At 44.2% G+C, this 113,925-nt stretch overlaps 3 protein-coding genes and 1 non-coding gene across 4 annotated transcripts; 2 read left to right on the top strand and 2 right to left on the bottom strand.

Moving 5' to 3' along the window:
* Positions 1–12,959: 12,959 nt before the first annotated feature.
* On the bottom strand, positions 12,960–78,256 carry TBC1D22B (TBC1 domain family member 22B). The gene is made up of 13 exons (XM_004267656.4): positions 77,867–78,256; positions 65,406–65,462; positions 57,237–57,544; positions 54,777–54,956; positions 54,171–54,241; positions 52,634–52,762; positions 51,312–51,377; positions 47,210–47,324; positions 28,886–28,992; positions 28,346–28,421; positions 25,920–26,047; positions 25,559–25,654; positions 12,960–14,960 (listed from the first exon to the last, which is right to left on the bottom strand). Exons 1-13 carry the CDS (start codon positions 77,920–77,922, stop codon positions 14,832–14,834), a joined length of 1,518 nt encoding a protein of 505 aa, XP_004267704.1. The 5' UTR covers positions 77,923–78,256; the 3' UTR covers positions 12,960–14,831.
* Positions 42,625–42,743, bottom strand: LOC117200649 (5S ribosomal RNA). Its single transcript, XR_004482269.1, has one exon. It is a non-coding gene; the product is annotated as a 5S ribosomal RNA (ribosomal RNA).
* TMEM217B (transmembrane protein 217B) lies at positions 78,018–107,173 on the top strand. The gene is made up of 2 exons (XM_012532204.3): positions 78,018–78,275; positions 106,267–107,173. Exon 2 carries the CDS (start codon positions 106,294–106,296, stop codon positions 106,846–106,848), a length of 555 nt encoding a protein of 184 aa, XP_012387658.1. The 5' UTR covers positions 78,018–78,275; positions 106,267–106,293; the 3' UTR covers positions 106,849–107,173.
* TMEM217 (transmembrane protein 217) lies at positions 95,369–96,225 on the top strand. Its single transcript, XM_004267801.2, has one exon. The coding sequence runs from the start codon at positions 95,515–95,517 to the stop codon at positions 96,115–96,117; it is 603 nt and encodes a 200-aa protein (XP_004267849.2). The 5' UTR covers positions 95,369–95,514; the 3' UTR covers positions 96,118–96,225.
* Positions 107,174–113,925: the final 6,752 nt, after the last annotated feature.

Raw genomic sequence — 113,925 nt, 5'->3', positions numbered from 1 at the left:
TCTAGAAAGTAAGGAAGTGCTCAGTAAAACACAATGATGGGAATATGCCAAAGGGACAATGTAGCCAATTGAAAGAGCTCTCAACAGCCAAAGTAGGTACAATTTGAGTAACAAAATAAAGTGGTATTGGATTATAGCACAAAGTATAAAATAATCATCCATGAGTTCATACTGATGTAATAAATGACTTGGTAAATAAATGGGGACGAAGAGACAAATTTCCCATGCAGAAGAATTCCAAATAATTTCTGTGGTTACCATGCCCTTAAGGAAGTGGAGCGTAACTAGGCCCGTGAGCCATGGCCGCTGAGCCTGCGCCTCCAGAGCGTCCGGAGCCTGTGCTCTGCAACGGGAGAGGCCACAACACTGAGAGGCCCGCGTACCGCAAAAAAAAAAAAAAAAAGATCTAGCCACTGGGTGTGCTCATCGCTACTGGGATGTTACTGGTTCTCTCAACAGGCAGAGCAGTGAATACATGTGTGACTACTAACCCCTTTATATCCATACATTGATGAATATTTATGTAGGTATGCATGCATGTATATTGTATGTCTTATGTAATAACATGTGTATATACATAAACATATATACACAAACATACATATATATCTCCATCTGTAAACTAAACATGTGCATACTGATGTCTTACAACTCTAATGCATTATTGCTGGATCATTCTTGCTTACCTGTGACCTTCCACCACTCCAAAAGTGAGAAACCTGGCTCCCACCATCTGCCATCCATTTACTTAATCATCATTTCCAGTATACATGTATAGTGGTTATAGTATTGTTAACCCATACACCCATGGAAAACAACTTTATCAGTTAGAGTACACAACTTATACACAGGTCTTTTGCCTTTAGTCATATAGATTATTTCCAGACTTACTTAGGTCAGCACCCTTTTTCCCCACCCCCTTCAAAGAGATTGTTTCATACAGTTATATTCTTTTGCCACCATCTGCATTCTATCTGAAATCCCCTGACTTCCTAAATGATTTTTTTGAATTATATACATTAAGGTTCATTCTTTTGAATGTAAAGTTCTATGGGTTTTGGCAAATGCATAATGTCATGCACAGTATCACAGAAAATAGTTTCATCACCCTGAACAAATGCCCCATTCTTTACCTATTCAACCCTCCCCCACACCTGCACCTTGCTTGTTTTATTTAACAATATATCATGGACATCACTCCATAGCAGTATAAACATATAGTCCTCCTTCCTCTTTTCAGATGTATATTACTCCATTGTGCTGATGTACCATGTTTATTGAACCAGTCCCTTATTGATATATGGTTGTGTTCTTTTCAGTCTTTCGAGATCACAAATAGCCCTGCGATGAATTAATAGGTACAACTTTTTAGTACCTATTACAAAATTTTTTATATTATCTTACTTGATTCTCACACCATCCTGCATCCATTTACCTGTGAGGAACCTGAGACTACTGTGTTGCCCAAGGTCTCATTACCATGAGCTTCTTGAAGGTTATGTCTTGTTTTCCATTGCATTCCTGGCATTTTTATTGAATGAATGAATGAAACTCTATAGTAAATGGCAGCACAGGGAACTGAAGCCAGGGCTGGAGACCTGATCTTTCTAGCCCCAAAGTTGCATTCATTACTGTCTGGCAGTGGTCTCTAAGGTGGAATGGCCATATCCCAGGGAGTATACAAGGTGGCCCATTTGCTTGTGGAAAGAATATATCAGGATGTCTAATTAGGATTTTATCCTGTTCTTTTAAAAATGTCCAGTTTTGTGAATATTTTTTACTTACATAAAAGAACATAGAGAATATGTATAGACTTTTTATGAATAAATAAATATTCATATATCAGGCTGTATGCTCAGACTTTATTTTGACACCAAGAGTGCATGATGAAAACAGTTTGGAGTTACTGCCTTCTAAGATTTGGGGATTTTATTAACTCCACCTCCCCTGTATCTTCCCTTATAACAGTGATTCCCAACCAGGGGTAATTTTTGAGCCCCAGAGGACATTTGGCAAAGTCTGGGGACATTTTTGATTGTCATGACAGGGACAGGTATGCTACTGGCATTTAGTGAGTAAAAGCCAGGGATGCTGCAAAACATCCTACAAATCACAAGACAGCCCGCACAGCGAGAATTATCCAGTCCCAAATGTCAGTAGTGGTAAGGTTGAGAAATTTTGCCTTATACCCATCTCAAGAGGGAAAAATGGAGGCGCAAGAAAGAGCAGGATGCAGAAAAGGAAGTAGGTTGTTATCTATATCTGTAGATCTAACATCTGTCTCATTACATATGCCCAATTAATGTTCATTGAAAAGAGCCGAGGAGTTGGCAAAGGAGAGGCTTGGGGAATGAGAAAGGAAAATGGCAAGCAGAAAAGGAAGAACAGGGCAGGAAGAAGAAAGGGAAAAGGAGAAGAACAATATGGGGAAAGTGCAGCAGATCGTTTTCCAAGATGACTGCAACAAGATCGCCCATGCCACATGCTCTCACAGTGTGACACTGACATTCCTCACATTGCAAGATGGCATCTGTATTTCCTTCCCTTGAATCTGGGTGTGTATATGACTCCAGCAGAAGTGATGCTGTGCCATAAAAGGTGATACAGCTTCCACATGGCTTTTTTGGGATGCTCTTAGAGCCCAGTCAACCATGACGAAGTGGAGAGGTCACATGAAGAGGCCACATGTACATGTTCTGGCCAATAGTCTGAGGTCCCAAATAACATGGCAGACTTATGAATGAAGGTACCCCTAGAGGATACCAGCCTTTGAGTCATTCTGCTGAGGCCCCAGACATCGTGGAGTAGATCTAAAACATTCCTGCTGCGCCCCATTTGAGTTCCTTACCCATACAGTTTGTAACCATTATACAATGGTTATGTTAAGCCATTTGGTTTGGGGATGTTTGTTACACAGCGATTAAGAACTGGAACAGGAAGGGTGTGTGGGGGGGACCCTTGGAGAGTTGTTGGTTGTCTGCTTTATATACTAGTTAGGGTAGTGCTAGCTGCTGTAACATACAAACACTAAATTTCAGTGGCTTAACACAATAGAAGTTTATTTCTTACTCACATAATTATTCAGAGCAGTGTTCCTGGTTGGTGGACAGCCTTCCATTAAGTCACTCAGGAACTCCAACTACTATCATTCTGTGGCTTCTCTATTCCCCAGGGCTTGGAGTCCTCTGCATCCAGAAAGCAAAACAGGGGATGAGAGAATGGAGAAGGCACACCTTCTTCTTAACTGTCTTGTCTCAAAAGTGATATCTATTTTATTGGAGAGAACTAGTCACACGACACCACCTAGATCCAAGGAAGTTTGGGAAATGTAGTCCCCGGTTAATCATCCAATTCCCAGAAACAGTTGTATACTATGGAAAGGGGAGCATGGATTTTGTTAGATAGCTGTCTCTGCAGACTTTAGAACTGAAGTTAATGAACTAAAATGATGATCATGACAAAGCTTTCTCTTTCCCTCTCTCCCATTTCCTTTCTTTTTATCTCCCTGGAATAGAGGTGGCATAAAGGGATGGAGTACAAGTGATCACATTTTGCTCACTCTGTGGTTTTTGTGGGACCAGCCCTTACTCAATTCAGTGGTAAACCAGAGGCTACTGCAGCATGGTAGTGAGGTGTGTGGAGTTGGAGCTAAGTTGCCTGGGTTCAAATCCCAGCTCTGCTACTTATGAGATCATGAGCAAATTACTTGACCTCTCCAAGCCTGTTTCCCCATTTATAAGATAAGGGTAATGATAAGGATAGCATTTAACTTATAGGATTGTTGTGAAAATTGATTTGGTTAATTCCTGTAAGATAGTTATGCTTGGTACATAGTAAGTACCCAATAATTGCTAGCTACTGTTGAAGAATGGAGTGTCAGCTTCTGCAGAAGCTACCTCCTGCAGGTATAAACTCTATCTCCCTATGCCTCTCCTATGCTCCCTTGTCCAGGCATGAAAACAAGGTGTTTTCTTCTCTTTAAATTGGTGAAGTTATAAAGTAGAAATCCCTTCAATCAATTTTAAACTTTTATTACCCGTCTCCAAGCAAGATGGGTTTTTAAAATGTCTAAACGAGAGCTCCCTCTGTGAGCAAGGGTTGATTCAATCTGGGGCACATCTCTGCCAATTGATTTGAAGCATGGTTCCTCTTTGTGAGGTACAGTAAAGGTGAGGTGGGACTTTTTCATTGTGTTTTTTTGAAAGATAGAGCAGAGAAGAAAGGGGTCTTGATGTAGCATCTCAGGTGAGGTCCTGTGTTTCTCCTTAAGTACTCTCTAACCCTGAGATCACAGGCCAGTTTTTCAATAGACTGCTACAATTGGGGGTGGGGTGGGCAGTGAGTGCACAGATGGGTCTCTTAGACTTGGAGGAATTCAGGGTAACTGAAGGGAGGTAAAATCCCAGAAGGGGTGATCCAGCCTTTGCGTCTGGGGGTGGGGGTCAGAGGTGGAGAGTTGAGGCTGACGCTCCACATTCTTGTTCATTCTACCCTCTTTCTTATTCATTTATCCTCCCACCTTCTCTCCTCTGCCCATCTCCAAAATGGAAGACTCTATGCTGAAAGAATCAAGGAAAGATGTCTTTTATTTTTGAAAGAGAACTGTTTTAGAAAACAGGAAGTAGGTGAGGAGGAAAAAAGGGACCAACTGCTTTGAACAGCTTGTTTATTAAGTGCTATTTTATGTAAACATAGGGTTTCAAGTATAGAGTCGTAAGATATTTCTGATACCTTTAATTAAGTTTATATTTTGGAAGTACTTATAAGTCATCGAATTTATTATATTCTGGAGTTAGCTGTAATCAGTAATTAAGGTGGATGATTTGGAGGTACTTGAAATAGTACTGGAGGAAACTACCTTCTTCCTTTTTTGTTGGGGCCCTGGCAAAGATGTTTTTAAACATCTTTACTAGAGTATAATTGCTTTACAATGGTGTGTTAGTTTCTGCTTTATAACAAAGTGAATCAGTTATACATATACATATGTTCCCATATCTCTTCCCTCTCGCGTCTCCCTCCCTTCCACCCTCCTTATCCCACCCCTCTAGGTGGTCACAAACCACCAAGCTGATCTCCCTGTGCTACGCGGCTGCACCTGGCTGTTTCTTTAAGCATCTATATCCTTTAACTTGCCAAGGATCAGTATCCGGTTTAAATATTTATTACCCATCTGATTATATTAAAGGGGGTGCGGGGTGAGGAGGTAGGCAAGAGGGAGGGAAAGAAGGCCGTGGGAATCAGGTATCAATAATTACTGCCTTGTTTTCCTCTCATTGCAGAGTTGGCTTCAGACTGTTTATTTTGCAAGTAATACATGGTACAAAGCACCTAATATAAAATCAGGCTTGGGGTGACTTACAGTTGGATCATATCACTCTGAATTGGCTACTTTGGGACTACAAAAATCACAAAGATCCCTAACTCAATTCACTTTCATGCAGGGTTGGGGAAAGGGGAGAGAGTGGGGCTATTTCTCATTTGGAGAACTTTGAGTTCTACAATCCAAGGTAATAATGCAATTTTCATCACATTTTTTTTTGACTCATAAATTCATTGCACTATCAGCTTTAGTATTTATTATTCAGGACTTGTTGAAATGTGCTTACATTTTTTACAGCTAGTAGAAGCCTTCTCTCTCTCACTTCCGTAGTAATGTCTGGAGCTGTGTTTTTCAAACTCAGGTTAACAGTAAAGAGTCTTGACCAGCATTTTTGAAAAATGGAATACAATAGAACAGGTCAGAGGCCATCACGCATAGGGAGGCTGGGCACTGTTTATGAGACGTTGTTCATATTTGTGTGTGTGTCTGTACTGGGTCTCAGTGTAAAATGTGTGTTTTTACTGTACGTTGTGATCAAAACGTTTGAAGGGTTTTTGGTTCCGGACAAGATGAAATAAGCCCATTGCAGTCTCTCTGCCAACAGTTACAACTAAATATTCTCGACAAAATACAACTACCTGAGAACTCTGCAAAGTAAACAAGCAGGTAAATTAGGGAGCTTGGAGAAGCTATCTGTATTGGGTAAGTTTCTCAAATTTTTTTCCTCTCAGCTTTGACCGGAGAGTAGGCCCCAATGGGGAGCTTCACAGTAGCAAAGTCAGCAAAAACTGAGAGAAACCTAAAAGAAAACAACTCTTGTTTCTTCTACTCTACTCACAACTCCACTTCTGATACCAGAAGTGTGGGGGTTTTTTCCACACCAACCAATTCTCTTAACTCTTCAGACACCGACTGTGTGTCCTACAGCTCAATTCTGACGTTAACTGCCTGGAGTTAGTGCAGACCTCGAAGGTTAAGGGCGGGCTTCCCTGGTGGCGCAGTGGTTAAGACCCTGCCTGCTAATGCAGGGGATGCGGGTTTGAGCCCTGGTCTAGGAAGAGCCCACATGCCGCGGAGCAACTCAGCCCGCGTGCCGCAACTACTGAAGCCCGCGCGCTAGAGCCTGTGCTCTGCAACAAGAGAAGCCACCGCAATAAGAAGCCTGTGCACCGCAACGAAGAGTAACCGCCGATCTCCAAAACTAGAGGAAGCTCCGTGCACAGCAATGAAGACCCAATGCAGCCAAAAATATAAAATTTATTAAAAAAACAAAAAGGTTAAGGGCTCAGTCCCACAAGATTGCCTGTTTCAGATGCCAGTCACAAGTCCCAGGTTGTCACCTATATTCTGACCAACTAGCTACAAATTGGGGGTTCCCATACCCTACCTCTTCCTCAGGTTCGATCATTTGCGATATCAGCTTACAGAACTCAAGGAAACACTTACTTACATTTACCAGTTTATTATAAAGGAAGATGAAGAGGTACATTAGGGGAGGTCTGGAAGGGTCCCTGTGAAGTTGGGGAGCACCACTCTCCTGGCACATGGATGTGTTCACCAACTGGAATCTCTCTGAATCTTCGGTAAGGGTTTTTTATGAAGGCTTCATCATGTAGGCATAATTGATTATTAATTCAATCCCCAACCTTCCTCCCCTCCCCAGAGGATGGGAGGTGGGGCTGAAAATTCAAAGCTTCTAATCATGGCTTGGTCTTTCTGGTGACCAGCCCCCCCATCCTGAAGCCACCCAGGAGCCCACCAAGAGTCACCTCATTAGAACAAAAGATGCTCCTACCACTCAGGAAATTCCAAGGGACTTAAGAGATCTGTGTCAGAAACCGGGGGGCGAGGGGGAAGGGGCGGGGAAAGACCAAATGCTAGAAAAAAAGATACTCCTAACACCCCTATCCCTCAAAAAATTACAAGGGTTTTAGGAGCTCTGTGTCAGGAACTGGAGACAGAGACCAAATATTTATTTCTTATTATGTCACAAACCCCATCTCTCTGACCAGAGGACTTGGGAAAAGGGTTCTTCCAAGTCAGAATTCTCATTAAAAATGTTTTCTCTCTCTCCCAGACCTGTCCCAAGGGCAGCCCTCAATTGTGGGGCAGTGGTGGTAGCAGTATAGGCAGCTAAAATTTCAAGAGAAACACTGTCATTCTGGTTAATTGACTAGGAAATGGAGCCCTGGTGAACCAGAGAGCATAGGGAGAATCCCAGAGAGGAGCCAGCTAGAAAGGGAATCCCCTAATTCTGTGAACGAACTAGCACAAGTTTTACAAACCCTAAGCAGCATAGCAAAGCCTCTGAAAAACTGAAATGACATCAGAACTACAGCCCATAGAAGATGAGACAGAACTTGCAGTTTGAACCTAACTGGATTGCCTGATAAAACAAAACAAAATCAACGCTCTCTACAGCAGGGGTCAGCAAACTTTTTCCATAAGGGAACAGATATTACATAGTTTGGGCTTTGTGGGCCATACAGTCTATCACAACTATTCAACTCTGCTGTTGTAATGCCAAAGCAGCCATAGACAATATGTAAACAAAGAGGCAGGGCTGTGTTCCAACAAAACTTTACTTATAAAAACAGGAGGGAATTCCCTGGCAGTCCAGTGGTTAGAACTCTGTGCTTTCACTGCCGAGGGCCTGGGTTCAATCCCTGATCAGGGAACCAAGATCCTGCAAGCCATGCAGTGTGGCTAAAACAAAATAAAACAAAACAACAGGAAGAGAGCTGGATTTCAATAAGACCCAGAGTCTCACACACAGTATTCAAAATGTCCAGGATACAATCCAAAATTGCTCAACATAGATGACTTAGGAAATGTTAGAACCGAAAACCACAATATCTGAAATTAAAATTCACTGTATGGGTTTAATAGCAGAATGGAGATGACAGAAAAGGAGTCAATGAACTTGAAGACAGATGATGAAGACAGATCTGAAGAACAGAAAGAAGATAAAAAGATTAAACAAACAAATGAACAAGAGTCTTAGAGACTGTGGGTCCAACATTCCTATAAGCAGAGTCTCACAGGAGGAGTAAGAGATTGGTGCAGGAAAAAAAACAAATTTGAAGACATAGCTGAAAGATTCTCAATTTTGGTGAAAGACATAAAATTACAGATTCAAGAAATTCAGTGAACCCCAAACAGGATAAATGCCAAAACAAACCAACCTTCCAAAAACCAAAGAAACAAAACAACTTACACTCAGACGCATAAACCCAAAGAAAAAGAAAAAAAATCTTAAAAGGACTCTGAGAAACAATATGGTGGTTCCTCAGAAAATTAAAAATAGAATTACCATATGATCTGGCAATTCTGCTTCTGGGTATATACCCCAAAGAACTGAAAGCAGGGTCTGAGAGAGATATTTATATACTCATGCTCATAGCGGAATGTTCACGATAGCCAAAAACTGGAAGCAAGCCAACTGACAGATGAATGGGAAAACAAAATATGGTATATACATACAATGGACTACTTAGCCTTAAAAAAGAAAGTCTGACATATGCTACAACATAGATGAACCTTGAGGACATTACGCTAAGTGAAATAAGCCAGTCACACAAAGACAAATACTGTGTGATTCCACTTATATGAGGCACCTCGAGTGGCAAATTCATAGAGACAGAAACTATAAGAGAATGGTCGTTGCTAGGGGCTGGGGGGAGGGGAAAATACGGAGCTATTAATGGGTACAGAATTTCAGTTTTGCAAGATGAAAAGAGTTCTCGAGATAGATGGTGGTGATGGCTGTACAACAATGTGAATGTACTTAACACTACTGAACTGTACTCTCAAAAACGATTAAGATGGCAAATTTTATATATAAAATTTGCAGCTTGCAGGATCTTAGTTCCCCGACCAGGGGATTGAACCTGGGCCCTGGCAGTGAAAGCACCGAGTCCTAACCACTAGACTGCCAGGTCACCCTTCCAAAAATGCTCAAGATGGCAAATTTTATATTATGTACATGTACATATTGTTACAATTTTTTTTAAAAGCAGTCTGATAAAAACGATTAATTAGATATAGAACAATGATTTCAATGGCTGTGGATTTCTCATTAGAAACTGTGGAAGCAAGAAGACAGTGGGACATCTTTAAAGTGCTGAAAGAAAATAACTATATCCAGAGAGAATAAATTCAGGAATGAAGGCAAAATGAAGACAATTCTCAGATGAAGGAAAACTAAGAGAATTAATTAGCATACTTGCTCTAAGAGAAGTGCTCAAGGAAGTTTTTCAGGCTGAAGGGAAATAATAGCAGAGGGAAACTTGGAACTTAAGGAATTAAGGAAGAACATACATTGTAAGTGTCTCCTCTTAAGTTCTTTAAATTATGTATAACTATTGAGAGCAAAAATTATAACAGTATCTGGTAAGGTTTTCAATGTACCTTGACATAATTTATACAACAACTACAGTATAACATAAAAGGGGGAGGGTAAAAGGATCTATATAGTTATGAGGCATCTACATTTTACTTGAAGTGATAAAATATTAACTGCAAGTAGTTAGATATGTATATTATAATCCTGAGAGCAACCTCTTAAAAAGTATAGAGATATAACCAAAAGTCAATAGATATATTAAAATGAAATACTAAAAAATATTCAAATAATCCAAAAAGTGGCAGGAAATGGGACAGACAGGAACAGAAAACAAATAAAACGGTAACCTAAATCCAACCATACCCATATCATTCGTAAAAAGTCTATTTTTTAATGTTTTTGGCCACAACCTGTGGCATGCAGGACCTTAAGTTCCCCAACCAGGGATGGAACCTGTGCCCCCTGCAGTGGAAGTGCGGAGTCCTAACCACTGGACTGCCAGGGAATTCCCTGTAAATGGTCTAAATGCAAAAATCAAAAAAAAAGAGAGATTATCAGACTGGATTGGAGAATAAGACCCAACTATATCCTGTCTTAAGAATCCCACATTGAATATAAAGACATAGGTTAAAGGGATGGAGAAAAATTTTGGAGACCAGTGGCTTGAAGAAAAGGTCTGAGTTTTCCTCTCTCAGATAGCTGGGTGGGGTAGGACAGGTGTGTTTCGGTCACTACAGAGACAAGCGTGGTATCCCAACAGCAAAAGCAGTGAGTCCCCCGAGTCTGGCTCCCAGACTCCCCACCTCAGCTATCAGTTCAAGCAGGGACTTTCACATTCATCATCCAGAAGCCAGAGTTCACAAACCACCTGCTGAATCAAACTCAACAGGGATTCTCCTTGCTTCCAATAATTCTAACTCAGCTTTTGCCAAAATAAGGGCATGCTCTGATCGGCTGTAGCTGTGGCTATCCTGGCAAGCTGGCACAGGCTCCAAAGAGTCTGGTCTTGTACAATGTGCTTTATGTTCTCTGATCCTCTGTGAATCTCATCTTTTCCATCATGAGTCAAATCAAAAGTGTCTCCAACTGGTAAGGGAATATTGGAAGTCCTGAGGAGACGAATGAAGAGCTCAGTTACTGGGCCTTAGGTTCTGACTCCAATCCTTGAAGCTTTACAAAGCTGTTTGACATGGAAAGTCCAATCCAAGACAAGCCAAAAGCTTAAAATGAGATGCATGCCTCTAGGAGCAAATGCAGTCACTATTCGAAGAATCTGTGCCACTGTCCCCTCACAGATGAATAAAAACAGAGGTAAGGCCTACTTAAGTAGAACCGTAGAGGTTTTGATCGCAGAAAGAATAGATAAACTACAGGTCGAAGTATGCCAGGATTAGTTTGAAAGTTTTCACCAATTTCCTAATCATGATCAAACATATTTCAGAAAATGATTAACTTCCCGCATAAATGAAAAACAGAATTTTTGAATGAAGGCTAGTCCAGGTCAGTTATTTTCTCTACCAGCCTCAGGAACAATTAATGGTCTTGGTCCAAATAACACCAAGTAGAAATGCTGTCCATGTTTTGTTTCGTTTTGTTAATTTTTATTTTTTTATTTATTTATTGGCTGTATTGGGTTTTCATTGCTGCGCACGGGCTTTCTCTAGTTGCGGCGAGCGGGGGCTGCTCTTCATTGCGGTGCGTGGGCTTCTCATTGCTGTGGCTTCTCTTGTTGCAAAGCACAACCTCTAGGAGCACAGGCTCAGTGGTCGTGGCCCATGGGCTTAGCTGCTCTGCGGCATGTGGGATCTTCCCGGACCAGGGCTCGAACCCGTGTCCCCTGCATTGGCAGGCGGATTCTTAACCACTGTGCCACCCGGGAAGTCCTGACTGTCCATGTTTTATGAAAAAGGTTAAATTCTAAGGTTAATCGTGAAAAATCACTTGAATTTCAGTCAGATCTACCCCCCACCCCCATATGCTTATGGGAAAGTCTGGTCTCCATTTTCAACTTATTTTCCTAAGTTCTTATTGTACAGATTGCTACCTGAATCCTAGTATCTGTTCTCCCCTTCCTCCATGGTATAGAATCCTGATTCTGAGCCAGGCAAATGGTGGCCTGGAATAGACTAATCCCCCAACCTCCCTTGCAACTAGGTGTAACCTACCATGGGACTAAGTCCTAGCCTGTGAGTTGTAAGAGGAGATATTATGGAGCAGCCTTCAGGAAACTTCTATAGGACACTGCTCACACATTTCCTGCACTCTTTTCTGTCTCCTTTCTTTAATCCATCTAGTTGCTTGGAAAGTGGATGTAGTAGCTGGAGTGCTAGCTGCCACCTTGACCATGAAGACCTGGAGGAGTCCAGGTTCCTAAAGACTTTGTGAAACAGACTCATCACACCAGCCCTGGGTTGCCTACTTTTGGACTTTCATGTTAGGGAGAAGTAAATTCCCATGTTGTGTAAACCCTGCTGTTATTTTTGGTTTGTGTTACAGGTAGCTGAATCTAATCCTAATATAGCTCCTAATGACTGAAACCAAGAAACACTGTCCAGGGATTCCCAGGAAGACGTTCTAGGTGGAGAAACCACCATTCCAGTCTATTCTTTGTAGAAGAAAAGTGCGGTCAACTGCCTTTCTTGAGACATTTCACAGTAAGGTTACCAAGAGAAAAACCAACCAACCAACGAAACAAAACAAAACACAAACAAAAACAACCAACAACCCCAAAACCAAAACCTTAATGAAAACCCTAAATGGAGAGCCAGTCTTTGAAAACATTTTAGTTCTGCATGATTTGGTGGGAAAAACACAGTGCAGGTAAGCTGGAAGGCCTGTCCTCTTAGTTCTCATTCTGATGCTCCCTTCCTTGGCCTTGGGTTGGGTTTTCCTCTGTGAACAGTGAGGGTTGTTGAACTAGATATCTCTAGGCTTTCATACAGCACTGAAATTCTAGTCCATTTTCTAACTTCCATTACATTATATACTCCTTTTTGGATAAATTAAATAATCCTCAAGTGTTTTTCACAGTGCTTGGCACACGGCAAGGTGCCCTATAAACGTCAGCTAGGAGGGACCACGTTACTCATTGTTGTAGTTTCCACAGTGTCCTGCACAGAGGATGTGCTCAGCAAGTGTCTGCTGCATCCTCCGAGGCTGCCTTATCTTCTGTTGGTCCCCTGCCTGCCCTACAGAAAGCTTCTCCCCCGTACTTACTGGCGTCAGCACGAAGAACCTGAGAAAAGGAGACGTTAGGTTCCAGGTTACACAAATCCATGGCAGAAAAATCAGCAGTGGAGGAGGAAATACACTGTTTATTTACAATTCTTTCACTTTATCCACAATTTCCCATACAAACATAAAAACTAAAAAAATAAAACCACCACTTGGGAACACAAGTGTCTTTCTTTAATTAGTCCATCGAGGGAGGGTCACAGCCCTCTCACTCTGTGAAGGAGACTATTGAGGCACACTGAAGGGGAAAAGGAAAGGGCTAGAAAGAATGCCTGAGAAACAGCTCCCGATGAGAAATGTAACATGCCAGCGTGGTGGGCTTCACTGGCAGGCTCAGGGCCTTACCCACAGGGGAAAACTGCCTGGCTTTCCAAGAGGGTGCCGGCTGTCTGCCACCTCTTCACTACCAAACACCCAACATCCAACACAGGTCACACATCTCATGAGCTGTGTGGGGTGTGATGGTGACAGTGGGGGACACCGAACACCTCTCTCTGGGAAGAGCCCAAAACCCCAGGGACACACAGGAACCCCTCTCCTTGGCACTGACAGTCAGTCACAGCTTCTGTCTTGAATACAATGCTGACTTAAAAATGTAAAAACAAAAGCCCTCCCCAGCTTCCAGGGGAAAGGCAGGGGCTAAAACATGCAGAAGGGCTTCTGCCTCTGTAGTCCTCTCTCTGGGAGGCTGCTAGGGGAGAAGGGTGGGGAGCTCTGACCGCTGAAGACGTGTAAGGAGCACGGCAGATGCTCCATAAAGGCCTGGGGCAGGGATTGAGGGGTGGCGGGCAGGGAGAGAAAACTCTGAGACACGGATGCTTGGGTTGGCTGCCACCTGGTCTTCAAAGCAGCTCCATCTGCTTGGCTGTGCTCACTCTAGCAGACTCCCGTTCACTCCCCTCACAGGAGGGCACCCAGAAGCCAACCTGGAGGTGCTGAAGCCACCTGCCCGGCAACTTCATTTGTGCTAGTGACCTAGATTGCTTTCACATGTTGATGCACATTATAAATATAAAATCATATCTGCTACAAAGAAGACATATATTTATACATCTTTACCCATATACATAATAACACAATTTACACACAATATCTTGGAGTGGGTCATCATGGAAAAAGCGTCTGGAGAGGTAAAAAGCCCCTTCTCCCTCCCCCACCCTGATCCTTCTCAAGGGATGCTTGTGTATGTGGTCACTGGGGCCCTTCCCAGCTGGTTGCAATGGGGATAGTCTGGACACAGACATTCAGACGTGTAACTAAATGCTGATGGGTGTGTATACCCACATACAAACACAGACGCAGGCACACATACAGATGTCTGGTGAGAAAAGGAAAAATGAAATTCCTAGCCCTTGGGTGTAGGCCTCTTCCCAGAGTTATAAGCATCAGTGCCTCCTCCATCTGAGAACAATGGTCTTAAAAAGCTGCCCCTCACTGGCTCAGACTTGGGCAGAAGGGGAAAGGCTAGGAATTGGGGATAGAGGGGAGGGGCCAGGAGTCTTTTGAAAACATAAGGTGTTTTTGACCTGTGAGCAAATCAAACTATGTCACAAAAAAGCAACAGTATCAGTTGGAGCTGGGAGGCAAGAGACAGCCAGTCCATGTAGGGCAATGTGACTGGAGACCCTGAGCCTTCCCCTTCTTCTGTCCAGTTTCTTTTAAAGGGGCAGACAACCCTGTACCTCCTTTTCTGTCCTCTCCCAGAGCTGGGCCCATCCACATGTCATGGAATACTGATAGTGGTCCAGGAGAGCCATCTGGAGACATGGAGTGGTGGACAGGCACGCCAAAAAGTTAAGACCTGGGTGGCGGATGTGAGCTTTTTACAGCAGGAGTGGCTCCTGGCCGGGGTCCACGGCTCGCACAGTGGCCACAGTGATCAGATTGCCATCAGAGATGGGGGCAGTCTGGGTCCCCGCGGGGAGACAGCACCTATCGGCGGTAGTGATTGGGGGCGTCGGCAAACATGTACTTGAGTCTATACGCCTCAGCGAGGAGCAGCCCAATCTCTTCGTTGCCCCAGTGTATCGTAGGTAGGTTTTGTAGCAGCATGAGGAGACCCTGGAATGCAAGAAAGGACTTTCATCATTTTATCACTGACCAAGGGACCGGCAGGCCCTGGAATGGAGCCCCTTCTCCTGGGTCATGCATCCCAAGGGTCTGATCTCCCTCCTCCCAGGCGGCACACAGCCCTTGGCCCCTAGTTCACATTCAGGAAGCCTTGAATAGCCTCTGCTGAGTCTCTGATCCACTAACACCTGCTTCTTTAATAATATTATAAATAGAGAATGACAACAATAAATAAGGATCTTTAAAAGAGAAAAATAATCACTCATCATCCAAATATACCTCTCTTAATTTCAAAGTATTCCTTTTTAGTCTTTTTTCACATGCATATTTCTTTAAATAGTTGTAATCATAATTATGATTTTACATGCTTTTTAACCATCCTTTTTTACTATAATTTTTGTGTTTTCCCATGCAGCCTTCAAAAATGATTATTCTCAATGTCAGTATTCTAGCATGTGGCTATACCCTAATTGACTCAACCCTTTCCCTTTTTCCCTTTTATTAGATACTTAATTTGTTTCCTTTAAGGAAACAAAACAAAACAAAACCTTTATTGATAAGGCTGCTATGTACCCTTTTGCATTTGACATCTTTCTCTGAATCCCAATGTTCACTTGTAATCACTTTATCCTCTGCCCTGTTCTCCAAAGACTCTCCTCAACCTACCTATCCAGCTGATTTCCCACTGTTCCCAACATATGAGCCTCATCCAGCCAAGTCCACTTCAGCCACATTTATCTGTGCCTCCAGGGTTTAATTTAGGTTGTTCCTTTCGCTTGGAACACCTCCTCTTTTCTCCTCTCCCTATCTAAATCTTATTCAGTTTTCAAAGCCCAGGTCCCTCAAACAGCTCCATGGAGACAGCCTATTAAAGAGGATATTAGAGTAAAAGATGAATGTGAGGATTTCCCTGGTGGCGCAGTGGTTAAGAATCCGCCTGCCAATGCAGGGGACACGGGTTTGAGCCCTGGTCCGGGAAGATCCCACATGCCGCAGAGCAACTAAGCCCATGCGTCACAGCTACTGAGCCTGCGCTCTAGAGCCCGCAAGCCACAACTACTGAGCCAACGTGCCACAACTACTGAAGCCCGCGTGCCTAGAGCCCGTGCTCCGCCAATGAGAAGCCACCTCAATGAAAAACCCACCTGCTGCAACGAAGAGTAGCCCCCACTCGCCGCAATTAGAGACAGACCGCGCACAGCAACAAAGACCCAATGCAGGCAAAAATAAATAAATAAAATAAATAAATTTATAATAAATTAATTAAACTTTTTAAAAAATGAATGTGAGACTTTAGGTTATCTCTGTAATTTAGCTACCCATGCTTCTGCTGGTACTTTGTATTCTTTCTCTGTCTTCTTTCTGAACTGGATATTCTTATTTTTCTGATTATTAAAGAAATAGTAGCAAGACAAAACCCAGAGACAGAAGGAGACTGACAGATTTGATACAATTTTGAAATCTCAATATGTGGAGGCACAAAAACAAGGTTAAAATAGAAGAAACTGACTGTAAGAAAATAGAACACTTATAAAGGACAAAAGGTTAATATCCACAATAAAAAAAAGGAGTACCTACAAATCAGTAAGAAAAAAAGGAAAACCACCAAATGGAAAAAATGGATGCGAATAGATAATACACAAAATATCAATGGCCCACCAACATGCTAGAACATGCTAGAACCCTGCCTTTGGCTGACTTGCACCATCCAGCAATGCTTTGTAGTTTTCAGTGTAGAGGTCCTGCATATCTTTTATAAAATTTCTTCCTTTAGTAATAGAAAGTTAGTGGGGCACAAAGCTGCCTCAGCACATCAAGGCTATGTATGGCCAGCATGATTAAGTTCTGGCCAGTTTTGGAGACAGTGTAACTCCTGGGTTCTGCCCTAAGCTTACCCTTCTCTCCTTCCTAGAAAATGGCTATGAATAGAGGAGTGGAAGTGGTCACCTTAGACTGTAAGAATAAAGCTATGTGTTGAAGATGGCAGGGCGACATGAGAGAAGAAATCCGAGTCCCTGCTACTCTGGAGCCCTGTTAGCCCTGGACTCTTACACTCAGACTGTTAGTTGAAGAGAAGTAGACAACTACCTTGTTTTACACCACTGTTATTCTCCGGTCTTGGTTTCAAGAGACAAGTTTATATCATCTTAACAAACACAGGCCACATCTATCAAAATCAGAAATGCAGGTAATTCCCTGCTGGCCCAGTGGTTAGGACTTGGAGCTTTCACTGCCAGGGCCCGGTTTCGATCCCTGGTCAGGGAACTAAGATCCCGCAAGTTGTGGCAGTGCGGCCAAAACAAACAAACAAAACAAAAACAAAACAAAAAACCAGAAATGCACATGGTCTCTGATCCAGCAACTCAACTTCTATGTACCTCTCCTTAGGAAATATTCGCACTCCTGTACAAGGGTCTGCACTGCATCATCGCCTCAAATAGTGGGGAAAAGGACACGAGGGAAGTGTCTGTCAGTATGGGACACTTAGATAAACCAGTTATCCAAATAATGAAATACAAGGCATCACCTGTAAAATGAAGCAGGCCTACATATGCCAAGGTGCAAAGATATCAAAGACATTTTAGGGGGGCGGGGGAACAAGCAAGTTGCAGAAAAATACTCATAGTACGATCCCACTGAGGTAAAAGAAAAAACACAACTATATGTTTGTATATGTACACAGGTATATAAAATTTTTAGAAGGCTAGGTGGTAAACTGTTAACAGTGGTTACCTTGGGGATGGGAGACTTTCACTTTTTCTCATCATACGTCCCCTTGTTTTCAATTATTACAATAAAGTCTTTGTATATTACCTACTTATAAACTATTTTTTCGAGTAATACACATTCTCTGGAAGTTTAAAGTTTTGTTTACTTTATAAAAAGTAAAAAATCAGAAAATAAATTACCCTTAACTTTGTAATCAAGAGGAAGCCACGTTTAAACGTTTTGGCGTATTTCCTTCCAGTCCTTTTTCTGCACATTTTACACAGTTGAAATACTTTCTCTAAATAATTTTGAATCTGTTTAGCATTTATCATAAGCATTTCCTCTAATATTAAAAACTCCTTTTAGACATTTTCAACGGCCAAAGAATTTTCCATGATGCAAATGTACCATAATTTACATCTTCCTGCTTTGAGTGTTTAATCATTTCTGGTTCTTCACTATAATGAAATTATAATGAACAGCCTTGTGCAAAAAGCCATATTTTAGATGATTTCCTTGGGCTAAATTCCTAGGAATGCAATTACTGTATCAAAGGGCATGAACATTTTAAAGGTACTTAAAGCTCATCCAGAAAAATGCTTATTTCCCTAGATCTCTACCAGCACTGAATACTCTCATTCAACAAACTTTGTTAGTTGTAACTCCTGTCCCTGAGATTTCCAAGCCTGAGAACAGAACTCAAAGCCATAAGTCAAAGGAATTCCCTGGTGGTCCAGTGGTTAGGACTCCGTGCTTTCACTGCCACTTTCACCGCCGAGGGCCTGTGTGGCGTAGCGAAAAGAAAAAAGATAAATCTGTAAATTGGAAAACCCTGCACTCAAGTTATTATTTTAATGTTTCCACAATTTTTGTACAAGCATGTACTCATGTAATGTGAAAAAAATACAAAAATGGGGAAAATCATCTAGATCTATGCTTTCTGACATTATAGAACACCCACTATATTTTGTACAGTGATAAAAAGAGGTTACAAAAACAACGCATACAAAATGTTTCCATTAACAGTTATATACATACAGTATGTTTTTATTCATATGGATTTGCATGGCAAAATGTCTGGAAGGAGATATATCACCTTTGTGTGGTAAGATTTCAGGTAACTTTTTTTTTTTCTTTTTGCTTATTGGTATTTCTAATTTTTCTATAATGGTTACACACACTTGCATAATTGACAAGCAAAAATAACCAACAAAGGGGTGACCTCTCTAGAAGAGAATATTCTTTGATAGGAGAAGCTCTACCTGTAATTTCCAATTCTTCTAGTCTTGCTAGAAACCTCCCAGAAGCCTTGAAATATTTCTTCCCCTGACCAAAGTCAACCTCCCACCTCTCCCAAGGGCAGGGAGGCTTAGGTGGAGGTACCATTCTGCCACCTGGCGGCCATGCCTAGGAACTGCACCGCCCACACAATGCTGTAACAATGGGAACCCTGCCCATGATGCATTGATAAATTAGGGATAAAGAAGTAGAAACCAAATTATCACGTGTGGGGAAAGAAGGTGTTAATCACAAATCAGGTGCTTTAATCAAGGGGTAGAGAAGAGACACTGCTAGGGTGGGGAACAACTGAACATACGTTACAAAGCCAGCTCATGGGAGCACTAAACATAACATGCAGTCAGGTGAAACACTACAGTCGTGAGAAGACAACTTGTGGGGCAAACAGCAGAGAGTGTTTCCACGTTAACAGAAGGGGGCAACGGCTTTCAGAAAAGAAAAGCTCGAAATGGCTGAAAAAGGTACCTTCTGAGAATCCACAGATTCCAAAGGAAACAGAATATTGCAGAGGAAGAATCTGAGCCATGTGTGAGGGGGTGGGGGGAAGACAACGATTAGACAAGGGGGCCAAAGGAGAAGGGATAGTAGGTAACAAGCAAAGAGGCCTTGGTAAGAAAAAAATGCAGGGGAAAGTCATTAGAGAATGTCCAACAGATGGAAGAATTGATGAGGAAGAGGGGGACCATGAAAGATAATAGTCTTCATAATGGTAATTATCATTTACTGAGCACTTACGACTCACCAGATGGGGTTCTTCACACGTACTCTACTATCACATTTAATTCTCATATCAACTCTATGAGGCACATATTATTACCTCCATCTTACTGATGAGGAAACTGAGGCACAGAAGTTAAGGAAGTTGCCTGGGGTCAGAGCGTAATGCGAGGCTGGGATTTGAACCCAGGCAACCTGGTTCTAGAGCTTGTGCTCATAACCACTATACTATATGCTGCATGCCTGGAGTAAGAAAAGTGGGGCATGATGGAGAAGGAATGAAAAGAAGTCATAGAAGAGGCTGTTTGAAGGAAATCTGGAAGAGCTGATTAATTTTACTCGGTAATAAGGGCCAAGGACAACCAAAGAGGATGAGTAATAATTAACAGCAAAGAACTTACAGGTCACATTAAATATATACTATTAAATATGACATTGTGTACAGAATCACCTAGCAATACTAGAATACTCTTTGCAAACGTTAAGTGTATTCAGGCATGTAAAAATACTTTCCTAGTCAAATAAGTATTTTGAAACAAATCCCTCTTGTTTTGAGAATCAGTGAGGTAGCAAAACAATTCCCTTGGTCTCAATAAAAACTTTCAAAAACATGTCCTTGTATGTAAACTTTTTCAGTCAAACGTATTCATAGGCTTCCCTGATGTCAAAGCACCTGGTATTTTTAGCAAGTTCCCCCACCAGAGAAAGCCGTGTCCCCCTCCAATGTTTGTTTTGTTTACAAACATTGTTGAGGAATCGTGCCCTTTCTCACACCAGCTTGTTCTTGGTGGAAGATCTTTAGGTCCCAGGGTTGTCTCTGAACCCTTCTTCTGGGCAGGATTCAAATTGGCAATTTACTGGATATCTGTGAAGACGGGGCCTGCATTTGGGCAACGTTTCACAATCCTACCCTTAAGTTCCTGCAGAAGTGGTGGGTGGACGCCATCTGGTTCAAGGGATTTATTTACATTTAGTTTGTTATTTAGGCCTGGAACATCCCACGGGCTTAGCACTATTTCATTTAATAACTCTGACCTATCTCCTACAAAAGTCACTTTCAGAGTGGGAATCTCTCCAAGCTTTTCTTCCATAAGATGAAAGCAAAGGATTCTGAGACCAGCTGCTACTCTGGTTTAGAGTCATCAGCTGTCCCACAACTCCTCTGCCAGTTCCCTTTTTATGTATTTAAAGGAACTGTGGTTATTAGTCTTAGAGTTCCCTGCGCGGGGCTTCTCAACATCACTTCTGAGCCATCTGTGGGGTCCCATGCTCTCCTAGACTCTCAAAGATGCTGCTTTTCCTGAGGGGACGCTTTAGGCTGCAGGTGACCAGGCATTTGCTCAAGTGCCTGTTCTCTCTGACTTACATAAAATAATGTATCTAGGAAATTATTACCTCCATAATAATGGAGGAGGGGGAGGGGGAGGAAGAACCTTGCCCATGAGCAGGTACCACGTAAACCAAGCTCACGTGCCCCAGGAAGTGCCTGTCCAGGCCCTGAGGGAGAGGCATCAGAGCATAATCCATGCCTGGAGCACAGGTTCCAGGTTTCTACACTTACTCCCTGGGTGATCTTGGCCTAGTCAATCTCTCCGTGACTCAGTTTCCCCATTTGTGAAATGGGGGTAGTAATTACAGCTTATCTTGTAAGTGGGACTGTTGCAATGAATTAACATAGAGAGACATTTAGGATAGTGCCTGGTGCATTAAAAGTACTAAGAATTAGTTATTATTAGATTGAACCTTATTAAATTGCCAATACTTGATTATTTTGACCTATAAAAATAATTTCATAAGATGCAACCTAACATTATCACCATTATTCTATTACGCCAGCCCAGGCTGAGGGCCAGAATTACGGAGGTCCCCTCTACCATGAAAGAGCCTTGGTGCAGCTCTGCTGGAAGCTCTCATTTGAAGCAGCCTATGGCCCAGAGGACGGGGCCATTCTACCCCTACAGCACCTGTGCACGGACACGCCTGAGGTTCCCTTGCTCAGAGGTCTCAGGAAGGAAACTTCTTTTTTTGTTGTTGTTGGCCGTGCTGCGATGTGGGATCCTAGTTCCCTGACCAGGGATCAAACCCGTGCTCCCTGCAGTGGAAGTGCAGAGTCCCAACCACTGGACCACCAGGGAAGTCCCAGAAGCCTCTTAAAGTGAGCCTCCTGTGTCAGTTTTTGGTCCCCTCTCCCAGGCAGACCCCAGACAATCGCCCAGCTAGGGAGAGGCAGATGCCTTTCTTCTGGGAACTCTCACCACAGCTGGGGCACCGCCCTTTGCCCCTGCACCCTCTGAACACATCCTCTCCAGCCCCGTTTGGTCATCCAGCTTGGTTTCACCCAGGATTAGCCTAGCACGGTTTACTCAGAGACTTGGGTTTCTAAAGCTGTCTTCTCTTCACTGCTCCCTGGACTCAGAGTACATTGCAGGAAGTAATATTAGTGCTAATAAGCTCACTGTTTTGAGGGCCATATGCAAAGTACACCAACAGCTTCACATGTAATGATTTGTATAATCCTCATAATAGTCCTAGGAGGTAAGTACTCTCATCCCCATTTTACAGGGAAGAAAACTGAGGCATAGAGGGCCAATTTACTTACTTAAGGTTGCACACCTAGAAAAATGGCAGAGCTAGGATTTGACCCCAAGCAGACTGGCCCCAGAGATGGTGGCTTAACCACTGTACTATTCTGCATAGTCCCCAACTTTAGAAGGAGGGTTCCTGCTTCACCCTATACCCTCAGCTGGCTCCCCTTCTCTGCTCTTTAAGGGTGATACATCGCCGGTCTGCTGGAACTGCCACAACTCTGTTATATGTGCGGCTACTTCACCTGGTTTTTCTTCGAGTCACTCAGCTTTTAGCCCTAAAAACTTCTGTCCCCCAGGCTAGGCCTGTCTGGCTCTCTGGGATACCTGTATTCACTGACAGAGCTTCCTCTGCAGTGATTTAATTGCAGGCAGCCCTTTAGCAGTTAGGATGTATGGGCCTTCTTTCTCTACAGAGGTCACAGAACAGCATCTCACAACCCCACACAACGCTCTTCTGCCCTTGTTCCTCACACCCGTGCCATGCTTCTGTCTCCTAAGGGACACTGCTCATCTATCCTAACACAGCCAGGTGCAGTTTTTCTTTTATTATTCATAGAATTATAGAACTACGGAGTTGGGAGGAACTTTAATCACCCATTCTGTTTTGTCTAAAGGAAAGAGGGGAGACTCCTCTATGAGTAGGACTAGCTGAGGTGCTAATAAGCTGACAAAAAGTCCACTGTCATTCTGTGGATTAGTGCAGAAAGACCTCAGGTCCATCAGATAATCGAATATGCTACCCAGCATAGAATACTTCCATGTCTACCAGAGTTTTAAAGTCACAGACTATTGTCCTGTACTCTATCGATATTGTGAATGGCTAAAAGGCATTCCAGGAATCATGTCCACCTCCCTGAGCTAATCTCGGAAGCACTTTTATCACATATGACAAGGCCCTCTGAGCCTGGCTCATGATAACCAAATTAGACTTCGTGCTCTCGATATCCTGCCCCACCTCAACCACATTACCAAAACTGACAGCTCGCCCAGCACGTGGCCAGTCCGGGCCCTTGTCCTCATTTATCCTAGGGCATCACACATGCTGCTGGTTGGCAGAAGCTGTGGCTCTTTATCCGCTGCCTGCAGCCTCGGCCCCATGGCTACCACCTACTCACAGAAGCCCACTCTTTCCTTTTTTCTTCCAAAGCCCTTCCTTGGGCAAATTGGGTCCTGTCTTTCCATTTATCTGCTGAACAGGCTTCTGTGCTTTAACCACCTAACACCAATTATAGAGTGGGACTTCCCCGGGGGTCACTTGGAGATGCTGCTGTTCTTGAGAACACCTATGGTATCAGTTAGAACTTAGAAAAACATTCAACCTCCTCTGGCTTTTCCCCCTCCCATTTTTAAAAGGAATATCTACCCATTAAAACAAAAACAACCGGGCTTCCCTGGTGGCGCAGTGGTTGAGAGTCTGCCTGCCGATGCAGGGGACATGGGTTCGTGCCCCGGTCCGGGAAGATCCCACATGCCGTGGAGCAGCTGGGCCCGTGAGCCATGGCCGCTGAGCCTGCACGTCCGCAGCCTGTGCTCCGCAACGGGAGAGGCCACAACAGTGAGAGGCCCGCGTACCGAAAAAAAACAAAAAAACAAAAACAACCCCCAAATCCCTCAGTTCAGCAACATACAAAGCAGAAAAACAAAAGCCCACTGCCACCCCCAGAGATTACGACCATGAACTGCCCTCAGGCCTCTCTCTCTGCAGATGACAGAGCCTGGCAACCTGTCTCCTCAATCCCCACTCCCCGTCCCCCTGTCCTGGGCCCCCTGCAGCAGCTGCCTGGCTTCCGCCACCTCTTCAGTCTTCTTCACATCCCCCCCTCGGGTTCCAGGACGCTGGGCTCCCACTGGTCACCTCCCTGCCTCCTGGCCTGTCTGCCTCGCCTCCCTGACCTCTTGCGTAGGAGGGTGCAGGGCTCAGGCCTGGCCCTCTCCTCTCCTCTGTCCACTCCCACCTCCTTCGGATCTCATGCAAGGCGCTGGCTTTAAAGACCATCTAGCCAAAGGCTCCTAAACATACACGTCCAGCCAGATTGCTCTCTCTTTCGACTCCAGACCCCTAAGGTTTATCTCCCTATTCTACCTCTCCATTCAGATGTCTAACGGCATTAAGAATCCGACACGCCCAAAGCCGGACTCCTGATCTTCCTCCGTAAACGTGCTCCTCCTACAGCTTCTCACAAACTGTAAAGCCACCCTGACTCATCCCTTTGTCATACTCGACACACAATTCCTCAGGAATTCCCATTGGCTCTACTCCTGTTGGCTCTATATCCAAGCTCAGGCCGCTTGTCACACCTCCACTCCACCATCCAGGTCCAAGCCACTCTCGTGTGTTACCTGGAGGACTTACACTAGCCTCCTGGGTGGTCTCCCTGCTTCCAGCCTTGCCCGCACCTGCAGTCCACACCAGAGTGAACCTCTGAAACCGTAAGTCAGATCATGTCCCTCCTCTGCTCAAGACCCTCTTCCACTCAGAGTAAAAGCCAAAGTCCTTACTCTGGCTACAAAGTCCTCCATGATCTGGGTCCCTTGTGACTTCTCTGGCCTCACTTCTTCCTACTCTTCCCTTGGGCCACTCTGCTCCAGGCCACACTGGCCACCATCATGGTTCCACCAACAGCCCAGGCACATTGTGACCCCATGGCCTCTGCAAGCCTGTTCCTCCTGCCTGGACGCTCTCCCCGCAGATCCCCAGATGTCCACATGGCTCGCTCCCTCACCTTCTCCCAGCCTTTGCTCAAATGTCACCTTCTAAGTGAGCCTATCCTGACTACTTTGAAATTGCAACCTGTCCCTCCCCTACCACCTAATAATCCCTATATCCTACTCTACCTTTAAAAAAATTATATTTCTTATCTCCTTCTAACATTCATTTTAATTTACTATGTACTAGGCTTTTGTTCACTTTCTCTCCCCAAGCTCTACAAGAGCAGAGTTCTCTGTTCAACTTTCTCTATGTCCTACTCCCTCAGTGGTGCCTAGTATGTTGCAGGCATTCAACCAGTGCTGGTCAGCAAATGACTGAAAGGTCTCTTAGACCCGCCCAGCTGCTCTGCAGCCTTTCTGGCACTAAGACCCTTTCACACTGAAGAACTCTGGGCCCCAGTGCCTTCCTGCCGACTGGGAAGGGCACCCTCTTGTGAGCATCCTTTCTCCTTTGCTCTTTCCAGCCAGGTACCTGCTGTGGTAGCTTCTATGCGCACAGCCCCCCTAGCGGGATGACTCCCATTCTGACGCTCATTCCCCATGCGGCCTGAGCTCCAGGCCACTCACCTGAAAGTCCTCCTCATCCAAGATCTCTTTCCTCCACTTGATCAAGAAGGCCGCACACACGTAGAGATGAAAGTGCGAGAACCCTTCGGGTTCAGACTGGGAAGGGAAAAAACAGTTAGGTCTCCAAGCCCTCTCAGAGCCACTCCTTCTGCAAGGTGGGAAAGCAGAACAGCACCCCTTTAATGGCTGGGTGAGCAGAGGCCTGAAAAGATTTAGCAGAGGCCCTGCCCATGAGGCTAAGGCAGACACAGAGGTAGAAAGGAGGTGGCGGGAACTTCCGAGCAGCTATACTACACACCCGGCAGGGAGCTGGGTGCCTCAGGGACAGCCTGGCATGGAGAGGGCAGGGGTCTCCTCATACCTGGTATGTGTCCCACAGGCGGATGGTGCAGCGAAGGGGAAGCTCCCGCATAAGCAGGTTGTTCATCCAACGAAAGGCAAACTGTAGGTATTCGACCTCGTACCTCCTGAAGTGATTATGTACCTGCTCTGAAACAGAAAGTGTCATTGGCCCCCTGAGAGGAACCTAGGGGACTTGACCCTGAAAGAGTCACATGAGCCAAAAAGGTGGTTTCCATTTCTTTTCAGCCACTCTCCCTGGAGAAGCCAGACACAGAGGGGCCAGACGGGCATCTGACCATCCTTTACGTTTGATTCCACCACCTCACAGCAACTCTGCATGGTTACGACTCAGCCCTGCATGTAGCAGAACTATTTGAACACCCCATAGTGATATTCTAGGGACCTTTCTTCCTTCGCACGGCTGCTCGAGCCATAGAGCAGGAGACGTAAGGCTCACTTGGCTGCTTGACCTTGGTACTCATCAGAGAAGAACCCAGAATGGAAAAGAACGGTGCGGGTCACCTTGGCCATCCTCCCACCAGTGAGGATTCCTCTTCAGCCTCCCTGACAGATGGCAGCCAGCAGGAACTTAAACCGCCAGTGAAAGATGTTCACCGACTCCACTCAAGGGCAGCCTCGCCCACTGATGATTAAGTGATTCACCAGGAAGTGCCTCGTCGACACCAGCAGACACTAGCTCCCTCCCCACTCCCGCCCCTTGGTGTTGGTGTAGTATTCTGGAACGACCCAGACAAGCCTGACCCCGTTCTACATGACAGCCCCTCGGATGCTGCTTGACAGGATTAAAAAAAAATCACTATCCTCCTCAGTTTCCTAATCTATAAATGGAGATAATCATCCAGACCTCAAAGCCTGGGGGAGAATAAAATGAGAAAATAAACGTGCTTACAATAGCACCTGCATGGGGTAAGTACTTAATACAATTTTTGAAAGAGTAACGATCAACGATGGTTATTTCTGGGGAGTAGAATTTAAGGAAGGGGGAGGATTTTTACTTTTTATTCTGTGTTTTTCTCAAGTGTCTAAATTTTTGTAATGAGTAAGTATTACTTCTATAATTCAAAGCATAAAGATATATACATTTAAAAATCCACCATCCTAAAGTACTGTGCCTGTATTTTTCAGGTATTTTTGAGGGCTGGAAAAAGGAAAAAAAAAAAAAAAAAAAGACAGGCCAGGAAGTGGCAAAAACCACAGCTCCGACCCTCTGGAACCTGGCCCTTGTCAGACAGCTTAGCACAGGCCCTGTACCAGGATCCAAGTGAGGGATGCAAGAGAGCTGGATGTGGGCCCCATCATGGAGCTAACAGCTGGGCCAGGGCAATAATGCAAAGAGGCTAAAAGTATCCCACATACGATGCACAGGATAAAAATAGTAAATTATCAAACATGCTGGGAAGACTGAAATCCTAAGTCATAAAAGGAAGCTGGAGTGAATGGAACAAATCAGAGAAGGTTTTCATGGAAAGAGAACCTGGGAAAGGAGAAAGATACACAATCTCTATACTGGGGAAGGGAATGCTTTGGTGAAGCAGAAAAATCCATGACAGAAAACCAGACAATGGGATTTAACAGTTGTGTAGTAATTGGTGGAATTAATTGGTGCTAGAGATTCCTCTTAACAGAAGACCTCGCTGTCAGACCTGTACGTGACAGTAATTCCGACTTCTCTCCCTGGGCCTCAGTTTCCTCATCGGTCAACAGCAGGGCTTCCCGAGTTGCCTTCAGTTCTAACACTCCATGACTGCATGCCAGAGCCGAGGACTTACTGTAGGGCTCCTGTTTCTCAAAGACATTCTGCAACAGGAAGCCACGACTCATATTCCCCACCCAGACAGGTCACAGGGAGCTATGGGACGTCCTGTTGGGGTATCAGCCAGACCTGGGAACCCGGCATGGAGCCCAGGAGTCCTGAGTCACATCGCAGCATGAAGGACAAGGTCAGACTACCTCTGACTTGATGCTAAAAGCAATGGAGAGCACAGGAGGTTTCAGAGCAAAAGAGGGACATGACCAGAACAGTGCTTTGGAAAGATGCAGGTGTGTGATAGATGGTGTGGAAGAGCAAAGAGTATGGAGAAGGCAAGTCCTTCTAGGAGGAAGTTGCAAAAACCCAAGCAAGGGTGGACCAGAGCTGTGGCTATGGACATCGAGAAGAAAGAGGGAATTTGAGGAGAGATGCTGAAGGAGGACTGACAGACCTCAGTGGTAGAAAATTAAGGAGAGAAAAGAACTTGACATAACAGCAGAGTTCTCACCTCACCTTCCGGTTGAGATGTGGAAGGATGCCAGCGCCGCCAACAGCACAGAGTGAATTGAAAAGGGTCGTGGCTAGGAAGGGGGCTGAGTTATGCCCACAAGCATAACAGGCTTGTGTCAGAATCCCACTGTGCTATCGCTAGAGAATTCTTCCTCTGAACCTACCATCAATCCGACTGACAAGCTCTTCTAGTGCCTTGACCTTCTTCTGGATCCCTGGTTGTGCAAAGGTGTAGTTATCCTGCGAACAACATAGGACTCAGGATGAACAGGGATACCAAACAGTCGTGCCGCCATCCCTCAAATTCACTGAAATACATTTATAAAACACAAGCTGTTTTTCCGAAGCTGGTGCCAGTGTTTTGGGGAACAAAGGAATCTCATAGAACAGCAGAGTGTGAGGAAAGCCTAAAAGAGCCCTGTGCTGTGGAGGCAAACAGCACGGCCGGGGAGCACAGAGGAAAGGAGGGGCACAGTCTGATGACAAGGGCAGGGCAACACGGAGACCTCCTTAGGCTCCAGGGGACACTAGACGATTGCCTTTTGAAAGCTGTAAAGCTAATGAACGAGGTAAAGATGGATGGACCAAAAAGGGGAGGAGCCATGCTGGGTGGGGGGCCCTGTCTGATGCAGAAGAGCAACAAGGAACCCAAAGGGCTGCAGGGAGCCCCAACCCAGGTGTCCCACAAGGGCAGAACCACTCACCTGTATCCCATCCAGCAGTTTGCTCATGCACCAAAAGCTGTCGGCTTCTATGCTTCGCAGCATGTCCTGAGACAAATTGGTCACGTCAAAGTTCTCCACGTCCTCTTCTGTAAAACAAGAGGTGAAGAAAGTCCAGAGGTCTTCTCCAAAAAATGGAGAGAGAAAGACAGAGTCTAGTATCTTCAACGGGGTTCTTAAGGCCAGGAGAGAGCCAGGCTAACACGATGCCAAGGAACAGGGGCCTGCCCTCCCCGTCCCCTTGTCAGGTGGGCAAACATGTCCCAGGAAGGCTCTTGAGGATCTCCTTACAACGCTGAACAGGCCATTTCTCACACCAGTTTTGCTGGGTCCAACACATCTTCCTCTTCCACTGCATTTGTTCATTTAGTTTGAGGAAAAAAAATACTTCAGGCCTCCTGTTCAAAGAGCTGTATCCAGGGGCTTCCCTGGTGGTGCAGTGGCTAAGAGTTCACCTGCCAATGCAGGGGACACAGGTTCGAGCTTTGGTCTGGGAAGATCCCACATGCCGCGGAGCAACTAAGCCCGTGCACCACAACTGCTGAGCCTGTGCTCTAGAGCCCATGGGTCACAACTACTGAGCCCGCGTGCCACCACTACTGAAGCCCATGCACCTAGAGCCTGTGCTCCGCAACAAGAGAAGCCACCACAATGAGAAGCCCGCACACCACAATGAAGAATAGCCCCCGCTCACCGCAACCAGAGAAAAGGCCATGCGCAGCAACGAAGACCCAACACAGCCAAAAATAAAATAAATAAAATAAAAATAAATGAATTTTTAAAAAGAGCTATATCCAGCCCCCTGGAAATGGTCTGGAAAAATTCTTTGATTTCAGAAATTCACTGAACTGTCTAGCACACTCACACTTACAGGTAGTGGAAAAAGGTGGGATCAGGTAGCCCCAATAGTTCATTTTAAAGATGGGATCCCCCAGTTCTGACAAGGCAGACCCATGGTCTCACCACTCAGAAGTGAAGATGAGTGTGTGAAGGAAGATGGCCCAAACCCGTGAAAGCTCCCAAGATTTAATCTCACCAATCTGGAAGTTATCAAGATGGGCTCTGCAAAACCTCAATCCTATAGGATATTCAAGAAAAAAGGTTCCACAGACAAATATGGTTGAGAAATGCTGCATTATATATCCTCGTCTTGGAGGTTCACGAAGATCATAGCATACAAAAGGATTTGAGAAGTTATTAGACATTCTGCATTAAGTAAATCTCCTCAACCTTGCTCACCCAGCATTTCCCCAGCTTCTTTAGCCATGGGACCTCTTTGAAAGACGATCGCCTATTAGCTTCTCATGGAAACCCCACACTAAATGCCAAGAGTGAGAGGTTGTCTATCTGGTCTGAGATACAAGCGGGGAGAACATAAGAGTCTTCTAGAAGAAGGAAGAGGCCATGTGATGTTTCCTTCCAGCCAGAGAGAAGTGGACAAGACAGGCCACCTCAACCTACAGGTCCCTGCATGCCTGTCAGAGGCCACACATGGAAATGTTCAGGCCCTTGAGTTCTGTGCCAAACGCAGCTTATCTCCTTGGAGCCCTGTTTTGAAAACAGGGTGTTCACTGCAGTCCCTGGTGCTGCAGAGAGACACAGGCATATGATGAAATGTATTCTCTTTCATTTATGAGAATTATTACTCTATTTAGACCTACATCTGGACCTTCTTGGGGAAATGTTTAACAACTCTCAGATTCTCATCCTGTATAAACAGCGCTTTTCTAATGGACATCAAGGGCTGTAAAAACCCTTTTGGGGAGGGCGGGGTGCTTTGTCAGAAAAGCTATGACCCTGGGAACACTGTAAAAGTCCATAGTTAATACAAGTGTCAACAACAGTGCCTGGCACACAGTAGGCACAATATAGTTTATTTTAGATGAAGTTTACTAGGAATTTGTAATGACATGGGAAAGCATGTCACAGCATTGAGGGAAAGGAGTAAAGTACAAAATTATTTATGGTTTACTCTCAACTACTGCACATACAATATTTATGTGTTTGTATAATCACAGAGGAAAGACAAAGTATATCACAAAGGTTTACAGTGCTTATTCCCAAGGTGGTAGGGATAAAGAATTTTTATTTTCTTTAAGCCTTACTATCCAAAATTTCTACAATAAGCATAATTTTTATAGTCAGGAAAAAATGCACATGATTTTAGAAAAAAGGGGCTACCATTGACTATATCTGCCTTTCACCATCAAAAAAGAACAAACAAGATATTGTAAAACAACACTAAGCCTGAAGAAATGAAGACTTCAGATAATATATAAAGGTCCGTTTAAGAAGCCACGCAAAAAAAAATCCTTCCAAAAATACCATCTTTCTATTTTTCTAACTTAAACACTTATTGTATAGTGGGGGCTTGTGTGTGTGTGGGGAGGTGGCCATATATATACTATTAATTTAATTAAGTGATACTGGGCTCTAAGACCCAGCTCAGAAACTTCCTTTTTCTTGTTGCTTCATCTTACATTTCTAAGATCCTTCCGTGTTGCTGTACAGACCTCTAGTTCACTGCCCCACACAGAGCACCACCCCCTTACATATCCGTTCCCCCCATGGATGGATACCCAGGTGCCTCCAACTCCCACTACCGCGAACAATGGCCAGAGGAACCATATGAGAACCACTCTGGGCCACAGGTTCAAGTGACCTAACCTCTGGTACCACCAGACCACTCTCTAGGACCAGACCCCCAGCAGTGCACTAGGGAAGTGTGTGTTTTCCTTTTTAGTGAGTGAGACTGATCACACCAACCGTCCAAGGCAGTAGTTCCCTCTTTATGAAAATAGGGTTGTGGAACTTCCCTGGTGGTGCAGTGGTTAAGAATCCGCCTGCCAATGCAGGGGTCAGGGTTCAATCCTTGGTCCGGGAAGATTCCACATGCTGTGGAGCAACTAAGCCCATGCGCCACAACTACTGAGCCTGCTCTCTAGAGCCTGTGAGCCACAACTACTGAGCCCATGAGCCACAACTACTGAGCCCGCATGCCACAACTACTGAAGCCCGCGCGCCTAGAGCCCGTGCTCCGCAACAAGAGAAGCCACTGCAATGAGAAGTCCGCACGCGGCCACGAAGAGTAGCCCCCGCTTGCTGCAACTAGAGAAAGCCCGTGTGCAGCAATGAAGACCCAACACAGCCAAAAATAAAAAAAATAAAAATAAATTTATTAAAGAAAAAGAAAATAGGGTTGTAAGAAAAAAATGAAACCCACAAGGAAGGCTCAAGACAAAACCACCCCCACTATTCATACACATTTCCCAAAAGAAAATCCAGAGTGCCACAATAATTTGAAGGGTCTTTTCCTACCTGGGCATTCTACCATTCCAGAACATTGCAGCGGAATGTCACTGGGAATGGAAACCACACACAGCAGAGTAACAAGGGAGAAAGAGCCTGGGTCCCCAAGTAGACCAGGGAGCACAGCTGCCACATCAGCCCTGGTGACCTGTGGCTTTTCTGTCAGACAGAAGAGCACGTGGCTAAGAGCACAGACTCTGGAGCCAGACTGTGTGGCTCAAATCCTGGCTCTGTCACTCACGAGCTACGTGGCTTTAAGCTAGTGACTTTACCTTCCATGCCTCAACGCCTCATCTGTTAAGGTGGTAACATCCTACCAATGTCAATGCACATTGTAAGGATTAAACAAGTCAATACACGAAAAGTGTTAACAATGCCTGTCATAAAATAAGCATTATGCAAATGTTAGCTAGTATTATTGCTATTATATGAGGAACAAATAAACTTCTACCTTGTTTAACCCACTGTTATTTTAGATCTCTGTTATTCGCAGCCAAACCTAACCTAATTCCAAACGTACCTAAAAAATAAAAGTCAATTTTCAAAGCTTTCCATTTCCACCTTCTGGTCTCAAGGAAGAAAACTGAACATGAGGTTTAAGTTGGTAAGATACAGCTCTCAGTAACTGTGCCAGTTCCAAACCTTTAGCTGTCCAGGGGGAAAAGGAACCAGACAGGATGCTGAACCCTCTCTTGGGGCCTCGAGTTGGGGGTTGTTGTTTCCCCATGTTCTGCCCTTACGCCTGGCCTGCGCGTTAGCCCGTGGCTTTCACAGTCAGCGGGAGAGCTCACCAGCATTTCAGAGAGTGGGAGGAGAGTTTAGTTCTGGCTGCTGAGAGGATAAAATTCACACATTCAGTCAAAAACTGTGAGCTGAGTGCACCATCAAAAAGCAGCAGAGAAAGGGAGGCCCAAATGCTCTCTGAAGGGCTTCATTCAGCATAAACAGTCTGTTCAGAAGGATCATTAAACGTCCCACTTGAGAAAATTCAACATATAATTGAAGCTGGAACGGGAAACCATGCCAGCAACACAGTCTCCAATGAGGGCAGCGTCTCTGGTTGTCATTATGCAGCGTTCAGCCGCCAGGACTCAGACGGGAGGGAATGAGATTTTAAGGGATATTTTATGGCTGTTTTAAGACGCAAAGCATCCAAAAAGAGGAAACCCAAAAGTTCTTTATAAAAATCAAATTGCCCATTCCGGGCTTGACGAGAACATGCTGTCAAGCCCAGCATTATTAGCTGATAAAATGTCCCACCTGAGTGGTAGCCCCAGTCAAGTATTTATTTTTCTGAGAACTCCAGATCTCGGGCCTAAAATCAGCCTCACCTATGCCTCAAACACTCCCCTACGGCTTCGGGAAGAACGGTTTTTGCTTAAACTGACAAGAGTTAACTTGTCCATTAACTGCTTTAGGCATTTCCCAGGAACCATCTGTGATCGCAAGGCAATTTCTAGATTTTGTCATCTGTTGGGTCAGAATTAATCAGCCTGACTGGCAGGCATGAGAGGATTCAAGGCATCAGACTACAGACGGCCCTCTATTTTCCAAAGCCTCTGGCTTACCTGATGCCTCTCTTTTTTTTTTTTTTAAACTGGACTCACAAGAATACCTTACATAATATTTTCTGATCACAAAAGTAAACTGATTGAGAAAAGAAAAAAAAAATCTTTTCAGCTATACATCTAAAGAACTTCATAAAATAAGAGTTAAACATTTCATCCAGAAAAACACAGTTTGGGGCTTCCCTGGTGGCGCAGTGATTAAGAATCTGCCTGCCAATGCATGGGACATGGGTTTGAGCCCTGGTCCGGGAAGATCCCACATGCCGTGGAGCAATTAAGCCCGTGCGCCACAGCTGCTGAGCCTGTGTTCTAGAGCCCGTGAGCCACAACTACTGAGCCTGCACGCCACAACTACTGAAGCCCGTGCGCCTAGAGCCCGTGCTCTGCAACAGGAGAAGCCACCGCAATGAGAAGCCCGCGCACCGCCACGAAGAGTAGCCCCCACTCACCGCAACTAGAAGAAAGCCTGTGCAGCAGCGAAGACCCAACGCAGCCAAAAATAAAAAGTTAAAAATATTTATATATTAAAAAAAAGAAAAAGAAACACAGTTTTAAGAAAGTGTCAAGGAATTCATCTGGTCACCTGTATGTAATAATTTTTAAGTGGTTCAAGTGCTATAGAAACTTATTGTTGGGTGTTACTCATCTGGTATTTTCAGTCAAGTATTTGATAGCAGCAGCTGAGACAAGGCCACCACAGCTGAGCATGTACAAAGCAGAGGGGCCCCGGGACTTCCCTGCTGGTGCAGTGGTTAAGAATCCACCTGCCAATGCAGGGGACGTGGGTTCAATCGCTGGTCCAGGAAGATCCCACATGCCGTGGAGCAACTAAGCCCATGCACCACTACTACTGAGCCTGCACTCTAGAGCCTGCAAGCCACAACTACTGAGCCCACGTGCCACAACTACTGAGGCCCACATGCCTAGAGCCCGTGCTCCGCAACGAGAAGCCACCGCAATGAGAAGCCACCGCAATGAGAAGCCCGCGCACCGCAAAGAAGAGTAGCCCCCGCTCGCCGCCAACTAGAGAAAGCCCGCGCAGCAGCGAAGACCCAACGCAGCCAAATAAATAAATAAATATTAAAAAAAAAAAAAAAAAGCAGAGGGGCCCCTTGGTTAAACCCAGAAAAGTCAAACCACCTAACAAAGAAAGGGCAGTGAGGACAGGGAGGAGGTTAGAGGAAAGACTTCTTCTGAGGTTCCTAAAGAGCAGAGACCCATGCCGGGCTTTTCTGCTTCATGAGGACCATATTCCAGACTGAGTGAGAGGAGACGTGCTGTTTCCAAGACACAGAGAAGCAGCTGACCATGGAGCCCTTCCCGACGCCGTGCCTGTCAATCAGGGCAGTGACTAAAAGGTAAATATTAACTCAAAATGATCTCTGGCTGTCCACTACTCAGCGTGGGGCAGCCCGGCTATAATTAATTTTAAAAACCAACATAGGGGCTTCCCTGGTGCGCAGTGGTTGAGAGTCCGCCTGCTGATGCAGGGGACACGGGTTCGTGCCCCGGTCTGGGAAGATCCCACATGCCGCGGAGCGGCTGGGCCCGTGAGCCATGGCCACTGAGCCGACGCGTCCTGAGCCTGTGCTCCGCAACGGGAGAGGCCACGGCAGTGAGAGGCCTGCGTACCGCAAAAAAAAAAAAAAACAAAAACATATCACTAAACTGTCTCTACTTTCCTGAGGTTCCTGGATTACTTTTACTTTTATTTAACAAACACAAGTGACTGCTGGCTATGACCTCAGATTACATGAACCTGAACTATATGAGTATTCAGGTTATGGGGCAAGGGAGGGGCCAGGTCCAGCACACACTTCACCTTCTAGGACCTGTCCAAAGACTACCCACGGAGCCAGGCAACATGTCACCAAGACACTGTGTATGTCAACAGGCTGTAGGGAGTCCAAGGTCCCCTGTGCCAATGTCAGCTGCCCAGAGGCTCCTCCTCTAGGCTCAAACATCTTGACTATGTTGGCTACCTCAATTTCTCCTCTGTTATAATTTCTCATTTTTGGGGGGGTCAGATGAGAGAGAGAGCAAGTGAGCATGCATGTGTCACTTGGTTTACCACCAGGGAGAGAGCAGGCCGGGTCCTACAGTGCCGGAGATGACAAGCTACAACTCGCCCCTGGAGAGCTTACCTCCTACAGGGGAGGAAATCCAGCACTGGACATCCCACCAAATGCTCACACTGCTCTCAACTGTCCACTGAAAGCAGCTCAGCTCAGCACTCTGACTGGGCGTCTCCATATACATGTCTGTTGCTGGAAAGAGTCTCATATGTCTCAACTATCACATATGAGGCTGCTGCATCTATGAAGACGGGGCCAGGAGGCACCTTGAAGAAAGGGGTAAAGTTCCAAACAGGGTGAGCGCTAAAAATTCAGCATCGGTCTCACTCCCAGTTCCCTCCAAACCAGTAGCATGAAAATGCAAAGTGATATCCTTACTCTATGATTCAATTTATATAAAGTTTAGAGACAGGCAAAACTAATCGAGGTGTTAGAAGTCAGTAAAATAGCTACCCTTGTGGGGGCGAGGGGAGGGCCTGGAAGGGAACACAAGGGAACTTCTGCAGTGCTGGAAATGTTCCACTTGGGTGCTGGTTATTTAGGGGAAATTTATTGAGCTGTGCATGTAATGACATATGTACTTAAAAAAGTGTATGTTATACTTCAATATGAAATTTACATTTTAAAAGGAATAAAAGGAACGTCCTCTTAAGACAATGAAAGACTACGGAAGTCTGTCCAGTTTCATCTTTGGCCTCCAAACCTTGCCAGGTGGGGAGGAACAGGATCGGCAGGGCAGAGTTGGGAGTGAGATGGACAACGAAGCCTCCCAGGATCTAAGAGCACGGAGCTGGAGTATAATCCACAGCAGCCCAGGAGCAAGACACGGCAACAGGGGCCACGGTACCTGGGCATGTGGGGAGTTATTAACAACAACTCCTTTCCTCTGAAAATCTGGGTGCTAACTACCAAAAATTAACTGCACGGTTCACCCCCTCTCCTCCTTCAGGACTTTGCTCAAACATCGTCTTCTCAGTGTGACCCCGGCTCACTACCCTGATTAAAACCTGCTCCTGTTCCCACTCTTGCCAACAGGGCACAACTGTGTCCTTCTTTCCTCCTCTGTTCTCCTGCGTAGCACTTATCTCGGTCAAGGTGACAAATACCTTACTGATTTTTCTATTTATTGTCAGTTTCTGCTCATCAGAATTTACACTCAGTGGAAGAGATTTAGTTTTACATATAATTTACATACATTAGACTACACATAAACTCACAGTTCTATTTTGACACATGTATACATCCGTGTAGAAAAGTCCCCCAGGGCTTCCCTGGTGGAGCAGTGGTTGAGAGTCCACCTGCCGATGCAGGGGACATGGGTTCGTGCCCCGGTCCGGGAAGATCCCACATGCCGCGGAGCGGCTGGGCCTGTGAGCCATGGCTGCTGAGCCTGCGCGTCTGGAGCCTGTGCTCCACAACGGGAGAGGCCACAACAGTGAGAGGCCCGCGTACCGGGAAAAAAAAAAAAAAAGTGCCCCAGTCCAAAGAGAGAACATTTCCATCACCCTATAAAGTCTCTTCTTGCCTCTTCCTAATCAATGTCCCACCAAGAGTCGACCATCGTTCTGATTTCTATCACTGTAGATTATTTATGAACTCCATGTAAATGGAATCATACATACAATGTGTACTTTTTCGGTATCTGGCTTCTTTTGTTCAACATAATGGTTTTTGAGATGATTTCTTCCATGTTCTTGCTTTTATCAGTAGTTCATTCTTTTTTATGGCTGAGTAATATTCCACTGTGTGACTATCCATTCTCCTATTAACAGATATTTGGGTTGTTTCCAATTTTTGTCTATATTAATACAGTTGTTATGAATATTCCTATGCAGGCTTTGGGGGACTATACTCTTTCATTTTCCTTGTATAAATACCTAGAAGTGAAAGGCAGGGATTTTCGTCCACTTTGTTTATGGTCGTATCCCCAGTGCCTAGAGCAGCGCCTGGCACGGTGTAGTTCCTCAATAAGTATTTGCTGAATGAGTGATGGAACTCCATCTCCATCCCTTACAAGAAAGAGAACTTTTGACTATCTCAGCATAGTAGCAGAATACTGTAATTCACTGCCCTCCAGTGGCCAAGCCCAGCAAAGCTGCACTATTTCCTGAATATCTAGCAACGTTATGAAATTTTCATTCTTTCATTCATCTAGACATGTATGGAATGCCTATTTTGGACACCAAAATAAAAGCACTGGGAATATAAATATGTTTAAAATAGTCTCTGGCCTCAAAGAACCATACAGTCTGGTGGGAGAGAGTAGGAGGGAAACACACAATAATTGGTGTGGTAAAGTCCTACAAAGGGGAAATGCACAGGGTTATGGAAAGAGTACCACTGGGGTGGTGGGGGTAGGGAAGAAGTCTCAGGGCAGGCTTCCAGGAAGTAGGAGTGTCTTAAAGGATGCAGGACTAGCCCAGGGGATAAAGAGGTGGTACAGGACAAGGCTTTAGATTAAAACTGTCAATTTTGGATTTCTGAGTTTAAGAGGTGAGGCAGGAAGTAGAGCATACAGGGCCTTGCACAAGCTAGAGAATCTGGACTTTTTTTTTTTGGCTGTGCTGTGTGGCTTGCAGGATCTCAGTTCCCCGACCAGGGATTGAACCCGGGCCATGGCAGTGAAAGCCCAGAATCCTAACCACTAGGGCACCAAGGAACTCCTGAGAACGTGGACATTTTAACTGTAGGTGATAGGATGCTAGTGAAGGGTTTTAAGCAAAGGAGCTGCACCGACAAGTCTGTGTTTAAATGGTGTGAAAGATGGGAAGAAGGGGACAAAAACCAGAGATGGGAAAACACACTTGGCCATTTCAGCAATCCAGGGCTAAGCTAGGGTAGTCATAGGAGGAATAGAGGGGGAAGCAGATTCAAGAAATATTTAGGACATGAAATCATCAGAGCTCTGTAACTGACTGGATATGCAAGAATGAGAAAAAAGGGCTTCCCTGGTGGCGCAGTGGTTGAGAGTCTGCCTGCTAATGCGGGGGACACGGGTTTGAGCCCTGGTCTGGGAGGATCCCACATGCCGCGGAGCAACTGGGCCCGTGAGCCACAACTACTGAGCCTGCGCGTCTGGAGCCTGTGCTCCGCAAAAGGAGAGGCCGGGATAGTGAGAGGCCCGCGCACCGCAATGAGGAGTGGCTCCCGCTTGCCGCAACTAGAGAAAGCCCTCGCACAGAAACGAAGACCCAACACAGCAAAAATTAATTAATTAATTAATAAACTCCTACTCCCAACATCTCCTTTAAAAAAAAAAAAAAAGAATGAGAAAAAAGAATTACGAACAAGTCTTAGCATTTCTGACTTAAGTGACCGGAAATGCTGGCAACTGAGAGAAAAGGGTGGCTGGGTATGGAGAGAAGTTAGTCAAACACTGAGTCTGAGGAGCCTAGGGATAGCAAAGATTGTCACTATACATAAATAACTATAACCCACTCCTCCTTGGTGAAAGGACCCATAAGGGTACTGGCCACCTGGGATACAGACTGTGTTTTCCAGGCTCACTTGCAGATGGGAATGGCCATAAGACTAAGTTCAGACAAGAGAGATTCAAAACCAAGTGTCATGTACTTGGGAAGTGTCCTTCAACAGAAGGAGTATGTCTTTCTTCCTTTCCCCCTCCACACTGGCTGGAATATAGATGTGATGGCTAGAGCACAAGCAGCTATCTTGGATCATGAGTACAAAAACACATGCTGAGAATGGCAGGACGACAGAGAGAGGAGGCTGGATCCCTGATACCATGGAGCCCCAGACTACTTACCTCCTGACTTTTAATGCGAGAGAAGTAAGCTTTTCTCTCTTGCTTAAGGTATTGGTTCCCTGTCAGTGCAGACAAGCTAATCCTAACTGGTCACTTATGACATATCTAAGTGTAAATGTCACGCAGGGAACACGAGTCAGAGGTATGGGAAAGACTTCCCTTCTGGGAGTTCTACTGCTGTCCTGCTTCTAAGTAAAACCTGAAATGAAAATCCTGCTGTACTACTTCATGCGGAGGAGAAGGGGGAGAGTTATTTGACAGTGTTTCATTTTGTAACGAAAGAAATCACCAGGCACCACTCTTCTTCTGAAAACAGGACATGTCATGAGCCCCACTTTTCTATACAATTTCCTCATTTGCATCACTTAAACAGTTGCTGTTACGCAGCTTAATTTGGTGATGGCCACATCATCGATTACATTTGACCTTAATATGTTCCAAGCTAGATCAATAATGTCATCTAAGTCCAAAAGGTTTTGGAGATGAGAGTCTAAAGGCATTCCACCATCTCAGGGGTCACAGTCCAGAGACTGTATCTCCCCAGGGGTGACCCTCCAGCATTGTCACCTCTGGACCCAGACATAGCTGGCTTATCCACAGAGGACCCACTTCTATGTGAGCAGCTGGTTTCATCAGATAAACAGGCTACTGGGGGGCTAAGCCAGCTACAGAAAAATCCTCTAGCAACTCAGAGGAGAGTCACTGGTTCCCCCCGTTTTCAACTATTTTACAACAAACATGACACAAAGCATGAAGCCAGCTCAGGTACCAATTTATAAAAGTAATAAAGAAGAGACAGGGGAGGAGATAGGAGAGAGGCCAAACAGTGTTCTGGTGGCATGTGGATCCCACAGCTCTACTAGGACACGTCCTCCACGCTACAGCTCAGTAAGATGGGGCGGTGGGCTAAGGCTGCCTGATGATACCTGCCTGGGATGATGAGGGCAACTGCCTGGCCTGTTCCATGGGTGAAGGATACCTGAGGCCTCCTGTGGTAGGGAGAGTCATATCAGAGAGGTCATGACAACACACCTCTCACAGCAGCTGCCTTACTAGGATATGGCACTATTAGAGAAGGGAAGAAAAGCAGCATTATTACTCAGACAAGAGAACTATTCTTGAAGGCCACAAACAATGTTGAATCTATGTTCAGGAAAGGCCTTGAGGCTGGAGGGAAGTCTGTATGCCTTGTTTCTTTGAAGCTTAATTTATACCCAGCAACCGATGAACAGACAAATAAAATGTGGTATATTCATACAATGGAATATTTATTTGACCATGAAAAAGAATGACCATTTTTATGAAATGTCCAGAAAAGGCAAATCCACAGAGACAGAGAGTAGATTAATGGTTGCCTAGGAATAGGGGGGGTGCAAGGGCTTGGGGGTGATGGCTAAGGGGTACAGGGTTTCTTTTTGGGCTGATGAAAATATTCTAAAATTGACTGTGCCGATGGTTACACAATTCTATAAATATACTGAAAACCATTGAATTGTACACTTTAAATGGGTGAATTGTATGGTATATGAATGCCATCTCAACAAAGCTGCTATCAAAAAAAGAAAAAAATACCCCAACAAACTAATTTGTAAATTTACTGCACCTCCAATAAAAATTCAGAAGGGTTCCCTACATCCTGAATTTGGCAAGTTGATTCTAAAGTTGACCTGGAAGAAGAGCCAAGACAATTTTTACCAAAGGATGATGAAAGAGACTGGCCCTGAAATAATAATAAAACACACTACAAAGGTCAAAAATCCAAGCTGTTGGTACATGCATAGAAATGGAGATAAATGGAACAGAAATAAGTAAACCATATAAATAAAGAAATTTATATTATATTATGAAAAGGGATTTCACATGAGTGAAGAAAGGATGTACTATTTATAAATAGTGTTGAAAAAATGAACTATCCAGTTGGAACAGTAACTTTAAATCTCAGTCCCCACTGTACAGGAAAATAAATTACTAATGGAACTTAAAAAGCTAAATGTAAAATCAAAACCACAAACATATTAGAAGAAAACATGGAAGAATATTCTTATAATATTGGGGTGGGGAAAGACTTCCTAAGCAATATACCGAATCTAAAAACCATAAAGGAGGAGGTATTTCCTTCATGTCTTTCTCACACTTTGCAATGACTTGTTTAATTTTTTGTGAGCCCCTTAACCCCTGCACTAGATGGGAGGCTCCGTAAGGGCAGGGCCCACATCTGTTATCTTAGTCACTCTATCCTCTGGCACATAGGAGGAGCTCAATAAATACCTGTCGAATGGACAGATTTGACCACATAAAAATTAGGAAGTGCTACATTAGGAGACACAATAAACAAATTTGAAAAGACAAATGATGGTCTGGGAGAAAAAAAAAGAATTAGCTTGAACTATATAAAATTCCCATGGAGGGATGTGTCAAAAATCGTTGAATATTAGCAATTTCATGTGGTTTGACCTAATATTTTTAACACATAGCAGATGAAAAATGAATATATCTAATCCACATAAAGCTCTTACAAAACAAGACCAACAGTCCAATAGAAAAAACTGGATAGGACTTCCCTGGTGGCGCAATGGTTAAAACTCCGCCTGCCAATGCAGGGGACATGGGTTTGATCCCTGGTCTGGGAAGACCCCACATGCCACAGAGCGACTAAGCCCGTGCACCACAACTACTGAGCCTGCACTCTAGAGCCCACGAACTACAATTACTGAGCCCACGTGCCACAACTACCGAAGCCCACACGCCCTAGAGTCCAGGCGTGGCAACTGCTGAGCCCATGTGCTGCAACTACTGAAGTCTGTGCACCTAGAACCCGTGCTCCTCAACAAGAGAAGCCACCGCAATGAGAAGCCCACACACCGCAACGAAGAGTAGCCCCTGATCGCCGCAACTAGAGAAAGCCCGCGTGCAGCAACAAAGACCCAATGAAGCCAAAAATAAATAAATAAAGTTATTTTTAAAAAAACGATAAAACTGGATAGAAGAATTTTTTTTCTTTTAAGCCTACAGCACCCGGTATTCCCAGGCGGTCTCCCATCCAGGTACTAACCAGGCCCAACCCTGCTTAGCTTCCGAGATCAGACGAGATCGGACACGTTCAGGGTGGTATGGCCATAGACTGGATAAAAGATCTGAATAAGCAGATGACAAAAGAAAACAAATGCTAATACACAAAAGAAAAGATAAACCACCTCACTGATGAGCAAGTGGAAATAAAAATTGAAACACAAACCATGGTTTATTTGCCAAATTGGTGAAACACAGTTAGACTAAAATACCCAGTTTTGCTAAGGATGTGAAGAGTGCACCCAAACATTAGTGGCTGGAGTATAAACTGCTGTAAACCTTTTTACAGTGTAATTTTGGAGTGGTACCTATTTGGCATGCTTTTAGGACTAGTAATTTCCGTTCTATGGGCTCTCTTTCAGGGAAACATGTATTTTAACACGAATGCATAAGAAAATATGTACAAGGATATTCATTGAAATGTTCTTTATAATAGCTAAAAATTGTAGATTATTTAAATGTCCTATTATAAAAGAATTGTTTACTATAGTAAAATTTGATGAAAGTAATTGCTGAAAGTGATGAGGTAGATCCATATGTCCAAATTTGGAAAGCTGGCCAGATATCTGTAAATGAAAACAAGCAAGATAGAGAAAAGTATGGATAAGTTTGATCCCAGTTTTCTGGATACAACAAAGAAAAATAATATATGCAGCTGTATCCGCACACAGGAAAAGGACTGGAAAAATACACACCAAGAGGTCAATAGTAGTTATCTCTGGTGATGGGGGGGGTAGCGGTGAGATAATAAAAATTCTATATTGTTTTTATTTTTTTAAATAAATTTATTTGTTTATTTTTGGCTGCGTTGGGTCTTTGCTGCTATGCGCGGGCTTTCTCTAGTTGTGGCGAGTGAGGGCTGCTCTTTGTTGTGGTGTGCGGGCTTCTCAGTGCAGTGGCTTCTCTTCGTTGCGGAGCACAGGCTCTAGGCACGCGGGCTTCAGTAATTGTGGCATGCGGGTTCAGTAGTTGTGGCTCACGGGCTCTAGAGCGCAGGCTCAGTAGTTGTGGCACACAGGCTTAGCTGCTCCGCAGCATGTGGGATCTTCCCAGACCAGGGCTCGAACCCATGTCCCCTGCATTGGCGGGTGGATTCTTAACCACTGCGCCACCGGGGAAGTCCTTGATTTTTTAAAATGAGTATGTACCTCTACTGTATTTTTTTTTTTTTTTTTTTTAAGAAAAGGAGCAATAAGAAATGTGCTGCCTGCTTTGCAGCAGGGAATGGAGAAGAGGGAGCCACTAAGTTGAGATACCACCAATTCTTATAAAAAGCACAGGTATTTAGGTCAAAAGACCTAGGTTTGAGTTTGGGAAGCTCATTTAAAATAGATTGATACAGGGCTTCCCTGGTGGCACAGTGGTTGAGAGTCCGCCTGCCGATGCAGGGGACACGGGTTCGTGCCCCGGTCTGGGAAGATCCCACATGCTGTGGAGCGGCTGGGCCCGTGAGCCATGGCCGCTGAGCCTGCGCGTCCAGAGCCTGTGCTCCGCAACGGGAGAGGCCACGACAGTGAGAGGCCTGAATACCACACACACACACACAAAAAAATAGGTTGATACATCTACCTTAAAGAGATATTGGGGGCTACTAAATGAAATCAGCAATGGTTTCACTGGTCAGCAAGTGAGACTGACAAACCAAACACCCAGATCAGAATGCAGTCATATCAAAAGACCTAGGTTTGAGTTTGGAAAGCTCATTTAAAATAGGTTGATACATCTACCTTAAAGAGATATTGGGGGCTACTAAATGAAATCAGATAAGTCAAAGTACTTTGCAAACGGTAAAGTGCTTTAAAAAATCAGGGTTATATTACTGGTTGGCCTGGCAAGTCCTAGTTTGAAAACTGGAAAAATAAGGGTTAAAGATACAAACTCCTAAGGAAAAGAGACATGGATGGGAACTGATAGATTAAAAGAGACTTAAGAGACATATCAACCAATTAGTAGAATGTGTGGACCTGATTTGAACCCTGATTCAAACAAACTGTTAAATATATTTACAGGAATCAAGAAAATTTGAATAGTGTTATATATTAGATTATATTAAGGACCTATTATAACTTTTTAGATGTAATAATTGCATTACAGCTGTGAGTTTCTTTAATCATTATCTTTGAAAGGTACATATGGAAATATTTATGGATGAAATTATATGGTGCTTGACATTGAGATTTGCTTACTCACAAAGATGAGTGGGTGAAGAATGGACAGAGTTATGAAGTTGCATGACAGGTATATAAGGATTTATGGTATTATTTTTTCTACTTGTACATATGCTTGAAACTGAAAAGTTTTTGTAAAAAAAGAATGGGCCCCGCCTTCCTAGTTCTAGGAGGAGGTACCAAACACCCATCTGAAGTCTGCTGCAGAGGTGAAACTGAGTACAGCCTTGCCAAGAAAGGCTTCCTTGCTGAGGAGGGGCAGAGAAGCCCACGCTTCACTGTGTAAACGCTGTGGGTCAGCAATGGTTTCACTGGTCAGCAGGTGAGACTGACAAACTAAACACCCAGATCAGAATGCAGTCATATCTATCAAAGAAAGGCAGAGTGGACTTCCCTGGTGGTGCAGTGGTTAAGAATCTGCCTGCCAATGCAGGGGACACAGGTTTGAGCCCTGGTCTGGGAAGATCCCACATGTCGCAGAGCAACTAAGCCCGTGCGCCACAACTACTGAGCCTGCGCTCTAGAGCCCTCGAACCACGACTACTGAGCCCGTGAGCCACAACTACTGAAGCCCACAGGCCTAGAGCCCGTGGTCCGCAACAAGAGAAGCCACCACAATGAGAAGCCCGCGCGCCACAACGAAAAGTAGCCCCTGCTCATTGCAACTAGAAAAAGCCCGTGCACAGCAACAAAGACCCAATGCAGCCAAAAATAAATAAATAAATTTATTAAAAAACAAAAGAGAAAGGCACAGTGCTTGGTGGGGCTGATGGTAGCAATGGGATGGGCGCCTATAGAAGGTAAAGGAAAATTTGGTACAAAATATAAATGACAGCTAACAAGATAGTTAATATCCAATTAGAACTGCAGCTGCTGAGGATTTCCCTTAATTGGCATAAAAACTGGCAATGCCAGCGTTCAGATCTCAAATGTAGATTAATGAATGGATTAATACCTTCCTAGGCTCATCCTTGAATACCATTTCAGAATAGTACTACTGCAAGAATCAACCCCCAAATCCCAACAGACCAGCTGCACCAGTCTTTAATAAAGTTAAACCACACAGAATTAAGGTGCCTCTAAAAACTGACCTATTAATGTGAGGGGAAAATGAAAATTCTCCAGCAAAAGCTTTATTTATATGCTTTTGCTTAGGCTCACTGGACAGAGTGGACAAGAGTGTGACCTTCCACCCTTACTCCCAGTTCTGCCCTGGCTGCTGTCACTTAAGGGGAACAAGGAATGGCATCATTAGGTTGCCTTACGTTTTGAGTAATGAAAAATAAAAAAGGCTGCCTCATGAAAGACCAAAACACCACGCCTTTGAGTCCCACCAGAAAACCTGAATGGGAAGGATCAAGTGAGACATTTCTTATGCCCTCCCCCTCCAAGGGGCTCCACTCCAGTCCCCTTCTCATTACCATCCTACCCCCTGCAATGGCTTTCTATGAAAAGAATAACCCACCGCCCTCAGAGTCTGAAGAAGAGGGTTCTGGTCCTAGCCCTGCCACTAGTAAGGAGGCAGGGAATCTCACAATCCATCTGTGAAATGAGGGGAGTAGACGGATAGTTTTCTAAAATCCTTTTCAATGCTCTTGTTCCCACATGAACTTCTCTTTGACTAAGAGAACAAAGCACCAGGCCATGACAGATAGGTTTTCCTATGAGTCTTGAAGCACAAGTGACTGAGGAAACCAAAAAAGTGGAGGATCCTCGATGCCTTTTAAGACTCTGCCTGATTTAGGCCTGGCTGGAGCAGGTGGCTGGAGCTGTAAGAAAACCTAACTGCTGCCGTGACAGCGAATCACTCTATTCAAAGTGACAAGAACCCAGTGGGGTAAGAGGTGAAGAAAGAGGAGGAGAAACCAAGGTCCCAGAGCTCTCCTTGGCCCATTCCATTACCTCCAGTGTGAGCTGGATTCTGGCACCTTTCCTGCTCTATACGTCCACATCCTGCTCCTAAGATACAGCATGTGAACTGAAGTGTGAAGGCCTAATGTATAATCTAAAATTCCAGCTTTCACAGATGAGGGCCTGCATTTGAGACGAGTTCAAAATAATCCAAAAGGAACCTCAGTCAAACCATCAAACCATCTGTTTATGGCAGAACATAAATATATCAATTTGGTCACTCTTTGGCAAAGGTCTTCTTAGGTGAGATCTGTGACCATCTCGAGAGAGAAATTCCTGGCTGCTGCTGCAGCTGCTGTTAAGAGGTTTAGCTGTGTATTCTAAAGCCACTATCTTTTTTTCAGCAAGACGTGCCCACTGGCTGCACTCTTGGGAAAAACAAACAGACCACAGATAAGAAAGAGCAATAGCTTGTTCAACTTGGTACTCATGCTTCTTACCGACATATTCTGAGAGGAAGACGACAAAGAACGGAGTGACCAGGTCATTAATTCCTTGGACATACCCACTGGCAGGGTGTCGGATGGCCCAAATAAATAGAATTCTTTCGAAGATCTAGGAAAATGAGAAAAAAAGACAACATGATGTTAAATCACGGGGATACTCTCCCTCCCTCCATTTACCTACGTCACAATTTAACTCAGCATTGCTACAGAATTTGTAGAAAAAATTTTAAAATATTGTGGACAAAGGTAGTCTACAAATATAAAAAGTTTCTAAGACACTAACTGTTTTTAAACAGGGGTAGGTGCTTCTTGCCCTTTCTCTTTTCAGTATTTAGCCAACGTGATATAAAATTGGGAAACGCAAAGGAGAGTGACACAAATGGCTTAGAAAAAGGTTTGCTGTGGATGTCATTAATTCAGGCCACCATGCTCATTTGTAGATGCTGTTTCTCTATTTCCAGGAGCAAGATATCAGAATATCTAAGTTCTGATACATTTTCTAAATCTCTTTCGGTCATTACAGGATTTAAAGAGGAAATGCCTTCTTTACCACACTCCCCTTTCTCCCTGCTGAGACGGAAGGAGATCTAGATCTGGATTTAGTTCTAACCCAGCTTGACTAGGAACCAGTGACAGACTCTAAATGCAGGAAGTCATTTCACATATCAGGATGCAACCCAGACGTTTACTGGGGACAGGAAGTTAAATAAATCAAATCCTATGGACTCCTCCAGCCAGGAACTTGAGAACAGAGATGTCAGCCAGGGCCTCCATGGGGAAAGCCTCTGGGGTTAAGTACATTAGCCACAAGAGGCCAGAGGACTAGACTGGGGAGAAAGAAAAAATCTTTTTCTGGCCGCACTGCACAGCACGCAGGATCTTAATTCCCCAACCAGGGATCGAATCCGTGCCCCCTGAAGTGGAAGCACGGAGTCCTAACCACTGGACCACCAGGGATGTCCCTGAAAAGATCTTTATGGTCCTTTTACAGAGTCCGGCCCTGTCGCACTCTGTTACACTCCTCTCTGTTTTCACTATGCCCTTGGAGCTTTTCCCCTGTCTTCTCTCAGCTTGCTGACACTCATCCCCTGGCTTCATCCTGCTGACCACAACTCCTGGGCCCAATACATTCCTTAGACAGGCTTTGACTGGGCTGCCTCAGGTCTCTGAACCACACCAGAGGGATGACAGAGGTGGTAATGACTACATGCGGAGGGACAGGAGATTTGGGGCCTCCACAGCACCTGGCTGTGCAGAGCCCAGAGTCAGTCAGCTCTGCAGGCAAATTGAAGAGGCCCTCTCGGAGGTCAGGTGCAAGGGAGAAAAAACCTCCCATGGGGAAAAGTAAAAAGGAAGTGGTCGTATGGTTTTGGAGTTGGTTAGCCAGTGTAGGAGAGACGTGGAGAATCTAGACACAATAAAGGATGTTTCCCAGCCCTTGTGCTGAGTCTGCCTTCCAGCTGGCAGAGACAGCCAAGAAATACTCCCACCGTCAACAACCCTGCCCTCGCAGGCAGTGAGAGCAAAGCCCAGCCTGGAAGGAGTTGGCCTCTGCCTCCACTAGATGGGCCCACTTGCTCCCCGGGGCTGAGCGAAGGGTGTGGTGTCCTCATTTGTGTTAGGCCCGACACTCCAATGGGACCCCTCTTACATTCTTTGCTGCTAAATACCCTCCTCCCTCCCTTGAAACTGTGGCTCAAGTTAGACCCACCAGGAAGATCTCAAGAGTTCCCTGCTCCACTCTGTCTCCTCACACCTCCGGTGGCCTGTGTCTGTCTGGATGTCTCTGTTAAAAGCTCTTCCAGATCAATCCTTCTGAAGGACTTATCAGGGCTTCTACTCCACACTATCAGCTCCTTGTGAATACACAAATCCCTGGTGACTGGCTTAAACAATGGCCAAGCGCAGGGAAGCTAGCCATTCAGAATCAGGAGACCTGCAATAATCCCTCTCTAGTAAGGATGGGACAGTGCAGACACTGTACTCACACTGTACAAGTGAAAATGCCAAAGAGATGGAAATAGATGAGCACCAAGCCTGGTTACCAGGGGAGACCATGGAATCTTCCCTACAGAAAAAGCCTGGGACAATCCTGTCTACCTCTGAGACACCTCTTCTACTAGTGTGGGTAATTCTCACTTGCTATGGTCAATTCTCAAGTATCTTTAGGTTTATAAAACGAGTTTTTCAATACTCAATGTTACTTAATTTATTCTGTTTATGATAACTACAGTCTGCTAGATGGAAAGGTGATTCAAGAAAAATTGGGAAGACTACAGTTTGAATTTCTTTCTCTGTAGGCAGGTTCCACTACTAGGAGAAGCCTTTTAAATAAACTACTTTCCCTGTCTCCAAATTTAAAGTAACCATGCACAGGCAAGAGAGAAGAATCGGAACATCTTCCAGTTAAAATGAGGAATAAGTAGGGCTGAGCCATGGGAAACTGAACGGGAGACACAAAGGGATCCCGGGCGGCTTTCAGTTTCCTTTGAGCTGACTCTTACAGGTAAAATAATGGTGTCACCCTCAAAATCTTCTTTATGCTAGTGGTAAGTTATGAGGGATCCCATCAGTATACACATCTATATTTAAACGGAATTATGAGTATAATCTAAAGTCAAACAGAAATTATTCTGAGCATTTTTTATCACGTTTTCTCTATTATGAGGATGAGTGAAAATATAATTCAAAGAGCACTTACATCCAGTATCCTAGCTACTATGAAGCTGCAAAGGAAATCCCTAATCTTCAGGAGTTTATATCAATACTTATTGCTTGCTCAAAAGATTAACAGTCCCACTGAAACCTTTCATGTGCTTTGCCAACTTGTTAGGTCTCAACATATCACTACTAACTGACTTCTGGGTAGGTATCCGAAAGAATTTAAAACAGGGACTCAGATATTTGCACACCCACGTTCACAGCAGCATTACTCACAATACCCCAAAGGTGGAAGCAACTCAAGTGTCCACTGACAGATGGCAGATCAACAATACGTCTTATACAAATATAATGGAATATCATTCAGTCTTAAAAAGGAAGGAAGGGGGGCTTCCCTGGTGGCGCAGTGGTTGAGAGTCCACCTGCTGATGCAGGGGACACGGGTTCGTGCCCCGGTCCAGGAAGATCCCACATGCCGCGGAGCGGCTGGGCCCGTGAGCCATGGCCGCTGAGCCTGTGCGTCGGAGCCTGTGCTCCGCAAGGGGAGAGGCCACAACAGTGTGAGGCCCGCATACCACAAAAAAAAAAAAAAAAAAAAAAAAAAAAGGAAGGAAAGGGACTTCCCTGGTGGCCCAGTGGTTAAGACTCTGTGCTTCCTATGCAGGGGGCACAGGTTCGATCCCTGGTTGGGGAACTAGGATCCCACATGCCGCGCGGTGCGGTCAAGAAAATACATAAATAAAAATAAAAGGGAAGGAAATTCTGACACACGCTACAACATGGATGAACCTTGAAGATATTATGCTAAGTGAAACAAGCCAGTCACAAAAGGACAAATACTGTGTGATCCCACTTATTTGAGGTACCTGGAATAGTCAAAGTCATAGACACAGAAAGTAGAATGGCAGTTGCTGGGGGTGGAAAGTTATTGTTTCATGTGTACAGAGCTTCAGTTTGGGAAGATGAAAAAAAGTTGTAGAGATGGAGTGTGGTAATGGTTGAACAACAATATGAATGTACTTAATGTCACTGAACTGTACACTTAAAAATGGTTAAAATGGTAAATTTTGTTACGTATGTTTTCTACACACACACACACACCACTACCAGCTAGATAAAGCAGAGCAAACACAGGACTAGGAATTCTAGGGTGTAGTTTCTGTCTTCATTCTGTCACCAGGTAGACTCACGATGCTAGGCAAGTCCCTTAGCCTCTCAAAGTGCTACTCAGCCCACAGGTTTGTTATGAGGATTGAATGAGAACGCGTAAGAAAGTGCTCTGAAAGGACCAAAGCTCCAAATGGGAACCAAGGTACGATCACGATTAGCCTTAAACCTGCCCATGCCTGGAGGGAGGGCTAGGCACACAGCCACACAGATGGTGCCACAGAAGGATGGGGGGAGGGGGACTGAGAATGTTGAGCACTTCCCTCACCTCCTGTACAAGTGGTTGCTGGAACAATGGAATGAGAGGATTCGTCCTTGGAATGTCGATGTGAATCTGAAAAAGAGAAGCCGTATCCAAAAACACAAATGCCAGTTTGTTCTTTTGAGAAGTTATTTTCTTAGGAACCGGAAATCACGGGAGTAAGAGTGAGAGCACAATTTACCTTTAGAAAGAATTGACTGACATACAAAAATAGTCTAGCTAAACCTACCTACCTGTGCATCTGGAATACATTCCCATGACAGCAATAGCTTTTTGAACAGTGAGGAAACCTTCCCAAATAAACCACTTACACCAAACAGCAACAGGCTTCACAACTTAAGAGAATCACCCGCTTTTTTCCTATTGTCTGGAATCTGTTTTACTCTGGGCTGGTACTTATTTAACAGGTATGATCAAAATGTGTATGTCTCTTTCAGATTCTTACTCAACAGTTCCCAAGAAGTAAAAGAGCTCTGAAAGCTGCAAAAACATGCCAGGATAGAGAACTAGAGGGAGCTGGCCTTTAATAACTGGCACTGAAAGTTCTGACTTCTGTTACCAAAGAAGTCATGATGATTGGTTTTGGCTTCGGGATTTCCCAGATGTCTAACAATCCTAAGGAATGTGTCAATAGCCGCAGAGGCTACTTCAATTCTTGGAGCTTGTTGTAGACAGTTGCCTCCCCCAGTATTTTCCCCTCTGCAACCACGAGACTCCCCTTCACACCCTCCACCTTTCCGCAGGCTGTGGGGACCACTATGCGCAACGATAGAACACTCCCTGCTAAGGCTGCTGAGGGCTATGGCTCCTGCAGACAGACAAACACGGTTGCTAAAGAGGCACTGCAGCTGCCAGAAGGACACACTGATGTCACAGTCCAGAGGGATGGACCACAGAGTGAACTCATCTTTCAGCTTGTGTCCCATAACCCTTACTACTCTCTGTGTGGTCTGTGGACCAGCAGCAGGTGGCATCACCTGGGAGCTCATTAGAAGTGAAGGTCTCACCCCAGGCCTCCTGAATTAGAATCTGCATTTTACCATAATCCCTAGTTGGGATTTTATCATAATCCTAGATGATGTGTACGCACATTAAAGTCAGAGAAGCACTGCCACTGACCAGGACCCCCCAGAATCTATCTATTTAAAATGGCTAAGATAAGAGCTACTGAATTAGAAAGAGGGGAAGTAGTTCTGGGAATAAATTTAATTCCTAACCAGCACACTGTAGCCTGAAGACTTGGAAAACTCGCACCCCAAGAGCACTTCCAGGAGCCACACCTTAAGATTATGACTAGTGAGCAAAAGGGCAGCAGGCGATGACTGTACCTGTCTGTAGGTATCCTGGTGATGTTCCTCATTTCGAGAGTCATAATACTGTTCAATGAAGCCAAAATACTCCTCCCGCTTCCGCTGCAAGGTCAACTTCCTCCTCTCGGTGTTTGCTGGGAGATAGCCCTGTAGACAGGACTGCTAGTCAGATGGGGACAGGCACTGGTTGGATGAATCCTTAATTTTTATTTTAGCCTGAGCAGTGGCTTGGAAACTATCAAAGGAACCGAAAGAAAGCTGCCAAGACACAAGCGTAAATCCCGTCTTGGTTCTGGCCACCCAGTGTTTGCCCTCTCCTCATTCAATGAGATGCACATGTGGGCAGATGAAGCACGGCCAGCCAGGGTTATTTACCCCTGCACCCCCTGCACTGCGCTAGGAGCGGGTACTACTGGAGCACTGCAGAGTTCCGGAGCTGGCACAGTAGAGAAGCGAATGTAGGTCAGTAGGAGGGAACTGGACCCGAGTCAGGACCTCCTGGGGCTGTGTGTGCACGAGGCAAACCTTCCCAGGGTCACAGGGAGGTGGCCACCTCTGTGGCATATCTCACTGGTGTGCCACGTGAGTCGGTGCCGGTTACACATTATTTTCTACGGTAACATTCAGAATTACCAGCTTAGGAACCTGAATGGAATCTGCGACACAGCAGCTGCAACGTCCAGGCACAGAACTGCTGGCAGCAGCCCCCCTCCTGGCCCCAGCTCCAGGCCAACTTACATTCTTATCCCTGGTCTAGATCCCACTCTCAATTCTTACATCTCCTGTTCCCCTTCCATTCTCACCACATCTACTTCTAATAGCATTCAAACTTAGAAGAAGCTGGGGCAATGATTACACGGCTGCAAGACTGGGGGTGGGGGCAGTCAGGAGAGAGCCATCCTCTTGCAGGCAGCTAAGGGATACATTCCATAGCGAGCGAGCGAGCAAGCGCCTGGAGAGCAGGGGCTGTGCCGTCTTCACTTCCCTATATCCTCACAGCACCTGGCACCATGCCTGGCGAACAGCAGGCTCTCAGTAAATCCTTATAGGATTTATTGAACGAATGAATGAATTTTACAGGCTCAGGAAATCAAGGTGTTCGTATCACAGTGACAGGCACAGTGCTCCGTTACTTAGTGAAAGTGGGACTAGTGCAGGCTTCTGAGGGAGGCCCGTTTATCAACTCTTCACAGTTGCAAAGTGGGTTTCAACCACCCTGGTTATGCCTACTGAAAAAGGAGGGAAGCCCAGGGAATGTGGGAGCCTGTTCAAATAAGTACTGGCTCACCCAGCCTCACTGTATTCTTCCTCCTTGGTTTTGAGAAGGCGAGATCAGGACTATAGGCACAAACGTGTGCTCTTCTACATGTGTGGGAATAAACTCTCAAGAATGTGTTTCTTTATGCAAAGCAATAGGACTACGGTCACACAGGTCTGTCACATCCGGTAGGACTAGAGAAGTCTACGGTGCAAGACTTATGTGACCAGACTAACCTCAGCAGGTAAGAAGGGCTGTGTGAGGCTCACGCTTCTCTACACAGTGGGTAGAACTCACCGACAGGAGTCTCCAGGTTACAGGCCGAACCTCCCTGGGAACCCCTGGCCAGCTACACTTCCTCAGTTCATCTGCAAATAGATAAAGGCTTTGTTGGATTTAGCCCTTCCCACAGATGCCCTAAGACAAGCCTCAGCCAGCGCTGCCTGGTGCCTCCCACCATTCCAGTAGGACGATTGCCATCGCCACTGCCACCACTGCCGCTGCCACCACCGCCACCAGCTACCGACAAGCACAGGGAAAAAGCCCAAAACACAGCCCTGAGCATCAAAGTGCTCTGCAGCAGTGATCCAGTCAGCTCAGAGATTAGAGTTAGAGGGGAAGAGAAAGGCCAGTAGGTGTGGATTTCAGTAAGAATCACCTGGAGGTAGGGGAGACCAAAGCCAGAATAGCTACAGGCCACAGAATCCAGTCCCACCTAATTTGGTCCCTAATTCCTAGTAACATATTTCTGACTTAATACCTGCATGTCACTTCAATGGGCACCAGATCAGGAGATGCTGGAAAAGTAAAAGAAGGAAGAATAAAGAGCAATAGCTTCCAGGTCTCTGAGAATTCCAGTCACCAAGAGGTCCTAGCTTTGGCCCAGGGCTCACGGGGACTCACCTAAGTCGGTGTTGTGGCTGGAGAGAAGCTGACGGAATTTTTCTAGGCGGGTTTTCTCCCGGACAGTCATCGGGGGTGCCCCAGAAGCGTTCTGGTCCGAGATCCGGGCAACAAGGGGGATGATGGGTCGGAGAGGGAGTGACTGCTGTTTGTGGAGTGGGTTCCTCAGGCATGTATCACCTGAGATAATTTGAAAGAGAAAGAGAACAAGCTGTGTGAAGAGCACAGATTCTGAGAAACCTTAAACCTGACTGTTGAGCGCTGGTCTCCTCCACCAGAGCTGCGGCTTCATGGTTTGTGCGCTGCCTGAAGGTGCTCGGTGTGGAGCGGCCAGGGGATGGAAACCCAGCTGCGCTCCATTCATCCGCCCAGGGGAAGGGCTGCGTTTTTATCATACATACCAAGGCACCTTATGTGCAAACAGAGACTCCAGCTGCGGTAGCAAATTTGACAACATTTTTTTGTGACTTCAGAGGAAAATCAATTGTTTTCTTTGTACCCCAACCTGGAACTTTTCTTGGCGCCTAATAGCAAGTTTTGGGGCAACGCAGTCAAAGGCAGTGCTTGCCTTCCTTCTCCACGTCACAGAGCACAGAGAAAATGACACTGTAAAGCACACCGCAATGAAAGGAGGTGGCTGCTCTCCCGAAGCCCCAGCCCTAGCCAGCTGCCCCAAGGGCTGAGAGGGTCAATACCTCTGGCACAACTCTCACCTGTTCTTGGCCCACTAGTTGTGCTCTGCACACAGGTGAGAGGCTCTGGCCTAAGGCAGGTTCCTCTGTGCTCGCATATTTCTCACCAGCCAATCACATTTCTCTAATTGAAATAACAGGAACACAGACTCAAGCTGAACTCTGTCCAGTTCTAGACACTTCTAAACTAGATGGTAGGTAGGAGAAATGAGCAGTATAGGACTAACATTTATTGAATGCTTATTAAGGCATTATGCTCGTCACAGTTACATATGACCTCTCATTTGATGCTTACAACATACGGTAGGAATTTATCGCTATTTTAGAGATTAGGAAACTGTAGCTCAGAGAGGTTAAGTAATTTGCGAGAGCTGAGATACCACCTTAGGTCTGCCTGACTCCAAAACCCTTATTTATTTTACTACCCCAAATGAAACTCAGTTTTAAATTCTGACTGTCCTTTCATGACTGTTTCATATTCTTTACATATTAGGGCCTTAAAAAGTAGTAGTCACAACAAGAATAAAACAGTGAATACTCATCAACCAGCATCACAAGAAGGTTTACAGAAACAAGTGCCACGGAGGACTTGGCTTGGATGCCTAGTGTAACACGGGGCCTAGGAAACGCAGACCACACGCTGCAGAGCTCAGACCAGCGTGCACTTTCGGACTGACAGACAGATGCTCCCAGGAGGGAACCTCGTAACAGGAACGGTCTGGGCAGTCCTGGCTGCACAAGTGCAGCTCATTAGGGATTGTGGTGGGGCCTTCCCTCACACTGGGACCCTGTGGAGACCCTCAATCATGTGTGAAGACACTTCCACAGCCTGTAGCTGTGGCCACCCGGTCAATGGACACTGAATGCCTGTCCTGGGCACGTCATTGAAGGTTCGAGCTGGGGCCCGAATCAGCCACGGAAAGTGACTATGGAATGATTTTAAAGGCCTTTCAGCCTAATTTCCTGACCACAACCTTAGTATGAAACTGTAAAAGAAGTTCTCTTAGAACATGAGCCAGGACACGCGCCAGGGCTCTGGCATTCTACTTTCTTTTACATCCTTTACCAGTCAGCTGTTTGAACTTTCACTAGCTTGAGGGCACTTCCCCCTCCAGCTCAGAATAACTGGCTTCCATAAAACCCAACATTAAATACAGCAACGGATATTTAAAAGAGTACACCGGGCATCCCCAAACATCTGATAAAGCCACCATCATCTCAACCAGTTACTGCTGCCAGTTTCCTGAAAAGAAAGGGTATCTCCTCCCGCCCCACCCAACCTGGTGGGCAGGGAGCCGTGACACAGGGACTCCGTCCCTCAGGAACAGGAAAAAGACAACCTATGCTAGTGGCTGTTCCCCACAGCTGAGGAGGTCAACCAACAGTGCCAAACATTTGTGAAATTCGGCCACTAACAACTGTAACTACATATAGTCAATAGTCTTCAACCTGAGCAGGCCTAAAGCAATGTGAAGCAACCAAACCACAGAAGTTTTGGACCCCACCACAGGTAAAGGAAGAAGAGAATGGCAGGCAACACTCGGGTGTCAGGAAGTGAAACCCCGGGTCCCAGGGCCAGGCAGCCATCCAGGTGGGAGGAGTAAGTACAGCTCAGGACCAGTTAGGCTCACTGATGTCCCTCAGGCTTGAGCTCGCCTATTTATCACCCAGTGGAAGATCTGAGGGAGGCCCTAAAGAAACCTGTTTTTATTTAAAATGCACTCTGCTGAAGAGGCTGAGCCTAAGGAGGGGAACTGGACAGACTTACTGGAATTTCTGGACAGCTGGGCGTCACTGCTGGACTTTATAACCTTGTGGCTGGCAGGAACTTCGGATGTCGTGGACTGGGACCGTTCTGGTCTCACTCTCAGCTTGCTGTGGTTTTCTAGCACTTGGGCAGCAGTTGCCAAAGCAACTTTTGAGTTCAGAGTTTGGAAAGAAGGGGAGGAAAAGTCCTCTTCCTCGTCATCGCCAATGTCCCAAGCATCACTGGTGTTCCGGGCAAACTCATGAAAACTGGAGGCCTTCTTATTCTTCAGAGGAACCGTGCTGACTTTTGACCGCTCTTTAATGAAGCTTTAAGAAAGGAGACACCGTTACGAAGGAATGGTCTGACACATCTGACCATCTTCACTTGCTTAATATAATATTAACAGTATTATAAACTATCGCATGCACAATCATTACCTTCTTCAAACAAAAAATATCCATTTCCATTCCTCATCTGATGCATCCAGACCACCTCTATGCTGCAGAGCCAGACAAAACAAGGACAGCAACGCTCTCCAAATATTCCATGTGCTCCTCTATACTTTCCAGCCCCCCTGCACTTAGGTGACGCTATATGACTAGTTCTGGCCAATGGGCTAAGGAGAGAAGTGAGGCAGTCCCTTCGGAGCCAAAGTATAAAAGAACAGGTGTGAGTTCTCTGTAAGCTTTCTTCTAGCATGACAACTCCAGATGGTGGCGCCTCCCTCAGCCTGGATAACAGAGTGACCACGTGGAGCAGAGCCTGCCCACCACACGCACCTGACTCTACTCTGGACAGGTGGTGTGAGTGAGAAATAAGCCTTTGTTGTGTCAATCCACTGAGATTTCAGAGTTAATCTGTTATGACAACATGACCTAAACTATTTTTTAAAGCAGGACATCAACTACTGGTAGAACAAGACACAATTTTAGGTAGCCCACATGTATTACGAAACACTGAGTTCCAAAATGAACAAGTTGTTCCCTTTTTATTCTGTTGAAGTCCTGCTGCCCTTGAGGAGAGATCTGAGTTCGCTGCCACTCTGTCTTTACAACTATTTTTTAACAAAGTGAGGGCAGTCTCAGGATCAACATTTTGTAAGGACAGAATCTGGCTTAGAATTTAATTAATAAGATTGTTTTGTGTTTCACTGTATTTATTTTTAAGGTTACTTTCTATTTTTGGCAAATGATACTGGTTTTCCACTTAGGGAACTAATAAGGTTTATTTTAAAAATAAATTAACTGAGTATATACAAGTTTATTTTTTCAAATGTATTTAATAAATAATAGCATAGAATACAGCAAAAAAAATCGTGGAGACAGTACATGACTGAATAATAGAAATAAAGTGCACAATAAATGTAATGCGCTTGAATCATCCCGAAACCATCTCCCCACACCGCCCCCCAGTCCATGGAAAAACTGTCTTCCATGAAACCAGTCCCTGGTGCCAAAAAGGCTGGGGACCACTGATGTAGACCTTTCCTACTTTCCTGCACTTTTCCTCTTCTTTTTTTTTTTTTGGCTGCACCATGTGGATTGCAGGATCTTAGTTCCCTGACCAGGGATCGAGCCCGTGCCCCCTGCAGTGGAAGTGTGGAGTCTTAACCACTGTACCGCCAGGGAAATCCCCCTGAACTTTTCCTCTCTGTGAACTCCTTAAGGGCTGGGGGCCCTTATTGTGGTTCCAGGGGACTAGGTAGTTGGGACATTTCTAATTCAGTCTTAATTAGCATCCCTGAGGACTGGAATGTGAGGCGTAAAAACATCATTAAAATGCCTGTTTCCCTCAGCAAGGCAGGGCAACTCTGGACTAAAAACAAGGCTCTGCTGGAAGAGCTGAAGTTCCCCCATTTCCGAGAGATGTTTCTTCCCTTTGGGTAGAGGTGGGTGGTCTAATACCCATCCCATCTCCCTAGATATGTCCAATAGTTATTCTGAAAGATAATTGTTCCTAATATTGATAAATACAGACTCGTAACTCATACAGCTCATCGGAAAGTCCCTATTATTAACACCAAAAAAGATATCACTGAGGCATATTTTCAAACACTAGTCTCGCACAAAGGAAAGGAAAATATATCACGCTATCACTGAGGATGCAGGAGATAACATAAGATTACAAGAAGTAACAGTTCAAACGTGAAGGAGGGCTTCCCTGGTGGCGCAGTGGTTGAGAGTCCGCCTGCCGATGCAGGGGACACGGGTTCGTGCCCTGGTCCGGGAAGATCCCACAGGCCGTGGAGCGGCTAGGCCCGTGAGCCATGGCCACTGAGCCTGCGCGTCCGGAGCCTGTGCTCCGCAACAGGAGAGGCCACAACAGTGAGAGGCCCACGTACCGCAAAACAAACAAAAAAAAGACATGAAGGAAACAAGATACCATTCTCCACCCACTAAATCAGTAAAGATTTAAAGATGCATCCTCTTTGGTGCTAACTAAGGTGTAGTGAGACCAGCTCTCTAATACTGCAGGTGGGGGTGTATGTTGTACCACCTTCTGGAAAACAATCTGGCAACATACACACCATGAGCCTGAAAATGATTCATAATTTCTGACCATAAGAAAATAATCATTGAATCAAACGAAGGTGATCTAAAACAGTTTATAATGGTATTATTTATTTTGGTTAAAAACTACAAACAATATAAACATCTAGAAATTGCAAATGATGAGATATATTATGTTTCAGCCACCAGATGGAATGCTATACTGCTTAACGAAAATCACATCTTGAAGGCTATTTAATAACACTAGAAAATGATCTCAATAAAGTGAAAATTGAACCAAAATTATATATTTTTTATGATCTCTATATTTCTTAGAAAGTATATGCACAGAAAAGACCAGGAATAAAATGCATCAAAATGTTAACATTGCTTATCTCTGGGCTATGGAATTATAGGTGATAAATTTAATTTTTATAATTCTCTGAATTATTCATGTTTTCTACAATGAGCATATTATTTTTATTAATCACTGGAAAAGGTTGTTTTGTTGGCTTTTGTCAATCCCCAAAGTAAAAGTACTGAATGAACAATCAAAAATGAACAAGAGGGGGCTTCCCTGGTGGCGCAGTGGTTGAGAGTCCGCCTGTCGATGCAGGGGACACGGGTTCGTGCCCCGGTCCGGGAAGATCCCACATGCTGCGGAGTGGCTGGGCCCGTGAGCCATGGCCGCTGAGCCTGCGCGTCCGGAGCCTGTGCTCCGCAACGGGAGAGGCCACAACAGTGAGAGGCCCGCGTACCACAAAAAAAAAAAAAAAAAAAAATGAACAAGAGGGCTTCCCTGGTGGCGCAGTGGTTGAGAGTCCGTCTGCCGATGCAGGGGACACGGGTTCGTGCCCCGGTCCGGGAAGACCCCACATGCCGCGGAGCGGCTAGGCCCGTGAGCCATGGCCGCTGAGCCTGCGCGTCCGGAGCCTGTGCTCCGCAACAGGAGAGACCACAACAGTGAGAGGCCCGCATACCGCAAAAAAAAAAAAAAAAACAGCCCAAATCAAAGAAAACAAAACTAAGGCAATGCAACGCAAAAATCTGCACGTCAAAAATCTATGAGCCAGTAAAGCAATTATACCCCAATAAAGATTCTTTTTTAAAAAAAAGCATCTGGAAATATTAAAAAAAAAAAATCATCCATGAGCCAGAGGCAAATTACTTCTCTGCAGACCTCTTGAGGCTGTATGTTCTGGAGTCATCACTATGCTTCTCCTCTGTGAAAGGAGATCCAGGATCCACAACCTGCAGTACTCACCTCAGTGGGTTCACTGTCAAGAACAAATAGGTGGAGTGTAAGAAAGATCTGCCATCAAAAACATGCTGCATAGGAGTATGCAGCTATTGTTATTGTTTTCCTCCTTAGAGACCACGTGTACCTCAAGATTGCACAGGACGGTTCCAATGGAGTGATAAAGAGTACTTTGGACGCCAAGGTTATTTTTTTTTTTCCTTGGTTGATGTTTCTTAAACACCCTCTTGATGTCTTAAGAATTCTTTAAATAAACCACGAATCAAGAAGCTGAATTTTAACTCAGGTCAAGGAATTGACTAGATGCTATTAGTCTAACATTGGGTGAAGCATATGCACACCCTGGAGTGGATCAAAACACTGCACCAGGGACTTCCCTGGTGGCACAGTGGTTAAGGATCTGCCTGCCAGTGCAGGGGACCTGGGTTCAAGCCCTGGTCCGGGAAGATCCCACATGCCGCGGAGCAACTAAGCCCGCGAGCCACAACTACTGAGCCTGCGCTCTAGAGTCCGTGCTCCACAGAAAGAGAAGCCACGGCAATAAGAAGCCTGTGCACCGCAACGAAGAGCAGCCCCCCTCGTTGCAACTGGAGAAAGTCTGCGCGCAGCAACGAAGACCCAATGCAGCCGAAAATAATAATAAATAAATTTTCAAAACAAACAAAAAAATACCACACCAAGAGATGGGCCATGGTGAGTGTCAGTAAAATATTAATCCAGGTAATTCTAGCTGGGGGTGCCTTTGGCTTATAGGCTGCCTAATTTTAACATGGTCCCAACTAATCTATAACTAACCTGAGGCACAATAATGCCACAGTGTGGCTTGAAGTTTAACCAAAATTACTTAAACAGAACTATATCAAAGTTACAACCAACCTGGCCTCGCATAGACACCTTCACCATACCTCCTTACATCTGTATGCCAAATTATAGTTTGTTTGTTATATGGATTAGGAAACAAAAGATCAATCATTCTGTGATTTGATGAATACTATGTTGTTTTACTGAGACGGCTGTTCACTTAAGAGAAATACAACACAAATTTATTTAGAAAAATAACGTTTGACACTGGTAAAGGGGTGTGAAGCAAGTGGGGAATTTGCTAAATCCAGTCATATCAATGACTAGTGTGGCTTCACATGAACTAGATTTATAACTCAGAACTAGGATATCAATTCAGAAAACAATAAGTTTAGAAGTTTATCATACCATCAAGTGGCCAATGGGGCCGCTCTGCGGTAAGACTAGTTTTATCTGAGCTATAAAAATTATTGCAGGCAATATTATCACTAATGGTAATAATTTGGCAAATGGAAGTCAAAATACACAGACAGGTAATGACTTGCTGTGCTCGTGCAGTTTAGATGATTGAAGACCCAATGTAAAGGCTTCTGCTGTAATGAGGATTAACCACACAGTAATTAATGGTAGCTTGAAGTGGAACGGTAATCAGGTAGCAGAGAAAGTAATAAAAATGTCCCAACAAAGGTACTCAAATAAGGGCAATAAATGTTTTATTGTAACAATCTGGAATTGTAAAATGGTCCAGTGCAGACCTAGATGTTGTCCCAGATTGTAGAGTGGTAATACCAAACCACCACATGCACAAAAAAGGGATGCAATTTATTCAGTGACAATTATATTCCTCCCAAATTGCAGAGCTGAATAACTACTTCTACTGAAAGTATGAATGCAACTCTGCTGAATGACCAGTGGAAACATTCATGGTTTTATATCATTAATAGGTGGGAAAAGGGGACTTCCCTGGCGGTCCAGTGGTTAAGACTCCGCGCTTCCACTGCAGGGGGCGCAGGTTTGATCCCTGATCGGGGAACTAATATCCCGCATGCTGCGGTGCAGCCAAAAAATGAACATAAAAATAAATTAAAAATAGGTGGGAAAAACAAGAGTATATAAAGTTTGCCTTGGCAGTCTGGGATATGGTGATATTCCTCAAGACCTGCCCTAAATACAGAATCAGGGAAAACTCAGTTGATGACAGATGCAGAGAAGGTATGGTGACTCTGACCCAAACATAAAATAGGATAGTACATCCCACTGCCTTATATACAGGTGGATGGCAGATTTTACGTTAGCCATGTGTTTATCAAAGGCCATTATAAATTATGCTGTAATGGATCTATTACCAATCAACAAATCCTGGCTGCGAACAGAACTGGCTACAAGGAACAGAATACTCAACTATGACGCTTAAGTTGTAAAGACCACATGTCAGGGCACTGAGCTGGTGTCTCTGCAATTCTCTTGTCTTTCCCTCAGGGTACAAGTTAACTGTTACAGTTCTTCACATCTCATTTTCTTTTTTTTTTTTAATTAATTTATTTATTTTTGGCTGCGTTTGGTTTTCATTGCTGTGCGTGGGCTTTCTCTAGTTGTGGCAAGCAGGGGCTACTCTTCGTTGCAGCGTGCGGGCTTCTCATTGTGGTGGCTTCTCTTGTTGAGGAGCACGGGCTCTAGGCGCACGGGCTTCAGTAGTTGTGGCATGCAGGCTCAGCAGTGTGGCTCGTGGGCTCTAGAGCGCAGGCTCAGTAGTTGTGGCGCACGGGCTTAGTTGCTCCGCGTCATGTGGGATCTTCCCAGACCAGGGCTCGAACCTGTGTCCCCTGCATTGGCAGGCGGATTCTTAATCACTGCGCCACCAGGAAAGCCCTTCGCATCTCATTTTCACACTAACGCATTGAAAAGCAGGAAATGTGAGTGGAGGCAAAATGCAGCTTTCTTCACAAAATGTTCTCTCTCTGGTCAAAAAAAGAAAATCCTTCCAAGAACCCTCCTTCAGGAGACTTTCTTTTACATCTCATTGGCCAGAACCAATGAGATGAGCCCATCATAGACCAGTCACTGGTATTACCAAGGAATTATTATAAAAGGCTTAAACTAACCCAGATACCTACTCTAAGTACACTGTCACCGGCTCAAGAACTGAATAGAACTGTGGTTCCTGAGCAAGGAAGAAGCAGGTGCAGGGAAGACTGTTGGGAAGGTAATTAACAGTGCCTGTTACACTGGCCAACAGACCAGAGAGTCCACGGATGGTAAAACGAGGAAATAAAATTCATTATACTTAATGAAAATATCACAAAACTACCACAGAAAACATGTTTCCCCTTAAGAAGATCTAATACAAGGTACATACTAAGAAACGTTAAAGAAAAACCCATTGTCTAAGTAAATGCAGGGACTTCATTCCTTCATTCCATAAATATTTACTCAGTGCCTACCATGTGCAACCTGCTGGTCTAGGTGCTAAGGGTACAGTGGTGAACAAAGAGCTTACACTCTAGCGGTTCCTGATATAAAAATTGTGCATTTTACAGAAATGAACAGCAGTCATGCCTCTATAGTAATTCAGAAGACTGTACCTTCTACACATTGGCCAAATTGCAAAAAGAATGAGTTTGTAGAATTATAGAAAGTTCACCACACATTAAGTTATTAAAAGAATATTAAAATATTGATGATGCATATTTGATAAGGTATTTTTCTAGGTATTCAAAATATTTTAATGTACATTATCTTTACTTCCCCGTTGACTATGAAGAAAGAAAGGGTAGATATTATCACACAGGCCCCTGAAGGATGAGAACCTAGGTCTCCTGTACCTCTCAAATCATTCAGCTTTCATTACAAGCAACAACTTTCCTAGAAATAAGTCTCTAAGATTAAGCCTGCTCAAAGATAGAGGCAAAAGTTCTTAGAACATGCGAGAAAATGACCCACCTCCTCATTTAAATTTATTGTGGCTGAATGATGGCCTATGAGAGAAAGATGTGATAAAGCGATAATTGGGGCTACAAATACACATCCACACATCTAGGATTTAACTAGGGTCTCTGCTGTGTTAGAAAATAATTTACTAGAATTTTACTAGAAGAAATAGCCTTCAGGACAGGGTGTGGGGCGGGATTAAAAAAAAAAAAGAAAAAAGAAATAGTCTCCAGGGAGCTTTTAACTCCATTGTCTGGCGGGGTTCCTTGAGTGTGTCAAAGAGAAAGAGGACCTGAAAACTGTCAGTCCCACAGTTATGTTCTATTTGCCTCAATTCTCAGAGAATAAGGAAGAGGGCAGACCTATATATATATTCAGAAGCAATGGGCCCCAGAAACCAGAAGAAGGTCATCAATCATTCAATTTCAGGACAATATTTAATCAATAAAGACCTTCTCACAGAACAGAGAATCCAACACCAAACCCCTACATATACCACCTTCCAATATAAGAAAAAAATCTCTGATGTAAGTTAATTTTCCACTTAGTAATGGACTGCTTAGAGGTAAGATTGCTCATCTTCTGATTCAAAACAGAGCAGAGGAGACACTAGAAAAAGTCCAAGTGGAAACTGTCATTTCAACAAAGTAGGGGAGGGTTTCAGGGTTTTAGGAGAAGTACATGCATGAAAGGAAAAATATCTTGACTTACTTTTTGGTGAGCCGAGGGTCCAAAGGAGGGTGCTGTGCTCCATACACGGGCTGGATGCTAAAAGCAAGGAAAAAAGGAAGAAGCAAGTTGTCAGGAAAGTAAATATGTTGGGTAAGTACCACCTGAATCACAACATTGGAAGGGACTTTGAGAAGCAGGTTGCCTCCAAGAACAACTATACCCAAGCCAAAGGATAGCACCCTACTCTTTAAAAAAAAATGTTCATCTTCCCTGGTGAGGTTTCAGTGCCCTATGTAACTGACTGTCAGGAAGTTCTATCTGTAAAGAAGGCAGCATGGAAAGGCTTTAGAGTTGGAGAGAACAGAGTTCAAATGCCAGTTGTGGCATCTACTACCTCTATAAACTTGCTTTAAATTACCTGACCACTTTGAATATGCTTTCTCATCTATAAAATTGGAATATCACCTACCCCAAAGGACCACTTGGACTACAAGACAGTGAAGCAACACCACAAATCAAGAGTAGAGTGACCCACGGGACTCTCACACACTGCTGGTAGGGGTATAAAGAGATACGACCGCTTCAAAAATGTTTGGCTGTATCTAGGACGAACAAAATATGCATACCCTAAGACCCAGTATTTTCATTCCCAAATATATATCTTTAGAGAAATATATAGATATGTGTATCAAGAGATACATATAAAAGTGTCCATAGCATTATGGATCCTTTTAGCCCCAAACTAGAAACAACCCAAGTGTCTATCAACAGAGAAATAAACTGTCATGTGTTCACATAATAGAATACTTTACAGCAACGTAAATAAATGGAGTAAGGCTGAAAGTAATGTGAATGGATCTTACAAATGTCATATTGAGCAAAAAAGCAAAGAATAAAAGAGTAGATACTATATAATTCTATATATATATATATATATATATATATATATACACTTCAGAAACTGACAAAAATGATTTCTATTGTTTAGGGATGCATCCATAGTAGTAACACTATAAAGAAAGCAAGGACTGATTAACATAAAAGAACGTGGTTATCACTGAGGGGAAGGAAGGAGGTGTGAGAGAGAACAGACACAGGGGGATTCTGGGGTGTTCACTTTGAGATTATTTATCAAGTATTATACCAAACAATTGTTTTAGGTACTTTTCTGTAGTAGTTCACAGTTTTTAAAAAAAAAAAGAAAAAAAGAGTGACCTGAAAATAATTGTTTATCAATCCAAACTGTTAAGTACAAAGGTGACAGAAAAACATGTTTCAATATGTAAGAACTCAGGGAATATGGTCTCCCTGACTCCTTCCTGAAGAAACTACTAGAGGAAAAACTTCTATTAATAATGAAATAAATGGAGAAACTATAGCAAAAGGACTGATGGAGAGCATTTAATTGATTTTACCTTAAGCCTGAGTCTTAAATTTGAGGCTTTATGGTTGCAGAAGAGAATGTAAAAATAATGTAATTGGCAAATGTTAAAGTGGGATGGAGGAAAAAGTAGATTGAAATAAGTAGACTGATTTCCTCATCTTTTACTGACAAGGCTCAAAAGATATTTAAAGCTGATAGCTCAAGTAATATAGGTGTAAGTATGTTTCAAGATATAAAATAAAACTAAGAAAAATAATATAATCAACTAAAAGCAAGTGAGGAGGAGGCAGGAAATACAACTACTAATTTTATCATTACTCATGGCAGGGAGTCAATAGATACTGTCTGAAGAAATATGGTAAAAAGTTATACGCAATCACTAGAATAAAAAGAAACCTTTCAAATCATCAGAATATACACACGCACACCCACCTCCCAAAGCAAGTACTGTCCTGATAGTGAAAGATTTTTTTAAAAGAAAATATTAAAAATAGAACTAAAACCAAATATATCAGTCTTTCCAATAAATATAAATGGGCTGAACTTTCCTATTAAAAGAAAAAGGATTATTGTCAATGGGGCTGGTTAAATAAATTACAGTACATCTGTTAAAAAGAATTAGGCAGTTCTATATCCACTGACATGAAACATTCATTGAAAAAAGATGCAGAGGGCTCTTCCCTGGTGGTGCAGTGGTTGAGAATCTGCCTGCCTATGCGGGGGACATGGGTCGGAACCCTGGTCCGGGAAGATCCCACATGCCGCAGAGCAACTAAGCCCAGGCACCACAACTACTGAGCCTGTGCTCTAGAGCCTGTGAGCCACAACTACTGAGCCCATGAGCCACAACTACTGAGCCCATGTGCCACAACTACTGAAGCCCATGCACCCTAGAGCCTGTGCTCCACAACAAGAGAAGACACTGCAATGAGAAGCCCGCGCACCACAATGAAGAGTAGCCCTCGCTCTCCGCAGCTAGAGAAAGCCCGCATGCAGCAACGAAGACTCAATACAGCCAAAAATAAATAAATAAATAAATAAATTTATTTTAAAGAAAAAAGATGCAGCATTATATGCACAATAATACCTCCATTTTTGTAAAAATCTTTAAAATAAAATATATCCACATAATTATATATGATCATGTCTATGTATTTATAGTGTATCTCTGAAAGAACACATAAGACACCAGTAGCAGTGGTATGGAAGTGGAACTGATGACTGGAGGGCCCTGTGACAGAGACCTAGTGTTCAGTGCAAACCTTTTTGTACCTTTCTGAATTAGTATTGTGTACATTATCACCTTTTTAAGAAATAAATTAAGCAATCTTAAGAGGGTTGGGAGGTTTAAACGGGATAATGTGTAAAAAGCCCTCCAGCACAATTTCTGCAGGTAGTAACACTAGCAAGTAGTGAGGTGAACGCTGCCTGGCACACACTCAGTGCTTAAGAAATGTTGGTTTTCTTCCTCCTTCCAATTTTTGTAATTTATTCCTTACCTAACATTTAGAAAATAGAACAAGTTTACCAAGTACCTACTTTGACATAACAGATGTGATCCTAAAGTTGCTTTTAAATAAAAATGTAGCCAATTCACATTGATTTCTACTAAGATTCCAAAGGGAATATTCTTTTTTTTTAAACATCTTCATTGGAGTATAATTGCTTTACAATGGTGTGTTAGTTTCTGCTGTATAACAAAGTGAATCAGCTATACATATACATATAACCCCATATCTCCTCCCTCTTGCGTCTTCCTCCCACCCTCCCTGTCCCACCCCTCTAGGTGGTCACACAGCATGGAGCTGATCTCCCTGTGCTATGCGGCTGCTTCCCACTAGCTATCTATTTTACATTTGGTAGTATATATAAATCCATGCCACTCTCTCACTTCCTCCCAGCTTACCCTTCCCCCTCCCCTTGTCCTCAAGTCCATACCCTATGTCTTCGTCTTTATTGTGTTAGCACGCGGTATTTGTTTTTCTCTTTCTGACTAACTTTACTCTGTATGACAGACTCTAGGTCCATCCACCTCAGTACAAATAACTCAATTTCGTTCCCTTTTATGGCTTAGTAATATTCCATTGTATATATGTGCAACATCTTTTTTATCCATTCATCTGTCGATGGACACTTACGTTACTTCCACGTCCTGACTATTGTAAATAGAGCTGCAATGAACATTGTGGTACACAACTCTTTTTGAATTATGGTTTTCTCAGGGTATATGCCCAGGAGTGGGATTGCTGGGTTGTATGGTAGTTCTATTTTTAGTTTTTTAAGGAACCTCCATACTGTTCTCCACAGTGGCTGTATCAATTTACATTCCCACCAACAGTGCAAGAGGTTCCCCAAAGGGAATATTCTTGTGTACAATCTTTAGTTATGACTATGTCCCTGACTTTTTTAGTTGTAAGAATCCCTACTCCCTGAACTTCTCTGGAAGATTAAGTAATTTGTAAATTAACCATCACATGTAGGACCACAGAAATACAAACAGTACTACTTGACTGTATTTATAGAGTATCCTAGGCAGAGGAAAAGAAGAGAGAAAATACGAGGGATTAAAGAATACAGGAAAGTTTGGCTTAGAGAGAGAAAGCTTAGACAAAACAAAAAGCACAAACAAACTAGAGAACCCAAAGGGACATTGATTTCTACTTTAATGTTTGCAAATACTCTGAGTACACCTGAACTCTCCAAGTCCATAAGCTTCTATGTTAGTAAAATATAAATATCAGAGAATAAACTTTGCAGGAAGATTTCAATGGGTAAGTTGGGTTGGGTGACTGAGTAGAAAAATATGAGAGAATCCTTAGGTTCTCTCCATAAATGAGTATTACCACCTGCCAGTAATCCATGCAGAAAAAAAACAATCCTAATTGTGCAGGTTTAAAGGCCAAAGGCATCAATTACCATCCAAAGACTAAATGAAGACAGACAGAAAGATCCTGGTGATTAAGGTGCTCAATTTCCTGGCATGTATAATTCACCTATAATTCACCTATCAACCATCTACTCCTCCCAAACCCAAACTCAACTCTAGAGCAGGCTGGTCTCCACTCTACCTTCCAAAAACACCTTAAATACTAAACTGGGCTCTTCTGCCTACTCCATTTTCAAAATCTTATCTGTCCTAAAAAATTCCTTCAAATTCTACACCCACTGCCCCATAAGACCTTCTCTGAGCATCCACTAACCCATTCCTTCTCTGATTCCCTAAAATGCAGACATCAGGGCTTATATTGCTTAAAAAAAAAAAAAGCTATTTTTTTAAATAAACTAGATTTAGACCATAATATAGGGTACACCCAGGTAGATGCTTAACACCTACATAAGAAATAAGACCTTATTGGACTTCCCTGGCGGTTCAGTGGTTAAGACTCTGCGCTTCCAATGCAGGGGACATGGGTTTGATCCCTGGTCAGGGAACTAAGGTCCCACATGCTGCGTGGCACAGGCAAAAAAAAGAAAAGAAATAAGACACTATGGAGTTGAAACCCCAGCACAACCCTTCCTCCCTTCCTAGGAAACCATTTTATCGAATCTGGCATTTTTCACCCTCATTTTTGTTTTTACATTTTCTATGTATGTATCCCTAAACAATATATAGTGTTGCTTTGCATGTTTTAAAGACTTTATATAAATGACATCATACTGTATTTATGACTTACTTTGACGCTAAATCATAAATGCTACTTTAAATACTACTTAATTTCATGGCTGGCTGGCTGATTTCTCCAACACAAATTTAAGAAACATTTGCTCTACCACAAATGTAAAAGGCATTTAATTCACATTTTCAAAAACAAAGAAAAGTCCAGAGAAAGATATAACATCCATGTACCCATCACTCTGACTTAACAAATATTAACACTTGTCACATTTCTGTTTTTAAGAAAATAAAGCATTAGAGAGACTTCTGAAGTCCCAGTTGCAGTCCCCAGCCCCATTCCCCTGCCTCCCCAAGAGATAACCACTATCCTGAAGTGGGTACAAAATCCTTCCCGTCTGCTTTTATACTTTTACATATATTCATGTATCCATAAACAACATATAATATCTTTTTTATGTTTTAAAACTTTACATAAAAGCCTGCATGTACATATCGGTCTACATCTTGCTTTTCTCACTCAACAATGTGTTTTTACCCAGCTCTGCTTTTAAGTTTTTCTGATTACAGAAGTAACATATGTTAAGTGGAAAAACTGGAAAGGCAGTAATATGCAGCATCCTCACCAGGGGAAGCTGTGCTGCCAAGGAGTTTTTCAGCTTCTACTGAGCAGTGGTGGCACCATGTCTTTTTCTGGAGTCCCCTCACCACCTGGCAGAGCATGACACACACCAGCAGGCACTTAACAATCCTTAGTGAGTCAAGGCTGGAACTATACAAAACCCAGGCCTCTGTTTAAGCTGACTCCTGTCTAGCTAGACCTAAAAACAAGAGGCAATCACACTGCACACACAGAGAAAAGAATGCCACGGGCTGTGCTACAACAAAGACAAAATGAAGCAAAAATCTCGGTCAGTCTCCGTTGTTCTCTTCAATAAACCAACGCCAAAGGATGTATTGGCATAGCTGGTTCACGTAGTCGGAACGGTGCGTAAAGCTTGGCAGGAAAAAATCAACAGGTGTTTGTTCAGCACTGACAGAGGAGCTAAAGCAAACATGGGAACAGAGCTATCCAATTTAAAGCCAAACATGCTGGCAATCAATGCAGGGTCACACACTCACTTGATGGAAGTCTTCCAGAACTGGCTGTTTCAGGGATAATTCAGTATCTCCTAGTCACTGACTTTATCAATAAAGCATTTTCAAGTTAAGAATAGGTGGTAATGTACCTGCCCAGATAGGCTGGGACCATTACGCCGAGTCTACTATCAGATTCATTAGTGTTCTGAAAAATGACCAAATGACAGAGACGGTTTCAGTTAAAAATCCATGGGCTCCTAAGTAATTCGAGTGATTAGACACTTTTCTCAACTTCACTGAATGTTCAAAGAGCTCCCTGACTTTCACAATAAACACTTTTGCTTAAAAAGAGGGAGAAGCCCTCCCCAGAAGGGTTGGAAATAAGAACGTGGGAAATGAGCCAGGCTTTGGCTCACATTTGTCTCTCCTACTCCAAGTCTCATCCGCAACTTTTCAATGGCAGCGTCCACACCCTTGGACTGGATGAGGTGCTTGGACAGACGGTGTCTAAACCTTCGCAGAGATTGAGGGAAGGGGGAAGCAGTAGCAGAGTGTGGATCAGAAGTCAAGAAATTTACAGTGTCCTTTGGGGCAAGTCACTTTCCCCCTCTGGCCTCAGTTTCCTCACTGGCAGTGCTCTTAGGGTGGAATTCTAACATTCTACAATTTCGTGACACTCAGATGTTCAGTGGGGCCAGTGATTCACTGATTTCAAAAGCACAAGACGGAAAAACCCACTTCTGGCGTGCCCCCCCACAAACCTACTCTTACCTGTAGATCATGCTTTTGTGAGTGACAGAGCAAAAGAGAAATATCCAGTGACACGAGTTGGAGTTGGCAAGTTTAAGATTCAACGTCAGAACTGGTAAGAGCCTCAGAGCTCACTTGATCCAGACTTCTCATTTCATAGATAAGAAAACTGAGCATGGAGTAGTTAGTACGTTGTCCAAAAATGTGGCTTTTTCTGAGGATAGGACACCACAATCTTACCTGACCACCCAAGCCAGAAACCTGAAGGTGACATCTCTTTGGCACCTCCTTCTCCCTTACTCCCCAAATCCAATGATTTACCAAGTCCTATAGATATTCCCAAACTTGTCCTTTATTGCCATGGCCCTAGTCCAAGCCCTCTTAACCTCTCCCTCTACTAACTGCAGTAGCCTCCTAACTATAGCTGACTTGAACAATGGGGATTAGGGGCACCGACTCCACTCACAGCAGGGAGACCAGTTAGGAAGGTATAGCAGTGGTCCAGGCAAGAGAGGACTCAGTCTGATCCTGGTAGTAGGGGGAGAAGTGGTGAGAACAGCTCATATTCAGGATATATTGTGACAAGCCAACACAGGACCTGCTAATGAATTGGATGCGGCAGGAAGATAAAGAGAAGGATGAAAGACATTAGGATTTTTGGTCTGAGGAACTTGGTCAATGGGCCATTAAGTGAGATGGACAGAAAACCTTTGCAGGAGTGGGCAGATGTGGAAATCAAGAGTTCTGCTTGGATGTGTTACGTGAGAGATGCTATTAGACAGCAAAACAGAGATGCATTAACTGTACAGTATCCAGGGACTTCCCTGGCAGTCCAGTGGTTAAGACTCTGCACTTCTACTGCAGGGGGCACAGGTTCAAACCCTAGTCAGGGAACTAAGATCCCACATGCCTCGTGGTGTGGCTAAAAAAAAAAAAAAAAAATTGTTCAGTATCCATACAGCAAAAGCATCCAGCACTAGAAATCAGGTTTCTTTAAGTCTAATTCACGGCTATTTTTCTCAGTGGTTCTCAAAGTGCAGCTCCCAGATTAGCAGTAGCGGTATCCTTTGGAAACTTCTTAGAAGCTCAACTTCTCAGTTTCCACCTCAGACCTACTGAATTAGAAACTCTGGAAGTGGGCTTCCCTGGTGGCGCAGTGGTTAAGAATCTGTCTGCCAATGCAGGAGACATGGGTTCGAGGACTGGTCTGGGAAGATCCCACATGCTGCGGAGCAACTAAGCCCGTGAGCCACAACTACTGAGCCTGTGCTCTAGAGCCTTTGAGCCATGGCTACTGAAGCCCGCATCCCTAGAGCCTGTGCTCTGCAACAAGAGAAGCCACTGCAATGAGAAGCCCACGCACAATGAACAAACACGCAATGCAGCCAAAAATTAATTAATTAATTAATTTTAAAAAAAAGAAACCCTAGAAGTGGGGCCTGGCAATCTGTGTTTTAACGAGCCTTCCAGGTGACTCATTACAGTTTGAGAACCACTGCTCAAAATCATACTCTTCATCGCTAACGAACACCTGACAGCCACAGAGACCCTGCATTAGGCTTCTTTGTGCCTCCGTAAACCCTCTGACTATTTAACAATAGGTGGTATTTTTTTCCACCCAGGACTCACTGGGGGCTCCAGACACACCACTGATCAAAGTTTTTCAATTCCAGTTTCAGAAACTAGAGCAACTAGGAGAAACAAATAAAAATAGGAGCTACTGTAATCACAACTATCATTTTCATAATGGCTAATATTAGTGAGTACCTTCTATGTACTTTCTATGCATTATCGCATTTAATCCTCATAACAGCCTTATAAGGTAGTCTGTCCCCATTTTACAGATGAGGAAACTAAGGCACAGAGAGGTTAAGTAACTGCCCAAGGTCACACAGTTAGAAAGTGGCAGAGCTGGGATTTGAAACCAGGCAGTGAGGTTCCAGAGCTTGCATTCTTTTTTGTTTTTTCTCCTTTTTTGGAGATATAATTGACATATAACATTGTGTAAGTTTAAGATGTACATTCTGTTGGTTCAGTACACTTACAGTCGCCCTCCGAAGTTTGATCCACGGTTGGTTGAATCTGCGGATGGATGTGGAACCCACGGATATTGAGGGCCAACCATACTGCCATTTCATATAAAGGACTTGAGCATCTGCAGATTTTGGTATCTGAGGGGGTCCTGGAACCAATCCCCCCCAGACACTGAGGGCTGACTGTACTGCAATATGATTACCACTGTTGCATTGGCTAACACCTCTATCATGTCACATAATTATCATTTCTTCTTTGTGGTTAGAACAATTAAGATCTAGTCTCTTAGCTACTTTGAAGTTTATAATACAGTGTTGTTGACTATAATCACTATGCTGTCCATTAACTCTCCAGAACTTATTTATCTACTAGTTTCAAGTTTCCAGAGTCTGTATTCTTAACCACATGGTACATACTATGTCCTGTCTTCCTAGGCATCCACACAAGGACCATTTGATGTATTAAGTACATGGGGCTCTTATGAATAACTGAAAGAACTTAAAAAAGATGTTTAATTCCATCAAATTACCATATGACCCAGCAATTCCACTCCTACATATACTCAAAAGAATAGAAAACATACTTTCACACAAAAACCTGCACGTGAATTTCATAGCATTATTCATAATAGCCAAAAAGTAGAAACAACCCTAATGTCCATCAACTAATGAATGGATAAACAAAATGAGGTACTTCCATACAAGGAATATTAGTTAGCCATTAAAGGAATGAAATACTGATACATGCCACAACATGAATGAGCCTTGAAAACATTACACTTAATGAAAGAAACCAGGCACAAAAGGCCTCATATCACATTATTCCATTCATAGGAAATGTTCAGAATAGGTAAATCCATAGAAACAGAAAGATTAGTGGTTGCCAGGGGCCAGAGGGAGGAAGGGATGGGGAGTGACTACTAATGGCTATGAGGTTTCTTTTCGGGGTGATGAAAATGTTCTGAAATTAGTGGTGATGGCTGCACAAAACCATTTATACTCTAGATGAATACACTGAATACCACTGAATTATACACTTTAAAAGGGTGAATTTTTATGATATGTGAATTATCTCAATAAAGCTATTATTTTACAAAAGGATGTTGTTGTTGTTTTTGCGGTACGCGGGCCTCTCACTGTTGTGGCCTTTCCCGTTGAGGAGCACAGGCTCCGGACACGCAGGGTCAGCAGCCATGGTTCACGGGCCCAGCCGCTCCGCAGCATGTGGGATCTTCCTGGGCCGGGGCACGAACCCATGTCCCCTGCATCGGCAGGCGGACTCTCAACCACTGCGCCACCAGGGAAGCCCCAGAAGGATGTTTAAATCATTTTGAACTTGAGGCTATTTTACTACATAAAATTCCTATTTGTTGTAATTAAGGTTGCTGGATCATGATCAAAGAAACTGAAAGTAATCTGCCATCTCTTTGAATTTTTACCTTTCAATTTGCAAAGAGTAAACTAGTTTCACTTCTAGGTTGCCATGGACCTAGACACAGTTATCTGTGTCATTTCCCCAACCAGAGAAAGTTTTTCTTCAGTATGACTGAAAGAGCACAAATGCAAAAGTTCTGTTCTTGAGAAAATGTCCTAATATTTTCCTTAAATCAAAGCACGTTCTATCTAAAAGAACTTTAGTTTTCTCCCATAACCAGGGGCTCCTGGGGCTTCCCTGCTAAAAGCACACAGCTGAACAATGTTTCTCTTCAACAAGCAAGGTACTATTATGAATTTTGGCAACATTTTAATGCCTTAAGATAAACAATGAAAATAAATACCTAGCACTGGAGTAAGGATCAGAGAAACATCCTTTTAAATGTTTACTTTCTCTAATAATAACAGTAATACTAATAACTACTATTTATCAAGCAGCTATAATGCGCTAAATAAACACTGTCCTAGGTTCTTTACAAATACGGTGTTTAACTCAGTCCTCACAGGAACCTTTAAGAAAGTATTTTTATCCTCATTTCACAGATAAGGAAACTGAGGCCTAAAGAGATTAAGTAAATCATTTGCCCTTGATCACACAGATAACAGCCCCATAATAATCCAAGTCTTTCAGAACTCAAATGTTCTCTCTTCTATTCCTGTATATTCCTCTTCAAAATGAAAAAGGAAGCCAGAAACTTGAAGAAACTGAAAAGACTGCTCTTCCTATCTCACAAAAGTAGTGCTTTGTAAAACAAATGACTGTTTCTACAATCCAAAAGAGGAAATATGAAAAAAAAATTGTTAATAACGACCAGCAGTCAGTAGGCACAAAATACTTTGCCATGTCCCACATCTCAAACACTGCTTCCTGATTTAACAGTTTTCCCATAGGTTCTGATTATAACCTTCAGATGTCAAAATTTAATGATCTCACCATGGAAATCCCCAGAGAACAGCAGTTAGCGAGACTGGAGAGCTCCCTAGACCAGGAAGGAAAAAGAATCAGTTGGCAGGAAGTGGTGCCTATCTAAAAACATAGAAGTCTTTAGCATTAATATTAACACTGGGATTCCACAGCACTTTAACCTGAAGCTATTTCTGCATTACCTTGTATTACTTAAAGCTGATCCCCAGATGTCTAACAGGATCCTAAATAAAATAAGACTGCTGCATAACAACCACTGACCCTCATTTCTCTCTTGCTATTTAAAAAAAAAAAAAACAACCCACAGGTTTAAAGGATTATCCCTGAATCAATCAATAAGGAAGGGTAGCACGTGGGGCACAACCAAACATGAATTTCATTATCAAGTAGACTGTGGCTGTCAGAAATCTTAAATTTAAGACTGTAATATACACTCCTTTTACTCCTTAGGACTACCCCCAAACAGATTTAAACTATAAACCAACAGTAGACTGACGAATGTACAATTGCTAAGAGACTCAACATATACCAAAAAGGGGGTGATGGTGGGAGTGGAGAGTAACTTAGAAAGTCCGTTCTCCTACTAAACAATTTAATGCAAGAAGTACATTACCAGGCAGAGGGGAAGAGGTCACTTGGGGTTGAACAAATCCTTAGAAAACGCTAAAGAAATATTCTCAATTCTAGGTCACCCTGTAATAATTCCTAACGGGAAAGGGCCAACTCAAGATAAAGTAAGGTCGAGCTTAAGAATTTTCCTCACTTTTCTTGTCCCCCCGCAGACGCTCCCACCAGAACTTTTTTGGGAGTCCAGGAGAAAAATTCGTACGTGCAGAGCTGGGGGAGCGACGGAAGGGGCCATCCTCGTGCAAACAACTACCTGTGCGCGGTGGAGACCCCCCTCCCCCCACGAAGGAGTTCTGTTTAAAGTGAAAAGCAGCTCTGGGGATGGCCTTCCAAACCCAGGACCGACACTGATTATTCACCCAATTCCACTGTCCCCTATTCCCGAACTCCGGCCACCTCCCGGCCGAGGGCAGCCCCTCCAGAGCCCTACGCCCCCAGTCCCGGGTCTGCTCCCACACCCAGCCACCTCCAAAGCTCGGTGCCCGCTCCTTTGCCTGACAGCTGTCCTCCCGCCACCAGGCAGCCCCAGCTCCCCCCGCCCAGGTTCCCCAAACCAGCCTTCTTGGGTCGCTGACGCCCCAGGCCCGCGGGATTTAGGGTTTAGGATCTGGAAGGGTTTGGTCCAATCCCCTCTTCTCAGCGTCCTAGGCTCACCTCCCCGGTAGCTTGGCGCTCCTCTTCCAAAACTGCTTGCTGTTCTCGGCGGCCATTGCTCCGGCCCGGGGAAGGCCCTGTAGGCTGGCCAGGGGGGTACCCAGCGAGATGCCCCCAGGACCCCGCAATCGCAGGGCCAGCCCAGGCCGCTTCCCCGCTGCCGGTCACCCTCTCCCAGCTCCCGTGGGCGCCATCTTGGATGTGGGCACCCTCCCACCCAGCGCCGCTGCCATTGGTGGGTTGCGCAGGCTGTGGTCAGACAGACCAATCGGGAGCTGGAATCCTGCAGGCCGCTGAAGCCGAACGGTAACGTCAGGGGCTGGGCACACAGGTGAACCGGTCAGGCGGAGCTTGGACGAGCCGGGAGGCGGGGCTGAAAGTTCCTTAACCCAGGCAGGAGAAGCAGCAGGTAAAGAAAGGGACCTATGGGAAGGAGGAGAGGGTGCTGTTTTCTTTGGGGGGTAATGAGGTTCCTGAGTCTAATACTTTTTGGAAAGAGAGAGCATATATATTTATATACATAAATCTTTGACCTAAAAATAAAGGCCCATGTGTTGGTTGCAGCCCATTTTTAACATCTCCCAACTCAACGACACTCGTTATTACCTTCTCCCCTCCCCCGTTCCGTTCGGACCCTGATATATTTTAATCTGTGGAGGAAGATCGATACTGACCCGATGGCCCAGAGTTGCTAACTGTTCAACACGTGAGTAACGGTTGGTTCACAAGAGCCTCGCTCTCCTCAGGTAATTGATCACTATTAAAGGACTTGTGCTGTAGATGAAAGTCAAATGATCAAATCTCTGTTTCAACCAATAACTGTCACTTTCTGACTATGAGAACCCAGATGCTGACAAACTTCTTATTTTATCTATCCAGTTCAGACTACAAAGTAACATTTCTTGAGAGGACATAGCGCATCTCCAAGGCATGAATCACAAAGATTAAGGATGTACCCTCAAACACCCTTAATGTCCCTTATTAATCAATTATATATCCTTCGCCCTTGAATTTATTTTCAACCTAGTTTTGACTCAGAATGAGATTTAATATTAGCATTTTGAATCCTTTTAATGTCTTGTCGGTGTTTTTTGCTCTTTTTGAGTTTCTGTGGTTGTATACCACAGTGACTGAGGTGGGGCCGGGCGGGGGGTGGGGGTGGTGCAGGGAGCACACCCTAGTCCAGAGTAGTTTTTGTCCCAACGAAGGACTGATGAGATAGGCTGATCGTTCTTCAACCCCACTCCTGGTTACTGCTAGCACAGTCCTTCCACATACTGGAAGGTCTAAAGGACCTTCTTTTATATGCCCTCTGATGGCCCCTTTCTACACAGAAATACCTCCATTTTCAAGCTTCTTTTGTCCCCTGATTTTACAATCATGAGATTGTATGAAAAGGGCTATTTTAATTTTCTCTGAATTTCTCATCTTTTTATAGACTTTCATCTTATCTTGTCTCAGATGGTCACCTTTATGGGCATTTGCTCCATCAAACAAAAACTGCTCTATCCTTTTAATCCTTTAAGCTGCCCTTCTTTGGCTCTTTTTCTTAGGATGCGGTGGCTAGCACTGCATACTGAGATCCAAAAGGGATTTCCTGAGGTTTTTGTTGAAACTGATGCTTTGTCTTTACTCTGGACCACCAGAACTTTTACTGGCATTTTGGATTTTACAAGAGCTGATGTCTTGAAGGGCTAATCTACAGCAACTTCTGATCCCTTTCCTCGGTGGCAGCTGGCAGTTCAGAGTTCATTATCTTAAAGATGTCACCTGAATTGTCTCCCCCTATGTGAGCTGCCTTACACTTGTCCACGTGGCAAGTGACCTGCCACTTTCCAGCCAATTCACATAGCTTTAGAAATGTTCCAGGAGATGCCCCCTGTTGACTTGATATTTTCCTATGTGGAAAGCAGAGTATAATTTGTGTACCTAGAAATGTCTCAAAGTATTCCTTTTTCTTGATCATTTATGAAATGTTAAATAACACTGATTCCCAGGGGATGCCTTAACATTGTTCAACCCAGAGAAGCCCTTAATATTCTTACTCTTTATTTTTTACATCTAAGCCATTTTCCCATCCAAGATAAAAAAAAAAAGTTTACTTGTCTAGTGATAACTTTAAAAATACTCTTTGTTAGGGAAGTTGAGATTGTTGGGCCTTTTTTCACCACCACCATGACCACCCAAATCGAAACCACCCACAGCTTTACAGCAGCCTGCTATTAGGCCTCTTGCTTCCACTCTTGCCCCCTTAGAGTCTGTTCCCCACACAGCAGAGAGAGAGCCTTTTAGAATGTCAGATTATGTCACTACTCTGATCAATATCTTGCAATGGCTCCATCACACTTGGCATAAAATTCAAGCTCCTTAAAGACCCTATATGATTTGGTTCCACTCTCTTCCTTGCTTAATCTGCTCCAACCACACTTATTGCCTTTTTGCTATTCCTTGAACACTCCAAGCATGTTCCTACCTCAAGGTCTTTGTATTAGCCATTTCCTCTGCTTGGAATTCTCTTCCCCCAAATATCTGGATGGCTTGCTCCACATTCCATATTCCCAAGTGTCTTCATCTTGGGGATACCCGCCCCTACCACCCACCTTAAATAGGGGCTCCACCACTCTATTTTTCTTTAAAGCACTCTCCCTACCTTCCGTACTATATACCTGTTTCTTGTCCATCTCCACCCCCTAGAATGTAAATTCCACTAAGGCAAGGATTTTGTCTGCTTTGTTCTCTGCTCTTCTCTGCTATTCCCACCTAGAATAGTGCTTGGCACACAGTAGGTGCTTAATATTTACTGAATGAGAGAATGAAGAGTATAAACTATTCTTGTCTTTTGGTTCTATGTTGTTCACACACATTTTTTGTTGGAAAAGATGATAGGAACCATTTTTCTCACCCCTAGCAGGATGTGTCCACTTTACCAAAGAGTCTATAAGCTTACCTATGCTCTTGGTTGAAGAACAGTCTTCCTTGCTTGGGAAAGTTTGTCCTCTTCAAACCGTTTTGCATCTTCAGAGGGATAAACCTGTACCTAAAATGATGAAGGAGGGAGGCCACACACCTAGCCACCTGTCCATCAAAGGGTGATAGCTGTGACAGCAAGATCACCGTCACACCAAACTTTGCCCAACTAAAGGTGAAAATCATTGGTTTGAGGTTCCCAAGGGGTCCTTGGAGTACTTTTGATGGAGACTCTTAGTGATAGGCACTCACTGGTCCACTATACTGGTGCTTCTTATACGTTAATGTACATGTGAATCACCTGGGGATCATGTTAAATGTCTAGATTCTGATTTAGTAGGCCTGGATGGAGCTTACAGTTATACATTTCTAACAAGTTCCCAGGTGACACTGATGCTGCCAATTTGCGGGCCTCACTTTGTAGATCTTCTGTTACTTGGCACAATATGGCCTATGATCCTTAAATTTATCACAAAGGTTTGATTATTTTGAAACTCTAAATAGAAGACTCTCAATATTGTCTGCCTGCAAGCTCTTTGGAGCAAAGGGAATGAGCTATGTCTGGGTTGAATGCGCACTCAAAAGAGTGGGCTATCCCAATCCTTAGAGAAAGTTCTATGGAAGAGATAAACTGTGCGTGGAGACACATGCAGGCAAAGAAAGAGAAAGACCTGAAGGACCTTTCAGAGTAGCAGCTCCAGGGGGAGATAAAAATCAAGAAAAAAGCCTTTGGACTAAGTTACAAAGAGATCACTGGCTGACTTTAACCTCAGTGTAGGAGTGGAGTGGACCCTGTGCTAAGAGGAAGGGTTAAGAAATGAGAGCAAGCGGCAGCCCTCACAATGCACTGCAGAATGTTGGACCACCAAAGGGACGGTGAGGTCAAGCTGGGATCTAAAAGCAAGAGAGCTTTTGCGGTACCTAAACAACCACTAGACAGAGCCAACTGAGAGAGATCAGTTATGTTAGGGAAGGCAAAGGGCTAAGCAAAAAGACTGAAGAAGCAAGGTTATAGGAGTAAAGAAAGGAAGAGAGAGTAGTTAGAGTTTGAAGGAGCGGAGGGAAGGTTAAGAATTTCTTTCCTAGGAACTTATTCTAAGAAAGTAAGTCAAAAGGAGGGGGAGAAAAGCTCCGTGTACAAAGGTATTCTTTGCCTAGTAACCAATAATGACGGGACAAATCAAAAGAATATAAAGGTTTAAACATGAGAAGGCAGTTACACAAATTACGGCATGTGGTTTGTAAACTTGAAGCATGCTAGGTCTTTAAATGGTGCAAATTTGAATGCTACATTGTGCGTCAAAAAGGTTTATGAAGTGAGGTACAGCAGGGAAAAAGCAGAATGCAAAATCTTTGCCCGATTTCAATAAAAATATATGGGTTTTGTCAGAGTAGAAGAAAACATGGAGAAATTTAGAAAATTTTGTTAGATAGTAGAATTATACATCATTTTATTTCCAGAATTCTTCTCTAATGCTACCATATTTTTTATTATTATGAAATACATGTCACATAATAAATTAGGGGGTGGCAAACATTTTTCTATAAAGGTCCAGGCTGTAAATAATTTTCCACTTTGTAAAACTAGCAAGGCTGTGTTCCAATAAAACTTCATTTGTAGCTACAAAAATTGGGATTCTATATGATTTTCACATCACAAATTATTCTTCTTTCAGTTTTTTTCCCAAATATTAAAATATGTAAAAACCATTCTTAGTTCACAGACCATACAAAAACAGTGCACCAGATTTGGCTCACGGGTAGTAGTTTGCCAACCCTGCAGTGAAGACTAAAGAATAGGGAATTCCCTGGCTGTCCAGCGGTTAGGACTCCACACTCTCACTGCCGAGGGCCCAGGTCCAGTCCCGGGTCGGGGACTAAGATCCTGCAAGCCGCGGGACTTCCCTAGTGGCGCTGTGGTTAAGAATCCGCCTGCTAATGCAGGGGACATGGCTTCAATCCCTGGTCCGGGAAGATCCCACATGCCGCAGAGCAACTAAGCCCGAACGCCACAACTACTGAGCCTGCACTCTAGAGCCTGCGAGCCACGACTACTGAGCCTGCGTGCCACAACTACTGAAGCCCACACTCCTAGAGCCCATGCTCCGCAACAAGAGAAGCCACTGCAATGAGAAGCCCGCGCACCACAACGAAGAGTAGCCCCTGCTCGCCTCAACTAGAGAAAGCCCGTGCGCAGCAACAGACCTAACGCAGCCAAAAAAAGAAAGATCCTGCAAGCCAAGTGGCAAAAAAAAAAAAGAAGAAATAACAAGATTAAGAAACAAAAAACCTTATAAGTCCCCATTTTGCCCCTCCTTGATCCCATTCCCCTCCTTCTCCAGTGGAAACCAGGATCCACTCTCATCCATGTTGTCGACTTTTACTATATATGTGGGAATCTATAAACATGTTTTTCATGTTTTGAAACTATAAATAGCAACACACTGTACATATGCTTCAGCAACTGGGTTTTTTCACGCTGCATTCTGTTGACACAAGGAGCTCTTGTTTGTTCATCTTAACTGCCCTATTGTGTTCCACTACGTAAATATTCCTCAGTTGTCATCGCCAGTTATTTTTATTTTGAACAGTGTTCAATTAACATTCTTTAACACATTTACCGTGTGCAAAATTTTCTCTACTATGGTGTTTTTCAAAGTACAGCTTGTCAACTATTAGTGAGTTGACATTAAAGGTTGTGACCTTTAATGAAATCAAATAGGAACATTTATATCTTAAAGTTACATAATGTGTCAATTATATCTCAGTTAAAAAAAAGGAATAGACAGGATTAGAAAAGATCAGATCATGTTACATGTAATAGGAAAAGGCATTGTGGTGCAAAATCTTAATTTCAACTATATATGCACTTATACATACATGTGTTTGTGTGCATTTATGTGTACTTGATTGTAATGTAAAATGTATTTCTTAGTAAGCGGTTGTCACAAAGTTTGAAAAACCCATTGCTTTAAGGCGCCTAGGGACACCCAAGAAAAATATTGCAGGATCACAGAATATGCACAGTTTCCACTTAACTAGACTCTGCAAAATGCTCTCTGAAATAGTTTTTCCAATTTATATTGGTCCTCACCGCAATGAGTTTCCATTGCTTCACATCCTCACCTGTAGTAGGTTTTTCTCATGGGATGTTAAATATACCACATACACGAAAGAATGTATAAAACTAATGTGTATCCGCCTGCCAATGCAGGGGACACGTGTTCGAGCCCTGGTATGGGAAGATCCCACATGCCGCGGAGCAACTAAGCCCGCGAGCCACAACTACTGAGCCCGCGAACTGCTGAAGTCCGCGTGCCTAGAGCCCATGCTCCATAACAAGAGAAACCACCGCAGTGAGAAGCCTGCACACCACAACGGAGAGTAGCCCCCGCTAGCCACAACCAGAGAAAGTCCGCGCAGCAACGAAGACCCAAAGCAGCCAAAAATAAAATTAATTAATTAATTAATTTTTAAAAAATTAATATGTATAGTTTGATGAATGATAATAGCATTTGCCTGCATGTACCCACTCCCCACACTATGCAACAACAGGACATCACCAGTACCTTAGATGCCTCTTGGAGGTCCCTTGCTCTGGGCATTCCCCTTTCTCCCCACTTCAGGTGTTACCACTGTGCAGAATTTTGTATTAATCATCCTCTGTGTATTTATATTTTTCAACCTACGTTTGTAACCTTAAGTAAAGTATTGTTTATATTACTGATATTGTATGGTATCCATTCTCCTGTTGCTTGATTCTTTAGACAACAGGATGGTTTTGAGATTTACCTTCATTTTCCACTGCTGTATAACATTCCATTTTATAAATAGCACAGTTTATCTATGTTACTACTGGTGAGCATTCAGTTGTTTCAGTCTGATCTGCAGCCTGAAGCAAGAGTGAGAAAAATAGATGCTTGTGGTTGTAAACCACTGGGTTTTGCATAATTAGTGTGGCCATAACTGATTATTATAGAAGTGGAATGGAAGAAAAGTAGAAGAGAAAAGTCAGCTAGGTGTACTCTTTCAAGAAGCTTAGCTGTAGGGGAATTCCCTGGCAGTCCAGTGGTTAGGACTCTGCACTTTCACTACAAAGGGCGTGGGTTCAATCCCTGGTTGGGGAACTAAGATCCCACAAGACACATGGCGCAGCCTAAAAATAAAAAGAGAGAGAGAGAGAGAGAGAGAAAGAAGAAGCTTAGCTGTGAAGAGATTGAGAGGCTAGTTTCCTCCTCTTCCTCCCCCTCATCACTGTTGTTCTGTTTTAGTTCTTTAGTTGCCTGTAATATAAACCCCTTTCCCATGTACGGAGAATTTTTCACTCTATGAAACTTTGTGAGAAGCAGAGCTCACCTACCAGTATTGCAGCTAAAAATGGCAGCTACTTAGTTTTCCATCCTTCCTTATGAACTAAGTCATATGCACATGTCATAGGCTCTGCTAATAAAATGTTCCCAAACTAGACTTTGAATCAGGAGGAGCTTATGAGGCAAAGAAAAAAGAGAACAAGAAAATCCATTCTTGGTGGGCAGTGCCAGCTGTGACAGCAACACCCAGTTTGGGGGAATAGCTCTGGCAACAGCAACATCTAGAGTCTGGTGCTAGAAGGCCTCTCTCTCAGTGTAACTATGGTATCAAATGCTCATTGCTGGCAGCAGCAGTGTCTTCAGTGGCCCAGCCCTGTGGTGTGATATTGGCTACCATCCTGTAAGCAAAACCTCTGAATGTGGTGTGGTAGACTGATGGCATTCATGCCCCAATTCTTCACCTCTCCCTGCATCCGTATTATCTTGTGAGACCTTCTCATTCTTTTTTTTTTTTTTAATATTTATTTATTTATTTGGCTGCACTCGGTCTTAGTTGCAGCATGCGGGATTTAGTTCCCTGACCAGGGATCGAACCCAGGCCCCCTGCATTGGGAGCACAGAGTCTTAACCACTGGACCACCAGGGAAGTCCCATGGGACCTTCTCATTCTGACTCTGGACTGACGATTGTGACTTGCTGTGATCAATGGATGTTCGCAAACGTTACACAAGCAGAAGCTTGAAAAGCACTTGGGTGGCTGCACTTGCTCTCTGTCTTAGTCTGTTTGTGATTCTATAACAAAATATTACAGACTGAGTGTCTTGTAAACAACAGAAACGTATTTCTCACAGTTCTGAAGTCCAAGATCAGGGTGCCAGCGTGGCCGGATTCTGGCCAAGGCTCTCTTCCGAGTTTCAGACTGCCAACTTCTTGCCATGTCCTCGCATAGTGGAAGGAGCAAGGGATTTCTCTGGGATCTCTTCATTCAGGAGGGCTCCACCATCATGATCTAATCACCTCCCAAAGGCCCTTCCTTCTAATACCATCCCATTGGGCATTAGATTTTCAACGTATGAATTTGGGGAGGACAAAAGCATTCAATCTGTAGCACTCTCACTGTTGTCCTCTGCCATTGCCATTACAACATGTCTAGGCTAGCCTGTTGGATGATGAGAAACATGTGGCCCTCGGCCAAGTCTCCCTGAGTTATCCCAGCTGAGGCCATCTTAGATCAGCCAACAGCCAGTTGACCCTCAGGCATATGAATGAGCTCGGCCAAAATCAACAAAATTGTCTAGCCAACCAACAGTTGACCCCAGACACTCGAGTGAGTCCAGCTGAAATCGGCCCAGCTCAGCCCAGCCCCAGATAAGCTGAACCCCACAGACTTGTGAACTAAGTACTGTTCATTGTTACATGCCACTGAGGTTTTGTGGTTGCTTATGTAGCATCATTGTGGCAATAGATAACTGGTCCTTTCCACACATCTATGAGCTATGCCTTTTTTGCTTAAATCAGCTAAGAGCCAGTATCTGTTGCTTGCCCTAACACAAAGCCTGAATGTAAATCAGAGAGAGACACAGGGTCAAAGGAGAGATTGTCTGAGCTGGGAAAGACTTTGGCATGCTTACAGGCAGAGGATTGGAGGCAATTGTGTTTATTAGGATATAAGTTTGGCTGCAAAATAACAGTGCTTTAAACATGATAGGAGTTTATCATTTCCCTCTCTCATGTAAGAGCCTAAGTAAGTGGGCAGCCCTGCTCTGGGAATCTTTAGAAGCCTAGATCCTTCTCTCTGTGTTTATCACGTCCTTGCCCAGTTGGTCTGAGATGACTCCCTACTCCATCCACATTTCAGCCATTGGGAAGAGGGAAAGGGACGACATGACTTTCTCCTGAACACCTGGTGGTTACATTCATTTCTCCCCCTTCCAACCCACTCTCAGAGATTGGTCACACAGTTACGCCCAACTGCAACGGAGGCCAGAAAAGGCAAACCTTATTCTGGCCAATCATGGGTATATCTAAAAATCCTGCTTCTGTGGAAGAAGGGGCAAACAGGTAGTAAGAGTTCTTGCCATGTCATTGGGGAAGAAGGGATAATTAATGGAACAGGATCTCTGTGGTAGGCTTTATTAGCCATTTCCTTCCTTCTTCCCCATTAAGGGGACCCATCTTTTGGAGAGGTGAGGCAACTGTGTTCCCAGTCTGGGCATAACTCATGATATGTCTAAACTAGTGATGGCAATTCTACTCAGCTTTGTCAGGAACTGGTTTCCCCAACCTCCCCTGCAGCTGTGGATGACCATGTGACCCAGTTCTGGCCAGTGAGCCATGAAGGGAAGGCTGCTGGGGGCGGTTCGGGGAAGTGGTTTCCTTCCCATGGAAGAGACAAAGAGAGCTGACTGTCGCGCTCCTGTTTGTGATACTGGTGTGAGGCTTATAACCATAAAAGAAAGGCCGAGAGAATCACAAATGCCCAACTAGAGCCCTGGCACCTTCTTGAGGATTCCAGTGACCTTGAGGGATGAGTGTGAGTGAGCCAGGTGGAGAAAGGGAGAAAAGATATTTGAGAAAGTAAGAGTATTATAAACCTGAGAAGGGATGCTCAGAGATGTTCCTGGAAAGTTGGACTGGGGTCACATCGTGAGGACTTTGTATGCAGCAGTGCGATTTGTTGTCCGAATTGCCTCATTCAGAGTCGGGGCTGGTTTCCTGCTTCTTGGTTGATACACCACCAAAGCATGACAGGCATTTTTCCTTTGTAGGTTTAAGATGACTGAGCATCTCTTCCCCCGTTGGAGAGTTAAAATACTTTTGTTTTGGAACGTCTAGGCTCTCAAAGGCAGAGATTTAGATGATGTGGGTGGGTAGCGGGTGTAGATTTGAAAAGATGAGGGAGAAGGGAATCATTCCCAACCCCTCCGGCAAGTGGGATTTCCCTGCCCTTGGGGAATGGAGAGGTGCCTGGCTCTGACCACCTTGGGGCCTGTGTTTGACTCCCTCCCAGACCCCAGAGTGACAGGATGTCTGTGTGGACCCCAGGCTGGGGACTGAGCTGTGAGCCACAACCTGCGGGGCTGTGGACAGTGGGACCACTGAGGCTAGGACATCAAGCCTCTCACAGTGGGCAGCCACACCCGCCTGAAGTCTAGAGCCCTTCCTTGAGTTTCCAGGATTGGATGAACTTGGGAGTTCTATGTGACTCCAGCAAGGAGAGAGGGGAGTGAAAACAAACAACAAAAAAAACTGATTGAGATAGAGTTTCTCCCTGACTCCTTGAGGAAGAAAACTGAGTCCGATTTGATATTATTTTTTAAAAATAAGGAATTCCTCCCTGGCGGTCCAGTGGTTAGGACTCTGTGCTTCCACTGCAGGGGTTACAGTTTCAATCCCTGGCTGGGGAACTAAGATCCCACAAGACATGTGGAAATATAAAATAAAATAAAATAAAATAAAATAAAATGAAATAAAATAAAATGAAATACTGCTTTCTTGCATTAGAGTGTCCAATTATGGTACGAACTGATTCTGTGGTGTACAAAGCCAAAGGAAAGGGAGTAAGAAGAGGTTATAAATTATCTCAGTAGCTTTTTTATTTAAGTCGATAGATTTTTTTACAAGAGACTGTAGAAGATGTGTCTCTAAGAGCTCATATATGCAAAGTATTCATTTTCATTTTTTTTTAAATAAATTTATTTATCTTGGCCTGCATTGGGTCTTCGTTGCTGCATGCAGGCTTTCTCTAGTTGTTGTGAGCAGGGGCTACTCTTTGTTGCGGTACGTGGGCTTCTCATTGCGGTGGCTTCTCTTGTTGCGGAGCACAGGCTCTAGGCGCGCAGGCTTCAGTAGTTGTGGCTCGTGGGCTCTAGAGCACAGGCTCAGTACTTGTGGTGCACAGGCTTAGTTGCTCCGTGGCATGTGGGATCTCCCAGACCGGGCCTTGAACCCATGTCCCCTGCATTGGCAGGCAGATTCTTAACCACTGCGCCACCAGGGAAGCCCTCCACAGTCTTCTAACTGAGATCACACACTTGGTTTTAGGACTTAATGAAATTCAGGTTCTTGATGTCTCATCGCCAAAAGAATTCAGTGAGAGACAAAGTGACAGGTTAGAAGCGGATTTATTTAGAGAGAAACACACTCCACAGACAGAGTGTGGGCCATCTCAGAAGGCGAAAGCGGACCCAGGATGTGGGGTTGTCAGTTTTTATAGGGGTGGGTAATTTCATAGGCTAATGAGTGGGAGGGGTATTCCAGCTATTTTGGGGAAGAGGTGGGGATTTCCATAAATTGGGTCACTGCCCACTTTTGACCTTTATGGTTGGCCTTGGAACTGTCATGGCACCTGTGGGTGTGTCATTTAGCTTGCTGATGTGTTACAATGAGCGTATATTGAGGCTTAAGGTCTAGTGGAATTCAACTTGTCATCTTGGACCTATTTGGTTCTAATCAGTTTACTTCGAACCCTTGGGCTATGTCATTCTTTTAAAGGTTGTGCCCTGCACCCTTCTCTCCTGTTTCATAACTACTGGACTGCCAAGGAATTCGCAATAGTAGTTTTATATGCATAATAAATAGTGGTTACCCCTTGGCATAAAGCAAAAATGATGATAGCAAAAACTCCTACATAGTACAGTGCTTACCATGTTCCAAGCATTGTTCTGAGTGTTTTAAATATATTAACTTGTTTAATCCTCACAGCAACTTTACAAGGTAAATGCTGTTATTATCCATGTTTTGTTTTAGTGTTTTTTATTGTTCTTCATATGCTCACAATTAGACATCATAATCCTTGGTGCATGACATATTCCTCACTGATCCATGCATAGCTCTTTTAATTACTTTTAAAATACTAGTTATTTTTAATAAAGTAATATGTACCCTCAAATCCTCTACCCAAAATAAAATTAGGATCTTGTCAGTAATTCAGATCTGAGTATATGAGCTGCCCAACCCATTTCACTTCCTTCCCCTGGCCCAAGGTGATCGTAATTTAGAGTCCTAAGTTCATCATTCCTTTGCTTTCCTTATATAGTTTTATTGCTTCTATATATACAGTCTAAAAATTGTGTGTGTGTGTATAATATATATCTATAGTTGTTTTTAACTCTGTATCTTCTTTTGGTACTTTTTTTACTTACTATTACATTACTAAGATTCATTCCAATTGTGTGTTGCTACAGTCATTCATTTTGATGACTGTTTAACATCCCATTGTGTGAATATGTAGCAGTTTATTCATCCTCAAACCATTCTTTACTGAAGTACCTATTATATTCTCAGTGTAAAAGTACCTATTACATTTTTTTTTCTGGTTATTAACTGGACTAACTTTGTCACATCCAGGTTTGCTAATAGCTTCATGTGATTTGAAGCTGTTTTAATATTGATGCCTCCCTTACATTGTCTACGATCTATTTCTTCCCTTGCCTTTTCAGGATACCGTGGTTGGCTCAGAACATGACTAATTAACTCACTCCCCCAGGGTTGAACCTCCCTACCCCTGAGGTTGAACCTGGTAGGGCAGAGCTTCCAAAAAAACAAAACAGGGAATTCCCTGACAGTCCAGTGGTTAGGACTCTGCGCTTTCACTGCTGAGGGGCTGGGTTCAATTCCTGGTCGGTGGGGAACTAAGATCTCGCAAGCCCGCACAGTGTGGTCAAAAAAACAAAACAAAGGGCTTCCCTGGTGGCGCAGTGGTTGAGAGTCCACCTGCCGATGCAGGCGACACGGGTTCATGCCCCGGTCTGGGAAGATCCCACGTGCCTTGGAGCGGCTAGGCCCGTGAGCCATGGCCGCTGAGCCTGCGCATCCGGAGCCTGTGCTCCGCAATGGGAGAGGCCACAACAGTGAGAGGCCCATGTACCGCAAAAACAAACAAACAAACTAAAAAAATAAATAACTAAAAAATAAACATTACACACTTCTACTGAGTTCAAAAAGTATGATGTTAAAGTGAAGTGGAAGGATAAAAATCAACTCTTTCTTTTACAATATTCTGTTATATTAATTTTTTTATTTTTCTAGTATAGTTTATTTAAAAATCTACATAGAGATATCTTTAACTTAAAAACCATTTAAAATGTTGTAACTATTCAAAGATAGAATCAGAATCTCTTCTAGTTGTGTAGTAGTTGAAATGATGTATCGTTTTCAGAAAATTTCATAAATAAACAGAAAAGACAGACTTCCCTGGTGGTGCAGTGGTTAAGAATCTGCCTGCCAATGCAGGGGACACGGGCTCAATCCCTGGTCCGGGAAGATCCCACGTGCCTCAGAGCAACTAAGCCCGTGTGCCACAACTACGGAGCCCACGTGCCACAACTACAGAGCCCACGTGCCGCAACTACTGAAGCCTGCGTGCCTAGAGCCCATGCTCCGCAACAAGAGAAGCCACCGCAATGAGAAGCCCGCGCACTTCAACGAAGTGTAGCCCCCTCTTGCTGCAACTAGAGAAAGCTCACGCGCAGCAGCAAAGACCCAACACAGCCAAAAATTAATTAATTAATTAATTAAACAGAAAAGACTTTGCACTATCACCAACTACTTTCCATGGTAACATTTTTAGCTCTTGGTTCAGACTACCACAGAGTTATCCAGCAAACCTTGCTCCCATGAGGCCAGCAAACCATTTCTGGGGCTACGAACATATTGTATTAAAGTTACACCAGCCAAAAGGGAGCCAGTGGGATTTATTTAATGATCTGGATTTATTAGGAATTCATGGAACAACTATATTTTCATAAATTTATTTTTATTAAAATTATATAAGTGTAGTAATAATACTTAAAGGCTTATAATAAAAACTTCAGTCCTCTGTACTCCCCTCACCCCTAGTCATACTTCCCACAGGCAACCACATCAATTCTTCTATTTCCCCTCCTATGTACCTCTTTATCTCTAAATTACATACTTATACTGCTAGTTCTTGATTAATCATTTTTAGACATTATCTATTGACTTCCCATCATGATAGTGAGGACTTCTTATCCCATACACACATAAGCACTGCCTTTCCTCACAAACTCCCAACATGGCTGGGTCACCATGCATGATTATATCAAGACTACAACCGCATAAGTAGTGTTAATCACAGAGGAGACATGGTGGTGATTGGGCTATGGTGGTGGCAGTGGAGATGGGAAAAACAATAACTGATTCGAGAGATATGTGGGAGGGAGGGTAAATGGAACATAGTGTTTTTCAATGTAGGGGATGACAGAAAGGCAGGTACATGGGGAAATGGGCAGGTGGATGCTGATATTTACTGAAATATCAGAAGGTCGTAGCAGCAGGTGAGGGTGGGGTGGGAGAAACTGTAAGCTCAGTTTGGAACATATTGAGCTTGAGCAGTCCAAAGACAGTTCCCAAATGGAGGCAGAAGAGTTTAGTGTGCCAGTTTGGATCTCCAAGTAGAAGACTGGACTGGACTTGGGAGTCGTCAGTGTGTAGATGGCAACTGAACCACGGGAATAAGTGACGTTACCTAGGAAGTGAGTATAAAGTAAGAAGAGCGTCTTGGTTTGCACACCGAGGAAGACTAACATTTAAGAATAAGCAGAAGGAGGGACTTCCCTGGTGGAGCAGTGGTTGGAAATCCGCCTGCCAACGCAGGGCACACGGGTTCGAGCCCTGGTCCAGGAAGATCCCACATGCCGCGGAGCAACTAGGCCCATGTGCCACAACTGCTGGGCCTGTGCTCTAGAGCCCACGAGCCACAACTATTGAGCCTGTGCGCCACAGCTACTGAAGCCCGTGCGCTTAGAGCCCGTGCTCTGCAACAAGAGAAGCCACCGCAATGAGAAGCCTGCGCACTGCAACAAAGAGTAGCCCCCGCTTGCCGCAACTAGAGAAAACCTGCATGCAGCGACAAAGACCCAATGCAGCCAAATAAATAAATAAATATTAAAAAAAAAAAAGAATAAGGAGAAGGAAGCTCGTAAAGGGTCTGCTCTAATCAAGGCTCTTTTCTAGTCAAGGCCCTCTGTTAGGAGCTGTGGGATAAATAGAGTCTCTGAGCTCACAAATCTCTGAGGCAGATAAGGCACAAGTGGGTTGAGTGTTAAGACTGGTTTTAGAGCCAGGCAGGTGTGAGTTCAAATCCTGATTTTGCTACTGACCAGATGTACAGCTTTAGACAAAATAAATTAACTAACTTCTCTAATTCTAATGTCCTCATTGTTAGCCACTAGGATGACTATTGTAAGTATAAAATTTTATACTTTAAAATGGGTAAGATGGTAGGTTTTTTTACATGTATTTTACCAAAATTAAAAATAAAATAAAAATTTTAAATAATTCAAAAAAATGTCCTAATCATAATTGTTTAATAATGTGGTATTTTTGCAGTTCTGTTATTTCTGCTGGTTCTCACAGTGCCTTGTTCCTTGTATGCTCAGTTATTTTTCACTATGTACTAGTCATTGTCCCTGAAAAATTACTGATGGTGATACTTTGAGGACCAGCACAAAGATGTATCCTTCCAGAGAAGGCCTGAGTTTGCTTCTGCCAGGCACTTAGAGACACTTCAGTTTAGGACTACTTTAAACTAGACTTAAAAGTTTTTTTGAATACTTCATGTAATTTGGGCTACAAATCTATAAAAATGTTAGTTATGGTTACAAAGTCTCAAGGAGAGTTCCCCCTGCCCCCCGCAGCCCCCGCATATGTTCAGTGTAGTACTAAGTTCACTTTCCTTGGAGTCTCTTGGGACAAGATGTGGGGGTAAGTTTACTTCTGATTCCCCTTTACTCTAATCATAGACCTTTGTGGCCATGACTAATACAGGGAAGGCCTTCTAATAGACTCCCCACCAGGACTTCCCTGGTGGCTCAGTGGTTGGGAATCTGCCTGCCAACGCAGGGGATATGGGTTCAATCCCTGGTCCAGGAAGATCCCACATGCTGTGGAGCAACTAAGCCCGTGAACCACAACTACTGAGCCTGCACTCTAGAGCCTGTGCTCCGCAACAAGGGAAGCCACCACAATGAGAAGCCTGTGCACCGCAACGAAGAGCGGCCCCCACTTGCCGCAACTAGAGAAAGCCCACACACGGCAATGAAGACACAACACAGCCTAAATTAATTAATTAATTAATTTAAAAAAATAGACTCCCCACCTTGGTGGACGCTGAGCTTTAATTTCATTCCTCCTTACCCTACAGAGTTCTCATAATGAAATTCAAGTTTGCCCAGATTGGCAAATACCCTCAGAGCAAATTTGACTTTCATGTTTGCTTACCTGTCCCAATTCCTGAATTCCTATAGTCTTTGGTCTCCTACCTCTTATCTTGTCATCTCTTCTGTGCTTTCAAGAATATTTTAAAACTATTTTATACAGCAGTTTTTAGTTGTTGGGGTTTTTTTTTGGCAGCAAGTTGGCCCCAATAACCTTAGCAATCAGAAGACCCTCTGCTTTATCTTTTCTTCCTTTTTATTGATTTCTGTTCTTTTATATATTTTCTCCCTCCTTTGTTTTTTGTTCTTATCCTTGGTTGTTTTCTTTCCCCCTTCTTGGGTTGAATGCTTAGTTCATTATTGCCTTTTCTTTTTCCATGATAAGGCTATTCTATTCAAGTTTCTAAATTTCCCTTAAAGTACGCCTTTCATTGTATTCCTTAAGTTTTGGTATGTAGTGGAGGAGTGATTGCTCAAAGCCTAATTGTCTTCATCAACTCACCCCAGCAGGGCTATTGCGCTACCCTGATTTTTTTCCTGTGATACCTGTACTCAATGTCTGGATAATGCGGCCAATTTTCCCCATCAGGGGGCAGCAATGGTTGCCCAAAGCAATGCTGGAAGAGATAAGAGCATAATTTAAACTAACTTTTTCTGGGACTTCCCTGGCAGTCCAGTGGTTAAGACTCCACGCTCCCAATGCAGGGGGCCCAGGTCTGGGAACTAAGATCCCACGTACTGCAGCTAAGCCCACGTGCCTCAACTAGAGAAGCCTACAGCCAAAAATAAATAAATAAATTTTAAAAATATGTAAACTAAGTTTTTCTATTCAGTGTTTTTCAATACTGCCTACATATGAAAATCACAGGGAGGTTTTTAAAAATACTGATACCTGGGTCCTACCCAGAGAATGTTCTAATTGGTGTGGGGTGCTGACTTTCAGTGACTGTAATGTGAAGCTGGCATTGAGAGCCACTTCTCCAATTTATCTGCTCACTGCCACCAAGGCCCAGACTTCATCTCCCTCCTCCCCACTCACACTCCCAATTAATTTTAAACAGTCTTCTGCCTTTCTTAAAGCTGTTATTGCCTGGTTTCCGTATTTCTCTCCATTGTTTCTCCAAGTGAATTTGGGGAAGGAGGCAGAAACCCTGGTAATTTACCACATTGGCAGGAATCAGAATTCTCCCCCATGTTATTTGTCTTCACAGGAGGTCTCAGCATGAGACGGCAGCACTGGTGTGGGATGACTGCCAAAATGGGCTCCATGTTATCAGGGGTCTTTACCATCATGGCCATCGACTTGTACCTCATCTTCGAACAGAAGTACTTAAGGAGAAGCAATTGCACTGAGCTTACCCCACAGACCAAGAGTACAAGTATCCTGATAAAACAGTTCATGATCTGCTGGAGTTTGACTATCGTCTTCTTCCTATCTTTCATCACCATCATCATCTGCTTCTTGCTCCTATACTCAGTATATGCCCGTATGTACAAGGGCCTGGTGATCTACATCATCTGGATCTTTTTCTATGAAACTGTAAACATTGTAGTACAAACGCTTACCAATGATGATTCTAACATTGGAGAGGTCAGAATCATGCGCTGGTTTGGTTTGGTGTCCCGTATATTGGTGCACTGTTTTTGGATGTACTTTGTCATCACCTATGCCTACATGATCTACGAAAATCAAAGCCAGGGCAATATCATTTCCTACAACAGACGTATTTCTATAGGCAGTGAATTCCCACGGCGGAAATCAAAGATAATACACTTTACCCACCGGCCACTATAGTGAACGACGTTGGCCCTTTTCCGTGATAGGCAGATCTCCCAGGTTCTCATGGTAGTTCAGTTTCCATCTCTTTCACTTTTCAGCAAGCAGAGACTCTACTGTCACTCTTTTGGGGGGATACGGAGAGAAAAGTGATTATAGTCACAACTGGAACACGCTGCTCCTTAAGGATGTTTAGTTAAAGGACACTGTTATTATCAAGCACTCTGTGAGTTCCTCTTTCCTTGTCTTGTCATTACCTCCTTATTGGTCAAAACGAAGAGGGTGAGGAATGAAATCAAACTGAATTGCAGTCTGGCAATCCTTTCATCTTGGTATATCTTCATCAGCCTTCAACCCACAGCTCTCTGATTTAACCCAGCGACAGGCAAACCTGTATTTATATCTGAGTGTCGTAGCGCAAAGAATAGTGTTGGGGCCTTGAGGTCGCTTTGTGTTATGGTTTTCCCCCCATGTCCTCTATACTATATTCCAGATAAGTGAAAGAATAAAAATAGAGAAAAATCATACTTCATTTTCTGTCTTGACTCCCCACCCCCCACATTTTTCAAGGAGCACAAAAGACACTTGTGGTTAATCAAAAGGTATTTGTTAAACTTTTCTGTCAGTGCTGGACACTGCAGGAGGATACAGAAAAGTATAAAATATGAGGCCTGGCCTTGAGGACTTTTCAGTTTAGTGGGAGAAACGAAATCATGTTTATGAATCAATTAGCCAACCACATAAGACAGTACAAGATTACACACTATCACATAACAACAAACTTCACTTTGAATTCAGGTTCAGAAATTGTCAGAAGCAGTTTAAACCAGAATGGAAGACAAACCAAGCAAACCTCTACTTCAAACATAAGACATTATGTTAAGTGTCTGTTTACTTAATAGCTTTCTTGAGGTATAATTGACATACAGTAAACAGCACATGTTTAAAGAATATAATTTGATGAGTTTTGACACTAGTATATCCCAGTGAAACCATCACTGTAATTGAATTGGTGAACACATGTATCACCCCCAAAAGTTTCCTGCTAATCCCTGTCTCCTGCCCCTTCTTGCACCACACACCCCCACCATCACAAGGCACTGATTTGCTGTCCCTATATATTAGTTTGCATTTTCTAGAATTTTACATAAATGGCATCATACAGTATATAATCTTTACTTTTTTTTTTTTGGCCTGGCTTCTTTTGCTCAGCCTAAGACCTTAAAGATTCACCCATGTCATTATGTATATTGATAGTTCATTCTTTATTGCTGAGTAGTATGCCATGGCATGAATGTACCACAGATTGTTCATCCATTTGCCCACTGAAAGACATAGAGTGGTTTGTAGTTTGGGGCAATTATGAATAAGAACACTATAAGCAATTGTGTACAAGGCTTTGTGTGGATTTATGATTTCATTTATCTTGAGTAAATACCATTTTTACTTTTTAAGATACTAGCAAACTTTTTTCCAGAGGGGATGTACCATTTTATACTCCCAGTGTATGAGAATTCCAGTTCCTTCACATCCTTGCCAGTACTTCGTATAGACAATACATTTTTCATTTTAGCCATTCTAATATATATATATGTATATATATATACATATATATATATATATATATACAGATAGAGAGAGAGAGAGAGTATATAGTGGCATCTCATTGTGGTTTTAACTTTCATTTCTTTAATAACAAATGATGTTGAGCATCTTTTCATGTGCTTATTTAGCATTCTTATATCTTTTTTGGTAAGGTGTCTGTTCAAATCTTTCGCCCATTTTTTTGTTTTATTCACTAGTTTGTCTTATTTTTTAGATTCCATATATAAGTGAAAACATACAGTATTTGTCTTTCTCTGTCTGATTTCACTAAGCATAATACCCTCCAGTTCCATCCATGTTGCTGCAAATGACAAAATTTCATTATTTTTTATGGCCGAGTAGTATTCCATTATATATATATGAATATGCATATTATATATATAATATATATATAGGAATATATATATAATATATATTCCATTCATCTGTTGATGGACATTTAGGTTGCCTCTACCTTTTGGGTATTGTGAATAATGCTGCTGTGACTATGGTTGTCCTCAAGTTTCATCCGTGTTGTAGCATGGGTCAGAATTTTCTTCCTTTTTAAGGTTGGGTAATACTCCATTATATGAATACACCACATTTTATTTATCCATTCATTCATTGACGGGCATTTGGGTAGTTTCCAACTTTTGGCTATTGTGACTAGTGCTGCTGTGAACATTGGTGTACAAGTATCTGTTTGAATCTCTGCTTTCTATTCTTCTGGTGGGTATATACTCAGAAGTGGAGTTGCTGGATAATATGGTAATTCTATTTTTAATTTTTAGAGGAACTGTCATACTGTTTTCCTCCACAGAGGTACTATTTTACATTCCACCAACAGTGCACAAAGATTCTAATTTCTCCACAACCTCCCCAGCACTTATTATTTTGGTTTTTTTATAGTAACCATCCTAATGGGTATGAGGTGGTATCTCACTCTGTTTTTAATTTGCATTTCCCTAATGTTTAGTGATGTTGAGCATCTTTTCATGTGTTTATTGGTCCTTGTATATCTTCTTTGGAGAAATGTCCACTGAAGTCCTTTGCCCATGTTTAATCAGGTTATTTGTGTTGCTGTTGTTGGGTTATAGAAGTTCTTTATACATTCTTATTTATCACATATTTGATTAGCAAATAATTTCTCCTGTTCTATGGGTTGCCTTTCCACTCTATTGATGTGTCCTTTTTTAAAATTTATTTATTTATTTATTTTGGCTGCAAAGGGTCTTAGTTGCAGGATGCTGGATCTTCATTGCGGCATGCAGGATCTTTGGTTGGAGCATGTGGGCTCTTAGTTGCGGCATGTGGGCTTCTTAGTTGTGGCATGTGAACTCTTAGTTGCAGCATGCATGCGAGATCTAGTTCCCCGACCAGGCATCGAACCCAGGCCCCCTGCATTGGGAGCGCAGAGTCTTACCCACTAGACCACCAGGGAAGTCCCTTGATGTGTCCTTTTATGCATGGAAGTTTTTCATTTTCGTGTGGTCCAATTTATTTTTTTTTCCTTTTTTCCCCTATGCTTTTGGTGTCATATTCAAGATATCATTGCCAAATCCAATTTCATGAAGCTTTCCCCTTAGTTTCATAGTTTTAACTCTTAGATTTAGGCCTTTGACTCATTTTGAGTTAATTTTTGTATATGGTGTAAGGTAAGGGTCTAACTTCCTTCTTTTGTGTGTGGATATCCAGTTTTCCCAATACCATTTGTTGGAAGGACTGTCCTTTTCCCCATTGAATGGTCTAGTCACCCTGCTGAAAATCATTTGACCATATGTATTAGTCTGCTCAAGCTACCATAACAAAATGCCATAGACTGGGTGGCTTAAAAAACAGAGGCTAGAGATACATGATCAAGGTGCCAGCAAATTCAGTTTCTGGTGAGAGTTCTCTTCCTGGCTTGAAGATATCCACCTTCTCTCTGTGTCATCGTATGGTCTTTCTTCTGTACACAGGTTGGGAGACAGAGTGAGCTCTCTGGTATCTCTTCGTCTTTTATAAGGATACCAATCTTACTGGGTTAGAACCCCACCCTTATGACAACATTTAAGTTTTATGACCTCCCTAAAGGCCGTCTCTTCAAATACAGTCACATTGGGGGTTAGGGCTTCGACATATCGATTTTGGGGTGGGGGACATAATTTTGTCCATAACACCATATATACAACAGTTTATTTATGGGCTCTCTATTCTATCCTATTGGTCTGTATGTCTGCCTTTATGCCAGACATTCACACTGTTTGATTAATATAGCTTTGTGACACATTTTGAAACCAGGAAGTGTGAGACCCTCAACTTTGTTCATCTTTTTTGAGATTGTTTTGGTCATTGGGGGTCCCTTGAGATCTTATATGAATTTTAGGATGGATTTTTCTATTTCTTAAAAAAAATCCTGTTGGACTTTGATAGGGATTACATTGAATATCGCTTTAGGTAGTATTGTCATCTTTTTTTTTTTAATAAATGTATTTATTTTATTTTATTTATTTTTGGCTGCGTTCAGTCTTCATTGCTGCGCACAGTCTTTCTCTAGTTGCGGCGAGTGCGGGCTACTCTTTGTTGTGGTGTGCGGGTTTCTCATTGCGGTGGCTTCTCTTGCTGCAGAGCACGGGCTTTAGGCACGTGGGCTTCAGTAGTTGTGGCTCACAGGCTCTAGAGCGCAGGCTCAGTAGTTGTGGCACACGGGCCTAGTTGCTCTGCAGCATGTGGGATCTTCCTGCACCAGGGAACGAACTGTGTCCCCTGCACTGACAGGCGGATTCTTAACCACTGCGCCACCAGGGAAGCCCAATATTGTCATCTTTTTTTTAATATATAAATTTATTTATTTTATTTTATTTATTTATTTTTGGCTGTGTTGGGTCTTCATTGCTGTATGTGGGCTTTGTCTAATTGCAGTGGGCAGGGGCTACTCTTTGTTGCGGTGGGTGGGCTTTTCATTGCAGTGGCTTCTCTTGTTGCGGAACTCTAGGTGCACAGGCTTCAGTAGTTGTGGCACATGGGCTCAGTAGTTGTGGCTCACAGGCTCTAGAGCGCAGGCTCAGTAGTTGTGGCGCATGGGCTTAGTTGCTCCAAGGCATGTGGGATCTTCGTGGACCAGGGCTCGAACCCATGTACCCTGCATTGGAAGGTGGTTTCTTAACCACTGCTCTACCAGGGAGGTCCCTGAACTTCATTATGTCTTGAGACCAGGTGTGATCTCAGTTAAAAGACCATGGGGGCTTCCCTGGTGGCGCAGTGGTTGGGAGTCCGCCTGCCGATGCAGGGGACACAGGTTCGTGCCCCGGTTCGGGAAGATCCCACATGCCGCGGAGAGGCTGGGCCCGTGAGCCATGGCCGCTGGACCTGCGCGTCTGGAGCCTGTGCTCCGCAGCGGGAGAGGCCACAACAGTGAGAGGCCCGTGTAAAGCAAAAAAAAAAAAAAAAAAAGGGCATGGGTTCAACTCCCAATCTGAGTTACACGGTTTCAAAACCACTTCTTTCTGCCCCTCTCCCAGCTCAGCCAGGTAGAAACTCTACTCCAGACTGGTGCAGCCAAGAACACAGGGCTCCCTTTCCCTTATCCCCCCAGTCAGGGTTTTCTTCCCAGGAGGAGCCAGACATTGGCATTTCTCACCTTGTGTCCCAGGTACCTGTTGCTGAGGCTAAGAGGTGGGGGCTCCCTTCTGATGCCTAGTCCCTACTCATGGGATGGAGGCATTACCTTAGGTGTGGCACCACTGAGAATATTGGGGCCCCAATTGCCCTTGCCCCAGGTTGTAAGGTAGTGGTTCCAATGACAGGAGAGGCAAGCCAGGAAGACCCCAGACTACGGTCTTCCCTTTCCCACAGAGCACTCAGCTCCTAAAGCAGGAGTATCACTAAGACAGAAGCATACAGTTGTCCCCTCCCCCAATGCCAGAGCCGTGGACCAGAGGTTTTGGCTGAGGCAGGGGAGAAGTAAGCCATAAAACAGATATTTGCAATCTCTCCCCCAAAGGAACTGGTTTTCTTTACAACAGAGCAAGAAGTTCAAGCCTAAAGGTGTTCTAAATAGTGACAGTTGTGGCAAAAGGCAACTGAGAGATGTGTAGATCACACAGGAAGATTCAGGCTAAACTGTAGGCTAGCTAGTTTTCAAGAGAGAAGTGGGGAAAGAAACAATTGGAAGAAGCCCTCCTGGGGTCAGAACAAACATCAAACACTGACTTCTGGAAATATTACTTCAGAGGAGACTGAATTTGATTGGATGGTCTATAGCGCAATTTATGCCCCATGTCAGTACTGAAAACAATAGGGCAATTAGTAGGCCTTAACAGCTGGGTGTGGTCAAAGAAAGAGGGGGAAGAGTTCTGGCAAAACCACTGTTATCCTAGAATCACTGTGGGCATATCCTAAGCTGCACCTCTATGAGAAGCAACATCAGAGGCTTCACATGTGGGTGTTGGGTGGTGAGGGGGTGGGGTGGGGGGAAGAATGTAATTTACTAAAATAATCCAGCCAGTGACACTGAGCAGGGCCCTGTGGGGCTCCTGGGCACAAAGCCTTTCTGTGTCCCCCATTTCTTTGATTACTGGAAATAGCCTTCATTCAACCTCCATTACCTTCCCCGACTTCCAACGGACAGATTCAAGCAGTTGTTATTTAGGAAAGGGAGGGGATGCCAGACAAGGGAGAAACAAACAGTCAAGAGAAACAATAGTGCAGCCTTGGGATAAGGTCACACAAAGATATCTTCGAGCTGTTTTTCAGATACTGAAACCCCCTCCAGGTGGGAGAAGGTAACAATTAATGATGGTATGCTGCCCACAAGCATGTGGACCCCAGAGGAGTTGAAAACTGAAGGTTGATGATGCTGACCCCTACTTACCTCACCATCAACCCATCAGAAGAATGCAAGCCCATCACTGCCTTGATCCTTATCACCTACCCCCCACCACAAGCCCTGTCTATAAGACCTCTCCCTATTCCCCAGGGAAGGGGCACAGTTTTTGAGGCCTAGCCTACTGTGTTCCCTCTTTGCCTGGCAAAGAAATAAAGCTACTCTTTCTCTTTCCTCTGAAATTCTGTCTCTGTATTACTATTTGGCACCAGGGTACAGAATACAAACTAATTTTTAATTTATTTTTGGCTGCATTGGGTCTTCATTGCTGCATGTGGGCTTTCTCTAGTTGCAGTGAGTGGGGGCTACTCTTCATTGTGGTGCATGGGCTTCTCATTGTGGTGGCTTCTCTTGTTGCAGAGCACGGGCTCTAGGCATGTGGGCTTCAGTAGTTGCAGCATGCAGGCTCAGTAGTTGTGGCACATGGGCCCTAGAGAGCTTGGGCTTCAGTAGTTGTGGCTCGTGGTCTCAGTAGTTGTGGTGTGTGGGCTCTAGGGTGCGTGGGCTTCAGTAGTTGTGGCACACAAGCTCAGTAGTTGTGGCTTATGGGCTCTAGAGCACAGGCTCAGTAGTTGTGGCACACAGGCTGAGTTGCTCCACGGCATGTGGGATCTTCCTGGACCAGGGATCGAACCTGTGTCCCCTGTATTGGCAGGCAGATTCTTAACCACTGAGCCACCAGGGAAGTCCCACCATAATTTTAAAAAGTAAAGGAAAATACAATGGCAATTTCACATCAAATAGAGAATATCAATAAAGAGATAGAAGTTATAAAAAAAGAACCAAATGGAAATTCTGGAGTTTAAAAGTACAATAACTGAAATGAAAAACTCACTAGAGAAGCTCAGCAGTAGGTGTGAAGTGGCAGAGGGAATAATTAGTGAAGATAAGTGGTAGAGATTATGCAATCTGTTTTTCTGAACAGAGAGAAAAAGAGGTGAAGAAAAGTAAACAGAGCCTCACAGAAATGTGGGACATTATTAAGCATACCAACCAACATATGCATAATGGGAGTATTGGAAGAAGAGGAGAGAGAGAAAGGAACTGAAAAAATATTTTAAGAAAAAAAATGGCTGAAAACTTCCCAAGTTTATTGAAAAAGATTAACCTACACATCCAGGAAACTCAATGAATTTCAGTCAGGATAAATCAAAGAGATCCACAAGCAGACACTGCACAGTAAAAATGCTCAAGTCAACGTCAAGAAGAAAACCTTGAAAACAGCATGGGAAATAAGTCACTCGTCACTTAATAAGGGAATCCCAATAAGATTAACAGCTGATTTCTCAGCAGAAACAATGGAAGCCAGAGGGTAGTGGGAGAATAGCATATTCAAAGTGCTCCCCCTGAACCACTGTTAATCAAAAATCCTATATCCAGCCAAGTTATATTTCAAAAACAAATGCTCAGATTCCCTCTGAGTTCCAGGTTGATGGAGGTGACTTCATGGTCGACATGTCTATTTGGATGTCCCAGGGGAATTCAAACCCACCATTTCCCAAAAATGTCCTCATCATCATCCCCACCCCCATAATAAGGAAAAATAATTCCTTCCTCCATGCTCTCCAGCTCAGTGCATGGGCCACCCTCCACCCAGGTGCTCATTCCAGACTCCTTCTCGCATAGCCCCAGGGTCCAAACACACAACCCCACATCCCTCTTCACCCCATTTCTTTCAACAGCCTCTCAACTTCTCTGCTTGCATCCACGTTTGCCCCCTTTCTGACGCATGGCCCCCACAGGAGCAAGAAAGATTTTTCTTAAATGCTCTGGAAGCTGCTCTGTGAGTAGGGATGAGGTTTAGTTGATGCGGACAGGGAAGTATCGGCGCAGCTATCCACCAGCCAGCACACTGCCTCTCCCACCCGACATGGGACCCTTCAGGGCCTGGGGTGCAGTGAGAGGTCTGTGTCTCAAGGACTGAACTGTGGAGTCACACACAGTTGGGAGGTTGGTGGGGAATAAGGTGTAAAACTATTTGGGCTGAACCTTGAACATACTGTGCTGGTGGGGGAAAGGATAAACTGGGAGATTGGGATTGACATATACATGCTACTATACATAAAATAGATAACTCATAAGGACCTACTGTATAGCACAGGGAACTCTACTCGATACTCTGTAATGATCTATATGGGAACAGAATCTAAAAAAGAGTGGATATCTGTCTAAATGATGTACTTTTCTGTACAGCAGAAACTAACACAACATTGTAAGTCAACTATACGCCAATAAAACTTTTTTTAAACCTAAAAAAAGAAAAGAAAATATTATGCTGTGAAGTAAGCCAGACACAAAAAGACAAATACTGTATGATTCAATTTATATGGGGTACTTAGAGGTAGTCAGATTTATAGAGACAGAAAGTAGAATTAACAGGGGCTGGCGGGAGATGAGGGAGGAAGAATTAGTGTCTGATGAGTACAGAGTTCTTTCTTGGAGAATATGAAAAAGTTGAGGTGGGGGTGGTGATGCTCGCACAACAGTATGAATGTACTTAACGCCACTGAATGGTACACTGAAAAAGGGTTAAAATGGTAAGATTTATGTTATGTATATTTTATCACAGCAATAAAACAATTGCTACTGACAAAAAAAAAAAGAATATTTGGGATTGATAGAGTGAGCGAGGAGAAGGCTGGAGGGAGGCGGATGGCAGCCTGTCTGTGCTCTGACAGGACTGAAGAGGAGCCCTGTCCAGCGACCTTAGAAGGAAACCATGCCGAGCTTCCAACTGGTTGTCCCTCATCGGAAACACATCAGCCAGAGGCCTGCACGCGTTCCCCTCGTGTGTGACTCTTGCCCCTCTCTCTGCCCTCACAGTGGTAGCTGGCCAGTGTGGGGAATGAAGAGGAGGCAGCTTTGCTCTGGAATTCTCCCAACTGGGAGCCAGTAAGAAGGCAATAGGATCTGGGAGGGACGATTGCTCCAGGGCCTGCCCTACCACAGCCTTGGGCCCTCCGCCATAAATACCTTCAACAGGTCTACGCGGGAGCTAGGCAGCTCCACCCTGGCTGGAGCCAGCCGCTAGAGTTCAGGTCTAACCTAGGTTGCAGCTGGGGGTCGGCCTGCTAGATTTTCGCCTGAACGACCTGGCTTATCGTTGTGGCACCTTCACCCTGGGCAAACGAGATAGTCAGCCTTGGATCCGTAAACCTTCTCCCATTCCATTCACTGCTGGCTGAATCCTGTGACTTGGGACAATTCTGGGTCAGACCCAGGGAATAACTCAGGGAAATTACATTTTTAAGGGCTTGGAAGGGAAGAAAAGGGGGCCGAGGGGAAGGTCAGGGATGATTCTAGGCCCTTGAGAAGCCATGCTAGTTTTCTGAGAAAATGTGTTTCTTCGGAGAAACGAATATCCCAGTAGGAGCCCAGAACTGACTCTACCATTATTCCAGATACAGGAACTTCCTAATTCCCACAAGCCTGACACCAACAGGAGTACACCTTAAAGCATGGCTGCTGCTGGAAGAGCAGAGCTACCTGAAGATTATTCCAAGCCAGTGATGCCCTCACTTCCCAGTGATGTGCTCACCTGTAGCTAGTGAGGCCAGAGCAGCGTCAGAGCCCGTGTCCCTTGACTTCCAGCCCATTGTCTGTCTATATACCCTTATTACTCTTAGCTCTTCCATTTACATCTAGTGGCTTGAGGATTTGTCCTGGGCTAGCCACTGCCCTCTTGTCAGGTAACTCCACAATTTTTTTCTTTTCTGCAGCCGATGCTCCGGTAAAACAAGTATAAAATGAATGACAAGAAGTTCTCCTTCATGATGGGCATCTTCTGTATCCTCAACACCATCCAGTTCCTCATCTTTGAAGTGAACGAGGTTGCATACATCGGCTACGAGGACAACTTCAGCATCTACAAGGAGACAAAGTCTGAGCTAGTCTCTTGGGTCACGACCTACAAGAAGCACATCAACATCTGCCTATCCACCATCACCCTCATGGTCAGCTCCTTGTTCCTCTATTGCATCCACATCAGCAACTACGTGGGGCTGCTGTGTTACACCATGTGGATCATCACCTATGAGCTCCTCAGCTTCTCCGTGGTCCTGCTCACCAACGGGACCATCAAAGAGCAGTTCAAGGAGCTGAGGTACTTGCACTTGATTTTCCAGGTCTCCCGAATGATCCTGCACTTCTTCTGTCTGTCCTTCGTCACCAAGTATGCGTACTCCCTTTACAAGGACCTCAAGGCTTTAAGCAAGACAGGCCGCCGCAAACGCTCCTCTGTCGGTACAGTTGACTCGTGGTCACCTGTCGGGCTGGGAACCTTGTCCCACAAGTTAAACTAAACTGTGCCAGGAAGAAGGGAGAGAGAGGGACAGCACTCCCCAGCGGTGGCTCGCCCTTCCCTGCCTGCCTTCTGCTGATTCTCCTTGCCTTTTCCGGCTTCTCGAGTTTTATGCACTTAAGAATGACCCTTGGGGGAGGGAGGGTTGCGTGGATCAGTTATTATACATGTGTATTTGTGACTTGTTTTGGCATTTAATTATAGACCGCCCTTGTGCTTACTTAACCATCTCATTGCTGTATCCTGTTGTCTCTCATTGTACCCTCCTCTCTGCACTTTTCTCTTGTGGATTGCCCACTGATGCCTGGTTCTGCTGAATCCTTTATGAGCAGCGCTATTTGATAGAAATTTCTGCGCTGATGGAACAGTTCTACATCTGTGCTGTCCACTAGCCACATGTGGCTACTGAGCACTTGGGACATGGCTATTACAATCTAGGAATCAAATTTAAAATTTTATTTGGTTTTAATTACTTTCAGTTTCAATAGCCACACGTGGCTGGCTTGTGGCTACCATGTCGCAGAGCACGGTAATCTGGAGCCTCATTTTACCCCTGCATATAACTGTAGACCCCCTTTCCAACTTCATGCATCACTCTGCTTTCCTCATAATGTTCAGAAAGCAGTTCCTCATGTTGGTTCATAACACGGCAAGAAGAATCCCCATTTAAGAAAGTTCCAGGCTTCCCTGGTGGCACAGTGGTTAAGAATCTGCCTGCCAATGCAGGGGACACGGGTTCGAGCCCTGGTCCAGGAAGATCCCACATGCCGTGGAGCAACTAAGCCCGTGCGCCACAACTACTGAGCCTGTGCTCTACAGCCGGCGAGCCACAACTACCGAGCCTACACGCCTAGAGCCCGTGCTCCGCAACAGGAGAAGCCACCGCAATGAGAAGCCCGTGCACCACAATGAAGAGCAGCCCCCGCTCACCGCAACTAGAGAAAGCCCGCACCCAGCAACGAAGACCCAGTGCAGCCAAAAATAAATAAATAAAATAAATAAATGTATAAATAAATAATAAAATTTTTAAAAAGTTCCAAGATTTCTCAACTCAAGCACTATTGACATTTTGGACTGGATAATTCTGTCTCATAGGGGGCTGTCCTGTGCATTGTAGGATGTCTAGCAGCATCCCTGGCCTCTACCCACTAGATGTCAGTAGCATCCCCAGCATTTTTTTTTTTTTTTTTTTTTAGCATCCCCCAGCCTTGTGACAAACAAAAATATCACCATGCATTGCCAGTTGTTCTCTGGGGGGCAAAATTACCCCTGGTTGAGAACCACTATTTTAAAGCAACACACCCCCAGTGCTTAGAGCTGGTATGCCACTACTATTAACTAATGGAGTGTACCTTTAATAAGAGCTCTTTACATTTACCACCTTGTATAGTTTTTGTGTTGTTTTGTTTGTTCGTTTTATTTTGCTTTGGGCTGCTCACGGCTTTCTCTAGTTGCAGCGAGCAGGGGCTACTCTTCATTGCGGTGCATGGGCTTCTCATTGCGATGACTTCTCTTGTTGTGGAGCACGGGCTCTAGGCGCACGGGCTTCAATAGTTGCAGCACGCAGCCTCAGTAGTTTTGGCACGCGGGCTTAGTTGCTCTGCAGCATGTGAGATCTTCCTGGACCAGTGATCAAACCCGTGACCCCTGCATTGGCAGGTGGATTCTTAACCACTGAGCCACCAGGGAAGTCCCACCTTGTATAGTTTTTAATTCTAATGTTCCCATTTTATGGTTTGATGAAACTTGAGACTCAGGCCGCTTAAGTGATACGATCAAGGTCCCATAGTATCAAAATCAGGATTTGGATCTACATCATCTAACTTCTTTTTTTTTTTAATTAATTTATTTTTGGCTGCACTGGTTCTTCGTTGCTGAGCGCAGGCTTTCTCTAGTTGTAGTGAGCGGGGCTACTCTTCGTTGCAGTGCACGGGCTTCTCATTGCGGTGGTTTCTCTTGCTGCAGAGCAGGGGCTCTAGGCGCGCGGGCTTCAGTAGTTGTGGCACTCAGGCTCAGCAGTTGTGGCTTGTGGGCTCTAGAGCACAGGCTCAGTAGTTGTGGTGCATGGGCTTAGTTGCTCCGCGGCATGTGGGATCTTCCTGGACCAGGGCTCGAACCCGTGTCCCCTGCGTTGGCAGGTGGATTGTTAACCACTGCACCACCAGGGAAGTCCCTAGATCATCTAACTTCTTATATGACTGTCCTACTTGGTTCCCTGAAGCACTCTTACTTTTACCAAGTTAAGAAGAGGGACCTCCTTTTAGAATAATTCCTTTTCCTTCAAAAAATGTTGGGAGTGAAGTCAGGGACACTGTTTTGACCATGCTCCTCCAAACCATGCGCACAATGACAGCAGCCCAGTTTTACTGAACACAATTTGTGCCAGGTGGCATTCTAACAATTCCCTCAATTCTTCCCACCACCCTGTGAGGGACAGATATAGATCCAGGCCAGGTCCCAAAATGACCACCAGATGGCAGTCAGCAATCAGCTTTTGCTTAGTGCTGTTTGCCTTCTAAACCAGGTCCTCTAGGGGTGGCTGATTTTAGGATTTAGGGAACCTCAAGCTGATGACTGAGGATTAATAGCATGTGTCTCCACCCAAGTCTCATAATGTGTAACTTGGTACCAGAAACAAAAAACAAAACAGGCCAACTTCAGGGTTCTAATCCCCTGTCCCAGCTGGGGTAGCAGTGGGAAGGTCGTGTGTGGGGGTGGGGTGTGCGTGTGTGGGGGTGGGGTGTGTGTGTGCAGAAGGGGTGGAGAGAGAAACAGAGTTCCAAGAATCAGCTCAGCTAAGAGTTACCTGCTGCCCTCAGATACAAGGCTGTGTGCGCCTCGACACCAAGAGTCCTTGGAAAGTGCTGTGTCCACCTCTACTTCCCAGCCTCCCATTCTCTCTGGAACTCCTTCCACTCCACTGAGACAGCTCTTGTTAAGCTGATCTCCACGCTGCCCAATCCTGAGCTCAGCCTTCCCTTGCCAGACCTCTCCATGGCTTTTGATCAGCTGATCCCTCCCTGTCCTGCAAACAGGCTTCTCTTCTGGCCTACGGGACACCAGGACCACCACTCTCCATTCACCACCTACATCACTGGTCCTCCTCCATCTCCTTTGCTGGTCCCTCTGCATGTCCCTGACCTCCAAACATTGACGAGCTCCCAGGCTCAGTCCTTGGTCCCCTTCTCTCCTCCGTCTGGGTCACTCCCAGCTGTCTTGGCTCAGGCCCATCATGGGTAACCCCCATATGGACAGCTCCTGTCTGGACCTCTCCCTGAAATCTGTACTTGTTGGTCCAATTGCCTCCTTGCTGTGGCAGGTGCCTCTACATGGTTCCCAGAGGTCCCTGCCAATTGATATTCACACTCGTCACCTCCCCTTGAGTGCAGGCTGGGCTAGCAACCCTCTTCTAATAAATAAAACACAGCAGAAGTGATAGGATGTCATCTCTAAGATTAGGTTACAAAACCACGATGACCTCAGGGTTGCTCGCTCTCTCCACGGGAGGCCAGCTGCCACACTGGGAGCATCTCGATGGAGAGGTTGGCATGGTCAGGAAGGACGTTGCTAACCAACAGCCCCCAAGGACCTAAGTCTACCAACAGCCTCCTAAGTGAGCTTGGAAGCAGATCCTCCCCAAGTCGAGTCTTGAGAGGGGCCACAGCCCCAGCTGGACACCTCCACTGCAGGTGAGAGCCCCTGAGTCAGAGGACCTGTGCCAGCTGCGCCAGGGTTTCTGACCCACAGAAACTGACATAGATGCGTGTTCTCTTAAGCCGCTATGTTTGGGGGTAATGTGTTACAAAGCAATTGATAAGTAATACATGTGCCCAATAGCTATCTCAAAACCTGTTGCAATGCATACTTGTGGTGGTTTTCTCCCATAAAGCTGCCCTAACGCCCAGTCTTTCCCTCCTTCACCCTTCCAGTTGCTCAGGTCAAGGACCCAGGAATCATCCTTGGGTTCTCTTTCTCTCTCTCAGCCTTTACCCAACTCCTCAGAAAACCCTATCAGCCCCACCTTCAATGTGCATTTAGATCCCACCACTTCTCATCCCCTCCCCTATCACTGCCCTGGCCCTGGCTGTCACTGCCTTTTGCCCCGGCTGTTGCAGTAGCAGCATCCTAACTGGTCTCCCTGACACCACCCTTGTGCCCTCTGCAGTCAGTTCTCCACCCAGCAGCTAGAGGGATCTTGTTGAAACCTAAGTCAGATCATGTTCCTCCCTCTACTCTGCTATTTACATCCTGCCAGGGCTCCCCACTACACTCAGAGGAAAAATCCCAAGTCCTCATCATAGAATGTTGGTGCTAAGTGATCCAGTTGCCTGTCATCCCTCCAATCTCCTCCTTAACCATTCTGTCCTTCCTCCCTCTGCTCCAGCTGCCCTGGCTGCCTTGCAGTTCCTCTTACACACCCAGCACACTCCAGCCTCAGGGCCTTTGCACCTGTCTCTTCAGCCTGGGATGTTCTTACTCCAGGGGTCCACTGGCTTCCTCTCGTTTCTTTCAGGGGTCTGCTCAAAAGCCATCACAGAGCTCTTCCCGACCAACCTATGTGAAGCAGCTCCTCCCCCCACCCCTCTCTAACCCACTTACCCTGCTTTACTTTTTCCATAACACATATTATCACCTGACTTACTATATACAGTTATCTCCCCCCAAAATATAAGCACCATATTATCTTCATTGCTATTTTCCCAGCACCGAGAACAACACCCAACACATAACAGGTGCTCGATAAATATTTGTGGAATGAACGGGCCTGTAGCCTCAGCAGAACAGAATGGCCTGTTGTTCCTTGTTTTCGAAATGATGCTTACAGTAGCTGGGCTGGTGGCGGGCAAATCACTACTCTGCTCTTTTGGCCTCCTCTTTCTACTCCTTTTTTTCTCTCACTCACTTCTAGAGACTCTGGTGAAGACTGTAGGCAGTTACATGTGGGAAAATACCCACAAAGGATACAAGAATATCAGCTTCCTTGCCCCTTTCCTCCTTCCCTAATACTTTTCCCTGCACCAGCTGCTGACACTAGAAACACCACCTCATCTCCCAGCGCCACCTTACCAAGCCTAAAACAAGCCTTTCAAACAATGCAGGAGTCCCTGGGAAGGGCAATACTCAGAGCTGTCACCCACCCCGGTGAAGATCTCTGGCCTTCCATCCTCTGTTTCTTCACTAGGTTTGCTGAGTATCTACTGCATAGCAGGCTCTGAGCTAGGAACAGGGGGATACTCTGAAAAGTAAGACACAGCCCACATTTCAAGGGGCTCCCAACCTAGTGAGGGGTGGGGGTCATTCAGGGCCATTTGGACCCAGTATGATAGGTATTGAGGGAAGCACAGGGGGCCACAGAAGGAAGGAGGTTGGAGAGTCAGGGAAGTCTTCCTGGAGGAGGAGACCTTTAAGCTGAGTCCTAGAAGAAAGTTTCATTTAGCCCTGAGAAGGGAGGGGAGGAAATGGAAAGGTGGGAGCCTGAGAAGGTGCAGATACCCCTGGGACAGTAGAGCTGTGCACTCGTATTCATCATTTCCACCTCAGGGTGAAGGAAGGGGCTTTGCACAGGGGAACGGTGGTGTCAAGAGGAAGCAAGCAGGCTCCAACTTCCCCAGAGAAAAGAGCGTCTCCCCTTTTCCCACGGCCTCTGCTGGCCGCTCCCAGAAGGTGCTTGCTCTTACGCATATAACCCCCGAATATTTCTGAGCATCTTTCCCACCTCACTGCTGTCACCTATAAGTCCAATGTCCCACGAAGGACAGAGTTCGTTCCATGTTGACGTCTCCCCACTGGTTTCAAGGTGTGTAAACATTTCTGTAGGTCTTACTTCTTTTTTCCTCCTGGCCTTGGGTCTCCATTCCCCCTGCTTTCTTTCCCCCAGAAGTCCCCACATCGATTGCTACTATTCTCAGCCTTTGAAGCCCTCATTTTTCCTTTCTTCGGTCTCTTCTATCATCAATCTCTATGCACAGACTGATGCTATACTTTTCTTTTTCCAATCAAATTGCCCACCCAGCAAGTGGTTGATGAGGGCCCCTGAGAGTCGGCCCCTAGGTGAGGCTGCTGTGGTGTTGAAGGCTGAGCTCCTGACTTTTCAGGACAGCCTTTCACAGGGCGAGCTGCCTGGTGAAACCCTCCTAAGCTTCCTTCCTCTTCCCTCAGCCCCTCACCAGTTGTTAGTAAAATAGATTTTTTACCATTTTCAATGCTTAAAATTTTTTTTAAATGCAATAAATTATGATTTTCTTCCCTGGGAAACAGGTCTTACAAATATCTTTTGACTGTATTAATTTTGTTTCAAAAGGGCATTGCTTTAGGTTTGTGTGTTCGTGCATGTGATTCTGTGTGTCTGTGTATCTGTGTTTGTAAATGTTTGTATGTATTTGTGTATGTTGTGTGTTTGCACGTTTGTGTATATGTAAAAGGCTGAGTTAAACAATTATTTGGTGATTGTCAGAAATAACTTACATATTAAAGATATAAAAAGATCAAAAACTTTTTAGGGCTTTATATTTTTCTAAAATTTTCTTTTGCCTCCTATGAAGGCTACCTTTTCCCTTCAGAAATCTATCCAATGAGGGGCAACACTGAAATGCACTTTGTTTTTTGGCTGCACCGCACAGCTTGCGGGATCTTAGTTCCCTGACCAGGGGTTGAACCTGGGCCGCAGCAGTGAAAGCACCGAGTCTTAACCACTGGACCGCCAGGAAATTCCCAGAATGCATCTTTTTTAAAAGGGGAAGTTTGGTTTTTCTCTTGCCCCATAGCACAACACCAACAAGATGTATTTTATGAATGGTGTGGAGAATGGAACTCACGGCCATCTTGCTTCTCAGAGTTTTAGGGGGACAAAAGGATCCCATCCAAAGGAATTGGGGAAAAGTAGTTGTAAAAAGTGTCCAAGAAATGAGAGCTCCTTATCAAGTCTGCTAGTAGACACTTGACAGCTTCTTTTCAAGGATTCTCAGCTCCTGGCATCTTCCTCTGCCCAGGCTGAGCCTCCTGTTGGCTACCTTGAACTCAACCTGACCCCATCTGCCTCTCACTCTGATCAGAGGATCTCTTGCATTTTCTGGCCTGA

The sequence above is a fragment of the Orcinus orca genome, chromosome 10 (genome assembly GCF_937001465.1).
Source record: "Orcinus orca chromosome 10, mOrcOrc1.1, whole genome shotgun sequence".
Taxonomy (NCBI): domain Eukaryota; kingdom Metazoa; phylum Chordata; class Mammalia; order Artiodactyla; family Delphinidae; genus Orcinus; species Orcinus orca.
The sequence above is the reverse complement of the archived record's forward strand: the minus strand, read 5'-3'. Positions and strand labels throughout refer to the sequence as shown.

Bases quoted from the DNA above. Each gene is read 5' to 3' on its own strand.
- TMEM217B (XM_012532204.3), top strand. From the start codon at position 106,294: ATGAATGACAAGAAGTTCTCCTTCATGATGGGCATCTTCTGTATCCTC.
- TMEM217 (XM_004267801.2), top strand. From the start codon at position 95,515: ATGTTATTTGTCTTCACAGGAGGTCTCAGCATGAGACGGCAGCACTGG.
- TBC1D22B (XM_004267656.4), bottom strand. From the start codon at position 77,922: ATGGCCGCCGAGAACAGCAAGCAGTTTTGGAAGAGGAGCGCCAAGCTA. The intron at 54,242-54,776 runs GTGAGTCCCCGT...ATCTATTTGCAG, and splicing joins CAGCCACAACACCGACTTAG to ATGAACTGAGGAAGTGTAGC. The intron at 47,325-51,311 runs GTGAGGGAAGTG...TCATTTTCCTAG, and splicing joins AGCAACCACTTGTACAGGAG to ATCTTCGAAAGAATTCTATT.